General features: G+C 40.9%; 3 protein-coding genes and 1 long non-coding RNA gene across 7 annotated transcripts; 2 read left to right on the top strand and 2 right to left on the bottom strand.

Moving 5' to 3' along the window:
* Positions 1-3240: 3240 nt before the first annotated feature.
* Positions 3241-11151, top strand: RPS14 (ribosomal protein S14). Its single transcript, XM_063292193.1, has 5 exons — positions 3241-3391; positions 6378-6528; positions 7052-7213; positions 9873-9949; positions 11042-11151. The coding sequence occupies exons 2-5, from the start codon at positions 6380-6382 to the stop codon at positions 11107-11109; spliced, it is 456 nt and encodes a 151-aa protein (XP_063148263.1). The 5' UTR covers positions 3241-3391; positions 6378-6379; the 3' UTR covers positions 11110-11151.
* A 3891-nt stretch (positions 11152-15042) lies between these two features.
* On the top strand, positions 15043-30325 carry CD74 (CD74 molecule). Its single transcript, XM_063292194.1, has 9 exons — positions 15043-15228; positions 18875-19050; positions 19483-19547; positions 21912-21974; positions 24182-24277; positions 24628-24697; positions 27379-27567; positions 28764-28823; positions 30122-30325. Exons 1-8 carry the CDS (start codon positions 15173-15175, stop codon positions 28808-28810), a joined length of 762 nt encoding a protein of 253 aa, XP_063148264.1. The 5' UTR covers positions 15043-15172; the 3' UTR covers positions 28811-28823; positions 30122-30325.
* Positions 30326-34226: 3901 nt separating this feature from the next.
* Positions 34227-96156, bottom strand: TCOF1 (treacle ribosome biogenesis factor 1). 4 transcript variants are annotated; one of them, XM_063292198.1, is made up of 18 exons: positions 95935-96156; positions 89289-89344; positions 87656-87786; positions 86231-86340; positions 84892-85240; positions 83849-83931; positions 82205-82297; positions 77815-78048; positions 72437-72617; positions 70274-70416; positions 53922-54140; positions 53128-53428; positions 50188-50264; positions 46943-47159; positions 43290-43784; positions 37455-37525; positions 36341-36378; positions 34227-34686 (listed from the first exon to the last, which is right to left on the bottom strand). In XM_063292198.1, exons 1-17 carry the CDS (start codon positions 96043-96045, stop codon positions 36349-36351), a joined length of 2901 nt encoding a protein of 966 aa, XP_063148268.1. In that variant the 5' UTR covers positions 96046-96156; the 3' UTR covers positions 34227-34686; positions 36341-36348. The 4 variants fall into 4 exon arrangements, with proteins under 4 accessions (XP_063148268.1, XP_063148267.1, XP_063148266.1 ...); XM_063292197.1 differs by having other exon boundaries at positions 53128-53401; positions 82079-82297; XM_063292196.1 differs by having other exon boundaries at positions 36345-36378; positions 82079-82297.
* A 24960-nt stretch (positions 96157-121116) lies between these two features.
* LOC134492281 (uncharacterized) lies at positions 121117-125330 on the bottom strand. Its single transcript, XR_010067419.1, has 3 exons — positions 124924-125330; positions 123530-123568; positions 121117-121165 (listed from the first exon to the last, which is right to left on the bottom strand). It is a non-coding gene; the product is annotated as an uncharacterized LOC134492281 (long non-coding RNA).
* Positions 125331-144179: the final 18849 nt, after the last annotated feature.

Below are 144179 nucleotides of genomic sequence, written 5' to 3' on the forward strand. Positions count from 1 at the left end.
AGAGAGAGAATACTTGGCTCTGTGTCCCCTCTCCACACACCTTGGGCCTGGTAGGGACTCTCAGTAAACTCTCTGCACAGGCACACTAAGCAGGCAGTCTCGAAGCCAAGGCCCCAAGCCATGTAGCATTTTAGAAGTGCTCACCAGCTCCTTGAATTACACTTGGAGACAAACTCCTGTAATATTGTTAGCCTGATTAATATGCAGGCTGATGCATTTTGTACCAGCTATAGTTTTCAGGAGGTCTTTGAAGGCAGTCTATATAGAATGCATTACAGTAGTTCACTTGTGAGGTCACAAGATGATGAACAAGTCTAGTCAGTGCCTCCTGCTTCAAGAATGGTTACAACAGGCCCACATGCAGAAACTGGGCAAAGGCCCTCCTGGCCACAGTTTCCACCTGATGTTCCAGTAAGAACAGAGTCCAGGAGCACCTCAGATTGCACACTAGTTGTTTCTGGGGGAGCATAACCCCAGCTACAGGTAAAGTTGACATTGTCACAGAGTCCGTATCTTCCAAACCCACCACCATTCTGTCTTGCTAGGTCTTAACCTGTTTATTCCCCTGTAGACACTTTTAGCCTACAATACTAGGTTATGACATCCCCTGTATTTCCAGGACAACTTGTCAAGATGTATCACATATTGATGATACTTAATCCCAAACTGTTGGATAACCTCCTCCAGCAGATTCAAGTAGATGCTAAATAAAATGGGGGAGAGGATCTGAATCCTAAGGCATCCCATCCATACTGATTAGAAATGCTCATTTAGGAAGGAACTAAGCCATTGAAGAATGGTGCCCCCAATTCCTAATTCCTGTAGCCAATCTACAAGAATACCATGGCCAATGGTATCAAAAGCCACCAAAAGATCTAGGAGGGTTTCACTTCTCCCATCTAAGCACTGTTATAGGTTACCAACAAGAGTGACTAACGCAGTTTTCATTCAATGCCCACGTCTTAATCTTGACTGAAAAGAGTCTTTTTCATCCTTTATTAAAGCTAAACTGACAATTTATTATTAAACATTTTTTTAAAAATCAAAAATAAATTTGGACAATATACAAAAATAAGTAGAAGAATGGAGTATTATACATTGTCCAACAAATGGCTTTTTAAGAAATATTAGAAATGTTTCTTCTGACCTAAAAACTCATTTAGTTCAGGAAAAAGATCCCAACCTCTTTCAAGTCTATTGGATCCTTTCAGGAATGTTTTAAAGGTTGGCTCTCATCCTTTCTGTGCTGGAGATACAACACAACTGAAGGAACTAGGAACTTCAGCTATTTAAAAATGGAATTGAAGTGTTGAAACTGAAGAAAGTTATGTAATTTTAATAGCCTGATATATATATATTTATCATCTTTAAATCTGAATGTACGTATGTATATGGAGTGGGGGAGAGAAAGAGAGAGAAATAAACACTTATTTTTCTGTTTTGTGGAGATCTGAATTCAGCAGAAACCCTTATTAAATTATGTGTTCCTGAATATAAGCATGATGCTAAAAGAATTCCAAGTATTTAAGTTGCAGAATATTCCATTAAAACAAAGTAAAATATTCATAGTTTTCTTAGATATAGAATATGAGCTTAATCTAGTTATCAGTGAATGCTAACAGACATTTATTATGTTTGAAGTGAAGAGTAACAATAGGCCAGGTGAGAAACAGATAAAGACCCTTTCCCTTATCTGTCATCATTTGCTCTAGTGGTTAAAACAGTTTTATAGGTGCAAAGAGGTGATGCAATCTCCAACTCTGTGTGTGTGTGTGTGTGTGTGAGAGAGAGAGAGAGAGAGAGAGAGAGAGAGAAGAATGAATTTTGCAAAACTCTGAAATGTCTTAACCAAGGTTTGTGTGAGACCATGGGTTTTCTTTCTCCTTAAAAAGTTAATTAAAATCCATATTTTCTCAAAGTTATGTCTATACGAGGCTTTAGGGATTTTTTTTCTTTTCATATTAATTATTACGTTTCTGTTCCAATTCTTTTTTAAATATTCCTTTTAATCTAATCCAAAATGTAGGTTTCTCATAATTTTTGTTTCATTTTACAAACTATCCACAGGTATTCATATCAGTGTATTAATGTCAAATGGAAAGCTATCCTGGTTGTAAACCACCCAGAGTCCCCCCTTTGGGGGGAGATGGGCGGTGGCAAAATTTGATAAATAAACAAACAAATAAATTAATATGATGTAAGCAATATTATTATTTTCAGATAATAAATAATAATGAGTGTAGGCCGAGTAAGACCACCAGGTCTGGGTTGTCAAAACCTATCTCTGTATCTCTTTGCTGCCATCTAGTGTTCATCCAGATTTTTGCAACCCAGATCAGATACCCTAAGTCAGCGTTTCTCAACCTTGGCAACTTAAGATGTGTGGACTTCAACTCCCAGAATTTCCCAGCCAGCCAAGGTTAAGAAACACAGCCCTAAGTGAAGGAGCTTTATCATAATTCTTAAAAAGACGGAACGTAGACCATACCTACTTTTTGTGATCATTATAATTGACACCACAAAAATGTTTCCAACTGACTACATTTTGTAACATTTCTTGTAATGTAAATGCCAAGGTCATGTATTTCATTTGCTAGGCCAGCATTTCTCAATCTTGGCAACTTTTAAGATGTATGGACTTCAACTCTCAGAATTTCCCAGCCAGCATTCTGGGAATTGAAGCCCACACATCTGAAAGTTGCCATGGTTGAGAACCATTGAGCTAAGCGGAGAAACTCAAGGCATTTGCTTAGTGAGCACATTTTCTGAACAGTCAGGCCAAATCACCAAAAGCAAGAGACATTTCCTTTAAAATGAGGAGGAGCGGTCACCCCAAACAGGCCTCTTAAGGTTATACCCCACAATACACTAATTCGGGTGACAGACTTCTCCCACACGTGTTTCATGGCTCTCATGCTTCACAGGTGCACGACGGAGAATCCTGTAAAACACAGGACCGTCTCCATTGGTTCATCCCGTTCCTCGCGTGCGGGAGCATCACGATTATGCAAATCAGCTATCCTCGGACAGGGCGCTCTGCACCTCCATCTTTGTGCCGGGCGCTCATTCAACGCTCGGCGCGCGCTGATGTCAGAGAGACGCCCGACATCTGGAGGGAAAAGCCCCCTCCCGGTCAGTGGAAGCAAGTCTGCAGATTTTATTTTCCTCTTAACGATGGGAGGAATTTCTAGACTCTGGTCGCCATTTCAGCACAAGGCAGGCTCCCCTAGCTGCTCCTAAGGCAAATGATGCCAATGAAGCCACGTCTCCTTTGGAGGAAGGGGACCGCCTGCCTCCCGATAGTATTTCCGGGTGGTAGAGCATGACCCCTGCCCTCGTGACGCTATTCTCTTTCTTTCCGGTGCTGGTAGCCGCCTGCAGAGACGCTGGAGTAAGTTGCCGGGCGCTCTTCTATCCAGACCCATCCTCGCGTGTCCGGCTCTCTCCGCTTCCCTCGGTGCCGTCAGTGGGCTCCTCATCCCTAACTGCGCTGGGAAGGCAAGGGAGGGCGAGCTTGGGGGCCTTGGCCTTCGCCCAACGGTCGGTGGAAAAAGAGCAGTTCCGCCGCTGCAAGGAGGCCGGGTGGATAGGCCCGGATGGGTGCTTGGACTGGCCGCTTGAAACCCTGTATCGGCCGGGTCCCCGGGATGGTTGGTTTCTCGGCTTGGGTCTCTTCGGCCGGCTTTCCCCCAACTTGGCGAAGGTTCATTCTAAGCTGTGTATCTTTTTCTTTAGAGAGAAGTCCTTTCAGAGGAAACATGCAACTAGTCTGTAGTCTTATCGAACATAAAGAGCTGAGGCTGAAAAGTGTCCAAAGCCACCTATTTAAACTTGTTTATAAGGCTCCCTTTTTATGAACTAGCTGTTCTCCCTCCTTTGAGTGTAGAGGAGTTTTGAGAAGGGAAGATAGTTGTATTAATTAGCTCCCAGGGCTTTTTAGTGACTAGAAATAACATATTTCTGAGCCTGTACACATGAATTTAATGCTGGAATCATTTCTGCTTTGCAAAAGGTGGGATTCGTATCTGACTGGTAGGATATTTAAGTTCAGATTCTTCCTGTTTTATTTAAAAACATCATATAGCTTGCTACATTCATAATACATTTGAGAAATTGGCAATTTACATCTTTGAGAAGGCAGTGAGATTTAAGTAACCTAATACAACTGTAGACTGTAGAGTTAATGGTCCAAGTCATATAACAGCAGAGTACTGTATCTTATCTGGTGTGGAAAGTTCTCATCAGATTTGTGTGATTATCAGAAAATAAAACATTAATTCTTGTTGTTCATATGAACTGGGAACTTGACTTACAACAATAGTAGGAAATGTTGAAATTGCTAGATTTTCCATGAGATGCCATATCCCAAACTTTTTTCTGCCATCATTGCTATCTGGGTTTCCATACTTCCTTGCATATACAATCTCTTATTTAATTATTCAGTGGGTAATGGATAGAGCAGCCATTGGTGTTGCAAGTTCTACCTAGTCACAATGCAGCCCTTTCGTTTAGAACTGCAGTGTTTCTTTCACTGAACACTATTTGAGTAGTGTTCTCTTCTCATGTGAGTATATAGCATCCAAAATTAATAGACCTTTAGTTGTCAGCCTGCATAATTCGTATGAAGGCAATATAATTCACAAGTACGGTACTAAATATTAAAGTAATTGTACAGAAATGCCCAGGTCATTGTTCTAAGCTTATTTATGTGTTATGTAATAACATTTAGATAAGTTTATTTATGTGTGTATGTAAATAACATTTACATAAAACATTTAACTATGTAATAACAGAAGAGGGAAGTGGGGAACATTTAACATTTATAACATCCGTATCCTGTGTTGGAGGGCCTATAATTCACTGCCTACAGAAGATTTCTGGTTCACTTCCAGATCTCCAGGTAGAGCTGGGAAATTCTTGCCTGAAGCCCTAAAGAACTGCTGCCAATCATTGTGCACAGTATTGACTCCAGCTTGTTTAGTAATTGAAAATTAGTCTCAAAATAGAAGAAAGATAGAAGAAAGATCAGGGTAAAATATTACAATATTTGTTGTGCTCAAGAGTGCCAGATTCTGGTTGCTGGATTATCTTATGATGATTTTGTTAGTACTTGCTGAATACATCATGTATATTTTAGCCAACATTTGGACTTACTACACTGTGCAAGTTCTTCAATATTTTCCACAGATACATAAGAGCAAATCAATCCCATTGTTTGGTCTGTACAAGCTGATGCTTTAGAAGGAGGGAGGAAGGATCAGAGGACCTACCTTTAGAATTCAGTTATAGGTAACCTGAGCATGAGTTGTCAGCCCATGATTGATGTGATAGAAGGTCTTGCTTATCGTTCAGAAACATGAAGCAAAGAAAAAGTGATTAATTAACAGAGAATACAGTAGAAACTGGTTACCTAAATTATATGTGTATATGTCATATGCTTTTCTATTGCATGTAGTTCTGACAGCACACCTTCCTGCACAGGATCCATTATCTCATGAATCTGATAATCGGGAAGTCTCCATCATCTCTCGTTTACTTTTTAAAGCCACCCAACTTTAAGCAATTGAATCTCGAGTTGCTTGAAGTGTAAAGCAAAATGCCAACTATGTAGGGTTTCTTCTGAAATGGAAGCCTCTTAAAGGTTTCCCTTGACGTAAAGTCCAGTCGTGTCTGACTCTAGGGGGCGGTGCTCATCTCCGTTTCTAAGCCTTAGAGCTGGCGTTGTCAGTAGACACTTCCGGGTCATGTGGCCAGCATGACGACATGGAACGCCGTTACCTTCCCGCCGAAGCGGTACCTATTGATCTACTCACATTTGCATGTTTTCGAACTGCTAGGTGAGCAGGAGCTGGGACGAGCAATGGGAGCTCACCCTGCCGCGCGGTTTCGAACCGCCGACCTTCCGATCAGCAGCTCAGCGGTTACTATAAGGATAAACAACTTGTGGACTGTTTATGTTGAGGGTCAAATTTTGCAGCCTGTTCTGGATAATTTGGATGAGTTTAAGGGGAAAAGGGAGTCCCTTAAGCACAAGCTTGTTATTAACTTAAGTCAGTCATGGGCTGATTTTCCCAAAGGTTTTGAAAATGTTGGCTGTGCCATGCTGATGTCACAGGATTGTTGCCCATGACCCCTGCAGTTCTCAGACAAGGCAGGAAGTCATAGTGTATTCCCAGTTCAAGAAAGAGTGTCCGCTACTTCATTGAAGGTCAAAGTGGGAAATAATCCCCACTGTAGCTAAGTATAAGTATCTCATTAGATAGCTGTGAATCAGCTTTATATGGTTGACCTGGTATTTTAATTTTTATAGTTTGTCTACTTCAATAGAAAGTGCTTCATAATCTTCTGTCTCTTCCATAATTTGTTGTTTTATACAGAAATGGCACCTCGTAAAGGTAAGGAAAAGAAGGAAGAACAGGTTATAAGCTTGGGACCACAGGTTGCGGAAGGAGAAAATGTGTTTGGAGTCTGCCACATCTTCGCTTCCTTCAATGATACATTTGTCCATGTAACTGACCTGTCTGGCAAGTGAGTATCACATCCACTTGTGAAAGGATAATGTTTACAAGATTGTAGTAGAAGATCTTGGCAATAGGATTTCAAGACTTCACCCTTATCAACAGGCCTATAATATTCCCTAAGCCTGGACTCAGAGGAAACTCTTTCACCCTGTCCACTGGGGCATATGTCTACTTCGCATTGTAACTTCCATGGAGCATAGCATTATATTTTATTACCATAGGTGAAGCCTAGGTGAAGTGTATACTCTTGGAAGCTCCTTGTGTAGAAGCCTGTTTGGTTCCAGCCACACTGGAATGGCTGAGAACCTATGGGGCAGCTAAACATTGTGGATACCTCTACTGTTTCTGCTAAGAGATGTAATGATAGTTGCAATCAAGCAGGTGGTAAGACCTGGGAATTGCTTTATCCGAATTTTAAAAACAAATTGGCAAAGAAATTACATTCAGGTAACTGTATGCTTTTTGTCTTTGGTGAAAGGAAGGCTGGGCTTAAGTTCCTCCATTAATGCATTGCTTTCTTATTTTCTCAGGGAAACTATCTGCCGAGTAACTGGTGGCATGAAAGTGAAGGCCGACAGGGATGAGTCTTCTCCTTATGCTGCTATGCTGGCTGCTCAGGATGTAGCACAGAGATGCAAGGAACTGGGAATCACTGCCCTTCATATCAAACTGCGGGCTACGGGTGGAAATAGGTAAGTGGAGCAGGTGCTCCGCTTATCTCTCCCTTGCGTGTATATCTGCACATGTACTACCTTTCATTGCCTTCAGAATATTTTTATTTAAATAAAGTCTTTTAACACCTCTCTAGCATTACGTGGTATTACCGAGAGACTTTAAAATAGAAAGCATTATTCTGTGGAATAATATTTGGAGATGTGTCTGCAGCTGTTGGAAGAATGTCCTGCTACTCTGAATGCAAATACCTATCTGTAATGTGGTGTGAAATATTTATGGGTATTTAGCTGATTTGATGTTATGTTGTTTTTATACTATATCCTTGTTAAAGAAATCTGAAATTTTACTAGTTTTTACTGCAGCATAAGGGAATAGAGTTCTCTGGAGTTTGAATTTACTGTTTAGGCTTGATCCATGCCATTCATGGCTCCTGTGGACAGCTAGGCATCAGGTGAGCAACTAGTTCCAGGAGGTAGTCAGTGTTTCCTTGGGGGAAATGGCACTGCCATATACTTTGAAGCAGATGGAATTGCTTCCTCTCCTAAAGAAGACTTCCATAGATCAAACCATCCTTTATAACTTTCTCCTGGTCTTCAACCTTCTCTCTTTAAGGGAAGTTCTCAACCCTGCATATGAGGCAGGGATGGCATTGTTTGTTCTGATGGATTGCCTTTGTTGGAATCTTGAGGGGGTAGAGGGAAACAGTCCTAGACCTCTCAGCAGCGTTTGAAACCATTGTCCATGGTATCCTGGGAATGCAAGGATTGGGACAGGTACTTGAATGAGTAGCTAGAGTTGGTGCCTGTGGGTGAGAAGTGTTCATGCCCTTGGGTGTTTGGCATTTTCTCCTATATTTGGAACCACTAGCAGAGGTCATCCACAAATTTATGGTAAGGCATTATCAGTATGTATGTATGTATGTATTGCTCAAATTATTTATTATGCTCAAAATTAAATCATCAAAATATGCTGATGACACCCATTTATACATTGCTACCTTGGGCTGGAAATGGTATGGAAGTCCTGAGCTAGTATTTAGATCTACTACCTAGATGTCAATAAACATCTGGGCACCCCAGTAACTGTTACTGTTACAAATACTCTGGGTGAAACCACACTTCCCCAAAGGAGGTGTGACTTGTCCCCCTAGATTCTCACTCCTGCTCAAGCGGCAGATGGAAACTGTGGCCAAGGGGGTGGATTTATTCAGCTTCAGTTGATGTGTCAGTTACAGCCTTACCTGCATCAGACAGTTACAGCTGCTTCAAAATTCAGTGGCTAGACTATTGTAGGACACCCATGCCAGCATAGAATAACACCTATTTTAAGGTTGTTGAACTGGTAACCAGTAGGCTTCTGGGCCCAGTTCAAAGTGCTCATTACTTTATGCAGTGCAACACCAGGGTAAATTAAGCACTATCTTGCAAAAATTGAATATGTCCAGTCCAGTCCAGTCCTCAGAAAAGGCCTGTTGAGTGTTCCCACTTCTTGTGATATACACGGACAGGAAGATATGCCTTCTCTGTAGCACCCCCACTTTATAGAATTCTCTGACCTTAAGAAGTATGGTTAGCCCTAATCCTCCTTGCTTTTCAGAAGCAAATGAAGACAGTTCTGTTCCTTTGGGCCAAGCTAACTGAGCACTGTCAGTATTTGATAGGGATAAAATTGCATGGTTCTTTAGGATTCTTATGTACAGGTAGTCCTCATTTAGCGACTGCCTCATTTAGCAACCATTTGCAGTTATAGTGGTGATGAAAAAGTAACTTTACAATCAATCTTAGCATTTACAACCTTTGCAGGTCTGTAAAGCAAAGGAAAACTGAAGTAAGATCATAAGCACAGTCACAGTTTCACTTAGTAACCACTTCAGTTAACGATTGAGTTGCTGGTCCCAATTGTGGTTGCTAAATGAGGACTGCCTGTAACTTATTCTGCCATGTGTCACCCAGAGTCGATTGGGGTGGGTCAGAAGTTCAGTTAATTAATTAGAATTGGTTTAACAAAAGCAGACAACAACAAGGCATGCATTTCACTAAACTGAATACAGAATAAATATCCAAAAGGGGCTTGCGCTTAGAAACATTCTAAATAGGTGGCCTGAAGAACATTTCAATGATTTTCCTATCTTTTGATTTTACCTTAGTTTTACAATTTATAGCAGCTGTTTTAGCAAAAGAAGAGTCTTGCTGTATCAGACCAACAGTCTACCTAATGTGGCACTCTGCTACCAATAGTAATTAACTAGAAAGCTTGAAGTCATGTTGCACCTTCATTCTCTTCCTCACTGCTGTAAATTGACAAGGGAAAAAAATTACTGTGCTGATGCTGCCCCTTAATACCACTAAAGTAAAGGTAAAGGTTTCCCTTGACGTAAAGTCCAGTCGAATCCGACTCTAGGGGGCGGTGCTCATCTCCGTTTCTAAGCCTTGGAGCCGGCGTTGTCATAGACACTTCCGGGTCATGTGGCCAGCATGACGACTCGGAACGCCGTTACCTTCCCGCCGAAGCGGTACCTATTGATCTACTCACATTTGCATGTTTTCGAACTGCTAGGTGAGCAGGAGCTGGGACGAGCAACGGGAGCTCACCCCGCCGCGCGGTTTCGAAATAAATCCTTAAGTCAATAAAGACCCGTTTCAGTTTTCATTAATTTATGTTTTATTTCCTTTGCAGAACAAAAACTCCCGGACCTGGAGCTCAGTCAGCTCTTCGGGCTCTGGCTCGGTCTGGCATGAAGATTGGGCGCATTGGTAAGTTTCCTGTGGAAGGAGGTTTTCAACAGTGTATCTCCTGGGGTCACTTTTATAGAAAATATAGTTGCTGCTTTATCCCATTAGTTTATCTTGACAGACAAACCATTTACTTTGGTTTGCAAAATGTTTGCAAAGTTCTTGCTAGATACAGTATTTGATCTATACTGAAAGGAGACATTAGAAAAAGAGAGGATGCAGGTAATTAGGGCCTTCAGCAGAAGGAATTGAGTTACACGTTGATAATGCTTGCAGCTGGATCTTTCAGAGAGCAGCAGTACAAATTGTCCCAGCACAGAACAGCCAGGGTGTCCAGACTAAAACATGTGTTTGGTTGAAGCACAAGCCAAAATACGCGGGACAGGGGGGATGTGATGGAAAAAGCTAAAAACGTGGCTTGTGGTAAAGTGGCTGAGTGGGAGAAAGAAAGAAAGGTGCTGGAAGATTGGGGTTCGGGGGTGGACTGGTGGGATGTGCTATGCTTGAAGCCAAGGGGTTTGGTGGCAGCTAAGGGGAGGTCCTTACAAGAAGGCTCTGGAAAGATCAGGAGGTTGCTGAAAGTGCTAGTTGGATATATTATGCTGGAAGCCAATAACTTCAGCAGATCAGATGCTGGGAAGCCTTGAGAGACTAGCTGGAACGCAGGCCATACAGAACAGAGAAGGAGAATCACACTCTAAACTTTGTTTCAGCCCAAACTTGGAACAACCAAAATATTCCAGGCTTCAGTTCCACCAAACTGCAGCTCATCCAAAACAGTCTGACAGAACTTCTGAAACACAGTGTGTCTCCTTCACATTGGAAATAAAATTCATTCTTCTTTTTGTGTGTAGCCCTAGCTTTTCCTAGTAACTTTTTTAAAGCTTCTGCAGACTTGCCTTGTCTTGGACTTTCACATCCTGAAATTTCAGAAACTTAAATTGGGAAGTATAATCTGTCTCATGAAACTTCATGTTCTTAGTATTATGTTCTGAACACTGTCCTCTTCTCCCTTAAAGTATTATTTTCCGTATTATACCTCTGTGATTTTTGAAGGCTTGTATATGCAAAGAATGAAAATAATACTCAAAAATAACATTTTTCTCTCCACAGAGGATGTTACCCCCATTCCTTCAGACAGCACTCGTAGAAAGGGTGGTCGCCGTGGTCGTCGTCTGTAAAACAGTGGCTGTTGTCTTTCATCATTAAAGCTTTCCAATAAATCTCTGTTCTTACTTGTGTTTCTCTTCTATAAATTTAGTCACCACTGCTGTTCTGTGAAGTGTATCTTTGACTTGCCATTGAGTCTTTTCTTGATAATCATTGTCATGAAAAACATACTCTCTGTGGGGAGTTTTTTCTGTCTGCTAATAGCTCCCACAGGCACTTTGGTATATTCCTTTCACTTGAAGTTGTTTTTCTATGAAACTGCTTAGTGCAAAATAAAACACGGTATTGCGAACTAAGAATCGGTTAAAGGAAAGTTTGGAAGGTCATTGTATAATGTTGGTAGCTAAAGTAGAGAATGCCTGCATTCCATGTATAGATTGGATTCTTTGTCTTCCTGGATGACTGCTTCCTCAAATGAGGAACTCAGCCTCAAATCTGAAAGGCTGGTATACAAAAGTGGCCTGCGCATTGAATTTCTAAAGTTCTCTCTAAAGGGTTCTTTTGTAAAGCAGCAGTTTGCCTCAGTTCTTTTAATCCTCATTCCTGATGTATTTTTAGATTTATCATCTTTTTAATTGACAATTTATTTTTTTTAATTGCTGTGGGAAAGCTGGGAGTATAGATGATTGGGCAAAAATACTCGGCCACTCAGAAGTAGCTTTGACTATATGTAGTGGAATTTACTATCATGTAAGTGTGCATAGTACTGCAGAAATAGTCCTGGGTTAAAATTGGGATAAACAGGTATAGAATTTCTGTGCAAGAAATGTTTACCCATGTTGGTGGTCCATGCGGTGTCCCAATTATTCTATAATTATGGAATGTGCAGTAATTATAGATATAGATGGCCACAACTCGTTTGTTAATGCTGCATTCATTAATTTAGGCTATTATACTGGGATTTTTTACCATTAAAAAAAGCCAGCCCCAGTCCATGAGAAACTTAAGTCTTTTTTCTGTTGTGTTTTTTACCTGACCATTGGGCCTGGTGCCCTGGGATCATCTCTACAGCAGAATTATTTAATTGATACTAGATTTTTGTTAGACACTTCCTTTAGATAGGTAAATTCCAAGCTATTCCAAGTTTAAAGTGTTGGAGTGTAAATCATAGCTTTGTACAACTGGGAGATAACCAGGGAAAAGGGAAAATGAACTGAACTTTTTATTCAATCTCTAGTCCATTGCTGACCTTGGCTAGGCAAACCTTTCTCAACTTCAGCTCTGTGGAGGAGGATAGGAGCTCCAGTCTACATCTGGCATCACATTTTGAAAATGGCACCATTTTGAAGCCCTACCTCGACTTTTTGTCTGGTGGACATTGGAAATTCAAAAACAAAAAATGATAGCACAGATTAATTGCATTCACAAGGTATCTCTTAAAACTAAACAACTGTCAAGAATATAAAGCATAAATGAGGCCGAATCTCATGGAAAATCAGATAAATTAACAATGCTTAAATCCAATATAAATTTCACAATACAGGTTAAAGAAGTAACTTATTTTTAAAAAAACGATATAACCCTAAATGCAAATCCATACCTTTCAGTCTGTCTCCATCTTTTTCCAGACGCTCAAAGATGTGTGCCAGGGGAAACCATTTGCCCTAGCAACCATCTTTATTGGCAAGTCATTAGTATTTCGAGAAATTATATGTAAACTATTTTGCTTCCTCTCCTGAAAACAGTTTAGAGAAGCACTCCCCGTTTTCATGATTCTCTTGCACTTCATCAGTCATTTTGTGAAAATGGCATCTCAAACAATTTCCTCTTTTGTGTACACAGTTTTTAATGCAGAAGTGACTAATTCAAAAATGAACTTAAATGCCTAGTAAAAGCCAAAGAGTAAGAGTGACCGTGTTGTAGCTAGTAAGAAATCAGCCACTTTCTAATGTAGCGTTATCAAGCAGACCATCATTCATAACAGTGCTGTAATTACATAAAGCTTTTGAGAATATAGCACATTGCCTGTAAATACGTTAACATGGTTTTGTTCTAAAAATGTTCTGGGGTTCCTTTATAAATGAATTGTTCTATTAAGATCTCTAGAACCAGCTTATGTAAGAGTGTTTCCTGACTGAATCAAACGAACAATGTCTACTCAGATGCTGAGATTCACCTCAATAAGGAGTTGGTATTTGGCATTTACCACTATTGCTGGACAACTTTTATATTTTGCTTATAAAATTCTGTTTTAGCATTAACCTAATCAGAAGGCTGTAGTGAATAGATGTCTGCATTTCCTACCACTTGGAGGTAGGACAGGCTGCAAAATATATATCATGGTCCATACTTTTTAATAGATGTCCCAATTTTCCCCTTAAAATAATCACTAGGTGGCAGTACCTATCTGACCATGGCTAATCTCAAAAAAGCTGGGTTGGACCGAGTTAATATTTGGATGAGAGACATCAGTGAATCCCTGTCCTCTAAAATAGACTGGGAAGAAGAAGGCAGTGTTGTTATTGAGAAAACTACATGGCTGTTTCCTTGAGGTCACCAGGAAATACATTGGATTTGGTGACCTGCCTTTTTAAGGACTGGATGGAAGAGACAAAAACTGTGGTTTATATTACAACCTGTGAAAGGTTACTCTTAGTAACACCCATTTTGCTCAAAAGCAGCCCATTAGTCACCCCCAGGACTTCTTCAAAGCTGTTGAGCATTGGTGGAAAATCTTTTGGCTGTAGCTTGCTGTGATGGGTGTGACAGCTATGTGTACACTACTCCATGACAACATGTACCCATCTCTGTCCCTCTCTTTCCCAGTGACCAGCTGATTTACTGATGCTCTTAGTAGGTATTCATGATCTGTAAGAACCATTGGGTACATTATCCAAGTATTTCTTAACCTCGGGTTGAGAAACATGGCATTATCCCCATCCAGAAAATTGTTTCCTTCACAGTGTGAATGGAGGAGGTATCACCTAATGTCCTACTTCCCATCTCTGTTCCTCTGCCATTATGTGCAAGAAAAGTTTACAGCTGGAATAATCAAAGGTCACTCCCTTTTGGACATTTTTGCTAATTACCCATAGGATTGTTTCAGTGGCTCTGGAAAATTCTGAGCCCTTTTGATAGATGTATAGATTATGCAAATTCTTGCCTCTTACTGTCTTTCTTCCTGCTTTTGCCTGCCCTTAATTCTGTTTTTGCCAGTTAATGTTTTGATGTTTCCTGATAATAAATAAACAAGATGATACAGATACAGATACATAAACTGAACTGAGTGGTGTATTCTTGCTCTAATCTGGGTATAGGGATTAACTGGGAATTCGTTGGGTGCAAACTAAACTGGATGACCCGCAATCATTTTCCAACAAGAACTAGTTAAGGATAAGACTCTCAAAAGTTCAGAATTCCAGATCCTGTTCTGGAACTGAAGTTTCTATGGGAATTTTCCCTACAAAACTATTTGCATTGAGGGATGGGACGGCTTCTGAACTTGATGCTAGATTACTGTCGGTTGTCACTTGTTAAGAAAACACATGCAAAAGTACTCCCACTAAGAGAAACAATTTTAAGTGTGGAGAGAAACAAAATAGCTAGAGGAGGGAGGCAAAACCAACATGAGCAAAGCTGTGTGAATCGCTGCAAATGAACTACAATCTATTCAGTCTGTTATTTGACCTGTATTTAGAGGAATGGATATGTATCTCTACTGAGCTTCCTAACAGCTCATAATTCTTTGTAGCCACTTCACTAAAGAATAATGCTACTACTGGAAACAATGCCATTTAACTATGATAAAGGCTGGTTTGAGAAAGCTGCTGGAAGCTAACTGTGTGGTGAAACAAAAAACAGCCACACGCTGCCTGCCAACAGGTGATGTCATTTGAGTACCCAATGACGCCTCTTAGAAATTAAAACTGGAAAAAAATTGTCCAGTTAGGTTCCTTCATGATAATAGAGTGGGCAGAGTATTGAAGGGTATTTCCAGTTACCTAGGTGTTTCGATTTTCACTTCCCTCATTTGCTTTGAAGAAACCTCTGAAGAGCCCAACAAACTTTGAGAAGTTCCCACTTCACAGCCATCAAGCACATTGCCAGAACTCAGCTCCGGAGACAACTAAGGCCATGGAGGATGACCGTATTCTTCTCCCACAACCTGGTTCTGCAGGACAACAAGCACGGTATTTGTAGTTGCCACTGCTTTACTTCCTTGTGCAGCTTTTGAGCTTCCAGTTCTGTGTGTTACATCTCGCACTGTATTGAAAAGTAGGAGACCTTTGATGCAGGTGAGAGAGATGGTAGTTGCGTGGTCCACCTGCAGAAGTTCCAGCGTGTCTGCAAACAACTGTGCTGATATAAGAAGGAATTAACAGGCATTTAAGTAGACCCTCAAATGCATGGGCAGAAGGTTGGTGGCAGTCTTCCACAGCATGGTGCCCTCCACCTGGGTTGGCTTACAATTCCCAGCATCCCATCTCACATGCCAGTGGTTGTGATGAATGGGGGATAGCCCATCCCAACTGGAAGGCATCAGGTGGTAAAAGTCATGGTATGGGTTACATGGCCTTTCGAAGCAGAAGAAGAAGAGTCCTGGGAAGCACTAAAGCTGTAACATTATGAACATTTACATGGAAATAAATCCATTTGTATCCATAAGGTCCGGTGACTAAGCATAGATAGGATTGCATTGCTTAGATTATTCTTGTTATTTTCATGTTAAACTATGATTTCTTGAATAAGCTATAACTGTCTGGCTTTACATTCATGCCAAGTCATAAACTATGTTTCATAAATCTCAATGGCTGGATTCACACTATACGCTAAGCCTCAAATAAACCAACCATATTTTGGCTTAGCACAAGATTTTAAACCTCATTCAAGTGTATGTATATTTCTTAACCTTGAATCTTCATGCTTGGCTTGCTTCATTAGCACAATCAATCTATGGCACATCTCTCAATCTTGCCAGAAAAGTTGGGACTTGGTGCTTGGTGCATCAGAAAACCAGTCAGGTTGTAAGGAAACCACAGTATGTGTCATCAGTTTAATAATATATTAAGTTATGTGCTAAAACTAAATAAATACTGGAGGAATTTTTTATTACTGGTGAAGAATTACAGGCTGGTTTCCTCCAGTACACCATCATTTTCAGTTTTGTTTTATAATGGTTCTTCAGAAATATATCAGCTCAGCTTTATCTCTATCGTCTATCGTCTATCGTCTATATCTCTCTATCTCTCTCTTTATCGCCTAATCTTCCTTCCCAGCTAGGAGATATTTACGTAGTAAAAAAAAATGTAGTTTGACTTGTTTTGTCACATTAAAACTCTCTTCATTTTTTAAAACCTATTTGTAGCCACTAGTTAAGCTGTTTACTTTCCAACATTTTTACTCTGCCTTAAAGAACTACTTTATAAGATTTTTTTTTAAAGGATAATATTGCCTTCACTTTTGCTCCCCAAAATTCATTACATGGGCATCCTACCATTACATTACTTTTGTAACAGTCAAGGCTTCATGAATCAACAGAAATTTGAATCTGGCTTTCCATATTCCCATACCACATTTATATTTTTTGTGTGCCAAACGTTGTATCTTGTATTATCAGACTCTGTAAAGTGTTACTTTTAAGTGGTGAAAAATAGTTCTTATTGGTGGAGGCCATTTCAGGAAATTACACTGCTGTAAAGCTGGCAACAGACACTGAAAGCCACGCCAATAATCACAGCCAATCATTTAATAGATTCAAGATGATTAGCTGTTGCTAGGGTGAAAAGTGTTCAACAACCTCTCATCTATACTTCAATTATGAGTGCACTTTCTAGCTCCCATTGAGTGCATACTGGTATAACTTGCAGCTAAAATGCTAAACCCTACAGGGTTCTTTTAAGGCAACACCCAGCAGCATATTCTGCTTTTGGATCAACTCGAACACATTTTAAAATGGAAGACTGCCCAGAACATACCAGGACACTTGTATCCAACCTTGTGTGATCTCAGAAGCTAAGAGGGTCTATCCCGGGTTGTACTTAGATGGGGGAACTGCCTGGGGCTGCCAGGGCGATTGCCTAGATGAGGAAGGTGAAAGAATATTCTGGAAGAAAATGAACCGCATCTGAAATGCTGCCAAGAAAAGTGCACAGACGCCGTCAACAGCAATGTAGTTAGCTGAGGACTTTTTCACCTTTTAAAACTTCCTGATAGAACAGAAATCAGTCTTGAACAATCGGACAGTGGTTTTATGATAATTATTTAGATCCCAAGTGGAATTTGTTAACCTGCCAGAAGGAACGTCCACTATGTGTATTTCAAGTACCTTTCAGCTTCTTTTCTAGAATGGTCTGGAGAAGACATAATATTTTACAAGAGTAAACTAGCTAATTCTGTATACAGTTTGAGGAAGCCTACACCGAAGGTTCTGCTTGGTTGCTCTTCTAAATACCCCTGTATAACACTTGACCCGTGGAAGAGCCTCTTCTAGGACGGTGTTGTCTGACACGTCCATTATTTAAAAAAGAATGGTGCCTTTTTCTTCCAAATGGTTGCTTTCTTCATCTGCAACCTGTAGTTGCCTCTATAATCAGTGAATATAAAAGTATATTGATAGTTCAAAGTTCCCCCTGTTTTTTATACATGTCACGCATCTTGGTTTTTTTAACCACATCCTGCAGGCCTCCCTAGAGCAGTCATAAAGTGCTAATTTACTGGGTCTGTTACAAGAGAAACAGGCCAGTAACTCTTGATTTGGTATACCTTGCGCAGGCAGATATATATTCCCTTTCACTTTCAACTTCTATTTTCCAAGCAACAAATCATGGATGGATCAGGCAAGGGTCTCTTGGGAGTTTCCCCAGATTGTTTTTGGAGCATGTTATTTTGTGAGTTGCTTGGAAGGGTGAGGTCGATAGTCGGGAAGGTGGGGATTTTCTATAATTTGGTGGGGGATTTTTAAAACAAAAATTTTTTTGGCCAGGTATAGTTTTATTTTAAATTGTGTCAAGCCTCTTCCGGGGTATCCACTATGGTATGTGTTATATGTAGAAAACCACGCTATTCATATTTGGTTAGAAGAGCGGGGGGAGCTGCAAAAGAGAGAGCAAGAAATTGGGGGCTCTCATTTGGTTCTTGGGCCATGAGTTTCCTACCTCGGTTTTAAGAATGATCGATAGCAATTGTCAAGTTGTCCATTGTAATGGGATATTTATGCTATTGGTCATTTACTAACTTCCTTTGAGAAATCACCCTTAACCTTCTCAGGAAGTCCAAGGCTTTAAAACCCCTTGTTAAGATTCCAGGAGGTCGGGGGAGCAGATCTCCCATTTTTTTTTCTTTTTTAAGGAGCAGCTGTGATGGATGGGCATTTCCTCTTCACCCCACCTTCCCAGTTTCAATTCCCTGCACTGTTTGCTCAGGAGGGTTGTAGTGGTGGAGTATACACGAGGGCCTCTATGCTATGCCAAGTGTAAGTTTGGCAAGTTCCATGATAAAAATAATCTTTTGGTGTAAGAACAAAAATGATTAACGACTTCATTTTCTATTTCACTATAGTTCTTTCTAATTTTAATGAAATCACAAGAGAGTGGATCACAGAGCCATCCCGCTATCTCCGCTAACGGTCATTAGTGCAATAGGCAGAGTGTTTGGTCTGCATTATAAGCAGGAGAAATGCAATATCTGAGCAATGTGTGTCTCTAGCAGAATCCTGTGGATTCACATTCATGGCCACTTAGATGCAGATGTCTCAGTGCAGGACATCAGTGTTAGAGAGGGAGGGACAGACGTCAGGATGACCAGGTGAGTCCTGACATGCACCTTTTATTTTGGCAGGACTTCATGCAGCCGGGGAACTGCCTACACTGTCTTTTCTCTCCTGGGGGCCTTGCTCCTTGCTGGCCAGGCTGTGACTGTCTACTTTGTGTATCAACATGACAACCAAATCTCCAAACTGACCCAGAACACTCAGCAACTGAAATTGGACTCGCTGACTGGCAGCATCTCTAAAAGTTAGTCACCCAACTACCCTTTCACTTTTAACTGCAGGGCATAAAGGTGATGAATGGCCCTTGACAAGGTTGACTTGTGGCATCTTGTTTGCAGTTGCACAGGCTAGTCACGATGTCTTTATTTAATTCTGCTTGAAAAAGCCATCCGATAGGGAAAGGGATTTTGCAAGTAATTGGTAGTTGAGTATGGGGGATGAGGTTTGTTCAGAGAAAGCAAGCCAAAGTATCTACTGGGCACACACACATGCACAAATGTAAACGTATCTCCTTGTCATGCTTCAGAGATTTGTCTGAATTATAGCCAGGGACTCAAGTGCAAAACAGTGCCTTATGTCCCTGGTTTGACCAAACTGGAAGAGTGGAAGGCACTTGTGAATGATCTCATGCTTATACCTTTCTGTTTGTATTTTACAAATCTCTTTCTTCCTACAGATCTCAAGTCAGCTCCAAAGATGGCAATAGCCAATGTGATGCCTTTGGCCCTGAGTGACCCAGAGGTAAATAGGACACAAAGTGAAGGCAACTGCTCCCTTCCATGACTTAAGGTTACCCATACATGCAGGGCCACAACTGGTGGGGGGAGGGCAAGTGGGGCACGTGCCCTGGGCGCTGAGCCGTGGGGGGGCGGAAAAATGAGCACTGGGGGGGGGGTGCCAAAATGAGTGCCTACTTCAGTGGGCAGTTCTGCAAGTTCTGAAAAACCTTTTACAGCAATTCAACCAAGGGTCTTGTGGTGCTGTCAAGACAACACATTTATTTTTGTACAAATTTTCATGGATCATGGTTAGAATTGTTACACACACAGTGAGGCATGATTATGTTTAAATGACCTCCCTCCCTCACAGGCCAGGGTGATCAGTCCTGTAATGCAGGATGTTTAGAGTGGGCTACTGAAAAGCCAAGCATGAAACCAACACCATTTAGCAGAACTCAATTTTATTGAAGAGGTCATTATTTATTAATAATGTCCATTACTGATGTTCACACACAATTCTTTGTACAACAGAGGATGTCTTCTTTCAGGATATCATGGGCTTTTTCAGAGCTCAGGCCTCTAACAGTGCACTTGTGGCTTCAATGTCTTTCCTGGTGTCAGTCAGCTTAGTTTTCCAAGGGACTCATGCAGCTATTCTTCGTAACACAAGACTTTTGCAACTTTAAGAAAATACTTTAGTTAACATACAACAACAAGCTCTTGCACAGAGGTTTCTGTCCTTCTGTTATCTTCTTCTTGGAAGTCCAGAGACTTCCTATCACTTCTGATTTTCAGCTTTCAAGCTGACCCCATTTCTGAATGTATAATCCTTTGTTTGTAACTTGCTAACCTTATACTTGCCCTTTCTTTGCCTCTCTAAAATTTCCTACTCATTCTTCTTTCATGATCTAAAGGTCTTACATTATATTTAAGTTGTAATCAATGGATATGGTAATAACGATAAATAAATATTTGTGAAAGCAGACATTAGAATAAACTAGACAGCAACATAGCCACTAGTAAGTTTTGTGTAGGTGATTCACCACCTAGTCACAAAATCTTTAAAGTGCCTCAAGATTCTTTGTTCTGTTCTTCCCCCAGTACAGGAGAAGACTGAATACTGCTCAGATCTTTCATATTTTATTCCATGAAGTATTCTCTACAACCACATGAAAAGATGCTGGCTAGGAATTCTGGGAGCCGTAGTCCAATACTTATGGAAGAAGGCAGCTCAGAGAAAAGCTGTCTAACAGAAGTGATCAGAGAGTGATGCCAGAGGCCCTAATTAGTTTAGGAGTCCTTAGATGGAAGCTCTAATTAATGGAGTGAATCTAGACCATAAATTTGTACTTATTTTGTGCACCTATCCACTCCCCAGCTTTCCAAGATACATTCTACAGTGCTCAGCTTACCTCTGTCTTTTTGTAGGCAATTGAGCATACTACAGAACAAAGCATTGGGTTGTCATCCCTATCACATTAATTTTTGTGGGCATATTGGTAACTGCAGATGCAGATTGGGTATCCAGTGTTTGCGTGCCTTTGAGCCAGTCTTGACTCCTGGCAACTTCCTGGACTAGTCCCTGCAGTTTTCTTGACAAGATTTCGGAAGTGGCTTGCCATTGCCTCCTTCCTAGGGCTGAGAAGGAGTGACTGGGCCAAGGTCACCCAGCTGGCTTCCTGCTTAAGGCGGGACTAGAACTCATGGTCTCCCAATTTCTAGCCCAGTGCCTTTAACCACCATGCCAAATTGGCTCTCTGGGTATCCAAGTTGTAGATAATAATGGGAAAAGGAAAGAGATCAGAAGAAGAGGACGTTCAGTGTCAGATTTTCACTTGGAGCAAATAAAAGCGGCAACTTTCATCTCACTGATTTGTGCATTAGATGCTGTGTGATTCAGTGCTAATAATATAGCTGAGATGAAAATCAATTCATTTTGGACATGTGCGAGTCCAAACTATTATCCTGACATATATACCCTAATATTTATTTTATGCCTATGTAGCATGGTGAATCCTGACAACCGTAGGTGGTATGGGTGCTGACAACATATAATTGGAGAAACCTAGGCCTTGCAAAGCTACATTTCTCAGCAATTTCTAAGGCAGCCCTTCCCAGCCAGTCATTTTCCAGATATGTTGGACTTCATTTCCCATAATCTCCTTTCAGTGCAGGTTGCTGGAGGATTGTGGAAGTTGAATGCCAACACCTCTGGAGGCCACAAGGCTGGGGAAGGTAGTCCTAAGCAGTCTTGCAGTGGATAGATATATGCCCTTCTGATCACAAGAGTAGAGATATCCCTGCCATTACCTACTATAATTCCAGGGAAATGGGAACTCCTAGTTTTCTCCTTTCATGCTGTAAATCCCTATTTTCATTTCTGCAGTTTTTGAAGATGCAAAACCAACTGACTAATAGCACTGAGGATCAAGTCAAACGAGTTCTCTTGGTAAGAGTCTGGTGTTGTCATCGTTGTTTTTGCCTTTGTGACAAGGCATTGTATCTCGACTGTGGACATTCCAACAAATCTGCATCCAGTGATGCACTGAAGCTTGAGGGACAAGGCCAGCAGGCATCTCACATGGTTGTCTTCATACTCTTCTCAAGGATATTTTTCCTCCTTGAGCCTACCTTCCACCCAGCACTAGGCAGGGAAGAAGCATGCGGTTTGGACACAATACGTAACCTTAAATGCAAGAAGGCAGTCCTGGCAATGTCACCTTCACATAAACCATGTTCCAGATAGGCCTTTCCATTCAGAAAATGGTTTGTCCTGGAGGAGAAACAGTGCAAGATGGCATCTCCATCTCTAGTATGATTGTGGCAGCATGAGGGCAGGCAGGATTTAAAAGGAGAAGGAAGGCTAGGTTGCCTATATGGGATATACATCTTAACTATCCTGCCACCAGATCATATAGATTGGGCTGAACACCTGGGCCCCCAAGGATGCACATGTCCCTTAGCTTAATTGCAAACCCCCTTTGTAAGAAAACTGTTCTAATCCCTAGAAAGAGTACGTGTCCTAGCCTACTACAGAAGGAGGAAGAGAAGACGGGGAGAAAGATGGGTGTCATGGAAAAAGAGAGCAAGGGGGACAGAGAAAGGGAATGTTAGAAAGTTAATGGACCGCCCATTCAGACTGGCCTCTAAACTGAACCATCCAGCCATTCCCAGCAGAAAATTTGCCCTTCCCCCAAGTTAGATTCAGACCCGAGACATCACTACTTTTATAAGTCTTGTTAATCTACTTTTGCTTTTCAAGCAGTGAAGTCGACTGACGAATGTTTTTTGCAGACATCAGAATCAGCAATGATCCTTGACTGCAGATACTATACATACAATCTGTGGAGGGATTCAAAGAAGAAAAATGGGAGTGGGAAGTGCCTTCTTTAGTAAATCTTACAGAACCTAGCAGTAGTTTCTGCCAAGATCTAAAGAAGCTGCCTATGAAAGCAAAGCACATCAAGCTGGAACTTTTGGTGCACCAGTTTGCACCGGATAAGTTGATCAGCAGTTTGTTTCTTCAAGCAACAAAGCACAGCTGTAACTCTGTGCAGTTCCTTCATAGTCAGGCATGTAACTGCTTTGGAGCCTGGCCAGAGGCTTCCTTGCCAAGTGCTCTCACATTAACTGTGCAAAGAGAGACATAGTTTGTATTTCAAATCCCTTTCTTGCTTGACCTGAGGGTTTTAGCACCACTTCCCAAACAACGTATTCAAATCTATTCAATGTTAGTTGTACCAAATGAGTGAAATTGATGCTCAGCTTTCACAACCTCTTTGGCCTAACTGCTTTTTTCTTGATCAGAATTACATTCAGATTTGGAATCCTTCTGAGAAAGGCCGTCAGCCCCACTAGGTAGACCGGACCAGGAAACCAACTCCACAGGAAGGCTAAAGCTACTTTATTGAGATTGGCTATAATAACAGTCTCTTGCAAGTCTCATTGTGCTATACCTTCCCCCCTTCTTATAATTCAGTGAATTAGGGAGGCATCTGCCTGAGCCGTGTCTGAATATTACCTGTTTTTGGACTTAAAAAATGCTTCAGCCCCTTTTGTCTAGATAATGGTTCCTGTGTGTCGCCATCAAGGTCATCTTCCTTATTCTCTACTCAGGAAGAGAGCTTAGGAAGTCAACTGGGGGAGAAAAACTATGGGGTGGGGATACCAGCAATCTATCCCATCAACTCCTTTTCTATTTCAAATCACCATTCAGAAGAATGAAGTAGTGATCCAGTTCTAACATACAGAGCTGCTGCAGTCATGTCTAGTTGATCTTACACTATCATCCCACTTCGTTAAACTGCTGAAACCAAGTTGCTCATAATGTATAAATTAAGCCTAGTCTTCAACCTCGTTCACTCAACATGCAAAGTCATCACACACGTTGCTCTGTTTGAGCTAAACATGGTGCATGAAACTGACTCTGGTTTATTCAATAAATCATAGTTTAACATGACATGTAGATTCATGCATTACCCTAAACCATGTATTACTTAAACATAGTTTATTGACCAAACTGTAAAGGCTTAGCCACACAGTAAGCCAAAATGAAACAAAGGAAACAAAGGAATAATCAGCGTATGAACCTGACCTTGGTGTTCTTGAACAAAAGTCCTTCTTGTATTTGTTTTGTTAATATGTTTCTTTCTTCAGCGAGAAAACCCAACCAGAAAGTTTCCGGAATTAAAAAGTGACTTCATGGAAAATATAGGACAACTGAGGACCCTCATGGCTTATAACGACTGGAAGGTAAGTGTCTGTTGTTCCTGGAGTCCTCCTCCTCCTCCTTGGATGCCCCCAATTTTCTCTCCTGAACTCCCATCCCTCTTCTGTGAGTCTCTGGCTTTCTTATCAAGACCTTGGACTGCCTTATTCTGATCTTCACTATCTATGAGAGAGTCAAGGATAATCCCACCAGAAAAGCCTCTGCCTTTCTACCTTCCTCTCTACTAACATGAGAAACATCTGCAGCCTCCTATGGATCTTCAACATCCCTCTTTAGGAGATAACGATTATTGGGATTGGGAGAGGATGAAGTATAGTGGCCTTAATTTAATATAATATAATATCTTCAGTAACTATACCTGGTCTCTTTGCAGGATTTTGAAACCTGGATGCACAAGTGGCTGATCTTCCAAATGGCCCAAAAACAGAACTCAGAAGAAAAGGGTATGTATGCTAGACTTGTAGGAATGAAACAGCTTTTAGGCATGAACTAAGGACATTGTTGGAACGAAAGGATAAATCCATCCAATTCAAATCAGATCAAAATATTATATTCCACTTGTGCTTACCATCCTTAAAGAAATGAATGCAGTAAAAACAACAACAGTATTCTAGAAGGCAGTTTAAAGTGTTGTGATGCTATAAACTTTGTGGGGGGAGTTCTGTAAATACTAAGGTACATGCAGAAGGGTCAGGATAGAATAAGACTGTTCTCCCACCATCCCATTCTATGTAGCCTTGCTTATTCATAGTTTAGCATCAGCAGCTGTTTCTGTGTGTCCAACCAGCAATACTGAATGACGAGGTCAAGGAAATGCACAGTGCAAGGACGTCAGGGCACAACGTAAATGAAACTCCATATTATTGGGGCTCAGAGGGGGAAGAGCTCAGCGGTTCCTGCCATTATTGATGGGAGAGAAGCCCCACGTTCCATGTAGGGATTCAAGGGGACCATCCTGCAAATGGAAGGCTCTTGCTCTTTGGCAAAGGGGAATTTGCCATTTCCATGGATTCCTTCTTGAGCTGCAACTCCCCATCCCACGTGGTCCTCCCATCCTCACAACTGGCTGGGATGGAGAGTGGGAGGAGGGAAAACTCCCTTCTTGAACGGACTAGTTTGTGGGAACTAGACCAAAGTTCAGTTCTATTCTCAAACAAACCAAGGCGGGTCACTTACTCAAAGGCAATGCTCTTCCACCAGAAGTCTTTTCTAAATGCAAATTTGTTTTTAATTGATGCTGAGGGGTATTGCTCTACTCACTCTTAACACCAATCTCACTTGAATTCAGTACTCTTGTTGCCAGCTGTAGAGTTATATGAATGCATTATTCAGTGCCCTTCAGTTCCTTTTTGCATAAAATAACCCACCTGGCTTTGGCACTGCAACAGCACATTTCTGAAAGCAACATCTCCAGGGGATTACTAAAGGATGATGGTGCCAAGGAATATTGCAGTTTGCGTATAATTCACTATGTAAAATATTTAAAGCCCCTCTTGGTGTAAATTTACCAATGTCTTAAGATGGGAAGAAAATGTTCACCTTTATTAGGTACCTACATTTATCAAGGGATTGGGTGATGCTCTATGTCAGTAGCAGATTAGTGCTGACCCTAGTGAGCAAGAGAACAAGAAGGATTATAAAGTGAAAACAGCAGCCAAGCCACTGTGGTCCCTTCCCATCCCTTCTTCTCTGCCAGGGCTCCCTTCACCCATTGAAGGGATTGCTTTGCTCGGTGCCTTTCAACACACTGGACATCACTTTTGGGGTCTTTCTGGATCAATGAATGCAGAATTAGCATGACTTTTGGAAAAAACTATTTATGCAGTCCTAATTGTTTTGCTACTGCAGGATGCTTGACCTGGGAATCCATTGTATGTGAAACTCCTTGTTGTTCTACAAAGAAGAGGCAAGGGGCAAAAAAGTGCAGTGTGCTTGCCAACCTATTGAGCCTGGTGGTTGATGAGCTTTTTATGCTGTACAGCCCAGAGCTTAGAAGGAAAGAGAAAGCATTGAAAGTCACACACTCACTCACTCTCCCACACACACACACACACTCATACACGTCTGGCAATAAGTGATTCATTTCATACTTCATTTACAAGCTAGAGGTTGCACCCGTGAGGAAGAAAGGCAGGCCTGAGGTGCAAATTAAGACCCACTTCAGTATAATTTAAAACCCATGGGAAAATCTTAGGCATTTCAGCTCCTCCCCAGCAAATGATTCAGTAATGCTACCAAATGTGAAGATTAAGTTGGCCGCAAATTTTCTGTAACAAACTTGGGCACCGAGCTTGGGTTAAAAAGAATTCTTCCTTCTGTGATTTCAGCAGTTTTTGAAATCAAACCCTGTGGCTGAGATTTTCATATCAATTAGCCATCCAGCAGTCGTCAGCCACAGCCCCCATTAGCAGAATTTATATTAATACTACCACCATTAAACAGTACTCATTAGCATTTGCTCTCATTAGACTAAATGGTTTCCCTGGGAGCCATCCCAATGAAATAGCTGTCCTAATTAAACTGGCATATTGTTACAAAAAGCATTATTTCCATATCTTTCCCTTTCCCTTGGTGTAGTTACAATGGAACAACCTGTTCCGATGATTAAGGAGCAGTCTACACAGTCAGCCAAACCCTGTGTTAGAACTTCCCTTCGAGCTTCCAAACTGCTCATGTGTGGGGCAATGGCTATAGATTTGGGTGTTCCCCTTCCCTTCTGATGCGTATTGAGTATACAAAAGCCACTCATCCTGGGGCAAGCTATGCTGAATGCTTCTCCCCAGTAGACTAGTTTTCTGGAGTGTAGTTTGTGCCGCATTCCAAGAAACACTTCATTTCTGAATTATGCTTAATACAGAAATGGGTCATACGTTTAATTACACACGCACTGGAGAACCTGTGTCCCTTCATATGTTGTTGAAGTACGACTCCCATCATTCCTGACCTTTCTTTTGCTGGGTGAGGCTGAGGGGAGTTGGCACCAAAGACTATCTGAAGATCACACATTCATCTTTCTTAAGGCAAGGGACATGATTATTGTGATCTACAAGTACATGAAAGGACACTGAGAGTGCTGGCAATCAGCTCTAAATGCTATTCCTTGGTTCTCCATTTTTTTTTAAAGAGAAAACCAAGTGCCAGCAAGAAGAGTGTGGTAAGGGTGTCCATCCAGGAAGATTCTGTGCCCATTGTGATGAAAAGGGGGACTATCTGCCTAGGCAGTGCCTTGCCAGCAGTGGCTATTGCTGGTGTGTCTACAAAAATGGCACAATGATCGGGGGCACTAAAATCCGTGGACGTCCAGAATGTGCTGGTAAAGAGCTTCTTTGTGTTATCAAGGGGGAGAGTTGCTCAACTACTGTTGAGTCACCTGGTTTATTCATAGTTAGGCCATGGCAGCTCTTGATGGCCTGTTCCTAGGAGATAATTAGCTTGCTTTGTCTTCACCAGTTCTGAAGCTATATGGAGCCAAAGGGCTGGCAAGGTGGAAGCCATTGATGCATTAGAAGCAGCATCCTTGCCTTTTCTTGCAGTCACACATTCTGTACAGCACAGACACAACCTCACAAACCCACCCAAGGATTTATGTAGATGCTGCAAACTAGAAGGCAGCTTAATCCAGATCAAATGGAAGTGCTGTTGGTTAATAGCCAAGCTAATCTAGGATTATAGGTACATCCTGTTCTGGAGAAAGCTGCTGTTCCTCCACTAATGGACCAGGTTTTTGGATTGGAACTTCTAGAAGATCAGGTGGCTTTTTGCAAAGCCAGGACAGCTTTCTTCAAGTTTTAAATGGTGTGTCTGTTGCACAGGTCCTGGAGAAGGAATAGCTGAAGATTCTGAAATACCCACAATGGAACAATGGTTGGTGAAGATGACAAAATTTGCAGAGATGGCAAAATTGAACTGTTTGATTAGGGAAAAGACAACTACATTTGTCAGTGACTGGAAAACCTTTATGGACTTTTTACTGAAAATGGAAAGAAATTAACTTGTGATTTATGGGATTAGAAAGGGTAGAATATGGAAAGAAGTAAGCCATGATATAACTATAGAGAGAGAGGATAAAATATAAATGCAGTTATAACTGCTATAAAGAAGATCAGAAGCCACTTCCTTATTTCTTTTCTTTTCTCCTGTATTTCTTACTTATCACTTATCACTATAAATTTCTATTGTTTTAGTTAGTTTATATATATATATATATATATATATATATACACACACACACACACACATACATACATACATAAACAAACACACACACACAGGCACATATATATATATATATATATATATATATATAAACAAACACACACACACAGGCACATATATACATATACATATAGAAATAGCTGGTCATACTGAACCATTCCACCCCATCCACCATCACCCTGCAACAGAAACCCACCAAGGCAGTAATAAATGTTGCACTAATTAATTTTTTCAAAACTAGAAATAGATTATTCAGCTCTTTAAAAGTGCTAATATTTTTCTCTGTCTCTGCAGGCATTTTAGATCCTGAGAATGTGACATATTCTGGAGATCAGAACTGATGGACCTCTTCAGGTGACTCAAGAACCCTGTTCAATCTGATCAGAGGCCTATTTAGGGCAGTTTCCTGCTTCCCAAAATGCCTAGCCACATATAGCTGTGGCAGCCTTCCTCAACTCAATACTCTTTAGATGTTCAGCTCCCCCAATTTCTATCTGCACACTTTTTGGCTTGCTGGCTATGTACTGTGTTGAAATCCCACTTATCTGGAGATACCAGGTTAGGCAGGGCTGGCTCAGGGGGACTGTATGGGACATAAGCTCCACAGCTCCTTATCATACTTATTTCCCAGCCAATGCTACACACCTCTGTTTCTGAAGATAGTGTAGATCTATCAAGGCTAGTAGTAGTGACTCGTTGCTTACATTAGCCTCAGATATGCAGTAAAATATTGCAGTTCATACGTTATTCTGAAGGAAAAAAAATCTGGATTACATCCAAATGGCCTAATACGCTGCCAGATGTGTGGGTTTCGTAGATTCCATGCTTATGATGCTTTTATATGCATAAGTCCAACTGGATTGCAGAGCATGTAGATGTCTTGATGCAAGCTCTTTATGCTTAGAAATGTTGGAACAAAAATAAAGTTCTTTAGATATCAAAGTCTGGCTGTCTGAGGAACATAGGTATGGATATAAAAACTGAATGAGCATCTTTTGTGAAATGGTTTTATCAAACTTGTACTGGCATTTTAAACAGAGTTGTACATTTTAAAAAGTGTTTAGAAAAACACCATTAACTTGCAGGGAAAACGGTCTGGGTGAAAGGAGTTTGTGACAGTAGATGGACAGGTAAATGCTGCTGTAGTAATCCATAGGTAATGGTAAAGGTTTCCCTTGACGTAAAGTCCAGTCGTGTCCGACTCTAGGGGGCGGTGCTCATCTCCGTTTCAAAGCCTTGGAGCCGGCGTTGTCCATAGGACACTTCCGGGTCATGTGGCCAGCATGACTCACGGAACACCGTTACCTTCCCACCGAAGCGGTACCAATTAATCTACTCACATTTGCATGTTTTCGAACTGCTTGGTGTGCAGGAGCCGGGACGAGCAACGGGAGCTCACCCCGCCGCGCGGTTTCGAACCGCCGACCTTCCGATCGACAGCTCAGCGGTTTAACCCGCAGCGCCACCGCGTCCCTGTAGTAATCCATAGGATATGATTAAAACATGTAAGATTGGTTTATATCTTGAGAATATGACATGGATTTTCCCACTTTAAACGGACCAAATATCTCTAAACAATTAATAGTTTTGTTTCTGGAATTAGTCTGATTACCATTCACCATTCACCTTTCTCTTTTTTCCTTTCTCCGTAGAAAATGTGAAACAAGGAGGCCAGCCCATCAGCTTAAGAAAGCCAAATTGTCTTCTTCAGCTTGTTCCAGTTTTGCTCTGCTTGGCTGTTAATTTCTCATATTACAGTAGCAGCAACCGCTTCTAAATTCATCAGCTTAAGCATTATCCTTAGTGGAAAGGAGGGAAGGGTGAAAAGCAGCTTAATTAAATATTACTGCCAACAATGCTCGGTGCAGAATTATCCTTTTAGAAAAGTGACCCATGCTTATCCAGGAATTCAACAGATGAGCAAGAAAGTTAGATGTGGGGTTCTTGGTGCTCTCTGAGCCTTGTTGTTTTCTTGCAGAGGTTTCATTGCCAGACAAGGCAACATCTTTAGTGCCACCACGGAAGATGTTGCCTAGCCTGGCAATGAAACCTCTGCAAGAAAACAACAAGGCTCAGAGAGCATCAAGGACTCCACAGTTCAACCCTGAGCTACAAGTATTCGCTTTGAAAGTTAGATGTTTTGCTGTATCATCAGCTTATGAGACTGCCCCCCCCCCCCAAGCTTCAGTGGTTAATCAGTTGAGAAGATCATTCATTGCAAATATTTCAAAAGCAACAGGCCCAAATTAATGCAACATCTCCTGTTTCATAGGTTCCACCTGACATCAAACAGGAATTTAAAAAGTGGCAAAGATGCGGTTTTCCCAAAATGCTTTCTTTGCAGGTTTTGCCTCAATTGCCTCTCCTGATTTTACAAAGCCCACCTCTTCATATCATTTATTTACTATATGTGTATGAATGAATAAAAAATGCCCTCTAAAGCAACTTTCCTGAACTGGTGCCCTCCAGATGCATTGAGATTACAGTGCCAGAACTCTAGGCCAGCATGATCCTTGATGATACTGTGTAGAGATTCTGGGAGTTGTAGTAACACAACACCTCTGATGGACACCAGGATGGGAAACACTGCTTTACAGGGAAGACATCATTACTTCCAGAAAGCCCAGCCTCTCTAACCGGGTGGAATTGGCAGTATAGTTTTGCAAGGGAAGCTTAGTATTAGATTTGTGTGTGTGTGTGTGTGTGTGTGTGTGTGTGTGTGTGCCTTCTTAAGTAGCATCCTTAACAGAAGAATCTTTAGAATTGCTAGTGAGCAAGTTAGGTAAGCAAAGGAAGTCTTTAAAATATGCTTCTAATTGATGATAGGCTCTGAAGTTTATATAGCAAATCCTAATCTATGGCGTGCAAATGATGTATACTGAATATATAATCACCGATAACAAACTCACTAAAATGGTGATTTTACTTATAAGCTTTTGCAAAATAAAACCCAACTAATGAAGCGCTCTTGTCTGCTGAAGTGGATGATTGACCCTTTCACATTCTAGCAACCCACTGGCTGCCAGAGTATCCCCTCCTTTGAAAAGCTGCCGGTGCTGAAAGGAGATGCAGCAGTAGTTTGCCCAGTAATTGCTAACGATGCTGTTCTTCCCTACACACTTTCATTTGCCTATGCAGTCCAGAGGCAAGTGTGACGGGATGCCACCTGTCCTTTTAGCCACCTCAGCCTCCAGAGAAGGGGGGCTATATAGAGAATGGCTTTTATACCACAACCTATGCATGATCTTCAGAAGTAAGTCGCAACCATTCCAATGGGCCTTCTTCCATAACAGTGCCATAGACTGGGGCCATAGTTAAATTCTGCCTAGAGAAAGTGAACCTTGCTTTGTTGACAACCATACTAGGTTGGCCACAAGGTGCCATATGTGGAGATGGGCTTAACACAACTTGATCAGATCCAGTGGCTGCAAAATGCCGCTGCATAGTTATGCAGGTGTGGATGGAGCAGGTAGGAGATCAAAGCATAAACAATTGGCTTACATGAAAGCTCCTTATGTGAGGAGCTAATTCCCAACGCTTCAGTTTCCCCTTTTCTATCACCATTTTCATGCTTTGTATCAACATACTGCCTATGTTAGCCTAACACACTGAACTATAAACTAACCATCTGCCCATTTTAGCCCAACACGTTAGGCAATCCCGCCTTAGTTTATGATTCAACACTGTTGAAAAAAACTTAGTAAACTGTAGACAAGTGGGTTATGCCAACATAACCACTTCTTCAGCATAAACTTAGCTGTGACATCTAGCGGATCTCTTGGAGGAGTGTAGCAAATGGGTACTAGCAAACATCTCAGGGCAATGCTGAAGTAGACTTATAGCTTAAAGCAACTTTCCATGTTTATGAACTTGTTTTTATGGCCATGCTTTCCAGATTGGAAACAAACATGAACAAATCCACAATTTGTTCCCAGTCTTTTCACAGGATACAAAGCATCTACCAGAAGTAAAACGAACAAATTAAACGTTAAGTCAAACATTACTATTTCAAACAAAAACAATTCAAGAGACATGTTTGAAGAAGCTTCTAGCCATGGAGTGAGAAGATTCCAAACACAGGAGAAAGCCCTCTCTTACATACCCAGCAAATGGCCTTTTGAAATTGGGGCATACAGTATTTCATGACAGCTTCTCTCTAGCTATTCATGACTAACCAAGTTCATAACAAAAAAGATGGTTCCCCCAGGCCATTTTCTGGATATGCCAAGGAAGTATTGGGAACTAGCACAGATCTATCAACTGCTTCCCTGGAATTAGAGCAGGCATTTCCAAAGCTTTGTGCGATCAATTCCTGTAGATCTAAGTAGATATTGAACAGCATAGGGGGAAAGTTGAAACTCTATGGGATATCATGGGCTTTTGCCAAGGTGTCAAACACTAGCCCTTTAGCACCCACCTTAGAACTGGGGATATAACCCAACAGAAAGGACCAGAATCTTTGCAGGACAGACTCCCCCATGGCATTATTGGTGACAATGGAAGTCACTGAGTCGCAAAGGAACTGGAAGAACCACACTCCTCCATTTTCCATTCAGTTCCTGGCACAAGTGACCCATCATGGCATCTTCAATCCTCAGTCAAAAACTTTTTTTTAAAAAAAGTTGAGATGTCTTCCACATGCATCTTTAGTTGTGCCACCACTTTCTGAATTACCGTCTGCAAAAATTGTATGAGAGCTGTCTGTAATTCTCTCCCAGGAAAAGTTTATTTACTGCAAGTCTTTCCCTTTCCTGGAGTGACAGAAGTTCCTTTTCCATAGAAGCATTAATTAATTTTCTCCAGGGATTATTCTCCCTCTGGACAATGTAATCAGCCCAGTCTGGACACACACAGATGAAGTAGGTGGAACACTTCTTTACATCCTTGATACCTAAACCTTAAAGGAATCCAAAGTAGCAACAGAAATGGTTGCCAAGGTCAGATTATTATAAGCTGTCCCAACACTGCAATCCAGAATGATTTACATTATGGGAAAGAAAACATGTGAAATTCTGTGATGTCATGATGAAGGTAGAGGAGGGGGAAAAAACCCTAGCGTTTCAATGACTTTCTTGGTTAGACTGCAATGGTGTAACCTCCTTTCCCTGGAACAGTCAGGTTGGAATTTCCTGGCAGAATTCCTCTCTGCCTGCAATGATGTCAAGTGTCACTCCTAGTATGAGACATGATTAAGAGTTGGGTATGAAAAACAAACTCAGGCAACATTTTATAGAAATTGCAGAATCTAGTTGTTTATAATGCAGAATGTAGGTATCTCTGCATAGAATGGCTGTTTTAGAATAGACACCACTTTGCTTCCTTTACTCAACTATTCATATTCAAGACACTTGTAGAGAGAATGAAACATGGACTGATACATGGAGGTAGAGTGGGAGAGGCTCTCTGTGGATGATGGGATGACTAAGAACCTTTTCCATATTTAGGACCAATACAAAAACAACTTTCAGTCCCACCAAGCAATAACCAGTTAGAGGAATACAGAGTGAGATTCCATACATTTTTCTTTGACAGTCTGAGGCCTGGTAACTTGGTTGTCTTAAAATTAAAGAGACAAACATAAATGCCCAAGCATATTCAGTATGAGATCACAGAGTCTGCCAAGTCATCAGGAGTGTTCAGGTGTGGTGGAGAGATTGTGCACCTTTTTAGTCTTACATACACAGAGCTGCTTTTTCCAGTCAAAATCTTTTATTGTTTTATTAATAAAAAGAGGAAGGATGAAACCGAAAGCCAATCTAGAGACAACACAATTTTGTACATACTGGACACAAGGAGAGACAAGGACCTCCCTCCTTGAAATTGAAAATAAAAGATGATTTAAAAAAAGTAATGAGAGAAGATGGATGAGGTTTTCCTTAAAAAATATAACTCTTAAGTGTTGAGTGAAGCAAAGAAAGGAAGTGGAAACAGCAATTTAAAAATCCTGCAGTGAACAAAGCCAACTTTCTGTCTCTGAACATTCCACTTCCAAGAGGTCAGCATCCCGATCTCTTCTCTTAATAGTACAAGTTGTATCCTTCTCCCAAGCCCACGTCCAGGTCACTTGAAGCAGTTTCTTAGCTTTAAAAGTCATCATTAAAAATAGTTATAAATTAAATTCAATCTCTGACATTTGGTTTTGTTGTTTAAAAAATATAAATGAATAATTCTTTTCTAATGGGTGTACTTCCATTCTTCACATTGAATTATAAAGCCACTGCAGAGAAAAGACAAACGACAAAATTAGGAAAAACATTGCGGGATGTGGGGGGGGGAGAAAATAAGTGGTATTCCTGTACATCTTTACAAGCCTTCAATTGCTCTAGTTTAGATTATGGCAATTATGTTGCTCTGAAACAAGAGTTTGCCAGGTCTTCTCAAATGGAAGGTAGTTAAAAGAAGTGTTCCAAATAGATTTAGATATTCAGCTTATCCAGAAAAGAAGATTTCTCTTCTTCACCTCTGACTGAAGTTACCTAAAACGGAAGGTACCAGAAAACCCAGGCAGAAAAGCCAAGAGTCCCAGAAGTAGCACTTGGTGAATTCTGTAGATTCTCAAGTTCAAAGTTGGGGTGATCTAAGCATAGAGAATTTCTGTAATATCCTCCAAGTATGGGACCAAGGTTCCAATAGGCTGTGATGGATAGGCATTATGGGGCATCATCTGGAGGGCACCAGGCTGGGAAGAGATCTAATTTATAGAGATCTAATGTAAACAGAATGTCTGTGATGCTAAGACACTGGTTAAATTCATTGAAATCCCACTACATTACAACCATAGATCAGTAAACATCGTAACTAATACAGACAAGGTAAAACTGAGATCAACTTCAGCTAACTCCTGGTAAATACAACCATGCAGATTTCCTGACAGTGTTACAGAAGTATTTGCCATTGCTTTGAATCAACTCTGACTCCTGGTGATTTCATGTACATACATACATACATGCTATTCTCTTGGCAATGAGAAAGAGTTAGCCATTGCCCTCTTTTGGAATTTTTTGCCTTTCTTCCCAGTCTGGCCTACTGCCCAATCTGGCCAATACAAACCAACTAAAACCCTCCAAAACATTTTAAGTAAATCAAAAGACCCAATAGAAAATAACAGGAGACATCTACAACATAGTGTAAGGACTATAACAGCCACTATGTAGGACAGACAGGCAGAAGACTAGCAGAGCGCATCCACAAACACCAACTAGCAGTCAGAAGACACAATGATAACTCCTTAATCTCACAACACATGGACAGGCTCAACCATAGTTTCAACTGGGAAACTGTGAGCATCCTAAACTAAGATAAACCCAAGAACAGTAGGGAATTTCTGGAAGCTTGGCATTCAGACAAATCAGCCATCAATAAACACACAGAAATAAACCACATTTACACACCATTCAAAAGAGACAACAAAAAAGCTAAGAAAGGGAACAAAAAGAACACATCCTCTCCAGCAGTCAACACCCAGAGAAGCAGGGATTAACACCAGGCAAACAATCAAACAGAAAACCATACCCTAATCAAGGAACCTGATTTGCTAAGTTATCACAATTTCGAAAAACGATTGTACAAGAGATTCAATTTCTACTTGCTGTCTTCCAAGCACTGCTGGCAGACAAGCAGAAATCATAGTTAAACTCTGGAAGAAAAACCATCTCTCTCCCACTCACCCCTCTATCTCTGAACCCAGTTTCACAGTTCACCTAAATGGCCTTTCCTAGTCTGATGCCCGCCTGACAAGCTGGACTACAGGAGCTCCTCTTGTCCCCACTCAGCACAGGAAAGGGTCAAGGTTGATGGCAGTTGCCGCCTGGAGGGCAACAGATTAAGGAGTGCTAATCTAACATACAATTTGCAGGGATGGTTCAGCATACCTACATGTTCATGCCTCTTCTTCAAGGTTATCCATTTTCTGAAAGAATCACAAAACAAACGATTTCAATTTGTTCTTTTCACACATATACAGAGAGATAATAACGTGTTAAGAAATACAGACTGTGCTGGGGAAAAAAACACACAGAGCCTTCTCAATTTTTCAGTGGAAAAAAGAGCCCAGTTTCAAAATCACAGTTTGGCTTTCATTTGGGTTGAAGTAAGATACATTTCAGGAGAAAGATTAGACTATTTTTGGGTAAATACATTATGAAGGTTCTGGAGGGTAGATAAAACCAGGCAAAACAAGCTAACCAGAGTAATTTCCCTATTCAGCTTGGGAGCAAGGGAACAGATGGAATGTTTCATATTAAAGAATACTTGGCCTCTAAAATAACAAAAACAACAAAATCTGCCACTTCCTTTCTGATTTAGTTTAGTCCCTTCCAAATCTTAACCTGGAAGAAGCTAGCATTTTAGATTATAGCAGGAGAGCTATTAATTTGCACTTGTTTGCATCTTCAAATGAGGGATGTTTTTCTATATCCAACCTGTGATATACAACCCAATCAACTATCTAGGCTAAAGTATCTTTCTGAAAGGAATCCCCTAGAAACACTCTTTCTCTGTGTGTAAGATAATTACTCTTTAATTTAATAATTTTCCTCTTCCATCACATTAGTAACAACAATCTGATAACCTACAGAGTTTTCCGGGGGCCACATGTAGCTTCAAATTGTCCACCTTTGCTTTGAAAACAGTTTTGGAGCACTATGAAGACATAATGGCATGATTCTAAGTGTAATTCTATGTACTTGCTTAACTAAATACATGCTTCTGAGTAAGATAAATTCAGGATGGTGAGACTTTACTCAGAACTCTACCTGATTCCATTCAATATGCTGCGATATACCTGCTCAGGACTGCAACCAAACCAGCTAATGGTGGGGTACACTTCCTTCTGCACACTCAGGCCCACACTGGTTTATATTAAGGGTGATCAAATTACCTAACTGAATTTGAATTTGAGACAAGTTCAGCTTTTACTATGCCTTCATTCATAGACAGATAGATAGAATCATGCAAAACAGTTCAAAACAAGAATGCTCTTCTTACCTTCTTTTTCTTTTTCTTCTTCTGTGACCCATCTGCATCAAGTCTCTCCACATTTTTGCTCTTCTTTTTCTCTGTAAAACATTTATGGTACAAGGGGAAAAAATCAGACATCTTTAAAAAAAACATTGAGCCACATAAAAACACACACCCAGCTTTGAATGATTTTAAGTGCAGGAACAGTTGTACTAAGTTCCCAAAGATACTTAATAACTTGGATTCCAAAGCCTTCTAAAGGAATGACTACTGTAACGCGTCATGATAAAGAAAAAGAACCTGCAAATTGTGAATGAGTGCTGAGGTTGCACTGGAAAAATCTAGTGTTAAGTCAGCTGCTTTTCTACAAACATTCAGATTCACACCGGAATCCACTATTTATTGCAACTGAAGTTTTTGCTAAAACTAAATACAAAGAAACCTCGATTTTAACAGACCTGCATTTAGCAGACTTCAAGCTCAATGGGCAAATTTGCCATCCAGATATCCTTCCAAGTAATAGATAAATGCATTGCATCTGAATATTCCAGACGAGGCAACGAAATTAATTTTCATTTAATGGCTTCCCCAGCAATTTATATCAATTGCCTATAAACCGCCTCAGTGATGTACTTCAAAACCCTCTCCTCCAAAAGGACCATTAAAATGAGGTTTCACTGTGTTGTTGCTGATTTAATCCTGGCATGAAGTCTCGGGTATTTATTTTCTCACTAACCAGGATAGCAAAATAGCTGGGAGAGTAAGGAAGTCCAGTAAAGGTAAGAAAATTAGACAGGATTAAGCAACTGAAGGCGGCCCGCAAGGAACTTTTGGTGAATGCTTGCTGGCAGGGACCAGCAGCAGGGAGGGGAAGGGGGAATAAAATATTTTTTTCTGTGCCTCACCTCATTTCATCTCACAGGGCAAAGTATAATTCAGGCTTATTTGGAATTTTGAGAGTGTCTGGGATAATGTCACAAAAACAGCTGCAGGGGTGGGGTGGGGGGAACCGGGGCTATAAAATAGCCATTTACCAGAAGGCTAACTGGTGATAATGCTCCTTATCCTTCCCTTTTGACATTAGGATGCTAATGTCCACCACCCAACAACCTTTCCTTTTTTTCTTTCTAAACCGATGGGCACATTTGTAAATCTAGCTGCAGCCATGTGCTGTTATTTTCTAAGAATTCCTAGGAGGCTAATTCCCAAGTCTTTCTTGGACAAAAAGATAACACTTAAGGCTGGCTTGTACCACGTTAGTGTTCAAGTTTCACATCCATGGCACCACACAGAAAATCCCAATAATAATCCACACTATCATAGTTGTTCAACTCTGAATTTGGCTAAGAGGGTTGTTAAAACCCAATGATAACACCATGCAGTCAAAGCATAGCCAGAGTAAAACTAAATCTACTTCACTATCTGGACACATAACCAAAACTACTGCAGAACATACACCACCCATTTGCAGCTCCATGGCTCCTTTTCCTAGTTTAAAGGCAATAATTACAGAGATTGCTCCATCTGTGGAAACAAGATGGTGTTCCTCTGAGAATTTAATATTTTCAGCATCTATAATCTGATTTCACGCCGTATTTTTACTTGAGTTCACTATGTATTGTTTTTATTCATGTTAAGCACTTCATTAAAATTTACGTTACCATTCTGGAGAGACTTCAAATAGTAGAAGAGATGGTATGACTTACTCAAATAAACCTGAATAAAAACCCTAATCAACCATTTCCTAAACTGTCACCCTCCGAGTATGTTGAACCTAGCTCCCTAAAGTCCTTGCCAGCATGGTCAAAGGCAGACTGCTATGACTGCCACAGAACGCACTCCCTTCCCCCCTCTGAGTATTAGTGAGAGATCTTACAAATCATGTTGCAGAACTGAAGGATGGAAGCCTCCAAAAGCAAAAATAGAACTATAGAGACAGTGCTATGGGAGTAAAAAGAGGACACCAGAGAGGAAAAGAACATTATTAGCTCATGATTAGGTTCCCACTCCTATAGACATATCCTGACTTTTAAGGCCAGCGTGTTTTTCTGGAGAATTCATTGACAAGAGGACAAAGACTGCCGATTTATCACTAGAATCTCCTGAAAAAAACAGTAATGTTAGTTTGGGACAAAGGACTCCAAAAGAGTAGGGGAGAAATTTAATGTGGCACTTGTGGCTAGCCTTTTTAATTAGAAGTCACCAAGGGCAAGAAGGGCTACTAGTTAGCCACAGTGGCTAGCAGAGGAAACCACAAGGTTCACTAGGCTTATACATCTTGGATGTTCAGTACAATTATTTTAAGTGTGAGAACCATACCCTAAAAGCCCTTGCATACTGGTCAAAATAAAGCATGGGGATATATCTAGTTCTGGGGTTTCTAAAAATGAGACATCCTCCCATTAGCAGTATAAGAGAGAGAGATGCTTAAGAATGTGGGTCCCAAGTGAGAGCTGTGGATGTCTAAGATCTAAAGAGCTTTCCTCGGTCTTCAGATTTGTTGAATATCAAGTTCCTAGCATGCCAACTGAGGACAATAAGACATGCTGGGAAGAACAGTATATACTTCTATGGTTTCAAGGCAACTTCCAATAGAAAAAGCAAAAATCTTTATCAACAGGTAGGAAGAATCTACCAGAACAATTTGTTGGGTATGCCTAGCCTGTATTGCTAGCCAGTGTTAACAGTCAGCAGTGCAACTTACCTAGGGACTGAGATCATACAGAGAGACATGAAATACCTCATCTCTCTGTTATCCATGCTGGTGGACAACTACAACAGAACTTGTGGCTCAGTGTGTTTCAATTAGTAACACATGCCAAAAAAAAAAATTGAAACTAGAGAGAAAGAAATGTTAAGTATACAAGTTATATTGAACTGTAAGAGACAAACATGTCTGTGAAAAAAAATTTGTTCTGAGATATTTGCATACTTCTACTACTGAATGTTACCTACTTATATTGTCTTGGTGAATAAATAGCACCAAAGTGTAGTACTTGTTCCATTTGTTTCATAAACAAGCATCCAACATGTTCCAATGTGAAAAACTAATTCCCTACCCCCAGTTAAAACAATTCAATTAAAGCAGCAACCAGGCCAGTTGTGTGTGTGCATCATTACACAATCAGGACTAATTTGGGATAGCCCAAAAGCACTGGGTGAAAATGGGATTCACAGGAGAGGAGAACAAAAATGTTCTATCAACAGATGAGTCAAAAGTGGCTACATGGGAAACCAAATACTGTATTCCAAAATAAGAACTTCAGACTAACTATTAAGTATGGAGGTGACAGTGTCATGTGTTGGCAGGTGCTTTTCTATCTCAGGACCTGGATGATTCGCCATCACTGAAGGAAGTATGAATTTGGCAGGATAGTATCAACCAACTAGTCTGTTACCTGAAGCTGAAATTCACAAACCAAAGCAATGATCCCAAATGTACAAGCATACAAGGAAGTTTACACTATAAGGAAGGGAGGAGGATAAATTCAGTGTTTTGGAACGGTCAAGCCAAAGTCCAGACCCAAACCCCATGGAAATGTTGTGGCAAATGAGCAGTAAGCCATGGAGGAATGGGCCAGAATTCTTGCACAACTATGTTAGAGACACATTATCAATTATAAAAGTTATTGTACCAAAAAGGGTACGACAGTTTCTGAACCTAAGACAGCGATTCATTTTTTCAGATTAGGACACTGCATGTTGGATTACTTTGTTTCTGAAGTAAATGAAACAAGCACCAAACGTCAACAATATTTCTGCACTCAGAGTGTCTTCATATGTTTAAATTTACATATTTTGTAAACCTATTTGTTTACTCAGACTCACAAGAGACCCTGGCAAAAATAGGACAAAAATCAGAGAATCTAAAAGGGGACAAACATGCACAGAGAACCGCATATCTGGGTAGTCTGTACACATGACGAATGGTTTCCACCCCATTTTGTACATGTACATTTCTACAGCATTATAGCCTATTTTTGTGTACATTAGTCAAGTGAGGCACAGCACAGCAATGCTTTTTTTCTCCCTCAAAAAAAAAAAAGAAAAAAAAAAGGTGACTTGTATCAAGATCAGCAAAACCCGAGTCTTCATACAAAAGCCCCTTCCCTTCTCATCCTCCCACTACAGCCTCATCCTTTGCTAGAGGCCTGTGACCATTTCCGTTCTGGAATCCAGCACGTGGAAACGAACGAGGGAGAAACTCAAATGCCTCAGCAGGAACTACGCGTTGGCTGAAGCTGCTCTCTGAATAGCAAGATTAGCAGTGCTCCAGTAACTCCCTCCCTCTTAGTGTTGGCAGCAGCTCCCTAAACGCAGCCTTAATACTATTGACTCATCTGCACCAATATTCATGGTTTCCTGCTTAATACAACCCACCTCAGCAGGCCCTGTAGCTGAAGCATCCTTCTCTGCTCCATCTGTGAGCGTATGCCTGAGCTGGGAAGCTGGGAAGGCTGCCTCCATTTCAGTTTTAAAGCCATATAGCAAGGGAAGCAATTTCCTAAGGCGTATCCTAGCTAGGGCTCTCCTGCCTCCTCCATCTGTTCCATCCAGAAAGTAAGAAAGAAGTCAGTGGCAATGGTTTGTAGAGGCAGGTGAAACACAGGAAGGTTGTATTTTGCACCCGGGCCAGTATGTGCTTTTGTTCCAAGATGCACTGAAGAGCTTTAGTACTGGTACCTGAACTCCCCTGAAGAGTTCTGCCGAAAGCACTGCCACCACTGGAAGAGCCGAGGGGCACTTTATTCGGGGGTGCTGAACAACTCCAAAACCACCGGACTGCTTGCCTGGGAAGGTGCCAGAGGGAGACTAAGCTGGTGGGCCAATTCATATGGGGATAAATATTACAGCAGGTTAAGCTTGTTTTTAACTTTGGTTCTGAGTTGATTTAAACTCTGCTCTTCGGTTAAAAAGACAACCACCAAAACAGGAGAGCCAGTTTGGTGCAGTGGTTAAGGCACCAGGCTAGAAACTGGGAGACCGTGAGTTCTAGTCCTGCCTTGGGCACAAGCCAGCTGGGGGACCTTGGGCCAGCCACTCTCTCTCAGCCCTAGGAAGCAGGCAAGGGCAAGTCATTTCCGAAAAATCTTGCCAAGAAAATGGTAGGGACTAGGCCAGGCAGTCGCCAGGAGTCATCCCTGACTTAAAGGCACACACACACACACACACAAAACAGCCTATAATAAAAAAGAGGTACAGCAGAGAAAAATCACAGAGTAGGTCAGTGTAACATCACACTTTAAGGGGATCTACTAAATTGGTGCATCCAAATGTTCTGGACCCACACTGGTTTTGCAAGAACAAAGGAACGTGACCCTGAGGATTAGGGTGGGATCAGATGTTTGGGATCAGTTCAGATCCTGGGGCTCAAAAAGGACCAGGAGCATCTTAGAAAAGGGGAAGTAGTGAAAGCAGAGCAAGCCCAGACAATGAGGAAGGAAGAGGCTGAAAAAAACAGGAAGCAGAAGAATGTTAAAGAACAGACCGAAATATACCTTCTGAGAAGCCTTCTTGCCTACCCTTTTCACTTAATTGCTTTTCTTTGGACTTAAAAGCTGGAACCAAGAGGTATGTTGGGATAGCACCCTTCCTTAGGGTATAAGGAGGGGAACATCAGCAGTACTAGGGCTGCATATACTGGATAAACCTTTCCACACATATTAACCTTCTGTCATGATTTATTCCCTTTACCAACGCAAATGAAAATTGCATTGGTAACAACTGCTTATTGGTAAGCAATTCCTCATGCGCCCACATGGGGGCAGCAGAATGCACTGAATCGTGAAAAAAATAGGGCCAGGAACATCAATTAGAACACAGCTTAGATACGCCTGCATGGTGTAGGGACGGTGTTCTCACTCTTATCAGCCTTCTTTTCTTTGCTGTTTTTTTTCTTTGATGATTTGGTGCTGTCTGAAGACTTGGATTTCTTCTTCTTCTTCTTCTTTTTTACCAGCATCTCTTCACCACTCTGCATTTTAAGCTTTTTGCCCTTTGAAACCTCTGGGTCAGTGTCCCCGACTGCCAGTTTCCGTTTCTTGGATGGTTTTTCTTTCGTTCCAGTTTTGGATGTCTTCGCCTTCCTAACAGGGTTGGCATGGGCATCTTCCTGGGTTCCTGGAGAAACTTGGGGGGCAGCCTGCTCTTTGTTCCCAGGGTGAGCTTTGAACAATGGGGTAAGTGACTCTGGCAACTGTACTGCAGAAGTCCCTGGGACCTGGCCATTGCTCTGAGCCTTTGCAGCGGCTTTCTTTGCTGGGGGCGGCTTGGAGCTGGTGCTTTCCAGTCCTCGTTTGCCTTTCCTCATCTTAGCCGCCACCGCTTCCCTTCCAGAAGACGGCAACGAGATGATCTCTGTGGAAACAATTTTTTATAATTTAGCAACTGCTAAGAACCTGATGCCTATAGAGCACTGCCAATTTGTGGGTAAATCATTCCAACTCAGCATCAAAGCATATGATGTCATATGAATAAATGATATTTAAAGAAGTGGCTTGAGTTCACAAGCTATAAAAGTTTTTTGCTTCCCTGTGCTGCACTGCCTTCTAGATGCTGACTGAACATGCTACAATCCACAGCATTATTCAGTTACAGCTATATTCCCACTTCTGGCTTGCTCTGGGAAATTCTCAGCTACAGGATCCTGGTCATACAGCTATTTTAAATGCCATTTTCCCATCCAATGCTCTCCAGATGCGTTTGTCTTAAAATTACTAGGCAACCTGGATAACAGCTGGGAAGTATAGGATCTGACATTAAATTCTAAAGGAAATCAAGCCAGGGCTACCTTAAAGCAAGCAACTCAAAGAGAACATTTCCGTAGCACATCTATGCATATGTTCAAAGTATGTCATATATAAAAGTATCTCTTGGGCTTCATGCTCCAAATTGGTAGCCTTTTGCAGTAAAACCATAAAGCACCTGTTGGTTAGCCTTTAAGGTGCCACAAGACTCTTTACTGTTAATAAATCAAATGGCCCCAGAACCAGGAGAGAATTCAGCTCAGCATTAAAATGCTTCCCAAGTGCGGCCAGAAAACCAAAAAGGGATCCAACTCAACATTTTTGGACAGCCCACTGATCTTCCACTTTTAGCACAATATAGACCTTTGGATTGTTTTCACTGGCCAAGCTTTCACAGCCACCTCCATTTAGCAAGCTAGGGAATAATTTAATAGGCAGCAGAAAAGGAAAGGGAAATTTGACATACAGGTATGTTAATTACTGTCTCTGCCAGCACTCCTGGGACTAATATGCAAAATCTATGCAGATCACTTATTCCCTTCATGCCTCCTTTTAGCACACAGTACAAAAATAGCTTGGCATATTTCTAAGGACACCTAGTAGATGGCAGCCAAAACCTCATCAGTGAGGTTGTCAGCCAGCCCTTATTTTAATAAATTGTTTTGAGGGCAGAATTTTCCCTTTTCCTCAGACATGAATGAATATGGCTGGTGATATGGTCAGCAGAATCAAAACCCTCATTTTAGATATGAAGGCTGTGCTGAACACTTTAAAGCGCGAAATTGTTTTATAATGTGTTTTATATTGAAATTTTATTGTGTATTTATTGTTTTATATTGTAAACCGCCCAGAGTTCCTCTGCTTGGAGGAGATGGGTGGTGACAAATTTGACAAACAAGCAAGCAAACAAACAAATAAAAGTGTTTTGTTGAGTCTACAGAGTAGCAGGGAAAATTTGAACAAAATATATATGCTCACAGAACCAATTTATTGACTCAAAACAGGAATGGCCAAACAAATTTGCATTACGTGGGCCATCCTACATCTTCATTTAGGATAGCCATCATAGAATTAGATTGGGGATGGATAGCCTGTGCCCTATGGAGGAACAGAGCTGCCCCAGTTCAATTTTTCCAGATCTCAGTTCACCTCTTCACCATGCAACAAATGGCTATACCAATACTTGGTGGCAAATTGGTGATTTTGAGCACATGCTTTAAAGAAAAAGAACAGAGGCTCAGAATAGATGCATTACATTTTAAGGAGGTTTAGTATTTACTTTAAGTTGGAAAACATTACTCTAACCACCCCTCCATGGGCCCAAAGTTAATCCCACTGCATCACACCCCTACCTCCTTCATCACCCCAAGGCCCCCAAATGGAAGAAAGGAAATAAACTTGACTGGGTAGAACTTGCCCACACCTGGCTTAGATATTTTAGTGCAGGTATGAGACACCTTTTGTATCTGGATGTATTCAACTGTGAGCCTCATCATGCTGACTTGGACTATCAGAAATGTGATTCTAACACCATCTGGAAGGCCAGTTGTCTCACACAACACCATCTAAGCCCAACATTGTACCAAGGATAGAAAACATCATATATAATACAGATCCCTTGTGTAAAATCATCATCATCATCTTCATCATCATCATCATCATCAAACAGTAAAATCCCAAGGGTCACCATCACATATCCTCAAATGGAAAACTGAACAGAAAGAAAGGGACTAGCTAATTTCGTTTTCACCAGCTGCCGAAGGACAAAACAAATCAGTCATTTGCCACCAGAGATGGAATCTTAAGAACAAAGATGTGTTGCAGTAGACATCTCTGCAGCTCACCCCAGTCTGAAAATCTGGACCTAAGACTGCTGTATAGAGACCAAGTCCAGCAATAAAGTACAGTATTGGACGACTGAAAATTCTCTAGGAAAACAATCTAAAGCACTTGTTAAGGCTAGCTGGGAGTCCTGACACATTTGGAAGAAAAGTTGGGGAAGGCTTGGTCTAATTAACTTTTTAAAACATACTTTTTAATTTATGGAACTGTTTTACAGTTACACCTAGCTAGGTGTATTTCTATTCTAATCTGTCCAAAAGACAAAAAAAAAAAATTAAGGCAACCTTCTCCTGCATAAAAAAAAGCTTTATCTCAGGATTTTGCTTCAAAATTTAGTCTAACAATTTGAAGAATGTTGCATTACATTAATAATTATACATTCCCCAGTCTCAAAATCTGGCAAATGCTCCATAAACCAGGCAACCTTATTACAGAAAATTGATCTTCATTTAGAGAGAGTCACCAAGCCCATGATGTAGTAAGATCACAAATCTGCAGTTGTCACCCAAACATTCAGTGTTTCTGCACAGGACAAATCTCAGAGGATCTTTCAAAACATACTAAGTTTTGGAGAAAAACAAATGCAGAAGGATTCATTCATGATCCAGAAAACCTTTTCCTAGTTGAAATGACTGTGTCAGCTTTGATTCTGAAAAAAAAAGGGGAGATTTAGAATCCATTGCCTCTGGAAAATGAATGAGTGGAGGCTTGGGACTGTATAGATCAGTGCTTCTCAACCTTGGCAAGTTTCAGATGGGTGGACTTCAACACCCAGAATTCCCTAACACTGGCTGAGGAATTCTGGGAGTTGAAGTCCACCCATCTGAAACTTGCCAAGGTTGAGAAACCCTGGTATAGATAGTTCCTAAATTCCTAAAGAATGCCTTTCTTTCAGTCTCCTGTACCAACTCTTCCTTCAAAACCAACCTGCTTTTGGTCTGACGGTTTCCTCAGCTTTGCTATTGCTTGAAGAGCTTTCAGCTGATGATGTGCTGTCAGCAGGAGCTGGCTTCCCAGAAGCCTCTGCGGGAGCACTGACTGCCGGAGTACTAGCTTTCCCAGAACTCTGTTTGGATAGCAGAGGACCTGCAGCCACAGTGGATGCCTGGCTCTTGTGAGGACTTGATAGCCCTGTTAAAAGGGACTAGGAGTGGGGAAAAGAGAGAAAGAGAGAGTAATAACATATGCACATAGATTAGTAGGAAGGGCAGTCAGAGAGTGATATCTCCCACTCTCTTCAATTAGCAAAACTTCCCAGTTTCTGCTCAGTTCTATATTTTTCACAATCTCACAGCAGTGCTGACACACAAAATCTGAAGATGTGTTTTTCAACCTGTTCCTCTGAAAAGGAGTTTCAGCCTGTCGTTCTGAATGGCTAATTCACACAGGATGAGGCTAACAGTGTGTCTTGGCAGGGGTAGGTGTGTGTGTGTGTGTGTGTGTGATGGCATGAAACAAAGATCTACTAGAGAACTAAGCTTTTCTTACTGCCTTCCAAGCCTGATGCCCATTTTCCCAGCTGGAAATTTGGGAAGAGCTGCAGTCCCGACACTGTGTGAAAGAGTCTGGACACGGAGGGCTGTTTTAGATCAAGTCAGTCAGTTTTCATCCCCGTGGGACTCACATTCTCCCACACCATTTCTAAATGTGCCTCCCCAAATAAGATGGATGGCTTCATCCCCACAATAAGCTACTTGGATACATGAGTTTAGAGGTGCTATTCTGGCTACAAATTGATGGGAGAGGGCTGTGGAAGTGAAGGTCTTGAAAAAAGACACAGAACACAAGGCTTAAGCTGCACACCTATGGCCAGGCAAGAGCAAGCAACTCCAAAACTTTGTTTCCTTCCTCTAATGAGCTCGTGAAGGCAACCCCCTGGTTCTCCAATGTGTAGGCTAAACCATGAAAAGGCGTGTAGGCTGCCAGCAGAGTTGCTGAAAAAGGGCAAGGCAAAGGGAGTGGGGAGCTGTTAAATGCTTCCCTTTTCTAGAAAGGGAGGGGAAGTATTTATGTTTTATGAATTTATGACCTGTGCAATAAATTTGCTACTCTGTTCGCTCCCTCTTAAACATGTGTCTGGGAGGCTATGCGTGATTACTACAGTCCCATGCTTGCATGCCAGTCTAATGCGTCACAGATCTACAGTTGGTACCACACATTGATCATAAAGACAACTTTTATAGCTAAGGCATGGCTTAAATTGCAAATGAAAACTGCTGTGTGCATAGTACAGATCCCCTTTTAACTATTTAATGCTCTGGATTTTTCATCTACCCAGATTAGTAGAAGTTTAGAAAGCACGCTATCAACATGCTAACTGTGGGAAATCCTGATTTTATAATCCTTTGTTCAGAGGCATAGTGTAGGTTCAGGGATTGTGCAGACCCAGGCACACACGTCAACTCCCGCTGGGAAAGGTGATTTTATGATAAAAGAAAGACTACCGATCACTTTCTATTTACAATAAGCTTCTTTATCTTTCATCTGTTTTTCTAACACCTTTCTTAAAACCTACTTTAGTGTCCTTATTTAGCTCTATCCTAGCTTCTATTTCCGTCAGCTCTACAAGGTAGACCAGACTCTACAGTAACAGAATCTTGCAAGTCTGAATGTGCTTCCCCCTCCATCCCTTCATCTCTGCTGTGTGAACCAGGGAGGAGCTTGTCTGAGACGTTTTCTCAAGCTACTTTCTTGGACCAGGCTCAGGCACCTTTTATCTGATTGTTGCCTTGGTAGCAGCTCTTCCTCCTGTCCTTCCCTCTGCCCTCTACAATTTCTGTCCTATCTTCTATTACTTATTTTGCTTTAGTTGAGTTCTGATTACAGGTAGTCCTTGCTTAACAACCATTCGTTTAGCAATGGTGCTAAAACCCGACTTATGACTGGTCCTTGCACTTACGGCCGTCGCAGCGTCCCCGCAGTCACGTGACTGCGATTCAGGCACTTGGCAACCAGTTCACATTTACAATTGCTGCAGTGTCCCACGGTCATGTGACTGCCGTTTTCGACTTTCCCAGCTGGTTTCCGGCAAGCAAAATCAATGGGGAAACCACATGATTTGTTTAACGACCACATGGTTTGCTTAATCGCCGGTGCAAAAATGGTCATAAAATTCCGGTTGGATTTGCTTAACAACCAATCACTTTGTGACCGAAATTCCTGTCCCAACTGTGGTAGTTAAGCTACCTGTACCTCTGTCCTTATCTACCTGTCTTCTATCTGTAGCTCTTAAGTATTCTTCCCGCAGACTATTTTCTTTTCCCTTAGACTTTCTTTCCATGCACCGTTCTATTCTACCTTGTCAGTTCTATCTTAATGCTATTGATCTCAGCCTCAGTCCCATCAACCAGCTCTCCACTGATGATATTCTGCTTAAGAGGACAAGTATCTGCTGTCTGCTGGTTTGGTTGGGCTTGATTGTGATAGTGCTGTGACTGCTTCTAGTGTCTCCTGTTGTTGGCACTGGGGCTGTGACTTCTAGGCCTTGTGAGACTTCCCCAATTTCAGACTGCTTAGGCCGCTACTTGATCTCTGTGTCTCTTAGCTCCTTCAGCCTGGACTCCTTTCCTGCCAGGTTGCTTTCACTGTCATGAATCTACCCCAACTCCCTTCTGGCTGCTCTGACACCCTTCCTTGCAAGATGCCCTTTACTTGACATTTGCTTGCCTGTATTCTGGGGCAGCTCCTGCTCTCGGCTCTACTGTCATTGCCCTGTCTACTGCCTTCCCTCCACATGCCACCAACTGCTGCTTTTCCCAGCATCCCAGTAAGTGCAGCTCTTCATCTTGGTCAGACCTCTTGCCATGTCCCCATCCTGATCTGGTTGCCGTCACCCAGGCCTTTCAGGACCGCCCCCTTCCAGGACCGATGTCTGGCTGCTTGCTCACATCCCAGGCCTTTCCCAACAACTCTACCAAAACTGAATCATGGCCTTCTCCACTAGGCCAGGCTGCTCACCTGGATCTCAGGCCCACTGGTTGCCCATGCTTGGACTCACCAACACAATAGGTCCTCCTGAAAACTTGGATGATACTCCTTCCTAACTGCTTCCACCTTAAGGTGCTTGGCTTGTTCGCTTCCTCCCTCCCTCTCTGCTACAACAAATTTTTAAGATGAGACAAAATATCCAATGCAGCCTAAGTGAACTTGTGCAGAAGATAATGAAGTAATACCTGAGAAGCTTCTTCATCACTGGACTCCTCAGATGAACTCTCTGACTCTTTTTTCCCCTCTTGTTTCTGCTGGGTGGCTGCAAAAAAACAAAGAGTGGCCTCAGAGGTCCTTGAAAGATAAAAAGAGTGTGGGAACTGGGAAGATCAAGTCAAATTAAGGGTCAAGTTCATTGCCCAGTTACACAGCATGTCTCCACCATTTTTAGCTTTGCCTGATTATTATACAGGTTTCATGAAAGTTCATGAGACGGCAACTGCAGAGGCACCTTTATGTTATGCAATGAAAGAGGTCCTTGGGGCAGTTCTGAAATTACTACAGGCAATTATCCTGTTCTGATTCTCCCAAATCAGTAGTTACTTCCAGATTCCCATTTCTGAAGATCTTTCCTATGATCTTTCCTACAGGAATTTCTGAAGCACAAAGTGTTTTAATCCTACTAGCTGAATCTTATCTCCCAAATATGATTTAACATATTAAAAGTTGTTTTGAAGGCAACTTAACATATGTTTCTGACTTCTGATCAGAAAGAAGGAGAATGAGTGAGAATTCCAATTCTTTCCTGGCATCCTCCTGTCAATTCCCACACAAAAACAGACATGGAATTTCCTGCATTGAGAATTTGTTGGAGACCATCTATCACAGAGGAAGAACTCACACGCTATTTTTATAGCCAACACAGCTCCTACAACCACATCTGCTGATCCATCCACTGCTGGATACACAAAGCATTCATGAATGCCCCACTGGGAAAGCCAATGGGGAAACAGCAATCTGGAGTGGGACTAGGAGAATCCACTCAAAGATCATGGGGAAACAGAAAAAAAAAAGATCCTCTTTCTTCAACCACTGTCTTGTAGTAATTCAACATGCGTGACTACTTGCCATAGCCTATAGCCATCACCACTGTAAAAGCTGTCCAGGTGTCAAGTCTTTCAAGAGAACAATTACAATAACAAATAGTAACAATGGAGAAGAACTGAGATATTAGTCTGAACCATACTTGTCGATGCTGGTGACTTAATGTTAGGATACACGAACTGTTGCGGGCTTCTGGGTGAGGAATGGTCACCTAAGGCATCACCGAACGAGCAGAGATGACAACCACAGCTAAGACTAAAGGACTGGCAAGTAGACCGGCCCCACGGAACCCATCCGAACAAGAAGAGGACAGAAGTCTTGTGCTCCAGACAGCTGCTCCTTGCAAACAGATCACAGGACAGCAGTTCCCCATGGGTTTGAGTGCTGGGACACAAAGGGAACCATCATGCTCTCAACCTCAGTGGAGCCTTTTAAAGAACACTGATTTTGCTAACCCCCTTTCTAATCACTTTTGGAAATTATCTATTCAACTACCTTAAGGACATCAGAGATGCTCAAAACAACAAGTTTGAAAAGCCACCTGGTGAGTTTACCTTCATTCTTGAATAAAAGAAAAAAATAACCATCAGCTTAAGAATTTAAAAAATTAGAAACAAACAGCAAAAAGCTAAAGAAGAATCTGATTTAAGAAAGTTATAGATGAATTAAGGGACCAGACAAACTTGGAATGATGGAATATTAGGGCTTTTGCTACAAGGTTTTGGAAATAATTATATAAATGAACAGCACATTTATGGGAACCAACTTGTTTAGTCTATCTTAAGTCAAAACAGCAACTTGAGGCTTTATGATTTTAGAAATTGAACACTAGAGGGGACTAAAGATTCCAGGCAGAAAGGCAAAAGGAAAAAAAAAAAGTAAAAAAGCATCTTTGATCAGCATTGGAACTTGCAAAATGACAGAAAATGCTTTGACATTTGAAATACTTCAGGAGATTTTTGAAGAATGGGGGCAAAAAGTAGCAGCTTCAATCTCAGCAATGATGCATGCTTCTATGAACACATTATGTCCTAAAGATATTAAGGAAGAAATTACTGAACATCTTGGAAGATTTACAAGGTAAAAGCTGAAACAAACTTTGCCTGATGCAGAAATATCAGAACATAAAGGATTTTCAGAAGTACTGGAAAATAAAAATGTATGGACTATAAGACAGAGAAAACAACTACAGTGGAAGTACAAATGACAGGCCAAGAAACTGACTTGGATAAAGACTTTTTACTGGACTTCCAAAAGAAGTTGGTTAAAGTCTTGAAGAATTCTTCAAGATGGGAAAAAGAAAAATGGAAGAGGGATAAAATCCTACAACAGCATCTGAATGAATTAAAGATTAAGGTTGTTAGAAGCAAAAGGAAGGAGTACAAAGTTGGTCTGTTTGACCAAGGTTAAAATAAGGCAGGTCTGTATAAATCTGGGATCCCTTTATGGATTTTTTGCTGACACTAGACTGAAATGTTAATGATTTATGGATTTGCCTATGGCTAAGGGATGGGTTATGGGAAGAAGAGATTCTTGCATGTAATGTTACAGGGGGAGATTAATTACTAAGTTTGTACATGTGATGAAGATCGGAAGCTACTTCTTTATATTGCTTTTTTCTTATTTTTTCTTTTCCCTTTTTTTCTCTACACCTTTTCTTTTTTTTTTCTTTCCTTTCCCTTCTTTCTGAGTTTAGTCTGCATTTTATTTTACTACTGTTATTAAAACTTTCAATAAAAATTATTTTTTTAAAAAAAGGATACATGAACTGTTATGCCCAGGGTAACTGTTATTACACTGAAAACATCCCAAGACTGGGGGAGGTTGAAGTGGAGGAACACTTCAAGGAAAGATAGTGGGATTTTAAAAGCTCAGCAATTTTTTTAAAACTAAAAACAAATGCAGAGGTGTCATTTTTTATTTTAGGAGCAAGTTGCACTGTGTGGGTAATGCCATCTTATGTGCACAGCAAGCTGTGCTTCCAGTATCTACTCCTCCCTAGGTTTCCAAATTCCAAGTATTTCCAAAGAGATCCTCCCTCCCCCCCACCACCACCCCTGGTTGAATCTGGACTCTCTTACCAGGCTGTGCCGGATGTCTGGCTGTTGTCAAGGCTTCGGCTTCTTCCTCGCTGTCGGAGGAACTGTCTGAAGAGCTCTCCTTATGCATGGTGATTCCAGGGGACTTAGCGGCTAGAACCTGGCCCTGGCCTGGTTTAGCCTTCTGGGAGGGAGTCTGCCCTTCCTTCCCTCTTGCTTTCGTGGCAGGGATTTGGCATTTGTTGGAAGCAGTGTTGGGCATATTCAAATTGGTCTGTACACCCTTTCCTGAAGGGATGGTCACTTTACCAGTCATCTGTTTAAAAAAAGGGTGAATAGGGGGCTGTAGAGGAAGAATACATAACCAGAAATGCATTTTAAAATGGGTATTTTCTTAGAAATAACAGACATTTGTGTATGAAGCAAAAACAATACTGAATTGCCATCAGTCATTGACAATGCAAATCTGCTCAGAATGCCCGAGTTTCTATTGCTGGCTGTTTCACAGAAGTTCAATATATACACAGGATTCTTTTTTGAGGTGTACCTGTGCAATATTCCTCTTTATCTTTAAAGATAAAATTGCTTTATTTTAAAAGCAATTAGCCATTCCAAAACTTATACAAACAACTTCTACATTATTTGCACTGCAGAAAAAAATGAACTGCTGTATTGCCAACCCCACCAATGTCAGATGTTAATACCAGCATTGTTCCAAGAAGAGAACCTGCAAGATCAGCCTGATCCGGGTGGCCTCACCTGTGGCATCTGACCTACCTAGAGAACAGCCTTCTTGCAGAATGGCTTTTTGCCTGCAGAATGACCTCTCCTTTTACCTGCTTTGCTGGCTTCTCAGCTTCTGTGCTATCTGAAGAATCGGAGCTGCTGGTCTCTGAGCTCTTGGAGACTTCTGGAACGGGGGCAGCTCCTGATTTTGCTGGGGTTGTCCCCCCTTTTCCTGCTGGCTGAGGTTTGCCTAGTGTGATCCCTGAATTCTTTGCTGTCAGGCTTTTCATAGGAGAGGAAGCAGGTTTCTGTGTTACTTGAGCTGGTTTCTACAGAAATAAAGTATTTTAGAATGAGACTGTGGCAAGGACAGAGTCATTCCTGATTCAAGGGAATTAAGTCGGTAATTCAGTTGCCTGAACAAGTAGAACAACCAGCCTTAGAACTGGCAATGAAGATACTGAGGTGGTGGATAGCTTCTGCCTTTTAGGATCAATCATCAACAGTAAAGGAACAAGCAATCGAGAACCCCACTGCAGTCCAGCACCTGGTAGAGCAGCCATGAAGGCCTTGGAAAAGCAATTCAAACATTGTGATGTGATTATACCTACAAAGTTCAGAATTGTGCAAACTGTAGTATTCCCTGTGATGCTCTATGGAACCAAAAGCAGACTCTGAAAAAGCAGGACAGTAAGAGTATTTATGCTTTTGAAGTTTGGTCTTGGAGAAGACTCCTGAGAATACTGCTGACAGCCAAGAAAACAAACAAGTGGACCATTGAACAAATCAACCCAGAGTTCTCAATTGAGGCAAAAATGACCAGGCTCAAATTATCCTACTTTGGACACATTATGCAAAGACCTAACTCTCTGGAGAAGGCCCCAGTGCTGGGAAAGGTGGAAGGAAAAAGAAGAGGAGGATGGCCTGCAGCAAGATGGATAGATTCAGTTATAGTGGCGATGAGTGCACTGTTGGAAGACCTGGAAGACCAGGTGAGGGACAGATTGTCATGGAGAAAATCTATCTATGTGGTCGCTAAGAGTTGATACTAACTTGATGGCACATCATCAATCAATCAGTTGCCTGACTACTTCACTATCACCAGTTGTTTCAGCTGTTTTCTAGAGGCTTGGTAAGTGTAGGAATTGTGTTGTGGCAGCATTCAAGATATAGGCTGCTTGTTACTGCTCCTATCTGGTGGCCTAAAATATGGACAGGCTGGAATTGGTGCGGGTATTCCTTCACTTGTCCCAGTGCCAACCCACCTAAGGCTTTGCTTCAAAATGAGGGAACACTGTAAAAGCTGTAATCTGCTTCTATATTAGCTTCCAAGATGGTGTTTGATCTGCAAATTTCAATTTTCATCTTCCTTTGTGAAAAAACACCCCCCCCCCTCAGTATGCCTACACATTTGTAGTTGCTTGGTTTCCAAGATGCCAACAGACCTTGTTTATATGTTTCTGTGGAACCTTCCTTGTAAGAGGCTCCATAACCTATCTTGTTTTGGCCAATCTTCCTTTGCTAGAAGGAAACACATGAGGAAAAAAAAACTAAGTTTGCCATTGGGGCTAGCCATTTCATTTGCCTTGCTCCACGCTATAATTTCTAACAGTCTCCCTAATTCACTTGAGAGAACCACACAGAACCACAAGGAGGTCTGGGATGTAGAGTGGGGTTGAGTTATAAATATTTAGGATGCTGATTAAGACTTAGTGTCAGCAGTCTCAGGGCTATTTTTAATATGTACAAAAAAGTGCTTTGCTCCCTTTAGCACAAACAGCATTAGTGTTAGAGAAGGGCTTTCTCAATTTTGCCCCTTTTCTGGCTTGCTGTCAGGCGGAGAGATGCCACGAGATCAAGGCTGGGGGTGGGGATTTCAGCTCAAGATATGGAAACCTTTGTGAGCGAAGAGGCCTTGTCTTGTCCTGAAGGGCAAGCTTATCTGAAGGGCCTTGTGGCGGTTCCATCGTCTTCCTGGGGCTGGAAATGGAATCCAAACTACAGAGTGTTAGAAGGATTCATCTGGGACAAATGCAAGGCATTCAGCTGGAAATATGAGTGCATTTGTGAACAGATATAGAATAGATCTCATGGCTGAAGGCTGTTTCACTTTTGCCTTTTAGCTATAGGCTACTACTCTTAAGGTAGTACACTTTTATTTATTTCTCCCTTTTTGCTGTTCGTTTGGTTTGGGCTGCTGTATTGGAACCGTACTGAGCTAAATATATCTCTCTGGAGGAAAACCTGGCTGTCAATTTTTTTCTTTTTTTAAAAAAGCAGATTCTAGCCTCTTAAAAAGTAAAGGTAAAGGTTTCCCTTGACGTAAAGTCCAGTCGAATCTGACTCTAGGGGGCGGTGCTCATCTCCGTTTCTAAGCCTTAGAGCCGGCGTTGTCCGTAGACACTTCCGGGTCATGTGGCCAGCATGACTCACGGAACGCCGTTACCTTCCCGCCGAAGCGGTACCTATTGATCTACTCACATTTGCATGTTTTCGAACTGCTAGGTGAGTACTGAGTTTTCGAACTGCTAGGTGAGAACTGCTAGCCTCTTAAGATGATGAAAATAAGTGGAACGAAATGAAGTGCTTGGAGAAATTTCAGGATCTATCCTGCAGAAGCTGCAGAGCTGAATTTTTCCAAGACTAACATTTCTTTTTTCTAAAAAAAATTTTAATTAGAATTTTTCAATACAATAAAAGTATAAAAAATTTAAAAAATAAGAAAAAATAAGAATATAAAAAAGAAAAAATGAAATGAAATGAAGAAAGCAGAATTTTGATTTCCGTCCTTCTATCGACTAATTGCCATCTTACTCTTTCCCCTTTCTCTTTGACCCTTTTTAATCCCGAAATCATCAAGTTCAGTCTTTTCTTCTTTCAACAAAAAGTCCACGTAAGTCTTCCAGTCTCAAGACCAACATTTCCATAGAGCTACAAGACAGGAGCCTGCAGAACTTCTCTGATTCTTAACATCAAGAAAAAGGCAGGATAAACTATGCATGTTAAGCAAGTGTGCCCAGATGGGCTTCCATCTACTGTATACATGGCAGATTTACTTTTTTCTTGATGCAGAGCACATCTAATTGTACACAAATGCTTCCAGCTGCCCATATCTCCTTTGCTGAGACATTCCAAATCTTCAGAGATTCAGAAATATGGAAGTAAATTTATGTAAAGAAATATAATTTGCATGACATATTCCAGACCCACCCCCCACCTCAAAAACCCAAAGCCAAAACTTAGTAATAGTCACTTTCTGGCCCGGAGTACATACAGTCCTCTTACTGTGCTGAAAGAGAGAAAGAAGAGATTCTCAGGTACAACCTTACAGCCTCTTCCTGAACTCAGTGCAATTGAGAGTTGTCAACCACCCACTTCATATTGTTAAGGTGTTCAGAATCAGTAGCAATTAATCACCAACTCCACTGGCAATTGCTTTTCCCAGATGGCATAATGTTACTTAAGGGGGAGAGCAGGGAGAAGAACTGCTGAAGCCTACAATCTTACCCAGAATTACTTTAAACCCATTAAACTCAATGGGGCATATTTCAAGGTAGACACGCACTGACCTAGCTTTACAGTACAATGTTACACTCCTACCTGCAACCCTTTCTCCTCTTTTTTTTTAAATTGTGCTCTCTCAAATTTACTTCTCCTGACCAGTTCTAAAAGCTAGATTTTTTTGTGTGGAGGATGTGTGAGTTCCCACGTACTTTTCATATTCACCATCTGGGGCAACAACATAAGAGTATATATTTATATATCCAACCTATTTTTTAAAAAATAGATATGCTTTGCAAGTTAAGGTTATCTTAACAAACATCTCTCTCTCTCTCTATCTCACACACACACACACACACACACACACACACACAAAAGTCAGATCTGATGGTATGAAACCCTCCACCCCATTCAACCTTCGCAAACTGTCTAGGCAATTTTCCTGCACTGATTTTATTCTGGACCTCTCCCCCTACTTCTTGCTTTGAGCTTTCCAAGCTGCAGCAAGCAACTGCAGCAATTGGCAGTTCTGCTCAACCACTCTGCTAGAAAGCAGAACTGCCAGTTCTGGAACTTAAAACTTGAGTCACTAACCTCTGCAAATAGGGAAGAAAAAAAGAAAATATAATCGGACAGGAATACACTCTACATACTTACAAACATTACTTGGACAGCCAGGGTACCATTGCTAGATTAGAATTCTGAATCTGCAGCTGCTTCTGCTGTCAGGATCACTTTACCTACAACAGGCCCCCCAGCCCAGCAATTGAGGAACCAGCAGTTTACTCCATTTTTCCTGTGACCCCAAAGAGGTATCCTTAACAGTAAATAGCAGGGTTTCTCAACCTCAGCAACTTTAAGATATGTGGACTTCAACCCCCAGAATTCCCAGCTGGGGAATTCTGGGAACTGAAGTCCACACATCTTAAAGTTGCTGAGGCTGAGAAACACTGGTATAGAGACCGGCAGTGGCAAATCAGATAACAGGGAAACTGCTCTGTTTCATGACGTCAACCAATCCGGTTACCATTCCATTTTCTGAGGCAGGAATCTTGGGGTAGGAGTGGGGGATGGTGGCTTGTTGGCAGGAGTTTTTCTCCTATCTCCTGCTCTGAATTTATTAATTCCTTCAGGCATGGAGTTAAGCTAAGAAACCATGGCTGAGGGATTCTTGGATCTCCCAGGCCACATTTTTGCCATCTAACACCATACAGATGTGGTTTTTCAAAGCTGGTCACCCGACACTGCTAACCTCCCACCTCCTTTTTCTTCCAGGAGAAAGATTTGAAGACTTTCCAAAAGAACTAACCATTGGATTATTGATTCTCTCCACTGTTCCTCTGTACTGGATCTTACCACTGCAACTACTTTCTTGCATTGGATTTTAAAATTGTAACAATTTTGTTAACTTTTCCTAACAGCTCCCATGTGGAGGTGGACGGAGAGAAAAGAGGGAGGAAGGATCTGACTGCAGCAACAAACAACACTGTGTGAGGCAAAGCCTTCTCTTATAAAAGAAAAACGTTAGTCAAGATGAGCTCTGGAATTGAAAGTATTTGAAAAACAGATTCCATTCATCTCATATAGCAGTTGGATCTGAACTGAGATCTGGATTTGGATTATTAACGCCATTTGTTAAAAAGAGCAAGTTGCGGGTTTTAACTAACTGCTTCTGTGAATGCTTCTGACTCATAAAGAATTATGAGAGTGGAGCAGTACAAGAAAACAGCATATGGAAATTATTTTTACTACTTATAAAGAAAAAAGGGAAAGGAAACAATGTCAAAGGAGAGGAAAAACAGGGGAGGGGAAGAAGAAAATCTGATTCAGAAATGCTTAATCAAATGTTCAAGAAACTAATTGCAAAAATATCAGGACTGAATGAGACCATTCAACAATGACAACAGAAGATCATGAATATAGTGGAAGATACAAAAGCTGATCTGAAAACAGAGATGGAGGATATAAGAGCTGATTTAAAAACCGAGATTATAAACATCATTGAGTGTTCAAGCTATCGCACAAGGAAATACAGAGTTAAAAGAAAAACAAGAAAAATTGAAGGCCCAAGACCAAAGGGGCCAAGAAATGGACGCATTAGAATTTCAGCAAACAGAATTACACGTAAGGACAGAGGCATCCCAGAAGATTTTGGGAAAGGAGATCTTGAAAGCCACTTTAAAACTTTGATGCAAAACCATCTAAAAATAGATGGAGATTTTCCAGCTATTGAATAAATTTTCAGGATAAATTCCATGTTTGCACGAAGGAGAAAAGTATCTCATAAAATTTTTATACAAGAGAAGCTAGTCTAAAACAGCATGTTTGCATCCCGGCTGCAGCAGAGGGGGCAAATGCCCATGCAATTAGTAGGCAGGTGGAGAGTGAGCAACTATATGCAAGGCTTGCAGAGGTGCTCGGGAGGAAACACACAGAGGAGGGGGCTTGGCAGAGGATGCAGAGGTGGGAAAACAGGGAAAGGCATGAGGAGAAGGCTGATATGGGCAGTTGGAGCAGTGCGTTTGCAGCAAGGCTTGTGAAAGCATTAGGAGAGTTTGGCTGGAGAAACGGCAACAGGCGGGCAAGGAACAGGCATGAGGAAAGTACAAGCGTAGGCAGATGGAAGAGATGAGAGGAGCGGAGTTGGGAAGTAGAACCAAGATGTGCATACAACAGCTTACTGAATGCTGGAGAGGAGATGTAAGCTGGGCCAGTCAGTCTGTAATCAGAGAACACACAAAGCCTTGGAAAGTGCTGAGGGAAGAGCCAGAGACTTAGTCAAGAACACACCAAGGTTGAAACACAAGAGGATTTTTTTAAAAATTCACAAAAGACGTGGCTTCCGACTTTTAACAGCAAGGATATACAAAATTTCCATAATCAATTTCTTACTCGAAATTAAACCAAAACACCCTATTATTTCTATAAGTCATTCCACTTTAACACATAATAAAAATTACTAAGTCCAGTTACTCCTCCCCCTTATATTAAAATAAAGAAAAAAAGTTCACATACGTAAACCTCCTAAACATCCTTCTCCCCTCCAAAAGATAAAACATATTTAATTATTCCCTTCCTACCACTATTCTATACATTTCTGTCTACTATAATAAGAATCAAATTAAAAAGCATAAGTTGTCTGCTATTATACTTAATAGTACAACAATTTTAATAATCCCCATCTTAATAAACCCAAAAAACAAAGACAATTCAAAACAGTAATTCCATATCTTTAAAAGGGAATAACATCAATCAAATCCTTAAAGAAAACCAAATAAACATCCTTTAACCCTAATAGAACAGTTTTAATAATTTTAATCTTAATAAACTCAACAAAGCCAATTCAAAACAGTAAATCCAAATCTTTAAAGGCAAATAGCATCAATCAAATCCTTAACGCAAACCAGCTGAACATTCCTCAACCCGTATCCCACTTCAAAATAAACCAGAGCAGTTACATATCCCCACAATGTGCACAGAGCTTTCCTCTTGGAAGAATCAAACAGCCCAACTGCCCCCTCAAAGATTCCAAGCTCTTTTCATGGCATTCCACCAGATCAATTTTACTTATGGCTTGCAGATCACTCTCTCCCTTAGATTTCTCCAACTCCATTATCCAATCTTCATCCAGCATCTCGATAAAAATCCCAATCTCAGTCTTAAAAAAAACTTTCTATCACTCTTAAATTCCTCAGTTTCATCCACCACATCCCCAACCTGATGGCATATTTTAGATCTCATATTTTCCACAATGACCTGGATATCTTGCACAAAAGTTTGATAAAAGTCAGAAGAAATCTGTTTAAAATCTTTGGTGAAGGTCAGAAAAAATCTGTTTGAAATCCTCCCTGTCTCACACAGTAGATTATGGCTCCGCCTAGGAGCTTAACCAGCAAAAGTTGAAGATATGGAAGAGTTCTAAAGTGTGTTTACATAAAGTGAGAGTGAAATAGCAGACTGTTCTCAAGGGAAAGTGAAAACAGAAAGCTGAAGGTTGAAATCAGCTGATTCAACGTGTAGGAAAATGTTAGTATCTTCAAATTTAATACAAAAATAATAACAGGAAGACAATTGTTTACTCTCAATCTTTGGAATTTCCTTTGGAAGGAAAACAAAATCCAAAACTTAAAAGAATTTTTAAAAAAAGTAACACCGCCCCCCCAAAAGCTAAGCACCAAGAGAACCAGCTTCTCCTTGCTGTGGAAAGCCTCTCTTGGGGTACATATACTTTAGAAAAATACACATTGGTGATTTAGAAATAGGAAGGCCGGTCTTAGTGTTCCTTTAAGGCTACAACACGGCTTGGAAATGATGACGTCCCAGCCTCCCGGCTGCTCTTACCAGTTGAGCGTGAAACGCTGTTTGCAATCTTCTGGCTGCAAGCAGCCGTCCAGAGGATAGATGGGATGATTCAGGTGTTCTCCTTGATCTGGAGAACGTTTCTGGGCTTCAGGAAAACCTGCCTGAGCCCAAAAATGTTACTGCATTGTCAGCTCTGCCCACTGAACCAGCAGGCACAGCTGTTCGGTCCGCCATTCCCACCAGAAGTTTTTTCTTTGTAGTTTTTATTCTTTTCTTGAAACCTAATAAAATTTACTATATATATAAAAAAGAACACACCAAGGTTGAAAACCTAACAGGAGTCAGGAGGAAGAAAATGTGAAGTACAGGAAAGTATGGACACATCAGCTTTGATGGATACTTAGAGACTAGAAATCCAGAAGCAAGAGATTAGACACTTTTTCAGACAGGCATCAAACATATCAAGAATCAATATGTATTATGTCTCCAAGGCTTTCACACCATTTATTAAGTACAGATCTGCCCAGTGACATACGCAGATCATAATCCAATCATAACCTCATGGTTCCAAGGAGAAAAAGTGTCTTTTAGATGGAGAAAGAAGGAAATACCACCACTTCAAGAAGGAATATTACATAAACATAATGACAACAATAATAGCAATATAGAAAAGGAATAAACTGTTATATACAAGATCAGAAATAACAGAAGAACTTGCAGAGTTTTTCAAGGAACTACAGTCATGGGGAAAAGTCAGTACACCCTCTTTGAGTTCTATGGTTTTACGTATCAGGACATAATAAAAATCATCTGGTCCTTAGCAGGTCTTAAAATTAGGTAAATACAACCTCAGATGAACGACACATGACATGTTACACCGTGTCATTATTTATTTTACAAAAATCAAGCCAAAATGGAGAAGCCATGTGTGAAAAAGTAAGTACACCCTTACTGCTTCCATAGGTATTAAGAGGCTAAGTAGCAGCCAGGAGCTGCTAATCAAATGCCCTTGATTAATTGATAATCAGCAAGTGTGCCCACCTCTATAAAAGCCGAAGTTTTAGGAGTTTGTTGGTTTCAAGCACTGAGGTGTTGTTAACACAATGCCAAAGAGTAAAGACATCAGCAATGATCTTAGAGAAGCAATTGTTGCTGCCCATCAATCTGGGAAGGGTTATAAGGCCATTTCCAAACAATTTGAAGTCCATCATTCTACAGTGAGGACACTTATTCACAAGTGGAAAACATTCAAGACAGTTGCCAATCTTTCCAGGAGTGGACGTCCCAGCAAATTCACCCCAAGGTCAGCATTTTGCAATGCTCAGAGAAATTGCAAAAAATCCAGGAGTTACATCTCAGACTCTGCAGGCCTCAGTCAGCATGTTAAATGTTAACTTTCATGACAGTACAATTAGGAAAAGACTGTACAAGTATGGTTTGTTTGGAAGGGTTGCCAGGAGAAAGCCTCTTCTCTCTAAAAAAGAACATGGCAGCATGGCTTAGGTTTGCAAAGTTGCATCTGAACAAATCACAAGACTTCTGGAACAATGTCCTTTGGATAGACAAGGACAAAGTGGAGATGTTTGGCCATAATGCACAGCACCACGTTTGGCGAAAACCAAAGATAGCATATAGCACAAACATCCCATACCAGCTGTCAAGCACGGTGGTGGAGGGGTGATGATTTGGGCTTGTTTTGCAGCCACAGGACCTGGGCACCTTGCACTCATTGAGTTGACCATGAACTCCTCTGTATACCAAAGTATTCTAGAGTCAAATGAGAGGCCATCTGCCCGACAGCTAAAGCTTGGCCAAAATTGGGCCATGCAACAGGACAGTGATCCCAAGCTCACCAGCAAATCTACAACAGAATGGCTGAAAAAGAAAAGAAGGTGTTGCAATGGCCGAGTCAAAGTCCAGAGCTCAACCCGATTGAAATGCTGTGGTGGGACCTCAAGAGAGCTGTGCATAAACAAATGCCTGCAAACCTCAATGAACTGGAGCAATGCTGTAAAAAAGAGTGGGCCAAAATTCCTCCACAATGATGTGAGAGACTGATAGTTATACACAAAACAATTACTTCAAGTTACTGCTGCTAAAGGTGGTTCTACAAGCTATTGAATCATAGGGTGTACTTACTTTTTCATACCTGGCTTCTCCATTTTGGCTTGATTTTTGTAAAAATAAATGATGACACGGTGTAATATGTCATGTGTTGTTGTTCATCTGAGGTTGTCTTTACCTAATTGTAAGACCTGCTAAGGACCAGATGATTTTTATTATGTCCTGATACGTAAAACCATAGAACTCAAAGAGGGTGTACTGACTTTTTCCCATGACTGTATATTCTAAGCATAAAATTGACAAGGAAAACTTGAAAGCATATATTAAAGATTCAGAACCTGAAGAACTCACAAAAGACCACAGACCAATTTTAAGCAAGCCTGTAACAATTCAAGAGATCAAAGAAGCAACCAAGAGAAATGAAACTGGAAAGGCACCAGGCCCAGACAGGCTGCTAGCTCAATATTACGAAATGTTAAGAGGAGGAAATGGAGATGAATGAAATTAAAGCAACAAAAATACCAGAGATATGGGAAGAAGCATACATAACTTTAATACATAAAGGGAACCTTAGTCACATAGACCAATGTCTTTATTTAATGTTGATTTTAAGATATTCATCACTATATTAGCTAAGCGTATAAAGAAGTGCATTCCTCAACTTATGTGTACAGACCAGCCAGGTCACATTCTAAAGAGGAAGACTTTAAGATTTGCTTAAATGCATTAGAATATATGAATAATAAGAAAAAGAAGGCAGCAGTAATATTTTTAGATGTGGAAAAAACCTTCGACAACTTGGAATGGATTTTTCTACTGGAGGTTCTAGATAAATCGAATACTGGAGAAGAATTTCAATCTTGGGTGGAGAGCATGTATCAATGACAAACAACAAATATAACAGCATATGGAACCCTCTCTGCAAGTTTCTCAAAATGTAAAGGTACAAGGCAAGGGTGTCCACTTTCTCCTTTACAGGTAATCCTCAGTCGATGACCATTCAATGATCATTTGAAGTTGTGACGACACCGAACAAGTGGTACTTATGGTCCTCGAAGTTCCGGCCATAGCACTACCCCTGTAGTCACATTATTATGATCCGGGGGCTTGGCAACTGGCTTGTACTTATGATGGTTGCAGTGTCCCGTGGTCACGTGATCGCCATTTGTGACCTTCCCTGCTGGTTTCCAACAAGCAAAGTCAATAGGGTGGCTGGCAGGGAAGATTGCAAATCACTCCCCCTGCCCCTTTTCCCAAGGAGCCCCCTACAGAGTACAAGTTCCCAGGGATCTTGTACTCTGTAATGTGCTTGTGCTGCTGCATTCTCTCCTCAGCCCGCATACACTCGCCATATCACCCCCCAGCTTCACTCCGTGGTACTCACCTGCCTTCTGGCTTGCTTGAGAGTCACCTGGGACTTGCAACTTCTAGCCGGCTTCTCCATTTGACTTTGCCTGTGGGAAGCCAGCAGGAAGTTGCAAGTCACAGTCATGTGAGGTCTTCGCTTAACAACCCGTGATTTTCACTCAACAACAGCAATGAGACTGCCAGGATTGCCATTGGTAAGTGATGTGGTCACGTGACATTGCACTGTATGACTGCATCACTTCGCGATGGGAATTCTGGTCCCAATTACTGTTGTTAACTGAAGACTACCTGTATTATTTGTAATTGTTTTGGAAGTCCTGGAAGACAAGATCCAAAAAGATAAATAATCAGGATCAAAATTCAAGAAGAGGAATACAAGATGAAATGCTATGCGGATGATATAGTTCTAATATTACACAATTCACAAGTCACCCCGGACTTGGTTTTCTTGTCAGAGCAGTGGCAATGTGATCTGAGGGGAGAATTACAGCTGTCCCCATTGTCATGGTCAGATCACGCCCTGGTGGCCCTGAGATTCTCCTGTGCTGCCCCCCTCTGCAGGGAGGCTGGACCTATTCGATTGGTCCGCCCCTGGCGACTGATGGACCCGACAGGGTTTCAGAGGGAGCTGGGGGTTATACCCGAACATCTGCTGCAAGGTCCAGCGGAGGCCCTGGCCACTCCTTGGACTAGAGAGGCGGCTAGGGCCTTGGACAGGATCGTGCCTGTGCGACCTCTCTTACCCCATCGAACCCGAAACTCCCCGTGGTTCATGGAGGAGCTGAGGGTTCTGAAGAGGATTAAGAGACATCTAGAGCGCTGCTGGAGGAAGTCAAAGTCTGAATCCGACCAAACATTAGTTAGAGCCGCTATTAAGGCCTACCTGGTGGTGGTAAGAGCGGTGAAGCGTCAACACTTCTCCGTCCTTATCGTGTCCGCAGAATGCCGCCCAATGGCCCTGTTTAAAATCACACAATCCCTTTTGGGGAAGGTGGGCCTAGTGACTCACCAACAGGGCCACGCAGAGGAGTTTTCGGAACATCTGCAGGATAAAATTGCTTGGATCCGCCCTGTGCTAGACTCTAAGCGTGAGGCATGGCCCGTGGAGATACCAAGGGAGCGGGCTTACCTTGTTATCTGGGAACAGTTTAATCCTGTTGGACCTGAGGAAGTGGACAGGATCCTCCGGACAGTAAATGCTACCACTTGTCAGCTAGATCCATGTCCCTCCTGGATGGTGAAAGCAGCTCGGGAGGTAACATGTGGATGGGTCCAGGTGATAGTTAATACATCCTTGAGAGAGGGACTGTTTCCATCTGTCTTTAAGGAGGCGTTGGTACAGCCCCTCTTCAAGAAGCCATCGCTGGACCCTACTGTATTGGACCATTTTCGTCCAATCTCCCACCTCCCCTTTTTGGGGAAGGTGGTTGAGAAAGTGGTGGCATTGCAGCTCCAGAGGGTTCTGGATGAAGCGGATTATCTAGACCCCTTTCAGTCAGGTTTCAGGCCCGGATATGGGACGGAAATGGCATTGGTCACACTTATGGATGATCTCTAGCGGGAGTGGGATGGAGGCAGTGCATCCATCCTCGCTCTTCTTGATCTCTCAGCGGCTTTCGATACCATCGACCATGGTATCCTTTTGGGTTGGCTCAGGGAGTTGGGGGTGGGTGGCGTGGTTCTACATTGGTTCACCTCCTTCCTCCAGGGCCTATCCCAATCGGTGGTGACAGGGGATGAGAGATCCAAGCCTTGACCCCTCCATTGCGGGGTGCCGCAGGGTTAGGTTTTCTCTCCTCTCCTATTTAATATCTACATGAAACTGCTGGGTGAGATCATCCATCACCATGGGATGAGGTATCATCAGTATGCTGATGATACTCGATTGTATATCTCCATCCCGGGTGAAGTAAGTAATGCTGTGACTGCCCTCTCCAGGGAGCCTGGATGGGGAACAACAGGCTTCAACTGAACCCTGGTAAGACAGAGTGGCTGTGGATTAATGGCCTTTCCGTATCTGGGACTTTGTCATCTTTGGTCCTGGATGGGGTTGCACTGCCCCAGATAGACCTGGTGCGTAACTTGGGGGTCCTCTTGGACTCACAGCTCCTGCTTGAAGAGCAGGTGGCAGCCATGGCCAGAAGGGCCTTTGCACAGCTTAGTGTTGTGCACCAGTTATGCCCCTTCTTGGATCGGGAGGCCTTTTGAATGATCACTCATGCCCTTGTTATCTCCCAAATTGACTACTGCAACGCGCTCTACATGGGGCTACCCTTGAAGAGTATCCAGAGGCTTCAGCTGGTCCAGAATGCCACTGCGCGGGCTATTTGTGGTGCTCCTAGGAGGGTGCATATAACACCATTGCTTCGTGAGCTGAATTGGGTACCAGTTTGCTTCCGGGTCCAATTCAAGGTGTTGGTTATCGCCTTTAAAGCCCTACATGGCATGGGGCCAGGTTACCTGACGGACCGCCTCTTCCCCGTTACATCTGCCCGCCCCACCCGATTCTGCAGAGAGGGCATGCTGAGGACCCTGTCAGTAAGAGAATTCCATCTGGCAGGGTCCAGGAAGCGGGCCTTCTCTGCAGTAGCGCCCGCCGTTTGGAACATCTTGCCCCCGGAGGCGAGGCTAGCCCCATCACTCCTGGCCTTTCGGAGGAACGTGAAGACCTGGCTCTGTCACCTGGCCTGGGGCAGGGAAGGGAAGAGTCATACTTGGGGTTGGCTAGTGCCTTGAAGTACCCCTCCCACATGAAGACGGAATAAGACTCAGCCATCTGGACTTTATTTCTATTTTTATTATTAATGATATATAATTTTATAAGGGATTTTATATATTTATTGTTTTATTGAGTATTTTGTTGTAAAACGCCCAGAGTCCCTCTAGTGAGAGGAGATGGGTGGTGACAAATTTGATAAATAAATAAACCACAAAGCTCCATACTACAGCTGATGAAAGGAATCAGATTTTGGCTACCTTTCTGGATACAAAATTAATGAAAAGAAAACTAAGATAATAAGCCAGTCACTCACTCTCAGTCCAACCCACCTCACAGGGTGGTTGTTGTGGGGAAAATAGGAGGAGGAAGGAGTATTAGGTATGTTCACCGCCTTGAGTTACTTATTAAAAAATAATAATAAAGGCGGGATAGAAAATAAAAACAAACAAACAAACAAATAATTTTCAAAGAAAAAGACTTTGTGAAAAAGACTGACTGGCTGTGAGATAACAAACGAACCAGTGAAATATCTAGGACTCTATTTGACACAATGTAATATATATTTCAAAGTAAATATATGGAAAGGAATAAGTCAATACCTGAAAGGTGGAAAAATTTTAAACTTTCTTGGCTAGGACTCATCGCAACAATATAAATGGAATATATCACCCAAGATGAACTTCTTATTCCAAATGGCACCAATTCCAATTTCAGACAAAAATTTGCAGGGCTAGCAAAGAACAATTAATAGATTTATATGGAGTGGGGAAAAAGCCAAGAGTAAGATTCAAAATAATGCAAGACTCAAAAGAAAGAGGTGAATTAGCATTTCCTAAGCTCTGGCGTGGGCTGGTCCATGAAGTCATGAAGAGTTGGAAGCGACTGAATGAATAAAAACAAAAAAATCTTAGACTGTATTACAGAACAAGTTACCTAACATGGGTAACAGAATGGATAAAATTTCCAAATAGCAGAACTTCAACTGTGGAAAGCACAGGCCTAGCTAGTGAATTTCATAGGCACCTATGTTATTAAGAAGCAAAAGAAGAAAAGAATCTGAAGGGGCATGTTACAAGACAAAGTTTGTTGACAATCTGGAATCTTGCAAAAGCGCGGACAAGTCTGGCGATCTCACCATTAGCATCACTATCAAATGCTTTTTACTCTAAGGACAATTACAGTAACGAAAATTTAATCACATTTGCCAAAACGATACATTCAGATTCAGAAAACAGATTAAAGATTCAACAAGAATTGCTCCATGAAGGAAGGAATCTACCATGGTTAACATATTTGCAAACAGCTGGAAAGAGAAGAAGTGATCTTAAGGAAAGGAAGGACCTTGAGAAAGATGACAGAATTTGAAATACTTATACAAAACCAAGATCACATATTAGGTTATATCTATAAACAGTTACTGAAATACAATGCAGAGACAGAACAAAATTAAAAAAAAATGCATGAAATGGACATAAAATTTCAAAGAGATACAGTGGATCAATGGGAAGAGTTATGGAAAAAGTCAGTAACATTTATTCCAAGCTATAATTTAAGGAAAAATTGGTATAAATATTTTATATCTGGTATATAATTCCATCAATGATTGCCAAGATGGACAAATCATATAACAATAAATGCTGGAAATGCCATAACAAAGGTAAAACGTTCTACCCTATGTAGTGGTTATGGAAAAAAAATCAGAAGTACTTGAAAGAAATACATCAAAACATTCAGGGAATTTTGAAAATAAAATTTGAATTGAAACCACAAATATTTTTATTAGGAATTATTCCAAAGAGTATAAATGAAAAGTATCAGAATTTATTAGGATATGTGCTGGTGGCAGCAAGAATCAATTTGGAACAATATTGTAAAAGAGAAATTTTGCCGATAATACAAGATTGGGAGACCAATATTGGAGAATATGCGGCAACTGAGAAATTTACTGTATATATTCACAACAGGAGTCTAACCAAATTCAAGCAGGAATGGCTCCCTTACATTCAACAATTTATACAGCAAGGCAAGCTAAGCCATTGTAAAGAGAGAGGAACTGATTAAAAAACAACTGGAAAAAATGATTCAGATATAAGGAACTGTAAAAGTTTAAAGCTAAGCAAAATGTTTAAGTAGTAATTTGTGGCTGGGAAAAAAAATGAAAAGAAGGGAATTGTGGTATTGAATGCTGCTTTTTACAATATATTTTTAATTACACTATATCTGCTTGCATCCCTGTTTTGATCGCCTACTTGTGCGCAATGCTTATGCAGTAATAAAATTAACCAAATACTCTATATTTCTTATTCATTCACTGATTAATTCCTGAGGTAGGAACCCCCTTTCAGCCCCTTGCTCTCCTCCTCACTGCTAAAACAGCCAATTACAAACCACAACACCTGAACATTTAACATTCACAGTCTCAAAAAAAACCCACCCATTGGCTTTGTAAAAAATGGATGGCTGAGCACAGGAAAACCTTTCCTCTCCTACAGATTTCTCTACAGTTACCTGAGCTGTATCTTCCTCAGAGTCAGAGTCATCGCTTGAATCTTCACTACTATCTTCGCTCTGCTGGGCCTTCTGACGTGATCCCTCTGGAGGCTGGGGCTTCACCCTACACGCACCTTGAACTGCAGGACTTGCCTTGGGGGCTGAAAGCAGTCAGGGGGGAGAAAAGTGATCACTCAGCCAGTTATAACTACAGGTAAGAGCTTATACGCTTAGAACACACAGCCTTGGTCTTTCCTTGTCTTTGCTGTCTTTCACAAGAGCCCTGAAGATGTGTCGATTCTCAGTGGTTTTCTCTTAAATGTTTGATGGGACAGCTCGAGGAACATGATTTAAAGATGTGATAGGTTCTGATGTCTGCATTTTGTTGGCATTTTATGAATTGTCTTTTTGAAATACTTTTTTATACCACAGGCAGTTTAGAAGCATCTTTAAATCTGTATCAGAAAAAGGATAATGGTGTGTGTGGGGGGGAGAAGATGCAATCCAGAAGAGATCCTCCCTCTCCTCTCCCCAGCTACCAAACACATCTTAGGAACAGCCACTGTTTTCTTCAAAAACTATTTTGTGAAACCATCCACAATTTCCTGATACTGGAAAAAACAAATCAGTCATGCTAGGATAACCGGAACATAAACTGTTTTTTTTTTTCTAGCCAGCTTTGGGACAAAACACTAGAACTGTGCAGGGTTTCAATTTGCAGTGTTGAAACTTATGTCTCATTAGCAGTTACCTGCTTATGACAAACAAGGTATGATTTTCCTTACTATGAAGCCAGCCAAAGTAACAGCAGGATTGACTATGGATGCTGCAAGTTTTTTTTTTAATAAGCAAGTACATAGCACTGTAATAATGAGGAAAGCTAGTTGCAGGAAGATGCCTCTTGGTTTAAATACTCTCCACCACTAGGCCAAGGAAGTGGTAGAGAGATGATAGACTTTAAACCCCAGGAAAATCAGACATCATTAAAAAACAGTTCTAAAGATGTTTTGAAATCCTCAGTCAATTTTTTTAAAGCACCATGCTACATCATCTGTCATAGTTATTAGCAACTCAACACTCATTGTTATGGCTGTAAAACAAATTTTTCACAGATTTCTGGAGAACAAATTTATGAGATCTGTTAGCTGCTGTAGCACTGATAGAAACATTGAACACCATTTGCTAATCTCCATATTTCTTTGGCCAAAAAATACACAAGAAACTATTTCTGAAATACAACTGAAAAAGAATGTATGTTTCTGGATGTTGTATAAATAGGGCACAGGTTTAAAAGAGGAACTAGCACAGAGAACTAACATTGAGAACAGTTAAAATTAAAAATATGTCTTGAGGAGTTTATATTAACAAAGGGAAGTTTTGTACAAAATCTACGTACAGCACGGTGGAAAAAGTTGTAAATAAAAGTAGATAGCTATTTTTAATGCAGCTAAAAAAATCTGTACCCTTTCACTCTTAACAGATGAAAATATTGCCTACAACTGATGGTGGAAAATGAACTAGACATAAGCTGATCAGCAGATTCTTATTTATAATACCATTCCATTAACAAGATCCTCCATACTCCATTATCTGACATGGTCAATTATTGAAAGAATGTGATGGTTTAAATCACAAAACAGCTATACTAGGCCTTGCTAGGGCTTCTTCATATGAAAAAGAGCCATCAACTAGTTCTTTTCCGTGAAACAGAGGGTTTCAGATAAAACCTTTCAGTTTTTAACAGTAAAGAGCAGCACCCTGAACATTTCTGACCAAATTAAAATGTGTCAACAGCCTTCATTTATGAATAACCCAGAAAATAAAGTCTGTTTAGTAATGATTTTCTTCCATCTTTAGAAAAACTCATCATTCAGAAATTAATCTGGGCTTGGCAAAGGACAAGAACACTCCATTTCCCTCAAAATAAAGTGATCTTCAGCTAATTTGTAAGACATTCTTAACCTACAGAATGAAGGCAGAACTGAAGATGCGTAAGACATCTCTCATGTCTGCTTTGAAATAACTGGCATTAGCTCCAAGTCCTGGCACTTCAGAATGCATTTTGTGCGCATGCTTGTTACTTGTGCCCCTTCCCCGTCATGCTTCTCAAGCGAAGAAATTAGCAGAGCCACTGAAAATAAAAGGTTCCCTCCCTGAGCATCGGAGCTGGAGGCTTCTTACCAGATGGAGCTGGCAGTTTGCATGGTGTGGGAACAGTTTCATCCTCACTGTCAGATGAGCTGCTGCTTTTGTTCTGTGCTTCCTTCCCTTTCAAAGCACCTGATACAGCTTTGGGCAGGATCCCAGGCTGATCAGCCTGATTTTGTTTGGTCCCCACAGAAGGGTGAGGCGTTGGCAATCTCTGCACCACAAGGGAAAAAAGGCAGACATATATGCAAAATTCATTGACTTCTCAAACAAGTTTCCTCCCATCTTCAATATCTAACAGAATCAAAATGATGTACTTCCACCATGAAAAATAGTGTCAGGACTGATAATCACAGCTACCTGATAGGTAGGTATCAGACAGATGAGAGAGAATGAAATGTTTGTCTAGAGTGGCATTTTATAAATGGGGGAGGGGGAGTTCAGGCATGCAGAACTTTCAGAAGACCGCATAATATGTATACCCATTGGTTTTAAGTGGCTGTTTCCAGCCACATCTCTCATTTTAAGATGTTATTTGCTATAGTCTCATCCTTACCATCTTTATAAAAACCTTGGGTCACCCAGTTAGCCACATGGAAGTAACATTAATGTTTTCTGTGAATATGAGTAAACTCATACCAGATCAAGATCAGACCATGTGCTCATTAATTATCTTGGTATCATCTATGCTGCCTAGCAGTAGGTATGCAGGATTTTTCCAGCCCTGACTCAAGGAGAGAGCAGCCTCCAAGTAAATAGCTTTCTTCTTGGCCCTGTTTTTTTTTTTGCCTTCAAAGCGAAGTATCAAATCCTGATTGAGTTACAAATAAAAAACCATACTACTAAAAAATGTGTTGGCTAAGCTATTTTGTGAATCGCTTACAAGAGAGCTATAAACAGCCACTCTCAGCAAAAGAATAACCACAACGCAGGAATCCTCAGCTTTTGTCAAAGAGGCCCAAGTTATTTCCATTGAATATATTTAGGTTTTTACATAGATTCAAGCCAGACTTTTGTACTCTTCTGGAGTTCCTAAGCTAGAAGAGAAGAATGAAGATGGGAAACAGAAGACTATCATCTATCATACACCTTTTTCAGCAGCGACAAAACAAAACAACCCCGCCCCCCCAAGTTATGGACAATGGGTGATACTAGAAGACCTCATTTTTAGTTTTTCTGAAATGCCTATTACACTGGTGAATTTATAGGAACAGCAATTACCTAATTAGCTATTCTGACCCTGAACATCATTGCTTACTATTCTTAATCTGATTATAATTAGGGAAGCTTTTCCCAACTTGGCGCCTATTACCTTCTGGAAGTACTTGGACACAACTTCTACAAGTCCCAGCCATCCATACCACAACTGAAGGGTGCTGGATTAGAGTATAATCCACCTATTTCTGGATTGTATTTGTATAATACCCATTTATTAGGGATGAATCTGTGATTCTTCCAATACTCCTATAACGGACACCATGCCTCTTCCTAGCTCAATGCACCCATCCCATGGAGGCAGTATCCAGAACAGCCATTTTCTGTTTGTTGTTGTTTATTCGTTTAGTCGCTTCTGACTCTTCATGACTTCATGGACCAGTCAATGCCAGAGCTTCCTGTCGGTCGTCAACACCCCCAGCTCCCCCAGGGACGAGTCCATCACCTCTAGAATATCATCTATCCATCTTGCCCTTGGTCGGCCCCTCTTCCTTTTGCCCTCCACCCTCCCTAGCATCAGCATCTTCTCCAGGGTGTCCTGTCTCCTCATTATGTGGCCAAAGTATTTCAGTTTTGCCTTTAATATCATTCCCTCAAGTGAGCAGTCTGGCTTGATTTCCTGGAGGATGGACGGGTTTGATCTTCTGGCAGTCCAAGGCACTCTCAGAATTTTCCTCCAACACCACAGTTCAAAAGCATCGATCTTCCTTCTCTCAGCCTTCCTTATGGTCCAGCTCTCGCAGCCATATGTTACTACGGGGAACACCATTGCTTTAACAATGCGGACCTTTGTTGTCAGAGTGATGTCTCTGCTCTTAACTATTTTATCGAGATTTGTCATTGCTCTTCTCCCAAGGATTAAGCGTCTTCTGATTTCCTGGCTGCAGTCAGCATCTGCAGTAATCTTCGCACCTAGAAATACAAAGTCTAACCTTTCTAACCTCCCTTCATTATTGCACTCCCAAAAAGGAGGTGAAGTGATTCCACCTAACGAGACACCACAGCAATCTATTGTGTGAATGCCACTTATTGTAGATAGAACAGGGGTCAGTGACAAAGGATGTAGCTATTCTAAATTAGTGTTGAAAAAAATTTCAAATCTGAATATGTATATCCATGAACAAGAGGGTTAGTTGTACTCGTAAAGAGATTCACTAGCAGGAGAGGCAAACTAAACTACAGGTAGTCCTCGGGTTTCTCCTGTTTGTTGAGCAACCCTTCGAAGTTACAACGGTGCTGAACGAATGGTAGTTACAACTGGTCCTTGAAGTTCCAGCTGTTGCAGCACCTCCCACAGCCATGTGATCAAAATTTGGGCGCTTGGTGACCGGCCTGCATTTACAACCATTGCAGCGTCCCATGGTCACGTCCTCCTACCTTGCGCAAACTGCCTGTGCTTCAACTCCCCCTGCCCACCATCTCCTCACCTCTGCCCTTTTGGCTGCCCTACACTCTGCCACCTATCCCTGCCGTCCCCCACCGATCTTTGCCATCTCCTTTCTCACGCTGCTGGCCCAGCCGTAGCAGGCAGCGGAGTGCAGGGCGGCAGAGCTTCATCTGCCAAAGGGAGCATGCCAGGCCCAGCCACCGAGGAGGCAGTGAGACGGAACTGGCGGAGAAGGCAGGGTGGCAGTGTCGGTGGAGGAGCCCCATCTTCTGCTGCCAGCATGAGAAGAGATAGCCCGCAGACTGTGGAGAGTGCAGTGGCATGGGACAGCAAGATGTGGTGTCATCTGTCGCTGGGTAAGGCAGGAGAAGTGGAAGCTCCTCGGACAAGTGTGGTAGCTGTGCAGACGGCGATGTTTGGGGTGGTGGTGGAACCGGAGGAAGTGGGGGAACAAGAGCTTCCTGGAGGTGCAGCATGCACTTCGCAAGGCCTTTCAGGAGGAAGGCTGGGCCGAGCAAGCAGCGGGCCTGCAGGCATGCTCTGTCAGTGCTGGGCATGGCTCCACCCATCACTGAAGCCCATAGGCCGGTTCCCCAGGAGTGCTTCCAATGCTCAGCAGGAGGAAGAAGATGGTGAAGGTCAGCTGGGGGCATCAGCAGGGGGAGGAGTGCAGGGCAGCCAAAAGGGCAGAGATGAGGGGGTAGATAGGTGGGTGGGGGGAGTTGAAGCAGAGGCAGTTTGCATAGGGCAGGAGAAGCATGAAATCCTTCCTTACAATCGCAACCGGAACTGTTGGAACTGCCATTGCTAAGTGGCGTGGTCATGTGATGTTTTGCTTAACGACCACTTCGCTTAGTGATGGAAATTCCAGTCCCAATTAGGGTTATAACCTGAGGACTGCCTGCATAGCCTGAAACAGATAGAAAGACTTAATTTGCATACCAGGCTCTTAGTTAAAGAATTTAAATAACAGCTTTTTTGTAACATTTAAACTGGTTAATTTGTCAGATCAACTGCTTCTTGAATGACACAAGACAAATATCTGCAGATTCAAAATCCTTTGGACTTGCCAGCACTAAAAGTGGACAATGCCCATATAAAAATTACAGCCGCGTGTAGATGTATTTGCAATAGAGTTCATTTTGGAAAGAAGAGGGGGAATAAAAAGCAGCACCATTTTTACAAAACACAACCAGCCATTCAATTGCCCTAGAAGGAAGCCACACAGTGGTGACCGGTACAAGCTACAGTTGCCTGAATTACACCAGATTTCAAAGCCCCTCCAAAGGAAGCTAAATCAAAGCAGTCTTTTCAAGAAACTCAGCATCTGGTCTGCTGTATTTTTATGAACTCTGGGGAGAATAACAAAAAATGAGGCACGAAAAGAAGAAATCATTTCCTGAGCAGCTTTCATCTGTTAAACAGGGCAATACCTAGGCTGCTTGGTCTCTTAACAATAGTTCTTTCTTTCTTATCCCACTGTGTAACAACAGTGAATACCGTGAGATGGTGTAAAATATGGTGCAAAACACCTCTGACAATTGCTTGCCAGAAAAGGCATGTGCTCTAAAAAGAGAAAAGGACTTATGCAGATGGACTTTTTTTTTAAAACTTTCCTTCCCCCTTCATATGTCTGCAATCTCAGTAATTTGGATGTTTGTGTTATTACTAGTCAGTTGATATATACAATTTTGTCTTTTTTTGGCCCATTTTTCTTTCTTTCCAAATCAATGTAACTAACTGTGCTAAGTAAATGGATACGTTGGGTAACACAGGTGCCTGCTTTTACAGAAACCTTTCATTCATAATATATATAATCTTATTATATAATCGTAAACGAACAAGATAGTAAATGGGGCTTTGGAAGTAAGAATTTTGGATTCAAGGCTTACAATGAATATGGAGTTATGTTGGAACAAGAATAATCCGGATTCTGACATTACTTGTGCTATCCCAGGGTTGTGGTGGTGGTGATTGGAGGAAAAAAGTTGTCAATAGCCACTAGCAGTACATAATACAACTTTCTCCAGAATCTTTAGAAAATAAGTATCAGACAGCAAATAGGAATGCTACTTCAAGGATATGAAAAAGACATTTAGCCCATTCCTTGTAGTGTATAAACATCTCTTGAAAAGAATCTGCAAAAGAATAGTTAACATCGGTTCTATTATGGTCTGATTGATGAGTTATGTCTTCAGGTACAGATACAAAGCATGCTAAATTTCCAGGTTTGTCTGGAGAAGTTTGGTTCATTCAAGCAGTCTATAGAACAGGCCAAGGAAAATTTTGAGAGGAAAGGAAAATTTTGATATCATTAGCTAGACCAGCCTTTCTTCAATACATCCTTTTCATCCTCAAAGAGGATGGAAACTCAATGGAAACTTCACCATAAAAATCCAAGCTAAGGTTGTCAATCCATTCTGTAATACTTTTAACGTAGTATGTTGCTTGTATTTGTTTTTTTTAAAAAATAGTGCCAACTGAAGGATCAAAAGAGGTAATCTTCGCCCCTTTGTTTCTGATTGTCAGGAAATCACTCAAAAGTTTCCTTTTTAAAGAAGCATTTGATGATTCTACTGTTTAGCTGTGGAAAAAGGGAATAGCCATCTTATTTGAATTATTACATTTCTGACTTGTTAATGCATTTTAGAAGATTGTTTAACATTCATATTGTTTTTGTATACCATCCAGAGTTGTTACCCTGGCAGGCTGTAGATACCGTATTAGAAAATAAGCAAATCAACTTACAACTGTAGCTCATGCAAAAAGGAAGACCACCATTCCCAGTATTTCAAGGGAAAACACCAACCTTCTGACTTATTGGGACCGGCAGAGTCTCATTCTCGCTCTCAGATGATGATTCGCTGCTGTCCGAGCTCTGGGCTTCTTTTGAAGGAGGGAGTGGTTTTGCTAAGCTGGTCACGGGGGGCTTCTGGGTGGATTTTGGCAGAGCGGAAGCAGAGACTGCCTTGCTTAATGGACTTGATGCTGTGTTTTTCACTGGTGCTTTGGAGGCCTGGGGACTTTTTCCGGATAATTTTAACTATTGTTAAGAGATTAAAAGAATGGTATAGATCAGTGTTCATGAACTTGAGTGAGACATTCTGGTGTAATAAATCCAAATGAAGGCTTGGAAAGTAGGTTAAATTGTTCTGAAATTATATCAACTTTTTCCCCTGAGCATTATGTTTAAATACAGAGCAATGTGAAATTTAAATAAAAATATAATTCATATTGTTTTTGTATACCATCCAGAGTTGTTACCCTGGCAGGCTGTAGGTACCTTATTAGAAAATAAGCAAATCAACTTACAACTGTAGCTCATGCAAAAAGGAAGACCGCCATTCCCTCCCTCACGGGGGGACTCTGGACGGTTTACAATATTTTGTGTATATATACAGAATTTTCCAAATAGTTCAAAGCAGTTCCCAGTGTAAGAACAAAATTATATATACATATATAGTGAAGAATACCAAACAGAACTAGTATTTAAGAGTGATCCTGAATTAGCAGCTGTTTGCATTTCGGTCTTTCATTATGTGAAAGGTTTGTGTTAAGTATAAATATCTGAAGGAAACAGACATTATTATGAAGTAACAAACAGTAAACATGTGTTTTTTTAAAAAAATCAGGATATATTACAAAATTGGCTAAGCTTCATGTAGTTGCCACCATGCTTACCTACTAAGGTACCCTTTGCATACTGTAAAAGTATTTCAACCAATTCAGAACAGAATAATGGTAGGGTTTTGTAGTCAGCTGTTATAGAAGCTGCAGTTGTGATGGTGAGGGATGGACCTGGGGGTCAGATGCTAGCAGAAGGCAAACAACCAGGGCCTATTAGAATGCTTGGCAGCATTCAATCAGTGGCCACTGCAACCTTCTGGATCACCTAATAGGATTGGAGAGGCGGCAGAGTTTATGGCTGTTCTACTCCTTCTTGAGTGGGAGGTTCCAGGCAGTAGCTATGAGGGAGAAACTGAGCTCCTGCCACTTGAATGTAGGGTACCACAGGGTACCAACAGCTACATGAAACAGTTGGGAGAAAATGTCCATCACGGAGACTGAGGGTTCTAGTCCTGCTTTAGGCATGAAAGCCGGCTGGGTGACCTTGGGCCAGTCACTCTCTCTCAGCCCAACTCACCTCACAGGGTTGTTGTTGAGGAGGAGGAAGGAGTATTAGGCATGTTTGCCACCTTGAGTCATTTATAGAAATAATAAAGGCGGGATAGAAAATCAATCAATTAATCAATCAATCTGGGACAAAGTATCATTAATGTGTTGATGATAACTAATTACTCATTTCCTTTCCTGGCCAAGCTGGAGATGTAATGGAGGCCCTTCCCCAATGTTTGGGGGCTGAGAGGGACTGGATAGGACAAAATAAGCTGAAATGGAATCATAGCAAGACAGAGTTATTGTTCATACATATACTATCTGACCCATTCCAGTTCTTATTTTGGCTGCGGATAGAACCCTAACTCTCCCTGAGGGAATAGGTCCATGATTTGAAGGTCCTCCTGGATACAGAGTACTTCCTGGATCAGTGGGTGGAGGCCACAGCTAGGTAGATTTTGCCCAGTTGGAATGCTTTTTGGAGAGGGAAGCCCTAGTGACAGTGACTCATGTCCTTATCATCTTAAGTGTCAAGTATTACATAAAGCTATCTTTGAAGACTACCCTAAACTACAGTCAGTACACAATATAGCTGTCTCCTGTCTACAGCTGGTACAAAATGCAGCTGTCTCCTGGAAGGTAACAGGAGTTTTCACAGATTATCACCTGTTTTGTAGGTACTGTTTTTCAATAAATGTCCTAATGCTAGTCAAATGCTATTGCTAACCTGTATAGCTTCACATGGCCTGGTTCCTTTATATTAATGAGAGAATCTCCTTCAAACAAAATTTGTTTGCCTGAGTGAACTTCATGGGAGGGGACACTTTTGAGTTCCCACCCCGTGAGAGATGAAGGAGGCAGGAACCTGGAGGCAGAACTTCTTTCTTGTTCCCGCATCCCTATGGAACAGCTTCCCCACTGAAGTCTGATTGAACCCAACCCTGATAAATTTTAGGAAGCTGATAAAAACAGCCTTGATCTGCCACGGAAGTAAATGGGGCCGGACTGCCTTGGGTTCCAATTATTTGGTTTACATTTCCATTTATTATTTGGTTGTTTTAATTCATATATTTTGAATTTTAGAGGACTGATTGAGTTGCTATATAACAGTTTTGCTAATTAATTATTTTAAGAGAAAAATTTCATGTATTTTGAGTAATAATCAACCACCAAGAGATACTTTGTTTTCTGAAACTCAATTATAGCCCCAATTTATGAGAAGGTCTTATAAGCAGTTCATGTTTTTCCACTTAGAATTCTTATTTCTAAAAGTCTGACATATTTCACAAGCATGTACTAATGCCTCTACATGAATATTCATACCAGGTTAATCTAGCCCTTTTCTTACAAAATTTCCAAATAATGTCCATAAATGATGTTCAGTATCTCAGATATTAATCTTTCTGGTACTATTATTCTATTACAAATTAGACTTTCACATGAACATAACTCTTCCAGCATGACTAGACTTCTTCTGGAACTGTCTCTTTTTGAAGCTATCCTAATATAAAAATGTCTCTTAATGATTGTAACTTTTTATCCTCTAACACAGGACCCTTGATATGCTTCAAGTTTCTATCAGAGATGGTAAATATGACATTGGTAAATTTACTGCAACATCAGAATAATATGAACCAAATTCTTTTCCACTGCCTATAAACACTCAGGTCAGAGCATTAGCAATTACTATTTCTTCCTCAGTTTTATAAACTATTTGCTACTGTAAAGTTTGCAACCATCTCTGCATTCTAGCAGATACACAATACAGTGGTTTCTTTAAAAGCTCCCAGAGATTTAGGATCTCTCTCCACCTACCCTTATTTTATTCATTTTATAAATTTATTCACTGCCCATCTCTTCCTTATGGAGGAGTAGGGGCATTAGTACACGCTTGTGAAATATGTCAGACTTTTAGAAATAGAACTAGAAATTTTGTAAGAAGAAACCTCTGCATATCACAAATAATGGCTAATACTGCTTTTTCTTTTTGTGAATGTGTTGTGTTTTAGCTGTAACATTACAATCATATACTATATGCTACCAGTAATCCTTCTTATAACAAATCCATCTATTATACAATTTTCTATCTTATGAAAGTATACTAGATTAAAATCAGTCACTGCTTTGAATTATTTAGCAACAGATGGAGAGCCACACATTCCCTTCCCCTGTTTGAAATGTTAGTCTGCTGGATGAATAATATGATGTCTAGATGCACACCATGTTCAAGTTTTCAAATTTATTAAAAATGTATAGCCATAGCCCTTCGCATTCCTTTAACATTAAAAAGGTTATTTTACATTAAAATACAATTAAAGCAGGAGACCTTCATTCAACACCGTCCCACAAGTTCTAACATTTCTACATGTTTTAGACGAACATTTTGTGCAGTTTGTGTGTATCAAGTTACACTCTGCGACATAGCTTCATTAAAATCAGATAAAAGGAAGAATTTTAATCTGAACTAAACTGAAAGAATGTCCACCTTTTTCACTAATGGGCAGCGTAAAAGGTAATGTGGTAAATCCTCAGCCTGGGAATAGCCACAAGGGCAGAATCTTTGTTCAGCAACAACTGAACAAATCACCCTTGTGGGCATCGTTTATAATCTTAAGGCTGTAAATGTTTGGTGAACTTTACAGAAGATTATACTAACTAAATACTTAGTTACTTTATATTCCAACTTCAAGCTGTCATACCAAGGTGAGAACCTAGTTGTCACTATGAGATTCTCTCTCCAAATTATAAATCGACTCTCACAGATCCTTAGATTCCAAAGGAATAGTCGGCACTGAGAGTGAATATTTGCCCAACAATTCATATATGGCAGATTTCCAGACGCTTTATTGGACTGACCATTTCCATGCTACGTTTCCCTTACCTACACTTTGTACCTATTGGCTTCAGATGTTGGGATCATGGCCAATATCTTGGCCAACTTTACCAATGCCTCTCACCTGTGCTACTAAAGCAGGTTCTTTAGGCTCACTGTCTGATGAGTCACTAGTTTCTGAAGTATCTGTCGATTCTGTGCTTTTCTTTGCATTTCCAGATCTTACACTGGTTTGCTTTGCTGGGGTTACCTTTACTGCATTTCTTGTAGAAGATCCAGCAGTGGCTGATGATTTTTTCACCAGCAGAGTGCTGACCTGGGCATTTTGCACAGCTGCTTTAACCTAGAAGGAAAGACAAAAAATGCTTATTAGGGGACAGGGGGTGGGGGGAGAGAATATAGGAAGCATAGGGATTGGCTACTAAAGATGCATACTCCACCTAGTGCACCATCTCCCACCGTAGCTTTGGAAGAGTCAAGCTGGGACAGGAGAAGTGTAAGGACTTGCACTATATTTGATCCATTGACTGTCATTCTGTTAAGTTTGATCTATTGCTCTAACTTGAAGGGGATAAATGAAGGACCATATTTATTGTTAAAGGACAGTATTTATTTATTGTCCTTTATTTAAAGGACAATCTCATACACCAGTGTTATTCTCTGGCACTGACAAAGCTCTGGAAAGTTGTGTATGCTTTAGGAGAAAGGAAGCAGAAGCCAAGTATGGCTTTCCCTTGCATTTCCTGGAAGCCCTTGGGGTAGGGGAAGTTTTCTTCTTTTCCCGCTAAGAGAAGAAAGTGAGGAAGGTCAGCTTGGGTCTCTTGGGCAAAGCTATTTGGGGCCGGAAAAAAAAAAAGAAAATGAAAAAAAGCTATGGTGGGGGGAGGGAGGCAGAAAAGGGAAACTGAAGTTGGCAATGGCTCCCATGTCAAGGTTAAAGAGACACTGTAAATCAATTCCATTCTCCGCCCAATCAAACAAAACCAAACACCAGGGAGGAACTTCTCTTCGAAATGAGATGCTAAATTGGACTTCAAATAATCAGTGCTACCCTGCCTGCTCTCCCATTATTGGAACAGAAATTGCATTCTGTTCACAATTCAAATTTCACACTCTCATAACCATTCTGTTGTCCATTTTTCCCCCTCCCCAGAAGTAGGTGAATAGTTTATAATGTATTCCCCTCCCTGTTCTTGGAATGAAGTCCTCAAGAGTCAATTTAGACTTTAGGACTGAAACAGGAGACAACGCAGGAGACAATCAACTCTAAATTGCACATGGGAGAAATAGGAGAAAACAATCCTCTGAAAGTATCCAAGCACGTGAATTTCCTTGCAGCCTTAAAAGCTAATGTCTTGCATGAGAGCAGAGGCTGGAAAGCTCCGTCCCAACATTTAAGCTTTCCTTGGGCAGCAGCAGAGTGATGCGGCAATACGTTCAAATAACAGGGGCACGTTCATTCCATTTAGAACCCAAACCTGACTGCATATTTTAATGAGCTCTGCAGTATTTACTGGTCATTAGAGGACCAGTCTATTCCCTCATGTCTATTTCAGCTTGTATAGAGTTGCAATTCTATTCACTCCAGGAAAAGGGTGCAGTTGGATTTATAATGTCTTCCCTGACCAACTTCTGAGGACAAAAAGTCCTCGCTAAACAATGACCAGGGCCTGGAGGTTGATGCTTTGGAGCTGCTGCCCAATCCTACAAACTTCCCTCAATATAGCGCCCCCCTTGAAAAGACCAAGTGAGGAGAAGCAGCGGGCATCCTTTCTCAAAGGAACTTTCCCACTCTGCCTGTGTCAGGTGAGTGAATTGTTTATCTACCCTGCAGGCACAGAGAAAAAGGGCATGCCATTCCCCATTAATTTAGAAAATTGTTAACTGGAGTTACATGGACTGCTGGTGCTTTTGATCCTTCTTCAGAGTCAGAATCATCACTTGAGTCCTCACTTGTGCTCTCCGCCTTCTTTAGAGCTAAAATATAGAAAAGAGGATTTGATGCTAAATGAGATCACTTTTTAAAAACATTCAGCATTTATAGCTACCAGGACCAAATCATAGGATGTCCCAAAGTTATCTTTGTTAGAGCACCAATTACTCCACGTATCAAGGCTTAATATACGTTCATAGTGCAAATCTGATGCACGGCCCATCTATTCCTACCATCACCAGTCACAGTAATCAGAAGTACCTTCAGCCATCTAAAGTTCTTGCAATGTTACAGTTCTGTCCTGCCAGCTCTGGAAAAGAGAAGATGCTGAAGCCCCCAAAGTCATGCTTCTGTGACAATGCAAAGACATTCTTCAATCCTTGTCCACGAATTCAGAACACAATGGCCACTTGTTAGACATCACATCAACTGTTACATACATTACAATATGGCAGGCTTCTTTTTAGCCAAAAAAGGTTGCTTTGAGTCCCACATTTGTAGAAAGAATGCTAAAGTCTGCTTTTCTTGAAGTACAGTCTTTATAGATAGCATCTGGACTGGCATCAAAAGAAACTTATTTTAGGCAGCTCAGTATAAGGGTGTTGTATTGCATAGAAACACCTATCCTATAGGTCATTAAAGGCAGCCTCCCTGGTGACCTTTAGATTCTGTTTCCAAAAGTCCCAGTGAGCCCATCAATCCTGTCTGGAGGATACTATTTGGGCAAGGATATCTTAAGATGCTTTCTCAACTGGCAGTGGACATACTCTCCTTGACAGTGAGTTCAGGCCTTCCTTCAGCCTAGAACAAGATCTTTGAGATATATATATATATACATACATACATACATACACACACACATACACACACACATAGAGAGAGAAGTTGAACTACTGTAGCAGATCTTCACCGTTACCGATAAGGCAATAAAGGTCAGAGGCTCCTGCAAATTTAGAGTACCATCTATGCAACACTGCAACATGCATCTCAAGCCATATACCTACACGGCTTGGAAGGTGTGGCTTTTACTACGGTTGAAGCTGTTCCTTCCTCACTCTCAGACGTGCTGCTGCTGCTTTCAGAGCTCCCTGCTGTCTTTGCAAGAGCGGTCTGTGCTGTTTTTTGTCCTCCTGAAATCCGTGACTGCGAAGGAGGTCCTGCTTTACTAGAAAGACCTTTATTTGGCCCGGCTTTCCTCACAGATGGAGGCAGTGGCTTATTTGAAGGAGATGCGTTCTGTTCTCCTTTTGCTTGGACAGCAGCAACAGCCACCCCCTTTCCTGGGACAGAATGGGTGTTTTGATGAGCCAGTTGCAGAAACTCAGCTTTGTTTCCAGCCACAGGGTTTTTCACCTACAAGGAAAGTTTGTTTAAAAATGAAGACATTCCATGGCATTTGTCAAATAGTTTTTACAAATACTGCTGCATATCCTATATACAAACCATCTTTCTGACCCAAGGTTTCCCACAGATTTCCAAATAACAATTGCCTGCTTAATGCGTGCTCTGGAGAGACCACATACTCTTCACTCCAGTTCCAAATGGATGAACACATCTGTTCTCCCATTCAGGAGCAATCACCTCCACAGACCAGAGAGTGGCTACCTGACGCAGGGAGTGGCAGTCAGGGGCAGGAAACACTGTGTCCTAAGCAGCCTAAGCAGCTTGTATAATGGATGCTTCCCCATCAACAGTGCTAGAGATCTTCTGTGAGGGAAGGTGGGACCGGCCTTAGTTCAGGGGTATAAAAGTGGGATTTGGCCAATACCAGCATTTCTTTTGTGGCCGCCAGAGGAGAGGCTAAAAATTTAAGCCCATCCCCCCTTTTAATTGGGGAGGATTAAGGAACAAATTGGATACCTTAAACCTTGCAAAGGCTTAAGACACCCAGCTGATAGAAGCTGCGTACCTTATGATTTTGAACCCTTTTTCCCTGTGTGTGTGTCTTTGTATGTTCTGATACTCTATAGCGTGTGAATTAAAAACATCATTTAGAAGTAATGTTAAAGAAAACTTTTCTCAAGTAAGCCTACATGTTTACTTTCTTCTCATAGTTAACACTAGAATAAGCAATACATAGTTTGCTATCGAGGCACCACAATTTATCTGTAAAAAACCACGGAGACATACAACCTATGGACTCAGTGTTTTTGAAATGGAGGTAAGTATTTAGTCAAGACAGTCACTTTTCCAAATTGTATCTGACTGCAGATTTAAAGTATTTTCTAGGACACAATGATGTTTAAAATAAACAGACCACTGGTGTAAGCCCTAATCAACCACCCTAGTTATACTCCTGGTATTTTCTAGCAGAAGGAGCAATGATCAAAGTCTGCTGCTTACAGTCTTTCTGGCAACTGCTTCCTCTTCAGAAGATGAATCTGAATCTTCGCTACTACTCTCTTCTTCAGCTGTCTTCCTTAGCTTGGTGTTGTTATTCATAGGCAGATTAGCTGGAACACCCATATGAAAGAAAGCACAACATATAGAAAGACTGAAGGCATAATTCTTTGCAATTATATCACAACCAACTAGAATGGAAAAGATTCTAGAGAAGAGGAAGCCAAACAGCTGTTATCCCATCTGAGCCAATCGAGGGGCTCTGGTCTCTCCCTCTCCCATCTAAGGGTGAATGACCACTGGGTGACAGGTAGGAAATGAAGGATACAGATTAAAAAAAAGTTTCTTTTAAGCAGATACCCCATCTGGTTGAAGTGATTTCATCCATGAGTGCAACAGGATACAGTCTTGATCATCTCAATATACGCCACTCTGCACACAAACTATGCCAAATAGCAGTAAGATATAAAACTGTACTGAGGTTGTCCTGATTTAAATCTTGTCAAAACCTGTAGCTAATTATTTTCTATTCTTGAATTCCCCATTTTATTGCTTCTGTGACAGTAAGTTGTGAAGAAATATAATGAAATTTCAACCAAACATTGCAAGAACTGGGACAGCCGATCTCTATAACTAAAAATGTATCATTGTAACTACCAAATCTGTAAGTCAGCAATGGAAACTTTTAGACAATGATTGAAAAGTGTTGTTCAAAGGTATGATCTATAGCAATGTTTGTCAACCGTGGCAACTTTAAGATGTGTGGACTTCAATTCCCAGTTGAAGTCCACCCATCTTTTGGCTGGGGAATTCTGGGAGTTGAAGTCCACACATCTTAAACTTGCCAAGGTTGAGAAACACTGATCTATAGGTACGGTTGAAAAAAATAATGGATGCAATTCAAATTCTAAAGGCCCAGCGGGTCAAATCACAATTCTGTTGAATCTGGAATGCTTACATACTATATAGAAATATGGTGTCACAATGTTGTGGTGATGAAATATTCCAAATATTGTGCACTTATTACTGGAATAATATATAAATGTGTAAATAAATTAAAAACTAAAAATACATTGTTGAAATTTATTTTATTCCCTCTTGTTGCCAATCTCATTTCCTTCTGTATTACAGTAATATGGGTAGGGGCTTATTTAGCATATTTTAAACTATTTTGGGGAGCTTATATAGAGTGGGGCACAATGTTCTTAAATGATACCCGTGCCATTATTATCACACTAATGCCCCAGCCTTCCAACTTGGTTTTCCCCTAGCAGAAACCACAATCAGCAGAGATTTATGCAGCTTTAGTTCAGTTTCTCGCAGTAATAATGACACCCCTCCTGTAGCTCCCCATGCCATACACCCATCTTCCTCTCAAACCTCCTGGTTGGAATGCTTTCCTGAACTGCTCAGCACATGGGTTCTTACTTTTTATGGTTTCTGCTGCTGCTTCCTCCTCTGAGCTCTCAGAGCTGCTCTTGGGGTCAGGAATTCTGATCTTTACTGGAGTGCCTCTCTTGGCTTCTATAGTCTTCTGTTTTGGAGTTCGTGAGGAAGTCCTGTTGGGTAGATGTCATAAGGATGCTGAATTGGAGTCAACAAGGCTTGTTAGGAAGGTCCTCAAGACGTTTGGAATTGTGTGCCACGCTTCAGAAACACTTTCTTTGTTAAGGTGGAAATAAAAGTTGACATTTCTTTGTCTTGCACAAGAAGCCAGGATTTGACTTGATACAGTTTGATCAACCTCTCAAGAAAATATAAGGCTAGCAGATTTCAAATTTAATTTCTTAGAAATAAAAGTAGAGCTATATGCATCATACGCAGGACCATGAAATTACAGTGCAAAACTTAATTAATCCCAGTAATATATTTATCCAAGCTCCAAGAATAATACGGCCCTAGAATTTTCCTAAGGTATCTACCCACCATATTAAAGTTTAAGCCACATCATATACAAGAGAAGAAACAGAACACTGTTGCCATATAAAGGATTTTCGGGCCAATCAATATGGAAGTGTAAAGCACAGAGTAAGCCCTGGAAAAAATGGAATCAACCATCAACATTACTCAACTAGAAAAGGTTAAAATTTCGAAGTGCAGTGTTTCTCAACCTTGGCAGCTTGAAGATGTGTGGACTTCAACTCCCAGAATTCTCCAGCCAGCCAGCTTGCTGGCTGTTGAAGTCCACACATCTTCAAGTTGCCAAGGATGAGAAACACTGGTCTAGTGGTTTCTAGGGGTGGTTGGTGGATGAATACAAATTTTATTGGGCCCTCAACATTGTTCATTGTTTTAAATGGTCTTTTTATTGTATTATGTTTTTGTTTTGCTCACTGCCCAGAGTTCCTTCTGGTAGATGGGCAGCTACATATGTTTAATGAGGAATCCCAAAGACCCACCCATTTACCAATAGCAGATGAAGCTACCCAGAAAATTAGCATTTTTCTTCTAAAATAAACAGAAAAGCCAAGCAACCGCTTTGTATTCCTGCATGTATAGATTTCTCAAGCCTGGAATTCCTCTTTGCATAGAAGTATAGAGCAAAACTTCCTACCCAGCAATAGAAGACTCACAAGATTTTTATGCAGGGATATTAAAAATTGATGCTTTGCTCTACTAATTTTCCACAGCCTGGTGTGCTACAGACATATTAGACCATAACTCTCATCACACCCAGTATAAGGAGTTGTAATTCAATGCATCAGGAAATTACCAGGCTTAGTACTAATTTATTGCATGAAAAGGATTCTCTGGGCACCAACAGCTTCAAAAAGGTAATGATATTCAGAAGCAAGAAAACTAATCTAAGTTTCTGTCTTAATATAGTTGCAACTATAAACAGCTCCTTTGAGTAAGTTATTAAGAACAGACAAATTCTCCTCTTTTACTGTTGTTTGAAACTAGTCCAAAACCCAATACTGGATCTGTGATACATTGCTACCAAGAACAAGACTGTTAAACTGAGTGCAAAAACAATCACAACAGAATGTAAGTGCAGCTGTAAGGGAGCAACAGGCAAAAGCTCTCTAACCACCCTCCAATAATAAACACAAAAGCTTACTTTTTCCACTGAGCGATGATTTCTTTCAGAGAAACAGAAGATGATGGTAAAGTTTTCTGTACAGAAAGGAAAAAAAAACTGAATTTATATGATTAATCATTTTTATATTAGAATCTTTAGTTCAAAACTCTGGATTAAAATTACAATTCTAAAAATGTATTCTATTAAGTAGAGCTTTACTCTTTGCAGATATGTGTGGGATTCTTACAGTACCATCATATGCAGTGCTACTCAGGAATAAGACCTACTGATTTTGATGGGATGTATTTCCATGTAAACTGTATATAAGACCCTAATTCGCAATCTATGGTACACATTTTTAAAACAAGCCTCACTGGTTTTTATGAATATTGTTCTATGGAACTTACATTGGACTGCACATATTATCTTCAAAACGTAAGTACAAAATAACGGAATACAGATTAAAAACAAAACAAAAAAATTGTCTAGCATATTTTAAACCATAGCTATATATTTCTGGAAATTTTTGAAGCCGCTGGGGAAAAAAACACCCCTTCTGACACACACTGTGATTCCACCAAGAAACCAACTGTTTTGAGAAACTGAAATACTGTGTATGTAATGCTTTGTTTTCTGAAACTTCAAAGGCTTTTTAGCAGAAAAAAATATACTGTTCAGTGTATTGATTAATTTTATCAAGATAGATAGTGAATGTTTATTCAAAACTTGCAGGTAGCTATTTTCTGCCATAGCTTTGTCTCACCCATATTCCCAGATACTCTTTTCCTCTGAAGCTTCAATATCCACAGTAGATCATCCTCATTCCCTGTCCTTTATTTTCCAGCAAAACAAAGCAATAAACTGGTTGTTTGCTTCCTAGTCTGTAGCAAGATTGTCTGCGTCACCAATGTTTGATGGTGAACAGATTAAAAGGACAGCAGGAACAGGACACTTCCACCAAACTAGATAAAACGTTAATTTAAAAAAGCGGAACAAGATTATATATATGGCTCTTATAGAAGACAACCACAGTTTCTAGAGAGAGAAATGTGTTAAATCTGTGGCAATTAAAACTCTATATATTTGTCTAATGTAGCTATGGGCAATAGTCCTCTAGATGTAATGGATCACAACTCAAACCATCCCAGGCTATTTAGGGAACTGGAATACAGTACACCTGGAAAACCAAAACTTCTCCATGCCGGTGTCCTCAGATGGTTTGGATTTGTTCATATGGCTGTTGGTCATGTTCTTGGGATGGTAGGAATTAAACTATTTGTACTCCAAATTGGGGAAGGCTGATGGAGGTTGCTTCAAATTCTATATTTATTAAAGTGAGAAGAGTGTTAGTGTTAAAGAGCATTTTACTAATTCCAAGGTATTTTACAAAAGTGTTTCTTTCAATGCTCCTCAAACTTTCAATTTTCTTAGTTGGCACAAAATTAAAATAAAATTCTTCAGAGGAAAAAGAGGCCTTCATATCTTTAGAATATCAAACATTCTAATACTATGCTTACCTCAACATTGCTAACTGATACATCAAAATGACTAATAAACGTTAAGTACAGCAACAAGTGACACATATTAGCAGCACTGATAAATGATTTAAAATAGTTGATGACCATCAGGACAATATAAACACCCTCCTACAATTGCTGATGACCCCTAATCACAACACCACAGGAGATGGTAGTATATTTTTAGCATTCTTATTCTTCCTCACATTATAATTAATACATTGTCCAAATGCCCACAACTGAATCCAAGTTCAAGCTGACCTTAACTACAACCACAACAGAAAAGTCTTCATTAAAAGAATTCCCAAGAGCGTTGCCAGGCTCTGCAAGCTACACGACTAATTCGCAACTCCCCAGCCCTCTATCTTACCATCCCTACTGGAGCACATGATACACTATGAGCAAACTGATAGCTGCAAGAGGAATTTTTTATTTGTCTCAGAACACCCATCCCTGTGGAGGAGCTAAATGCTAGTCTTGCAGAAACCCACCTCCCATGCTATCCTGAGTGGGCAATGCCAAAATCAGGGGAGAAGATGTGGAACACACTGATTCATCTCAACATGCAGATTTCTTCTCAAAGTAATTTCTTGCTGGTCAAGATCTTCAGTCACCATGGCTTCAACCTAAATGTTTTGCAAACTGATAGCCCAAAACAACAGAAACCACCTCTTCACCCTTATTGTTATGTTCAAGTTTTAGAAGCCTTTATAATGGTTGGGTGACAGATGAGAAGATCCAAGAAAGTTCAGGGAAAAAAAGGGAACATGAAGCATTTCCCTTCAAATGATATATGAACTGCTCAAGAAGTGAAATAACCATTTGTATTTCAAAATATTCAACCAAATCCCAAAATAAACTTAAAATATGAACAAGCAAAGAAGTTCTTTGCAGTTCAGGCACATTTTGACTATTTAGAAATGCGCTAAATGATAGTAACGGATCAAAAGAAATAGAAAGAAATGACAAAGATAATACTTTGGGTTCAAAAAACAATTTCCTTGCTTTTTAAAACTATAATGTTGATTCTTTTATTGTCAAAGTGAAATTTTTATCTGCCCCCACAAGCTAAAAGAAAGAGAAATTATGATCCGTACAATTCAACAGCTTTTAGTTCCATTCGTAATAAATTTTTTAAAATATTTAAAGGTGAATTTGATTAATACATTTATTATTCTTTCCAAATATTTTATTTATTTATTATTCAAATTTTGTTACCGCCCATCTCCCCCAAAATACTTTTTAAAGTAAAGTAAATAAGCTTTACTTTCAAGTTTTATACACTAAACCTATTTTTATGAGAATACTAAGTTATACATAACTCACACGGAGCCTGGAAGCAGCTTTTTCAATTAACTATAGAATAGAAATCTAATAAATAAACAAATAAAATAATTTGGTTTCAACACAACATATTATAAGCCAACATTTGTGGCTTAGCATGATGTGAAAGCCCTGCCAATTATGGCTTATTCAATAAAACATACAGTACTTAAGAAATCCATGGCTTGCATGATGTATGAAGCCACTCACCACTTTTATTGACTCTTCCAACTTCACCCCATAAAGCAGGGCTGTGCACACTTCAAAAATGATCTAGAAGAACTCATTAAAGTAACTCCCAAAGTGGCAAGATCAGGCATGCGTGGAAACCTGAAAAGCACGGCTGCTTCATGAATAGCAAGGTGCTGGCTCACACAAAGCCTGAAAACTTTTAGAAGTATGCACAACCCTACTGGAAAGTGACTTTAGTGAGCAATTATGACTAAGTTCTTGTTTTGTTTCTTTCTGAGAAGGATTACTCCCATTACACTTAGACAACTTTACTGCAGGTTGGAAGTCTGCCACACAGTATATAAGAGATGGTGGGAATTGGGATATACCCATCTGGAATGTAAGGGTAAGAAAATACTGTCCTATTGCAGTAAAAGTTCAGATGAAGACAAGATGCTACAGACCTTCAACAGTCAAGAAGATACACAATAAATAAGTGTGTAAGAGTTGAGGACCTGGATAAAACTATTGAAATTACTTGCACTAAGCAGAACTTTCTGTAAACAACCTTACCTGTTGACTGTGTTTAAAAATTACTTCCAGTGTTTTGCTATACCACACTGTCAACTAATTTAAGCTATATAAATAATTCTGGAGACAACAACATTTTCAAAAGAAACACTAGAATGTCTCCTATCCCCATCTCAATCAGCTGCAACTGACCATTCTTTATCACAACTGTAAAGTTAGGATTACAGCCTAAACCACCCTCACTGTAAACAAAATTCAGGGTAGGTTCACCAAAGGCTGAAGAGAACTAGTGGCTTGCTGTATGCAGGTATGTGCGCACATATGTAGAGTCAACTTTTATATTACTAAGGTTTCATATTTTGAGACAATGCTCAGTGAGCACCCTAATTCCTTGCTTCCTCTATTGCTTTAATATATTTAATATTTAGCACCAACACTTTATGTCAAGCCCACTTTATCAAGCACTGCTACGAGAAGGCACACTTCCAGAGTCCTGAGAGATGGCATTGTTCAATGGAATCTGGAGTGCACCAACCCTGCCAGATTGAACTGGCTGGGCAGATACTATGGGAGACAGTCAGTTCCTCAATAACCAGGCCCTAGGTAACAACCAGCACCTTGAATCATACCCAGAAGCAAACTGGCAACCAGTGCAGCTCATGAAGCAGAGGTGTTACATGGGCACACCAAGGCATCCCAGCACTGCCCATGCTGCTGCATTCTGAACCAGCTGAAACTTCCAGTTGGTCTTCAAGGGCAGCCCCATATAGAACACATTGCAGCTGTCAAGCCGTGAGGTGTCTAGGGTGTGAGTAACTCTCTGAAGCATACAGTGTGGGTTTTTCCCTTGAAGATGACTTGGAAAGTGCAGAATGAGACAGCTAGGATATTATCTGAGACACCCTTCAGAAATGGCATAATGCAAATCCTGAAAGAATTGTGTGGTTCCTAGGCATTACCTGTCAGGCACCAAGCTTTTAGCAATGTTATTTAAAATTTCAAATTGAGGAAGCATCTTTCCTGCTATGTTCTTCCCCAAAGGTCAAGACTTGTGTTGGGAGTTGTTCTTAGCATCCTGAAGCAGGAGGCTGCATATTATGTGGGACCACAGGAGGACAGCCTTCTTTGTGGTAGCACCTTGGCTCTTTCCTTGGAGGCCAGGTTGGCACTGAGGCCACCTGCCCTTGCATCCACAGCCTGACCAGGACTTTCATCCTTAAGTGCCTCTTTGTTAGCGTTAATTTAAAATATACAGTAATCATAGCAAGTTATTTATTTTCCTTAGTTTCTTTTCAGGGATTGTCACCTGCCACAAGGCAGGCTATACAAATTGTAAATAAGGAAGTAAAATACACAATGGGAAGTGCTTTCAGATTAATTCCTTTTCAAAAACCATACTTTTTTCCACTTAACACTGTACTCATTCAGCTATAACTGTCTGCACAGATGTGCTGGTAGCCTTACTGGAGCAGAAAGCAGAGGCAGTTTAGCTCAATATTCCCTTCTGTACTACACCAACTGTATCAACTGGATGCCTTTCTGATGCCCAGCGAGTGGAATCTCAAGCTTTCCAACAAGCACAGTATAAGAACTCAGTTAACAAGTTTAAGGGTGTCAGCACAAATTGTAATAAAAAATGACAATGAACTATTAGTCCTTGGCTCATCTAATGTAGCTCTGTATATTTTCATTGCAGCATCATTACACAACTATGTTCAGTGAGAATATAAAAAGAACACAGCATAGAAATATATAGCATTCATACAAAAACATAGCATTTTACTTTTAATTAGTCAAGTAGTAACAATCAAAAGTAAAAATGTATGAATTATAATCCATACAGAGCTGTGGTCTGTTCACAAAGCATACCAAAAACATACCACCATCTTGCCTCCTGTGATGTGTGTCTCTTTAACTGAAAATTGCAGTTTACTAGATCACTAGTACCAAAACAGGAAATTGAACATGGAGACCTGTGACAAGGCTGAGTTCCAACCCACCCAAGAGGACATTCATCTCAGATCTTGAAAACATTGTAAATAGCCAGTTTCAGCCACATGTGATGGGGGATAACATGGCAGTGCACACACTTACCAACCAAACCTTATGGTTTAACAGGGACAATGGAATGCCTACAAAGGGCAAAAAGTTTTACTTTATTATTTATAGCCTCTGATTGCAAGAGAGTGAATGAATCCAAACTTATAAACAAAATTCCCAAACTAATGAAACTGCAGGGCCCATGTGCTACTTAACTAGCCAGCAGTTGCCATAATGATCCTCTCCCCCAGTGAAATGAACCTGAAAATAGTCGGAGGAGAGTCTTCCAACGAAGTGGTTATAGCCACTACCAATGCACTTTTACTAAATATTCATTTCCCAGTAACTGGTATTAAATCTCTAAGTGGCTTATGAAAACTAAGAATGTGGAATCAGAGCATCTGATGACCCATATGCCCGGAAATATATCCTACAGAGGTTAAAAACAGGCAAAGTTAAAGTAAGTTGCAATTTGCCTCATGCCTTTTATTTGAGCATTTACCTTTATTCCTTAATATTATCATCCCACAATGACCATTGCATATTTCAGGTGTGCTACCTGGCCACAGGAATGCTTAAACACATAAGTGTGCCTAGAATTTGTACCACGAATAAGTGTTCAACAACTTCCATTTTCCTTATCCTGAGAATGTACTTATCCTGATCACTGCCCTAAGTGTTCAAAGAGAAAGGAGACTATTTTAATCACAGAATATATTCTTCCAAACAGTCCTATAAAGCTGGCCAGCATTACTGGTATTTCCAAGACAGGACACTGGAGCTACAGGAGAGCACCACAAAACCACACGCTATAAAAAAATAAATGCACCACTCCACCAAACTCCCTTCTCCTGAATTATTGGCTTCCAGATCAAAAAAAAAAAAGGGGGGGGGGAGACACACAAGAAAGTGACCCAAGGGCTAGGCTACCCTATTTCAGACCTCGAGGAGAAGCTACTGCAGCCTCGTTATCAGACCAAGGGAGAAATCTTCGTAGGAGAGCAACCTGACGCACAGCTGACTTTCAAGAAAGGTGGACTTCCAGAAAGCAGCACTACTGCCGGTCCCCATGTTTCCAGCCACGTGGGCGACGGTGCCGTTACCTGGCCGCTCTGATCCAGCAACTCCTTTGCTGCTCTCTCATAACCCATCTGGACCAACTGATGGTGCATCAGAGCCAGCAGCTCTTTTTGCTCTCTCGCAGCTGCTGCCATGTTCTCGCCTCGCGTTTGGGGGCCGTGGGAAGCAGCAACCTCTATCCCACACGCATGACTATGACCCAAGGCCTCGCGTCTAGAACAGGCGGCGGACGAGCCACGTGCCCTAACCGCCTACGCCTCTACCCTTTGACCGGGCATCGGGCGACACATCACTTCCTGTTCCCCCATGCCAGTCTACGGGCTTCTGGGAAATGTAGTCTGAGCGCGGAATGTTACTCGCTGTGTGTCTTTTGGCTCAGCTCAAACTTTCTTGCGCGTTTTGTCATTTTTGAGAACAAAACGATGGCTGACAAAGACACGGTCGGAAAGATTGAATATAATTTAGAAAGTTACGCTCCTCCCTTCGTTAATAGGGGCGCTGTTTGGTTGAGACCCAGATTTTCAAATTTGGGAGAGAGCAATTGAAATAATAGCACGCGGTGCTGAACTTACTTGGGGAGGCATAAAGTGGAAGCGCAGGTCGCCTTACTACAGATGGGAATTGTGCCCTGAAATGCTCGTTCGCTTTTTAAAAAATATCCCTTGCGGTTAGATAACTAGCATATCGCTATGAAACGTTGGAAAACCGCCATTTCCGTGCTGGGTTACTTTTCCACTTACAGGTAAATTTGTTAGGTGCTTGCTAAGACTACCAGATCAGATCTGCAAAAATCCGGATGGGCCCTAGGACAGCAAAAACCCCCAAAACACTCTTTGCTACCATGTAGCGGTCCCCGGAGTTTTGCTGGTAGCCGTGGTATTTGCTTTTGGAGCAACGAGAAGGGGAACGTTCAAAAATTTATCTCCTGCCTGAAATCTTAGCTGGATGAGCCCCCTTACTACTTTACATTACTGTATTGATGATATTTAAGGTTTGCATCGTTTTTTATTATGACTGTTTTACGGTTACATAAGGTATTATATTTTGTAACATATTAACTGTAAGCAACGTAGATTCAGAAGAAAGTTTAAATGAACAGTGACTGAGTCCTACATAATGCTAAGCTCAGCTCAGCAGTACTAAATTTACACCATAAGCCTTAATGGGTGAGTTTACATAATCCGCTAAATCTAAACCAAACTAATCACATTTTCATGGTAATATAACTGATCCTCAGATTTGCTGAAATAAATGAAGCTAGTACTAGGGAGAAGAACGATGTATGTAAATCACAAGAAAATAATACATTTTTACTAGTATGTACAACATCTCAGTTTGTGGGTAACATAAAAATGAGCCACGAGAACTTACATCGTAAATGAACCAAGCTCCAACAGGTAGTTGAGGGATAGGAGTATGTGTGGACAGGTGTATCTATGTTTATTATACTGTTTACCATTGCATAGGAACTTCCTTGTTTTGGGAAACATTTGACACTTGCTTTCATTGGTGGGAATTAGAGAAAAGTAGGAACTAATTTGTTCTTCAGGATTAACATTAGAATTGATTGGATCAGATCAAAGGCCTGTCTAGTCCAGCATTTGCTTCCTGCAATGGCCAATATTTGAGCAGTTCACAAAGAGAGTATGAATAGAACAGGATTACTGTATCCCATTCATACTTTGTGTGCATGCTTTCAAGTCAGAGGCAGTGCTGACTTCTGGCAACTGCCTGGGTTAGTCCCTGCAGGTTTTTTGGCAAGGTTTTTCAGAAGTGGTTTGCCGTTTCCTTTTTTCTAGGGCCGAGAGAAAGAGACTAGCCCAAGGTCACCTAGCTGGCTTTGTGCCTAAGGCAGGACTAGAACTCACTGCCTCCTGGTTTCTAGCCTGGTGACATAAACCTTTATACTAAACTCGCTCTCTCATTCATACTACCCAGGACGTTCTAACCAGTAGCTGTTTATAAACTCTTTCTGTTATGAGAGCAGCATTATGTGTGAGTGTAAAATGGTAACTCAGGAAAAAAAGCAACAAAAGGACAGACTTGCAAACAATGGTTGCAGGTGATGGCTTCTGGGTTTGCCCCTGATCGTCAGACTCCATATTAACTGTACTATAACAGATTTGAAACAAAACAATACTTTGGGGTTTTTTACTTTTAATTTTAAAAAGTACTTTGGAATTGAATAACCTTAATTGTAGAATCTATTCACCAAGAAGGCAGAATAGTTCTGTATATGTAAGGTGCTGAATATGGGTCATTTTAAATTCTTCCGGTTCCAAGAGGCTCTAAAGCATTCATTTGACAAAAGCATTGGATTGTGTAGAAGACTTTTTTTTTTTTTACTTCTCGGCTGAAAAGCATACAGGTTTATACATTTGTTGTTTATTCGTTCAGTCGCTTCCGACTCTTCGTAACTTCATGGACCAGCCCACGCCAGAGCTTCCTGTCGGTTGTCAACACCCCCAGCTCCCCCAGGGACGAGTCTGTTGCCTCTAAGATATTATCTATGCATCTTGCCCTTGGTTGGCCCCTCTTCCTTTTGCCTTCCACTCTCCCTAGCATCAGCATCTTCTCCAGGGTGTCCTGTCTTCTCATTATGAGGCCAAAGTACTTCAGTTTTGCCTTTAATATCATTCCCTCAAGTGAGCAGTCTGGCTTTATTTCCTGGAGGATGGACTGGTTTGATCTTCTCGCAGTCCAAGGCACTCTCAGAATTTTCCTCCAACACCACAGTTCCAAAGCATCAATCTTCCTTCTCTCAGCCTTCCTTATGGTCCAGCTCTCGCAGCCATATGTTATTACGGGGAACACTATTGCTTTAACTATGTGGACCTTTGTTGTCAGTGTGATGTCTCTGCTCTTAGCTATTTTATCGAGATTTGTCATTGCTCTTCTCCCAAGGATTAAGCGTCTTCTGAGTTCCTGACTGCAGTCCGCATCTGCAGTAATCTTTGCACCTAGAAATAGAAAGTCTTTCGCTGCCTCTACATTTTCTCCCTCTATCTGCCAGTTATCAATCAAGCTGGTTGCCATAATCTTGGTTTTTTTGAGGTTTAGCTGCAAGCCAGCTTCTGCACTTTCTTCTTTCACCTTCATCATAAGGCTCCTCAGTTCCTCTTCACTTTCAGCCATCAAAGTGGTATCATCTGCATATCTGAGATTGGTAATGTTTCTTCCAGCGATTTTAACTCCAGCCTTGGATTCCTCAAGCCCAGCATGTCGCATGATGTGTTCTGCGTACAAGTTGAATAGGTAGGGTGAGAGTATACAGCCCTGCCGTACTCCTTTCCCAATCTTAAACCAGTCTGTTGTTCCATGGGCTGTTCTTACCGTTGCTACTTGGTCATTATACAGATTCTTCAGGAGGCAGACAAGATGACTTTGTACCCCCATACCACTAAGAACTTGCCACAATTTGTTATGGTCCACACAATCAGAGGCTTTAGAATAGTCAATAAAACAGAAATAGATGTTTTTCTGAAACTCCCTGGCTTTTTCCATTATCCAGCGGATATTGGCAATTTGGTCCCTAGTTCCTCTGCCTTTTCTAAATCCAGCTTGTGCATCTGGCAATTCTCGCTCCATGGATTGCTGAAGTCTACCTTGTAGGATCTTCAGCAAAGGATCGTTACCTTGTCGTGGTGCTGGAGCTTGAGCACCTCAATGATGCCATGAGCTAAACCGTGAAGGGCCACCCAAGACGGGAAGGTCATGACAGAGAGGTCAGACTAAATGCGATCCCTGGGGAAGGTAATGGCAACCCACCCCAGTATTCTTGCCGTGAAAACTAAATGGATCAGTACAACCAGAGATATGTCGGTATACCATCGGAAGGTGAGACCCCCAGGTCGGAAGATGGTCAAAATGCTACTGGGGAGGAACAGAGGATGAGCTCAACTAGCCCCAGACGTGATGACGCAGCTAGCTCAAAGCCGAAAGGACGGCTAGCGGCCGACGGTGCTGGTGGTGAACGGCGAATCCGATGTTCTAAGGATCAACACACCATTGGAACCTGGAATGTAAGATCTATGAGCCAGGGCAAATTGGATGTGGTTATTGGTGAGATGTCAAGATTAAAGATAGACATTCTGGGCGTCAGTGAACTGAAATGGACTGGAATGGGCCACTTCACATCAAATGACCACCAGATCTACTACTGTGGACAAGAGGACCACAGAAGAAATGGAGTAGCCTTCATAATTAATAGTAAAGTGGCTAAAGCAGTGCTTGGATACAACCCAAAAAACGACAGAATGATCTCAATTCGAATTCAGGGCAAGCCATCTAACATCACAGTGATCCAAATATACGCCCCAACCACAAATGCTGAAGAAGCTGAAGTAGAGCAGTTCTATGAGGATCTGCAGCACCTACTGGACAACACGCCTAAAAGAGATGTTATTTTCATCACAGGAGACTGGAATGCTAAGGTGGGCAGTGAAATGACACCTGGAATTACAGGTAAGTATGGCCTGGGAGAACAAAATGAAGCAGGACATAGGCTGATAGAATTTTGCCAAGACAATTCACTCTGCATAACAAACACTCTCTTCCAACAACCTAAGAGATGGCTTTATACATGGACTTCACCAGATGGACAACACCGAAATCAGATTGATTACATCCTTTGCAGCCAAAGGTGGCGGACATCTGTACAGTCGGTAAAAACAAGGCCTGGAGCTGACTGTAGTTCAGATCACGAACTTCTTCTTGCACAATTTAGGATCAGACTAAAGAGATTAGGGAAGACCCACAGATCAGCTAGATATGAGCTCACTAATATTCCTAAGGAATATGCAGTGGAGGTGAAGAATAGATTTAAGGGACTGGACTTAGTAGATAGGGTCCCGGAAGAACTCTGGACAGAAGTTGGCAGCATTGTTCAGGAGGCGGCAACAAAATACATCCCAAAGAAAGAGAAAACCAAGAAGGCAAAATGGCTGTCTGCTGAGACACTAGAAGTAGCCCAAGAAAGAAGGAAAGCAAAAGGCAACAGTGATAGGGGGAGATATGCCCAATTAAATGCAAAATTCCAGAGGTTAGCCAGAAGAGATAAGGAATTATTTTTAAACAAGCAATGTGCGGAAGTGGAAGAAGACAATAGAATAGGAAGGACAAGAGACCTCTTCCAGAAAATTAGAAACATTGGAGGTAAATTCCAGGCCAAAATGGGTATGATCAAAAACAAAGATGGCAAGGACCTAACAGAAGAAGAAGAGATCAAGAAAAGGTGGCAAGAATATACAGAAGACCTGTATAGGAAGGATAACAATATCGGGGATAGCTTTGATGGTGTGGTCAGTGAGCTAGAGCCAGACATCCTGAAGAGTGAGGTTGAGTGGGCCTTAAGAAGCATTGCTAATAACAAGGCAACAGGAGACGACGGCATCCCAGCTGAACTATTCAAAATCTTGCAAGATGATGCTGTCAAGGTAATGCATGCTATATGCCAGCAAATTTGGAAAACACAAGAATGGCCATCAGACTGGAAAAAATCAACTTATATCCCCATACCAAAAAAGGGAAACACTAAAGAATGTTCAAGCTATCGAACAGTGGCACTCATTTCACATGCCAGTAAGGTAATGCTCAAGATCCTGCAAGGTAGACTTCAGCAGTTCATGGAGCGAGAATTGCCAGATGTACAAGCTGGGTTTAGAAAAGGCAGAGGAACTAGAGACCAAATTGCCAATATCCGCTGGATAATGGAAAAAGCCAGGGAGTTTCAGAAAAACATCTATTTCTGTTTTGTTGACTATTCTAAAGCCTTTGACTGTGTGGACCATAACAAATTGTGGCAAGTTCTTAGTGGTATGGGGATACCAAGTCATCTTGTATGCCTCCTGAAGAATCTGTATAACGACCAAGTAGCAACAGTAAGAACAGACCACGGAACAACAGACTGGTTTAAGATTGGGAAAGGAGTACGGCAGGGCTGTATCCTCTCACCCTACCTATTCAACTTGTATGCAGAACACATCATGCGACAAGCTGGCCTTGAGGAATCCAAGGCTGGAGTTAAAATCTCTGGAAGAAACATTAACAATCTCAGATATGCAGATGATACCACTTTGATGGCTGAAAGTGAAGAGGAACTGAGGAGCCTTATGATGAAGGTGAAAGAAGAAAGTGCAAAAGCTGGTTTGCAGCTAAACCTCAAAAAAACCAAGATTATGGCAACCAGCTTGATTGATAACTGGCAAATAGAGGGAGAAAATGTAGAAGCAGTGAAAGACTTTGTATTCCTAGGTGCGAAGATTACTGCAGATGCTGACTGCAGTCAGGAAATCAGAAGACGCTTAATCCTTGGAAGAAGAGCAATGACAAATCTCGATAAAATAGTTAAGAGCAGAGACATCACACTGACAACAAAGGTCCGCATAGTTAAAGCAATGGTGTTCCCCGTAGTAACATATGGTTGCGAGAGCTGGACCATAAGGAAGGCTGAGCGAAGGAAGATCGATGCTTTTGAACTGTGGTGTTGGAGGAAAATTCTGAGAGTGCCTTGGACTGCAAGAAGATCAAACCAGTCCATCCTCCAGGAAATAAAGCCAGACTGCTCACTTGAGGGAATGATATTAAAGGCCAAACTGAAATACTTTGGCCACATAATGAGAAGACAGGACACCCTGGAGAAGATGCTGATGCTAGGGAGAGTGGAAGGCAAAAGGAAGAGGGGCCGACCAAGGGCAAGGTGGATGGATGATATTCTAGAGGTGACGGACTCGTCCCTGAGGAAGCTGGGGGTGTTGACGACCGACAGGAAGCTCTGGCGTGGGCTGGTCCATGAAGTCACGAAGAGTCGGAAGCGACTAAACGAATAAACAACAACAAACCTTGTAGGATCTTGAGCATTACCTTACTGGCATGTGAAATGAGTGCCACTGCTCAATAATTTGAACATTCTTTACTGTTTCCCTTTTTTTGGTATGGGGATATAAGTTGATTTTTTCCAATCTGATGGCCATTCTTGTGTTTTCCAAATTTGCTGGCATATAGCATTTGTCTTCTTCCACTTCCGCGCATTGCTTTTTTAAAAATAATTCCTTATTTCTTCTAGCTAACCTGGAATTTTGCATTTAATTGGGCATATCTCCCCCAACACTGTTGCCTTTTGCTTTCCTTCTTTCTTGGGCTACTTCTAGTGCCTCAGCGGACAGCCATTTTGCCTTCTTGGTTTTCTGTTTCTTTGGGATGTATTTTGTTGCCACCTCCTGAACAATGTATAAACCATGTATAAACAAGGTTTATACATAGATAAGCAAAACCTCTTCCTAATTTTCTATCCTAATTACTATTGGTTATCAGGAAACCACTCATTTGCAAGTAACCTCATTGGTTTCCTAAGAATTGCAATGTACTGTAGATTTTCTGTTATTTGGAAATGTTCCTTACCCAAATATAGTTTCAGTCCTTACTTAAATTTCATGTAAATATTGTGCTATGTTAATAGCATTTCCGTGTTTCCAAATAATTTATTATATATGAACACAGACCAGACCATCTGGCTAAATAAAGTTGACTTTGCAAGCAGGTAGTTTTATAGGGTTTTTTAAAAAAATGAATTGGTGTTCTGCTTCTATCTGCAGTGGCTATAAATCTGTGTTGTCACTGTTAAATATACAGAGTTAATACATAGGTACAAACTACAGAGCAGTTAGAATGTGAAAACAGTTGCCACACCTCTGAGTTTTAGCAGTTTGGAGGATAAAGTTGGCTCTGTTCAGTCTTGGCAAAGAAAGATGCTACTATTTTTAGACATCTAATGACACCCAAAGGCTTCTCTGGCTCTTTAAATAGAGGATATATATATATATGTATGTATGTATGTATAAATAAACACATTATAAATATAAATAATTTGGGGAGGGGGCTATAAAGAAAATACCTAGTTTCAGGAGGCCTTGTTTATTAAAAAAAATCAAAAGCAATATGTGATTGCAATGTTGAAGCAGTTGACAAAGAATATATACATCACACAGAGGAATCAGTTCTGTTTTAGAGAAGGAAATTCTTTTCATGCCCATGATCCATGAGAACACAATTTTCAGATCTTAGCATCATCATGTAAAATGCTCCAAACTCTTCTATCTTCAAAAAAAAATGTATGTCTGAAGCTTTGGGGAGGTGCTGTCAATCAGTATAATTACTGGGCTGTAGGATCTAATGGTGGGATTTATGGCACTTGCACATGAAGTTTTTGTTCCAGTTTGAAAGCAGCTCTAGACCCATCATGGAGTGTTTTTGACCATAAGCTGAGCTGATATATTTTCAGCAAAACTGTAGTTGAAACTATTACAAAGCTAGGGATTTTTTAGATGTCTTGTTTCCAAGTTTGAGAAAACTCTTCCCTCACATTCCTCCTGGGTTCTGAGTTTCAGTCCAGACACAGCACCAGAACCTAATTGTTTTGGCTGTGGAATGTTTTCTATATGAAATGTTTTGTACCTTCCGAGAAGGAAATACTTTATTTGTCATGCAGGAAGCAGGCTGAAAAGTAGAGCTTAAGACTGTTAATCAAGGGGAAGCTGAGCAGAGATACAGAAACAAACAATGAGGAAGTCTCTTTTTGCTTTCTCTACTCCAAACCCCTTGTGATCAACAGAATAAAAATTGCTGAGAGTCAGTGCTCTTAGAGCTACAGCTCTAAGCAAACTGCTTCAGAGGGTTGGGGAATAAAAACTGGTGAAATATTTATTTATTTACTATCCCGCCTTTATTATTTCTGTAAATAACTCAAAGCAGGGAATGTACCTAATTGTAAGGATTGCCTACCTTAATAGACTCAGACTCACAAGCAGGAACTTAATGATATCTGATTTATTAAAGAATAGTATGCAAATACAGAGAAAGCTGAGAATGAGCAAAAGCGCGCCAAATATAAACTAAAAACCCTTGGCACAAACGTAATCCCTCCCCTCGCCCTGCCGTTGCAAACTCCCCCCCCCCCCCAGGTGCTGGTAACTGTTTCTGCTGATGTCCTGGGAAAGGAACCTTGAACACACAAGATAACCCAAACACATTCCAGTCCAGCTGCTAACATATAACAATCCCACGAGGTGGAATCCTCCTCCCCTCCCAGATGAAACACGCATCAGCCAAATGACATGAGAAACGTTAACGATGCAGCGGTAACATTGGAACGATGAACATGACATACCGCCCCCCACCCCCAGAAAAGCAAAACATTAAGGAGCAGGTTTCATAGGATAAGCTAGATGAAAGCGTCTAACTAAAACAGGAGATTGAACATCACCGGCAGACACCCACTCAGGGTGGGGAAAGTGTTTCCACCGAATGAGGTACTGCAGGGTGCCATGAAGTCGGTGAGAATCCAGGACCTCCTTCACCTCAAAATGTTGCTGTCCGTCAATCATGATCGGAGCAGGAGGTGGGGGTTGCGGATGCCAATGATCAAAGTGGTTGACAGGCTTGAGCAAACTGCAATGAAAAACAGGATGTAAACGTTTCAGATTGTGTGGCAAATCCAGTTTAAACGTGACAGGGTTCACAACTCCCACAATGGGAAAAGGACCAACAAACTTAGGAGCCAACTTCTTCGAGGGCTGAGGGGACTTAATGAACTTGGTGGAAAGGTAGACCTTATCACCAACTTTAAAAGCAGGTTGAAGGGCTCGTCGCTTATCAGTGTGCAGTTTATAGGCAGATTGGGCATCAGCCAATGCTTGCTGAATCACTGGCCATGAATCTGCCAGTTGAGCAGCCCAATCAGAAGCAGAGCAGGGCTGCACGGGGGGTTGAGGCAACTCAGGAATGGGAACAAAATCCTGTCCAAAAACAATATGGAAAGGGGTGTGCCCTGTGCTCTGATGGACGGCATTGTTATAAGCCACCTCAGCAAAAGGTAGCAGATCAACCCAATTATCCTGCTGATAGTTGACAAATGCCCTCAAAAATTGTTCCAGAGTGGAATTAAGAACCTCCGTAGATCCGTCAGTCTCTGGAGGCGACACAGTGGACAACGCCTGCTTGGTGCCCACCAGCTTCAAAAATGCCTTCCAAAATAGGGAAGTGAACTGTGTCCCGCGGTCCGTGACCAAGCGGGAGGGGCTACCGTGAATCCGGTAGATGTGGATTAGAAAAAGGTGGGCCAACTGCTGAGCAGACGGAATAGAAGCACATGGAATGAAATGGGCTTGCTTGGAAAAGTAGTCCTTTACCACCCAAATCACAGTCTTTCTCTGACTAGGAGGCAAATCCACAATGAAGTCCATAGAAACCTCCTCCCAAGGACGGGAGGGGCTGGCCACCGGCTGCAGCAGCCCGTGCGGCTTACCCCCCTTCTGTTTTGACATGGCACAGACAGGACAAGAAGCAACATAACTTTTTACATCACGTCTTAATGTGGGCCACCAAAATTGGCGGTGTACCAGATGCAAAGTTTTGACAAACCCAAAATGACCTGCCACTTTATCATCATGAGACCTAATCAAGATTTCCCTTCGCAAACTGTCAGGGACATAGAGGCGGTTTCGCTTCCAAGCTAAGCCTCTGTCAAATGTAACATTGTCTCTATTCGCTTGCAACCAAGTGTCAGAGTTCAGCTCAAGCAAAACTGTTGTTGCAATTGCGAGGGAATTGGCATCCTTCCCCAAGCCAGTGAAACTGAAGCTGGGGGCAGCTGTGCACGAGTTTGACTGCGTGTGACAGCTTGCAACCCCAATTGGGGTGCTGTCCACACCGTACCCACAACGTCAGGTGCCTGGACCGAATCCTGGGGCAGGCGGGAAAGCGCATCAGCCAGGAAGTTTTTCTTGCCCGGAATGAACTTCAACTCAAAGTCAAAGCGACTGAAAAATTGAGCCCAGTGGAGCTGCTTAGGACTGAGCTTATGGGGCGTGCTGAGCGCTTCCAGATTTTTATGGTCAGTCCAAACCTCAAAAGGACATTTAGCGCCATGCCTCCAAAGCAGCCTTGACTGCAAAAGCTTCTTTCTCCCAAACATGCCACTGCCTTTCCGTCTCGGAAAATTTCCGGGACAGATACGCACACGGCTTCAGGCGGTTGTCAGCATCCGCTTGCAGCAAGAGCGCTCCAGTTGAGAAATCGGAAGCATCCACTTGAACCACAAAGGGTTTAGTGGGATCAGGGTGTTGAAGAATGGGTTCAGCAGTGAACAGGCTTTTGAGTTTATCGAAAGCCAACTGGCAGGTGTCCAATTGAGCAATGCCCCCGGGTTCTTTACCTTGTGTGTGTCCCCCAACCCCTTGGTATGTAACAAGTCAGTGAGAGGCAACACAATTTCGGTGAACCCCTGGATGAATTGGCGGTAATAGCTGGAAAACCCAAGAAAACTTTGGAGCTGCCTGCGGGTGCGCGGGCGCTCCCACCCCAAAATAGCTTGAATCTTCACAGGATCCATTTCAATGCCCTTGTCAGATATCCTGTACCCCAGGTAGTCAAGCTGAGTCTGATGAAATTCACACTTAGAAAGTTTAGTATAAAGCTCAGCCTTTCTCAGTTTGCTAAGCACCTGTTTCACCAAGCACTCATGTTCCTCCTCCGTTTCAGTATAAATCAAAACATCATCCAAATAGACCAGTACACCCTTGAACAAATGTTCATGTAACACTTCATTGATCAATTGCATGAACACCCCTGGTGCCCCCGCCAACCCAAAAGGCAAAACTTTATACTGAAAAGAACCCAGTGGACAATTGAAAGCAGTCTTCCATTCATCCCCCTCCCGTATGCGGATGCGGAAATAGGCTTCCCGCAAATCCAGCTTAGAGAAGATTCTCCCCTTAGCCAGATGTGCTAACATGTCTTTTATTAATGGCAGAGGATATTTGTTTAATATCGAGACCGCAGTTAATCTGCGGTAATCTGTACAAAGTCTCAATGTCCCATCCTTCTTCGCTCGAAACAAGACGGGGGCTCCCACTGGCGAATTTGCTGGTTCAATAAAACCCCTGGCCAAGTTTTTGTCCACAAACTCCCTCAACGCTGCCAGTCCCTTTTGAGTCATGGCATACATTTTTGGTTTAGGCAGTTGAGCGTCGGGGACCAACTCTATTGCAGTCAGTTTTTCGATGGGGTGGGAGTTGGTCCGCTTCTTTCTCACCAAACACATCCGCAAAGCCTTGGTATTGCTCTGGCAGGCCCTCCAGTGGTGTGACAGCGAAATGCGGGGTTGCTGCCACCGCCCTCCCCACTGCAGCGTCTGGAGCGTCATCCTCCCCCGGGGCTTGATAGAAACCATCCCCAAAAGTCAAAGTCCTGTGTACCCAATTTATATAGGGGTTTTGTTGGACCAACCAAGGAATCCCCAGAATGACTAAGGGATGCCCCACAGGCGCCACCACAAACAGCAGGCCCTCACGGTGGCTGCCCATTTGCAACGCCACCATTCCCGTGGAATGGGTGACCAGTTTCCCCTCCCCCCCACCGTAGAACCATCCAGCTGGGTGAAAATCATGGGACACTGCAGTGGAAAGTTCAGTATCTCCAAAGCAGCCACCACGTCAGGGTGCATCAAGCAACGCGAACACCCCGAATCGATCAATGCCCAAACTTCAACGGTTCTTGTGCGGGAGCCTAACTTCACTTTCACGTTCAGTGTGGGATAGTTGGCACTCACTGAAACACGTTCGCACCCATCCTCCACCACCTGCCCACAGGCGCTCCTTAGAGCAGGTGGCTGGCGTTTCCCGCCGGCTGGTGTAGATCGGGCTCCCCCTCGCCCCCGAAGTAAGGAACCTCTTCCACTTCAGTTTCAGCCATGGCTGCCTTCATTTTCCTGGGTAGGGAGGGAGATTTCCCCGTCGGCTTCCCTGAACAATCATCGGTCTTGCCCTTCGGGCAAGCCGCCACCCGGTGACCTTCCTTTCTACATCGGAGGCACTGCCCTTTTGCATAGCGGCGCTCCCTCTCCTCCTCCCAGGCACGTTGACCGGACTTTCCAGTAGGCGCAGTAGGGCGGGAACCCTTGCTGAGCCCGGAATATCTCATCACCTTCCTGTGAGCGAAGGTTTCATGGGCATGCTCAGCCTTCCCTGCCAACTGTATCCATTCATACAGGGTATCTGGGTTGTCCCTACCGAGCGACCACCTCAGGACCTCCGTGTTCAGACCGTCCTTAAAAAGTTCTATTAAGGTAGATTGGGACCAATCCTCAACCTTCCCAGCCAGAGCCTTAAATTCCAGAGCATGGTCTGCTACCGATTGTGGCCCCTGGCTAAGCTCCCTCAGTGCCCGTTTTGCCCTTTCTTTAGTTAACGGGTCTTCAAAGTGTAGCTTCAATGCCCACAGGAATTCTTCAAACTCCTCCAGCTCAGGGGCATCCGTTTGACATAACTGCACATACCAATCGGCAGCCCGTCCCTTGAGCTTAGTGGCAATGGCATTAATCTTGGCTCTTTCTGAACTGAAATACGGTTCCCATTCATCCATATAACTCCTTGCATTGGTAAGGAAGAACAATAGCTTAGTTGGATCTCCATAAAGTTTGACTGTAAAGTCCTTAACCCCCACTCCGGGCGGTCCCTTCGCCACAGCTGGGCGGTCGGACTTTCTTTTTGCTCCCAGGGATCTCCGCTCTCGAGGAGGGGACCTTGAAATTCTCACCCTCGGCACCCTTGCCTCCTCTCTGTGCCGGGTCCTACTCCTTTCCTCCGAAGAAGGTGGGGGCGAAGAAGGAGACAAATGCCTATTACTAGACTCCTCTCTCCTCCTCTCCCGGGGACCCCAGTCCCTTGACATTTTCTGAAACATAAATTCTAGTGACTCCAATTTGGCCTCCACCAGTCTTATACGGTCAGGGGTTTGGGAATCCTCCTTTCCCTCCTGCCTCACCACGGTTGGGGACATCGGGTACCGCTGTTTCCAAGACGTTTTGGACGTCCCTGGTAGGGGTCCCTGTGATTCATCCCAGGTGACCAGTTCGCCTGGCGACTCGCCGGTCGGTTCAGGGGCTCTTTTACCTCCAACCTCCTCTTCTCCCAGACTGGAGCTCGACACCTCCCGAATTTCTGAGAACTCCCGAGTAGGGACCCCCTCTGTTCTTATCACTGTGGAGTCGGGTTCCCCCTCGCTCGATTCCTCGCTTTCCGTGGTTTGGGGATTTGGTTTGCTCATCGCTAGCACTTCTCCCTCACAAAATAAATCTGGAAAGGGGCTAACGGAAAAAATTTTTGGATTCTCAGCTTTATGTAAGGATTGCCTACCCTAATAGACTCAGACTCACAAGCAGGAACTTAATGATATCTGATTTATTAAAGAATAGTACGCAAATACAGAGAAAGCTGAGAATGAGCAAAAGCACGCCAAATACAAACTGAAAACCCTTGGCACAAACGTAATCCCTCCCCTCGCCCTGCCGTTGCAAACTCCCCCCCCCCCCCAGGTATTGGTAACCGTTTCTGCTGATGTCCTGGGAAAGGAGCCTTGAACACACGAGATAACCCAAACACATTCCAGTCCAGCTGCTAATATATAACAATCCCATGAGATGGAATCCTCCTCCCCTCCCAGATGAAACACGCATCAGCCAAATGACATGCGAAACGTTACGATGTAACGGCAACATTGGAACGGTGAACATGACACTAATGCTCCTTCCTCCTCCTATTTTCCCCACAACAACAACCCTGTGAGGTGAGTTGGGCTGAGAGAGAGTGACTGGCCCACGGTCACCCAGCCGGCTTTCATGCCTAAGGCAGGACTAGAACTCTCTGGTTTCTAGCCTGTTGCGTTAACCACTAGAAGTGTCCTTTCTTTAAGGCAGGTGGGTGGACCTTCCAAATACCTATAATTAACTTCTCCTGAACTGTTTTGTGGTTTGGATTTGAGAGATTCCAGTGAGTAAAGCGGAGAAAGAAAAATGGTGATCTATCAATTCTCTACTACCTACTCAGTCACCTATATCTTAAGAACTATAGAGAAAAAAGTTATAGGAAAACAAATGGCTGTATCCATTCTTTGGGTCATAGTAACAGTCAAGATCCAAACCTCATATTGAATGTAGACCACGGTTCTAATTCTCAGCACAAATGGTCAGGACAATAGGTTATTAAGCCTGGAAATGGCCTTCATTTTTACATCTGTTGGGCTTTAAAGAGTTTTCCAACAGTAAGGGAACCATGACAACATACAAATATCAAGAAGTGCATTACAATACTGTATTGCAACTTTGAGAATGTAGATCAACACTAGTCTAGAGTAGCAATGTTTCAGGTGGAATTTTTTTTATCATTTGTTATGAGTTGTTCTCATTTATCTTTTTTATAGAAAGTGAAGCAATTTAAACTTTGTAGGCAAAATTCAAGATTTTTTCATTTCTGTGGCAGCTTCTTTCTCTGATTTGAAGTCTCAACCTTTCCTGAACCATTTTTTACAAGGAGGTTTCTACAACTCTCAAATCATTTTAAAAATTGCCATAAGTAGAAATTATTATTACCTAGAGCAGTGTTTCTCAGACTTAGCCAGTTTAAAATGTGTGGACTTCAACTCCCAGAATTCCTCAGTCAGTATGCTGGCTGGGGAATTCTGGGAGTTGAAGTCCACACATCTTAAAGTGGCTCAGTCTGAGAAACACTGACCTAGAGTTATATATTCTTTCAGATGTGGCTTTATCGATGTAGGCTAAAGCCTAAGTTTAAAATTACTTAGGCTGTGCACACACATTCTGGTAAGCCAGATTTATAAACCATGGTTTCTTGAGCAAATCATCATAGCCTAGGTTATATATAATACTAACTCATAATGATGTTTTATGCATTGTGCTAAGCCAAAAGCTATTTTTTGATATATGACTATGCTTTTACTTTACAAAGAAATTTTGTAACAAACCATGGATACTTCCTTGATGTCTCAGAACAAATGAAGAGACGCACAATAAAATTTATTAGAATATAGAGAAGATAATATTTTGAGGGAAAAATATGAGGTGTATCTAGGTATATGTGTTTGTTTACACAATCTAAGCTACAAAAATTCAGATGACCACAAGATGGTAGCTAAGAGATACACGAATGTCTTCTCTTAACTGCCATCTAGTGGTCACCTGTATTTTTGTAGTCCAGATCTGCCATACACAGTTTTTCTCTGTGACCTACATTTTCTCCTTAAAAACAATACTGTATGATCCGTATGATGGAAGGATGGTAACAGCACCTGCATGGGTGCCTTGGAATAGCCTTCTCAAACTTCATTCCCTTTGATTAGCCATGCTGATTGGGATGATGTTTGTCCATCTGGAGGATGCCAGGTTGGGGGAAAAAAGTCTCAGCATTGATCTGAGAGGTAAGAACTGAACAATTCCTTCCTCTGACCACTACTTACTGACGTTTTTTTATTTTATTTTTTATAAGAATTTTATTAAGGTTAAAGCAAAGATAAAAACTACAAAAAAACCCTACAAAAATAAAAAAACTAAAAAAGTGAGAAACACAAGAAAAAAGAATTTTAAAGATTACGTAAACTACTTACTGAGGTTTTGATCATTGCTTTCTGCTTCACTCGTCCATCTTTTCATAAGAACAGGGAGAGACAGCAAACTTCATGTATGGAGCCAATACAAGCGTTTTATTATTTTCTGACAGTGGCAGCAACAGTAAATTGCAGCTTTTGTATTATTTCTGGGGTTAGGAGCAACTTGTTTCCCAGGCTGAATATTTCCTATATATGATGGTGACTCGGTGTTTTGTTATTCGCGAAGTCAGACCTGCTTTGTGTTTAGAAATGTACTGTATTGTAATGTTTGCAGATTGTCGCTAGATGGCACTATAGTGTTGTTTCCTAGCTAAAGCGGGAAAAGAAAGGAACATCTCCTTAGAAAACGGCCCATTAATCTCTATGATGAAAGCTGTTCATAGAACAGTATATGCTGCCTGCCATCAACAGTATGCCTACAGTTTGCTACTACCAATAATACCATAATGAAAAATGGGAAACAGGCAGTGAATAGAAAATTATAAGTTCATTTAGTCTGTGCTACCATCATGATATAGAAAACACTAAAACATTGAGTTTTACAAGGATTGTGAGTTCTTATTTTTCCTCTGTTATACCTTTATAGAGTTCAAACATTTTCACTTCATTTTTACATGAACTATAGCTTGTTTTATCTGAACTAGACAGATGTGATTAATATTTATCATGGTTTGCTGTAAAATTCATAATGTATTTTTAGATCACTGCAGTTTAGAGCTTGAGTGTAGTGCTAAACTATAATCTCAAGCAAATGGAAGTGTCTTATGTCTTTTTGTGGGTGTGCTAAAAGAGATTGGGGAGTGGGGAATACACAAGTCTAAAGTTTGCTGCATCTCATTTTTCAAATCTATACTCTCTTCATGAAAATTGTTGCTTAGTGAAAAATGCCTTTCTTGCTAAAGCTCATTTTAAAGAAATGGCAATCTGCAAATCTGCTACATTTCAAGGTCAGTTAAGTCCAGAAGGCTTACAGCCTTCGTGAATGAATAGCTATCAGCACATTGTGCGGGGAAAAAAGACGTTACAGTTACAGAATCCACTTAAATGGATGAATCTGAGAATTTTCTCATCCCTTAGTTACGGGCACAGAAGGCATTTGAGTGCTTTCATAAACATGGCAAATAATAAATAGAACTATTCAGCTCAGCAAACATTTGCATCATTATAAATAGGAAAGAAAACTGCCATGACCACCTCTGGCACAGAAGGAACACCACTGGGCAATTATCAAATGGTGAGGGTTTTAATTCATGTTGTTTCAACTGGAGGCAGACTATTTTGTTCACTGTATTTTTAGGAATGTGCAATGTCCCTGGACAGGGTTTCAAGAACTCAGATTGCTAGATAAGTGATTCAGTGCCAGGAGAGGAAGAGCAGGAAGTGGGTCTGATGAGGTGGTTGGGTAGCGGGGCAGTGACCTTGAAGCCAGTTTGTAGACTAATCTTTGTCCCCAATCACTGGGACAAGGTTTTTGTTTGCTTTTGGCTTGGTACTTTATAAATATTCATTCCTACTTACTGGATTTCATTCTTCCAAGGTTTAGCACCTCATTCACCAGAGCAAGCTGGAGGGCTGGAGAACTGGTGTAATTTCTTTCATGTTGACATATGGGAATGGGCAAGTTTTAGTGATACCTGCAAGAACCTAGAAGCCTCAAGAATTCTTACTCTGTGAGGGTAAGAGGCAAAAGGCAAATTTCTTGTAACATACTGAGAAGAGAAACTGAATACTAGTTTCTGCCATTTTCTACACACTGTATTCATGTACATTTTACAGCTTAAGCAGTGATCCGTAGCTATGGGTTTTTCCTTATGGTGGCACCTGCATGAAGCTGAGGATATTTGGGATATTGCTGAATATATCACCTTTCAGAATTCCACTTGGAAAAGCTGCAATTAGTGGCTTTTCTTGTATGGTTCTAGTGAACTTAGTCGTGTTGTGAAAAAATTACCAAACAATTTTTGATGCAGAGAAACAAACAATCATAACTCCCCAGTCCTAGGATATAGTGTACTAAAGCTACTATATCTGGGCCACAAAAAATCCTGACAACCTTAGATGGCAGCAAAGAGATTCAGAAAACTGTAGCTTTTTTCTGTCATGAAGTGGTCACCTGGATTTCTGTTGCCTGAATCTGGCAGGCATATAATCCATCTCCTAGAACTTGGGAGTTACTCCTTCTATTCCTAATAATGACATTTAGATGGTCTCCACATTGGCAGATTGAGATATTCTCAGACCAGGACATAAGAGTTCTCTAACTTCTAGAGGGCATTGTCAAGCAATTGTCTTCCCCCCAGCACCTCTCCCCCTCCAGTACTGTGGATTCCATCCAGATGTCTTGAGCTCTTTCTATTCCACTCAGTTCACTGTTGGGCACTCTAATTCTCAGTTACAGGTGCTTTGATAGCTTAATCCTACTCTCCCTGTATGTTCCTCTCACCCTGAGAAATGGAACATACATGATCCTAAATGCCTTGGTTAGCCCAACAATTAAGTTTTCCAGTATAAGAAGAGTGACTCATTGGGAAGAGGTGCATAGGAAAATTGGATTTTAATCCTTTTTTCCAGCATAACTGTTTTGACCAACAACTTTCATGCAGCTGCTAATTGGAAGTGCCAATGGAAGCCTTCTTTCAAATTTAATAATATGGCAGTGGTAGTGATAAGATATTTGGGTTAGAACCATGTTTCAGAGGAAACAATTAATTTCCCTCCATCTCTGTTTGTATAGTCTTTATCCAATGGAGCCTAGAGGCAACAGTTCATTCTTGCAAGAAGATATATGACATGTCAAGTGGTATCTTTAGTTTTCAGCATCCTGGCCTTGTCTTAGGCAGAGAGTTGCTTTGAGTTAGGGGCCAGGACTCCTGTAACTTTATAACAGAATTGCAAAGCCCTGGATGTGGTTTCAAGAAGTCCTTCAATAGTTGTAGCTTCACTGAACTGTAATTTTTAAGGTAACATAGGAGGAACGTTATTAAATACAAGGGGAATAGTGCTATTAATTATAATTAATCGCATTTAGTGTTTGTATTGGTCTTGCCTATTTGGGGAATGCAAACCTACAACCTATTTAAAAGGTAAATGCAATCCTTAGCCTGAAAAAGGTTTGTACGTCTAGAGACCATCAACATAGGTCAGAATCTTAAAGCTGGTCTTTGACACTGAAACAGAGTAATTGGATATCCTGCCCCTAGGAGGAACAAGCACTATTTTTTTAAATACTTGGATTGAAAAGATAAATGTCCTCATTCAACTAAATGTGAAAAAAGGTCATTGAGATACAGTGAAAATATAATCCCTTGGTTTATGCAGGATACTCACAATTAGATCCATTTGCAAGAACCTTTTTGAAACCTTCTGTAGCTGGGATGTCTGTACTGTCATGAAGCTTCCACATTATTCTGATATTTTTGTTAAAGATAGCCTGAAGTTGAAAGGAAAATTCTATTCCAGCACAGGAGAAGCCCTTCCATGATCAAAACTCAGGCAGGACATATCCCAGACATAGGGATGTACTAAGCTTTTGGAAGCATTTTTGGTGGCCTGTATTGTTTTAATGCCTCCTTCCCTTCCCATTACCACCTATGAAACTGACTTGAAAGTAAGTCAATTACCAATATTTTAACTTTTCTAAGTCAGTTTTTTTCAACCTTGGCAACCTTAAGTGTGGACTTCAACTCCCAGAATCACCGGCCAGTTGCCAAGGTTGAGAGACACTGATCTGAGTAAAAAGGGAAGGATAGGATATAAGTCATTTTTGTGGTGGTGCATTATACATGCATGTATGTATACAGACCCAGCTTTTCTTACCTCAATATTGTGAATTTGGATTGATCAGAAGAGACTAAAACTTGAGATGCAGGCATAATCTACCTTTCCAAAAGTTCAACCCATCACAACTTGCAAAGTCATGGAATTTGATTACCTCAATAAAGCTGTTTGTGTAAGCTAATCATTGAGTGATCTTGTCTTTCGCTGATACAATAAGTCGCATCATCACATTTGTATCTACACAAATCTTCTCATTTTTCCTGCTGCTCTGAGCCTAGAAAGGAGGAGAAGTAACTTCCCCTTTTTCCACAATCTGAAGAGTCATCCTGAAATGAGAAGCTGGTTTTGTTTTACTTTAATTACTACATTCCCAAGATGTGGGGAGAGGATGCTTACTGTTCAGTTGAGAACCTCCTCCCCACTTTCTCTGCGTTATCACAACTGCTGGCAGTGCGTTCCACAGGTTAACTATACTCAAAAAGCAATAACAGGGTTTTTATTTTCTGTGTATGCCTCCACTTCAAAGTCTTTTTCCCCATTAAAGACACATCTGTTTTTCTACTACTGGTAAGTCCTTAGATGTTGATGTCCAGCCAGCAGCTGAGTATTATGAGAAACATCAAAGGATGAAAAAGATGTCTAGGATGTATAGCATTCTCTGAGAAGGGAAAGCTGCTGGAGGTGGGCTTTGCTGTGGAGATTGCCTCAAAGCTCCACCGCAAAGCCCACATCAAGACTAAGGGAAAAGCGTCTGGTGTAACCACTCTATTGCACGTATTAATTTCTTTGATTGGTCACTTCAGGAGAAGACAATGTGGGCAGCACCAGAGCTGGAGTCAGCCACTGTCTACTGTGTGGAACTTAGCTTCATTCCTTTTCACAGGAAGAAACACATATAACGGACCAAGAGAAAGGAACTGAGCTTTGAAGGAATTAAAATACAGCAGCGGAGGCTGCTAGTGGTGGTTGTGGTAGTGTTAAGATCCATCATGAAGTAGCAAGAGAGCGACCCATTTTCCAAAAGGAAGAAAGGATGTGGAGCTTTAAAATTAAAGCAGAAGATTAACGTTTGGGAAAACCTGAGCAGTGTAGGCAAGGGGCAATAGCCGCCCATTATGTAAAAGTAGTGAAACAGTAGAATAGAAGGGTGAAAGGAAGGAAAAGGAGAGACCCTGATTTTTGTGCTATGACTTAATGTACTTTAAGGTAGATCTGTTTGCATTCTTTTACCAGATGTTTTCCAGACTGATGTGCTCAATATAAAACAGAAAGCCCTGTTGTTGCTCAGGAGATTGGAGTCCTTTGTGCTCTTAATAGAAGCTGTACGTATTTAAATAACATGCCTAGGTATGGGCTGCTAAGGCTGGGCTTCTGAGAACAGCTGGTGAATGTTTGATCCACAAGCCAGCAGTGCTGCCTTTCTAGGTCAAGCCAGGGTGATTGTATAGTACAAGTGCATCATTTTTTGTTGCAGTATCATTGAGGAGGTCTCCCCCATTCTTTTGACTGTAAATGTCCAAGAGGTAGGAGACAATGCCATTTTAAAGTGCCCATGCACCGCAATGAGGTGTATGCATAAAATAAACTGAATCAGTGCCTCCACTTAATATAAGGAGGTTCATGTTTTCACCCTAGTTCATTTGGGCATTAATTTCTTACATGGAAGTTTGCAGTAACAGTGCAGGTACCAACTTGCAGATGTAATTTATTTGTATTTTCTAGAAACAAAAATTAGTGGAATTCCTTCTTAATCATGTGGTTTCAACACTGCTAGATTTTAGTTGGCCAGAAATGCAACAAAGTCCCATTCCATCACTTTTATTTAGATTTCCCACCACACGTTCAATACTTCTGACGCCCAGGGAAGCACTGTACTGGTTTGTTCTGTGGCAAAACACCCCCCCCCCATTAATAACGTTAAAGCAAATGGAACAATCGTTATAACTCGCCCCCTCACTTACATTCCTCAGTAGTATTTCTGGATAGAATAGCTGAGATTTCACTGGCCAGTTCTGTAGGTAGTGAAAACCATTCTCGCCACCAAGCGTGTTGGATGGCTGCTGAATTGCCTGGGGAAACACAGGCAAAATATGGGTTTAGCAATGCACTATGAAAACACCTATGAAAGGTAGTACTTGAGACTGGATGCTCATCTGGAGCATTTCTCCACCTGGACACCCTCTAGAACTAGAACAATAAACGAAGAGTACATATTGGGGAATTGTGAGAGTTGAAGTCCACCCATTAGAATCGAGTTGTACAGTGAATTAATTGAGAGGAAGTATCATTACTTAGGTGGTCTTTCCCCCTTCATTCTGTTGGCCTAGGCAAATTCTCCACCAACTCATTGGGTAGGCTGATAGTCCCCTGATAAATTCAATGGGAAAAATACTTGGTTATAGGAGAGAATGCCATTAAGATGCTATCCAAATTTGCAGTGTGGAGTCATAGATTAGAACTTTCTCTTCAGTTGATGCTGCTTCCTCTGTTCTGTCCTCTGGCTGTAATTGTTCAAGGAAAAATGAATCCCATAATTGTGTAACACTACCAGTGGCCAAACTGCTAAATGTTTACATACAAACTTGGCTGTATCTCCCATTAACTTCCCTGACACTTGGTGGGATTATATCTAGATGGAGACTAAAAGGTAAAGGTTTCCCTTGACATTAAGTCCAGTCGTGTCCAACTCTAGGGGGCGGTGCTCATCTCCGTTTCAAAGCCAAAGAGCCGGAGTTTGTCCGTAGACACTTCCGTAGTCATGTGGCTAGCATGACTACACAGAACGCCGTTACCTGCGCGCCGAAGCAGTACCTATTAATCTACTCACATTTGCATGTTTTCGAACTGCTAGGTTGGCAGGAGCTGGGACTAGCAACGGGAGCTCACCCCGTCACGCGGATTCCAACCGCCGACCTTCCGATTGGCAAGCTCAGCAGCTCAGCGGTTTAACCCGCAGCGCCACTGCGTCCCTATAGATGGAGACTACATGCTTATTAATGTTCTCTGGCTGGGAGTAAGATAAGATATTTAAGCCAATTTCCCCATATCTCAGTGGGAATTAGAAAAGGCTTCTCTGGTTACATATTTTGAATTCAGTAGTTTGTGTGGTCTCCTCACCCTCCTTAGTGAAGTCCTATATTGCCTTTTTTCTTCTTTTCTTGCATTCCCATTAAAGCAACAGAGTGTCTTGTTAGATGTTGAGCCTTTGAGGTAGTTCAGATCAACAAACAGATACCTTAGGGAATCTAGGTCTCTCCCTGTTTAATCTTATATTTGTTGGAAGTCCTGGCAAATCCAGCATGCCTCATTAGCATGTGAATTAGCATGCAAATTGAGTTGTCCCACAATGCAATTCTGAGGAAGCTGTTGTTGCCACTTCCACTTCTTTCTCTCTTCCTCCTTCTTCCACCCAGGGAGAAGGAAGCATGCTGCTCTGCTCTCCGTTCATCAGGGCCATGTGCTCAGGCCTTGATGAAGGATTCTACCCCTTTCTTCCACACAGCCCTTGGCAGCAAATAGGGCTGAGGCTTTAGGGCAAACTAAGTATTTAGAAAGAAAAGAAGAACAAAGGAACTTCATCTTTTCACCAAGATGGATGTAACAGAAGCAACAATAAAGTCAGTAAGAACTCTTTTACTTATCTTAACCTAATCTGTCTAAGCATGTGATTCTTTATGCTTGGGAGGGCTGAATGTGTAAGATCAATAACCTGTGTTTCTCTGACATGCTCATTAAAGCTATTTTAAGATAATATTCTTTTTCTGTGCCAACTTCTCAGCTGTGTTATAAGCTCTGCTCCATTTCAGTGGTTCTAGCAGACCACTAAATTGGCTTCAATATTAAACAAAATCAAGCCATATTTATTTTGAGTTTTTTTCTTACACTTGCTTCAGTCTCTAGACAATGTAATCGCTTCTCCAAGTCCCTCGTTAATAGTACTTTCATATCTTTCCCAAGGTCAGCTCTAAATTCCTTTACAAATGTTCAGATCTAGAATCCTATGCAGAGTAACCTACAAGGCAAAGTTAAATATCTATGGTCCCATGAAATCCTGCTGAAATCACCAATGGATTATAATTTTTTTAATATGACAGATCAGTAAAATATGTAATTAAGTATTTAAAAAGCAAACATATTCATTTGATGCAATTCAGTTTTAGTTATGCTGAAAATCAGTCTTTGTTTCTATTTCTGCTTAGCTCACCTCTTGTCCTGGTCCCATCCACTTTTGGGAAATGTGGCACCCAGCATGTCAAGACTAAGTGTGGCCTATAGCACCAACAAGCTAATCCTGCTATACAGCATTGTTTATGATTTGATCATTTTTCTAAATTAAAGGTGTGCTTGACCTCATTACTGTTTAAATAAAGAATCACACTGCTCAGTGGGCTCATAATTAAAACCAGCTTGCTGTTACATTAGAAGCACCATCATGGATGGGACGCCATACACTATTACTAGAACATGATTTGATCTGATGCTATTATCTGAGTGGATAAAAAAAAAACTCTAGGACCTCCAAATTATAAAACATGTCTTATATAAAATAGCTTAAAAATAGCTTTGACTCAACTATAAGATCATTATTATATCCTACTAGGGTCAGAGGTTACTATCTCAGGAAGTATGGCTATGCCTGAGCTTGATTGATTGATTGATTGATTGATTGATATTTATCAAACTTACATAGCCACCCATCTCATGAATGTGACTCTTGGTGGCGTACGATAAAACCAACAATTAAAATAGTCTTAAATAACCATTAAAAATTAAACGTAAATATAAACAAGATTGCAGGGAAATGCATCAGAATCTCACATACACAGCCAATGTCTTTCTCTGAAAAGGCAGAACTATCTATGCTGTCAACCAGCTCTCTCCCTCTAAACTGGCTGTTATCCTTATGCTTAATGGAGAAGACCAGCTCATCAGATGCAGCCAGCAGTCATTATCTTCTGTAGAAAATGGGGAACAGATGACATCTTGTACATCTCCTTGGGCAACTAAATTTCTTAGCATGTCCTAAAACAGATCAATGGTATTATTATAACTATGCTGAATTAAAAGCTAATTACTGTACTTTATGTAATGTGACATACATACACAAACACACACATATATACAACACTCCTCTGTGTGTGTGTGTGTGGCATTCTAGATTTAGCTGCAACTGGTATATAATTTAAACATTTCTCTGCTATCACTGTTGGTTTACCACTAATTGTCCTTTTTTAAAGTGTTTTTATCAAAGCTTTACCTTGGGGCTAATTTTTTAAGTTCCTCATTAAAAAGTTTGGCAGTGACGCTCAATATTGCCAGCCAACATCAATAGTTACAACACATTTATGTGTTTATACAGATTTCTGCTGTTAGGCCATTGTGAATTTTAAAAACTGACATAAAGAAACTGTGTTTATATTAGGAAAGTGCATTTTTGTATGCTTACTTTCTTAAGTTACATTATGTCTAATGCATTACAATGGAAAAGGGAGGAGGGATAGAAAAAAAATAAAGTGTTGCAAAGTAAAATTTGAAAGAAGTTTATGATAGTTAACAAGCTGTAGAAAACACAAAAAGTTGACTTCTGAGAAGCTTAGAACTTTGAGAATGTTGCAACCCATACACACTTCATAACAGCCAGGTTTTAGAAATCTGTACAGGTTTTTGTGGACTTTCCTGAAAGCTCACCATTTTATGTCAGCTTGCTTTCTCTAGCCACTACTTTCACTTTTGGCCTTAACTTACACACTTTTATTGTGTTTCATTATTTCATACAGAATTATTAAATGAGATTTGCACAAATGAGGACTAACTAGACAAATATTTAAATAAATGAATGTGCCTGGATTTTGGGGCGTACATAGAACCTATAGATAGTTAATTATTTTTCTGATTCTTTTTGTTCCAATAAAGTCACTACAAGTTGATCTGTCATAGAACTGGAAGCAAAATGGCCTTAACCCTTAAACTCCTCACTTGCTTCTTTATTTCGGCTTTCCCATCTCTCCTTTTCAAATATCGATTGTTAATGGCAAAATATAAGGCGAAGGGAACAACAATCCAGAGCAGCAAACCACTGGAATAACCCTGGACTCTAACCTTGTTTGGTGTCTCATCTCCCTCTTTAATTTGCTGTGTGAACCTTGACCTGGCTTCTGATCCTGCTCTGAGTTTCTGGCTTTTGCCATTATTGATTTGTTATTGGTTTCTCTGTTCAACAGACCAGTTATGACCTAGACAAGATAGGGATGCTGTTGTTGATCATTTTTTGATTTTGGCTTATTAAATAACATTGTGTTTTCATATTGCACTAAATCCCTGTGCAAATAGTTAGCTTTAAGTTGGCTGGTCCTGGTTTCTGAAAAAGGGTATATTTTGAAGTAACACTGGAGCCCTATTCAAGCATTCAGCTTCATTGAAACCAAAGGTGGAGGGGGGAGGGGAGGAAAGAGCACAGGAGCTCCCCTCCCCTCCCCTCTCCCTCTCTGTCCTCATCACTTGAAGCAAGCAGCCCTTTCTACTACTTAGGATCCCTGCATGACTTAGAGACCTGATCTTCCAGGGTTCAATGGGGCCCATTTGCGTACAGAATACCCCCATTCTGGAAGTTAATCCTCAACACATGAAAGGTGACAGAGATGGAATTAGCATGCTTGCCCTCACGGGCATCTCCTTGTGTCCTTGAACATTTGAATGCTAGATTAGGGCTAGGCATAGGAATGCACTAGAATATTAAACTGAGTTTTAATTTGACTCTTAGTGCTCCATTAACACTAACGTGTTCAGCAGGACTCAAGATGCATCTGTCTTCATACTTGATGAATGAACATACATCTTTCAAATGACAAGATATTCCAGAGAATGATATATATGTATCACTCTACTTTTTAGGCAGGGGTAAAAAAGCAACAACTTTTACTGGCAGCAAATGAATTCTAAGAATTCTAAGGGGGTGGGGGTGTAGTGGGTTTTGTATTTGGGGTTATATTTTTTTAAGGCACCTGGAGTCACCGTGAGAGTTGAGTGGCCATATAAATCTCTAAAATAAATAAGAAGTAAATACAGTGTTTTAAATGCAAGATATGTATGACTTCTCACATCACTACCTAAACTCTTTTTTTTGTGTGGTGGTGGTTCATACAGAAGTAAATCATTGCTGGCAGTCTGTAGAGTTCAATACAAGCTAAACATGGATGCTTAGTCGGTGGGTTGTCTGATGCCAAATCTATTGTTCCATTTCTATGCCATCTTTCTTCCACAGAATTCAAGGAAGCCTAACACGGTTACAAAATAGTTTCTCACCCAAGCACTGATCAGATCCAGAGCTGCACTTTCAGCAAGTCTGTTTAAATTTTCAGTTTACGTAGGAAGAATGGAAAAACTTACATCATCGTGGACTGAAAAACATTTGGTCCTTTGTGGGAGCTGGAATACAAACATGCATAAAGTTTGTTAAACTAAATAGCATTTCATGTGAATGTGTGGCCTTGGTTTATTTTCAACAGCTTCTTGTACCTTGAAAGAAATCCTTTTTATTTAACCATTACAATGAAACTTAATTTCTAAGAAATGCCTTGTAGTTTCATCATACTGAGTAGGTGGATTTCTTAATGATAAGTTTATCTCTCATCATTGCTTTAAAATAACTTACTTTTCTGGAGGACAATTAATTCATTGGCTTTGTTAGGTCAGATCCCAACTTTTCTCTAATTTCTACTGAAAGACTGTTGTTTCAGTAACCACACTGGCAGAAATATTGCTAGGTGTCTTGTCTGTAATAACTGCATATCTAATTAAAAAAACATCAATCTGGATTTAATTTTTTTCTTCTCCTAAACTTCATTATAGATGAAATCTATAATGTTTTTTTTCTGTAATGCATTGTTCTTTGTTTCTCACGCACAGCATATTCTGTAAACATTGCTAATTTTGTCATTTTTATAGAATATGTAGTCTTTATTTTTATGGAAAACTGCTGGGTTATTGGGAGTGCCTTTTTAAAAAAAATGATAAAATTTGATGACATTAAGGTGGACTGCCCATGTTGTTGATCGTTCCAGTGCTGTAGAGAAGACTTTGAAAAAGGCTGTCGGATATTTAGCACGCCAGAGCAGCGTTAGAGAACCCGTTTTCTTACCATAATTTATTCCTTTTTTTGGTTTTTTGCTGTAACAGTAACCTGTACCTTTAACCAAGAAGATAGATCAGCTTTGTAAAAAAAAAGTATTCATCCCTTTTGGATTCTCCGAATTTTTGCAGAAGGGCATGTCATATCCCCTTAATGTATATATGGAGAAAGGTATAAGGAATACTTCTGGTGAATTTATTTATTTATTTGTTTATTCCCTCATTCATTCATTTAATTTATATGGCTACCCATCTTGTACAATATAACCCCAGGCAGCTAACAACCATCAAACCACCACTGAAAAAATAAAAAGCAGGACCCCATCCCCAAATTAAATTGTTTAGAGGTATGTTGGCTGGGACTTCTGTGTGCGGATGCTGCTGCATTGTTGGCTAAGAACTGAAATGATGTGAATCTGAACATTGATATATCAGAGACTAGGATAGTTGTGTTAGCCTACCCCTTGTCTCCTATAACTTTGACTCTGTGCTGAACTTTATGCTGCCTGTGCTGGGCCCATCTACCAGGCAAGAACTGTATCACTTCACTATATCTCTCTTGAAGCACATATGCATTCTCCTTGTCTTTGTATTTGCTTGATGTACAAACTCCTGCTCTGGTGTGTTTGCTCAGCCTGGAACAGGATGCCCACCAGAGATGATCAGCAAGTGCAAGCAGTGCCATCTCAGTACTACATCCAGGTTAGGGTGTCTAACTATCCACTTCCTCAGGACTAATAGCCTCAAACTCTTCCCAGATAACTAAGCCAACCAAAAGGCTAATCAAGCCAGTAGTTGGCTGAAAGATAGGGGAAAGGAAGAAGAAGATCAGTTTGTAATTGATGGTGAACAATCAGTTGAACTTGAATAATCTACCAGTTTTGGGACTGCTCTTTTCAGATCCTGAACTTTGACTTGGCTATTCTAAAACGTTAAAAAAAAACTTTTTCTGGTCTCAGTCCAACATCTCCTTCAGAGGATTAATGATAGGAGTAAGACTAAGCATTCTTCATAACAACCCAGAAGTGAAAAAAATGAGGAAAGCCCCTTGGGGAGCAAGGAAAAGTGAGGTTTTGTAGATTAATTATAGAGAAGGAATTAGATTTTCACTGTTCATGGTGTGGTATAATTGTACATTCCATGTGACTATTAATTTGTTCTGTTCTTGTTCATTCTGTTTGCCTCTTTCTCTTGTCTCTCTGGCAAATTTGGTCCAATGTTATGTTTATCATCACAGACTAGGATGTATTTTACTATTTTTCTGGAATTTATTTGCTGGACTTTATTTGGAATAGAAATTTCCTCCAATTCTGAAGGTATCTTGTTTTTGCACATCTAACTTGGTGAATCAAGTGAGGATACAAAGGAAGAAGTAATCAGAAGAATAAGAGTCCTTTTGTCATGGCAGCACTATGGAGTGGGATTTAAAAAAGACAAAGAGGAAGAAGTTCAACAAAGATAAATTAAACAGAAGCCTCGCATTAAAATATCACGGAAGCTTTAAAAAATAAGGATTTAGTACAAGAGATATTAATACATTGAAAACGCCATTGGATAGTTGTGGGATTATTCTGTGTTTTAACTTGGATATCTGTATTAAAGAAGACAAAATGCACATGTTTAGTTGGAAATCCAACATATGGAAAGTATTTTTGTTGTATGCTGTTTTGCAGACTGACATGGCTGGTTGCGTGCAGAGTTCATTTATTCTACTGTGTGCAGAAACAGAAAGCAGTGCTACAGCTGCATTTTATGTTCTCCTTAGGGCAAATCTGAATCCATGTATGCAGATGCTGCTCTGCTGAATGTTGCAGCCACCAATTACTTGATAAACCTCTGGCTTCACTACCTGTCTGCAATTGCAAATGAAGAACGGCTAATTATATGAGAGACCACCATAAATGACTGCTGGATTATTTTCAGTTTGGTGGTTAACAGAACAATACAGGCCCTGCTTTCTACATCTCTCATATATATGAGTCGGTAGGTATTTTCTTAAAATCTGTTACTGAAGGATTTAATTTGCACTGTACACTCAGGAATCCGATAACAGGAGAAAACAGTGGCTTTTGCTTAAACATCCTCATACAAATTAACAGTGCAGTTCTGATGCCATATTCTTCCTGCAAGTATAACTTCAGTGTGGCTGCCTCTTCTTCCACACACTACTGACTACAAGGTGCAGTGGGATGTAGACAGAGGTTTCCTCTGTCTCTCTTCTTTGTCGTTGACTCTGCCTGGTCTTTGTCTATGAGCCTCTTAGTCCCAGGGTGGGGTTTTTTGTCTTTTTCCCAAGGCATCCATATATGGAGCCTTTTGCTTGCTGACCCTCTTCCTGATAGGATGTAGTTAGCTAGTGCCAGCCTTGCCTAAACTCTCCATGGACTTCAGTTAAATACACTTTTTTGTTAAGTTATAAGCCTGCTTCACTAATCCTTGCTCAGGCTAGATATCCCACTCTCAGGAATGCTCATTTATACAGATTCACTTTTCCCAGCAGTTATTCCAAGAAATTCCTTCCTGTTAAAGTAAGGTATTTTCTCAAAGTCTGTATCATTTTTTAAAAAAAAATATCTTCAAGGAGAGCAGTTTTTCCTTCATCCAGATAAACAGTCAATTCTGTCCCTAATTGCTGACCCTTTTAAGGGTAATGATCCCTTTTTGAGCCCACCACAATGGTCACAAACAGTGCAGGATGTCTTGACTCCCTAAAATTCTATAAATAAGGCTGGGTGATTACACACCAAAATACCTCATCTAGCAACATTCTAATTTTTGCAAGAAGTTCGGAAGGAAGGAAGGAAGGAAGGAAGTCTAGTATAGAAAAATGGTGGGAACTCTACCATGCAAATGCAATGACTCTATTTTCCATTGAGAGCACTGGTGGTCACTCACCACTGTGGGAAAAAGCAGCACGCTCTCAGAAACAACCCCTGCCATGCAGTGCCAGCATCAGTTGGTTGCAAGTCCTAGGAAATGACCCAATGTATTTAGAAAAAGTGCATGTTCAGAGGAGGAACATGCTTAAGAGCAGATTATCTGATAATAATAATGATAACACACTTTAAACAGTGCTAGGTGGAAATGAAGTGTAATTTCATGTGTGGTGCAGACATGACTTTTTGAGACAGCTCAGCAGGGCACAGTTGCTTTCCCATTATCTCTTCTCTTTATCACCAATTCTGTGTTGTGTTTTTTTAGCTGTTAAATTTATGGTATTATTAAAACTGCTCTACTTTTCCCACTTAGCTTAACTTAACTGAATGTGATTACTTATCCGTTCTATCAGGATTCTTTGACATGGTTTCTAATTTGGTTAATTCAAATACAGATTCTGTTTTTCTGCTCTTTCTGCTACAGACAAATGTATCTTTGCTGATCCCTGGCTCCATCTTAGAATTACAGTATATTGCTGAAAGAGGTCCTTTAGGACATCAAGTCCAACCCTCTGCTTAATACAGGAATCCAGCTGAAATAATCCCTGATAGATAGCCTTCTGGCCACCGCTTGAAGACATCTTGTGAAGGGAGCTCACTTTATGTTCAACAGCTCTTAGCATTTGAACTTTCCTTCCTAACATTCAGTCAGATTCTGCCTTTCTGTAAACAGAGATTTATTATAAAGTGTCTTGCACTATAGGATGATAGAGACCAGGTCTTAATCTTCTTCAATTTACTATCCATTCAGGTATTTGAAGAGTATTGTCATATCTCCTCTAGGTTTTCTCTTTTCAAGACTAAACAGCCCCAGTTTCTTCTACTAATGAGCTCTCTTTGAGTATGATGTGTATCCCCTTCATTGTCATGCCATCCAGCCTACATTTAATTACCCTGCTGTATCATATGATTTGCTAAAATCAAGATATTTGTCTGTAGCACTTCCATGATCAACTACAGTAAGAAACTTAATAAAAAAACTGAGATAAATTGAGTTTGGCAGGACATGTTCCTGACAAATCCATGCTGACAGTCAGTAATTACCACATTGTTTTCAAGATGCTTATACTCAGATCAAGCTGTTTATGATCTGCTGCAAAGTCTTTCCAATTATCCATGATGGACTAGCCTGTAGTTCCTCCTTTTTTGAGACCAGGATATTTGTCTTCCTTCAGCTGCTGGCACTTCATCTATTCTTCAGGATTTCTCACATAATATGTCAAGTTTTAACCAGACCACCAACAAGTTCCTTCATTCACTCAACTCTTCTTTGGAATTAAAAGACTGAAATAGTTAAAAAATGATTACATAACTGCCACAATCATGTAATAATAATGGCCCTTATTGATTAATTCACTGAGGCAAGTGGAAGAGTTCTCTCTTCCATAACAAAAAAAAAATATGTAATTTAATTTGACATCTCTTAATGTGAGGTTAGGATCCTTGCTTGATTCTAATGTGAGTCTATGCAGTTACTCAGAAGTAAACTCAATTGAGTTCAGCGTGATTTCTATTAATGTAGGTTGCAGCTTTAATATGTAGCTCCATAGTAATAATTACTACAAGCCAGCTGTTTTATTCCAGATGGTAGCAATTATTATGGATAGATACAATATTTTGATTCCAGTTTGATGGTTACCTGACATTTCAGAATGCTTGCAAACTGTAATTCTCATATCTGGGATGTGCATTATAATCATCTTCAGCACCAAATCAGGCTTTGTAGGCAGTAGCTTTTTCTGGTTTACTTAAACACTATCTTAAATATATTCTTCTAATGGGTAACTGAAATTTTCTTAGTGATACGGCTACATGGTGCTTTATGTATCAAGAACTACATTGATTATGATTATATGTGAGGATTGAGTTCTCCTGTATGAAAAGTCATAGAGAAAGATTGCAAAATGTACCAAGAATTTGTTCCAAAGAATGTAATTGCAAACATTCATTCTACTGTGTGAATTATATTTTGGCTAAAAGACATCTTACGCTACTTTTTTTTAGATTTGTGGGCATTATTTAATGCAAAGTTCAAGGATTTGCATGGCCTGTTTTTCTCCTATGAGTAGGTAAGCAGCTGGGGAGGAAAAAAAAAGAAAAATGGCTGTGAGAAAAAAATTAAGCATTGCCTTGCTCCATCAGCATTTGGATTAAATTTATGACCTGCCAGTATGAGTTTTCCATTTTTTTTTAAAAAAAAGTTGCTAATCTCCCATCTTTCACATTTCATCTTGGCTGACATGCAAATCTATGCCTAGCCTCTATCATTTCAAACAGTGGCTGGGGTGGTCTGTCACATGTTGAAATGCTCAGTAGAAACCCCCCAAATATTCTATATGTAGAAAATTATTTTGTGAGGAAACATTTTTCTACCTGGAGAAATTTGTACATCTTGAGTAACTTTCTACTGTGGCATCCTTTTTAGATAATCTGATGTTCTTCACACATGATTTTATCAAAAATGCAGAGAACTGAAATTCTAAAATGTGATACTTTTAGAATTTTATCAGATAATGCAGAACATAGACATTTCTGAACACAACCTTTTCAAATGAAGAGATTCCATGGATTATTTCGATTATTACTTCCTTTCCTTTCTCAGAATGCCATGAATGTAGGTTTCAACATTGACTGTCTTTCCTTTTCCAGATTCTAAAGAAATCTTTTATAATTTCATCCATCACTTAGATGGGAGAAAAAAGTAAATAAATGGAGCCATTGCCAAAAACATCTACAATGTTTCCCTGTAACATCTAATTCAGCCTCTGATTGAAGACTGGACTTGTTTTTTAACCAAGGTCTCTTGGAAAGAGTATTAAAGCATATGAGCCATGTGAAAAATGATAGTGCTGTGTATGTTTTAGCATATGTCAGTGATCCGATGCAAGTGCTGGCAAACCCAAGATGAATTTTGTATTCATGGTTTGAATTCCTACAGAATGCTGCTGGATGGGAGCTTGTTGAAAGAATGTCATATCTGGGTGGGATTAGTGAGCTTGTGCAGGCATAAAAAAGTACTGGGAGATGAGTTGTCTGCTGGTATCTGTTTTAACTTAGAGGCATATTTAAAATATGTGCAGGAGTATTTGGAATAATATGCACTTTTATCAGCTAGAACTGTGATTTCCTCAACATTTGCCAAATGGGGTGCTTTTGCTAAGTTAGGATTCTAAGGAAATTTTAATATTTTCTGTGCATAAGATGAAATTAGATCCTTTACCTTGCTACTGCCTATAAGGGAGCAGATTCTGTTTTCATGAATAAAAATACATACCTAAATGTCAGAGTAGAGTTTTTCATATTTGTCTTTAACGTGAGGCAGACTTAATGATACTTATCTATAAACTGAAGTAGGTTTAATGATGCTGCTTGATATTTCAATTTCATTATGAATTGGGAGATGAGCCCTGGGATTGCTCTTGGCTTAGGCAAAGAGTGGTGTGTGTGTGTGTGTGTGTTGCATAGAAGATGCATATCCTGACTGCCAAATCTCAGTTGGATCAACTTTGCATTAAAAAAATGGTAAGTGCCTAGAATTCATTCTGTACATGAAAAACGCATTTGTGAAATTGCCAAATTGATTGCTAAGACTTCCTATGCTTTACTTTCCACTTCCTATCTGCCTAGTATAGGGGCTTCAGGTATGTTTTAGGGGCTGCATTATTTAAGGGCTTCATGGGAAAGAACATGGCTCCCTGCAAAGCAGCAGGCATCTGATTGAATCTACAATGGCAGGGCTGAGCCCATAGGCTGGGAGTCTTAAACCTTTCCTTCCAGAAACCCTTTGGCACGACACACCCCAGCTGTGCTTCTTGCCTTGAGGTCATGATTTGGAATTCCTGCTGCCACTGCCTCTCTTTCAAGGGGATGCCATGTGTGAGGGATAGCCCACCCCCTGCCCGTTTACCTCATTTGGAAGTTAAAAGGAAAAAAAATGACAAAAAGGAAAGCTATTTTATAGGTCCATCCTCTGGCCCTGTAGCTCTGGAAATCAGCTCCTCCTTTCCTCCTTCCTGGGCAGGGAGATAAATCAGTCATACAGGAGATAAATAGAATCAAAATTTATTATAAAGAACGAAGAGGAAAAAAGAGAAGGCAAAGCATTCTTTTTAGCTTTAAGTGGTCCCATGTAAATGTTAAGTGACAAAGGAGATAAGAATATAGAACTGTCCCAAACACAGTTGGAACCTGAAAAGAACCTCTGACAGAAAAATATATAGGATGATATAAGGCTCTGAAGAGATCACAAGATGATAGAGATGCTATCAATATAGAAGGAACTCTGAGGTAAAGAAGTGTCAGTTTGCATAAAGCACTCTAGGACTCAGCTTGTATAGAGACAGTCGTCACCAGAGGCAATAAAATAGACTTAAAACCATGGAAAAACCAATTAAATTTAGTGCAACCCTTAGCTAATGTTTCCCTGTTCTTTCAAAGAACAGATGACCCTTGGAAGAGATGTTACCTTCGTGCCAAATTTTTTAGGTGCAAGAACCTTCTTCCTGTAAATTCCAACGTTTGGAATCGTTGAGGTTGGAGGAGAATCTTAGGTCTCTCTTTCTCCCCCTTACCTCAGCATACAGCTTCTTGCTCCTTTCCCCACTAAGTTGTTTTTATTTTCCAACAAGACCACTAGCAAAGAAGGATGGATTGAGGACTCTGTGCTTTGCATATGCACTAAAGATCCTGCTTGAGAGAAGATGTCAGATGGAGGCCTGAGCCAGTAGGTTGCCATCTGATGTGAGGGGGCTGGCAGGCAGGCTGTGAGAGTGGAAGGGGGAATATCTGCCTACTCATTCACTACAGACACGTTGTCTAATGATACATAAAGCAGTTGAGAGACATTGTCATGTCTTACTATCCAGTCCCCAGATTTCTACAAATAGGAGGGTATTTTTAGGACTATTTACAGCTTCAGTTCATTGTAGTTTATACATAGAGGGCAAAGTGTATTTCTTCTCCGAGAGACTGGCATTTTCATCTAAGAAGGAAGCTCAGTTCTTTCTTTTTTTTTACTTGTGGGCTTCCTTCCTCTTGTTAACCACTGATCTAGAGATTGCTGGATCTTTTAATCTCCTCTGTAGGCTTCAAAGCATTGTGAGTGGGATGGACATTGGCAATAGCACCTGCCTATTTGTTTTGATTTATGAAGAATGCTAAATAGGATTGCATATTTTACCCCATAAATCTGTAAGTTTTCAAGGAACATGTGTTTTTCTTGTTTCAAAATATCTAAAATTTGGTATCTGTATAGTTAACAGCAAGAATTCATAGCTTATTTGGCTGCCATGGTGTAAGAACATAACTATAAGAAAGAAAATACAGCAGAGAATCCTAGTTTACCTCAAATTAGCTACAGATGGTAGATTCAACCCATTTGTTACTGAGAAGCAGATTTACTAACCAGCAGCAACAAAAACATAGTATATCACATGAACTGTATTACAAACAGGGTTTTCAAAAATAATAAACTTAGGTTTGTTCTTGGTTGGTTCTTTCTGATTTCTTTGGGTGCAGAAAGCCAGGAGACCTTACTCAGGTAACATATGAAGTTTTAATTCCTTATTCATTTAGATGCTCCTAGTTGTGGAAAGAGCTAAAAAGGACCAAATGAGTCATCTCTGCACGTATGATGATCATTTATGGTAAGCCAGGATTGTCTGGAATTCTCCCTTACAAACATTTGGGAACATACACGGTGCCCATTGGATTCATGGCATAAAATGGTTTTAACTTAAATGTTTAACCACACATGACCATCATGTGGTGACTATAAAAGTCTTTGATTTGTGGATGACAGGAGCTACTCTGAAGGACCTTTATTACAACTCAGTACCTCCCAAGTTGAAAACTGGGATTTTACCAGTTAATATTTTATCTGTTTTCTAAAAAAAGTATCTCAAATGTTACAATTGCCTCATTATCTTTATTTAATATCTACTGAAGGTTTTCCAATGTGATTACTGAAACCTTGCCTGTCAGAAAAATAAAAAAGGTAAAAAGTAGCTGAGCTGTAAATCTCTCATTTAGATATCAATTTATGAAAAGGCTGAATCTTTAGATTTAAAACAGAAATTGTGATATGTCTATTCGTCGGATTTTACTCTGAATCTTTTTTCTGCTTTTCAAAGGAGTACAGCCTTTTTTGTTTTATAAATGAGAAAGATTTCAATTTTCACTGGAAGTGCCTATTGCTTTTAGAATATTTATGCAAAGACAACCAAGGGCCAGGTTTTCCTTGGTACGTTTGGTGAAACCTAAGCACATGAAGTTTCTCAGTGTGAACTTTTTATGACCATATATTTTTCTTAGAAGAAAAATCGATCGGAGTACATGGAGAGAGGTAGAATGTCATGCAAAATAATGGCATATTGAAAAGGCCAAAGTAAACGGTTATAGACAGATTCATGATCATGACATCAGGAATTTGAAAGAGGCCATCAGATTAGCCTTGATACTGTGAAACATGTGGTTTAATTTGTTGTCCTCAAATTTGCCAAGAAAGAATGTAATGTTCCAGAACAGTTGAAACTCCAATCCAAGTCCTTAAAAGCTAAACAGGCATTTTTCTCCTGTCAAAACTAAGGGCTGAGTTTTGCTTAAAACTTTAGATAAATCTTTTTATCTTGCTGTCTTACTTGTTTCCTGGTGCTGACCTGACTAAAAAATCCAGCAACGTGGCCATATGGCACTAAATATAGGATTTGCAAGCATCTAATTCAGTGAAGGCTCCTAAATATACTCCCCAATCGGGTGAGAATCAGTAGCATAGTTTTCTACTATTCTGTGGCAGATCACACACAGAGCTTGCAACAGAAGGCCTGAAATAAATACAATTTCATTTTAAAGGCAAGAGATGCCTTTCTTTACAGATTAGTGATTTTATCCCTTCGTTAGGGATGCGGTGGCGCTGCAGGTTAAACTGCTGAGCTGCTGAGCTTGCCGATCGGAAGGTCGGCGGTTCGAATCCACATGACGGGGTGAGCTCCCATTGCTAGTCCCAGCTCCTGCCAACCTAGCAGTTCGAAAACATGCAAATGTGAGTAGATTAATAGGTACCGCTTCGGCAGGCAGGTAACGGCGTTCCGTGTAGTCATGCCGGCCACATGACCACGGAAGTGTCTACGGACAAACGCCGGCTCTTCGGCTTTGAAACGGAGATGAGCACCGCCCCCTAGAGTCGGACACGACTGAACTTAATGTCAAGGGAAACCTTTACCTTTACCTTTACTGCTTTGTGCTGTGTGTGCAAGTGATCTCTCCCTCTCTGTATAACTGAATTTATACAGTGGGCTAAGCCATAGGTCACTGGTTAACCCTAGTTGCCAGGGTTACTATAACATGCTAAACCAAAGAAACCACATCATGGCTTAATGTGTGTGAACCAGGACATTATGCTCAGTGAAAAGTATATTCAGCTGACAAGTATAATACTAGCTGAATTCACATATTTTGATAGGTCATACAAATGTATTTGGATTGGGCTTAATGTGTTGTACAAACCTAGTTGTCATAGCCTAATCAATAATCAAACATATTATAGTTTAGTGAATGTGTCAGCCCAGTCAGTCATAGGAAGATGTCTTATTTTGGACAGAATATAACAGTTGAATTGTTTTGTACATTACCCAAAATGCCAATTCAGCAGAGTCCAAACCCGAAATGCTTTCATTCAATAGGAAGATACTCCAGAAATGAAGACTGCATGGACATTAGTCTGTGGAAGGAGAGAGGACCAATCAAATTGTTGGAAGTCCTGGCAAACCCAGCATGCCTCATTAGCATATGCAAATTCTCCATGGTATTGAGGAAGCTGTTTGTTGCCACTCCCACTTCTCTCTCTCTTCCTCCTTCTTCCAACAGGGAGAAGCAAGCATGCTGCTCTGCTCTCCATTCATCAGGGCCATGTCTCCGGCCTTGATGAAGAATTCTGCCCCTTTCTTCCATGCAGCTCTTAGCAGCTGTAGGGCTAAGGGTGAATTATGTATAGGGACAAAAGAAGAACAAAGATTTCATCTTTTTCACCAAACCTGGATGTAACTGGACCAAGAATAAAAATGATTAAGACATTATTTCACTTACTTTTAAACCTACTATGTCTAAGCGTATGATTCTTTATGCTTGGGAGGGCTGAGTGTGTAAGATCAATAACCTGTGTTTCTCTGGCGTGCTCATTAAAGCTATTTTAAGATAATACTCTTTTTCTGTGCCAGCTTCTCAGCTGTGTTAAGCTCTGCTCCATTTTAGTGGTTCTAGCAGGCCACTAAATGGCTTCACAAATGACTGTGCTAAGAGCTATAAACAGCCAAACTGAATATGGTGCCACCAATCAGCTGAAAATATTTATTTATTCACTCGCTTGCTTGCTTGCTTACTTATCAAATTTAAATGGCCACCCATCTCACACAAAGTGACTCTGGGTGGTGTACAACAGTTAAAATAAAACAATAAAAACAATCATTAAAAACAATCATGATTGAAAATACAACCATCAAGGTGCAGGAGGGAGTAAATTAAACACAGTAATAGAGCCATCTTAAAATATCCCCAGTCCCCTGGGACCTCCAGGCCTGCCAGCAAAGCCAGGTCTTGAGGGACTTCTGGAACATTAACAGGGACAGGGGTAACCTCAGTTCACGAGGGAGAATGCTCCTCAGAATGGGCACCAGGGCAGAGAAGGCCTGCCTCCTGGGACCCTCCAAATGGAAGTCCCTAGCAGACGGGACCCCCAGCATGCCTTCTCTACCAGACCTGATGGGGTGGGCAGATGCAATCAGGGAGAGGCAGTCCCTCAAACAACCCAGCCCCATGCCATGCAGGGCTTTAAAGGTCAAAACCAGCACTGTGAATAGGACCCGGAAGCAGACTGGCACCCAATGCAGCTTGAGGAGCAGATGTCTGACGTGTGCTGTTCTAGGGGCACACATAACTGCCTGCACGGCCACATTCTGCACCAGCTGAAGCTTCTGGATACTCTTCACGGGCAGTCCCACGTAGAGCGCATTGCAGTAATCCGATCTGGAGGTGACTAGGGCATGAGTGACTGTGAGCACAGCCTATAAGAACATAAGAAAGAAGCAGTAGTTGAAGAGCGCAGCAGATCACAAGGAACCTGAGAACAGAAGCAGGAAGAGTAAAAAATGACTAAAATCACTGGATATTGGAAGGTCACTGAGAGCCCAAATAGTTCGGAGACTGGCAAATCTCAGCCTAGTGGCCTGGGCATGGTGTTGAAGTGACTTTGTGGGATTTTTGGTAAATCCACTCTTGGGGTCTGTTTAGTTTGCGCTTAGCATTGTGTGAACCCAGCAGTTGTCTGCCCTCTTCCTCTTCTAAAAACTATGAATTTGTCTGTTTTATTACAGACCTGCATCATTTCCTCCCGTGTTTGTCAAAAAGTGTGAGTACTAGGGCCGTGCATGCTTAAGAAATGTTGTAGAATTGCTTCTGATCTCACTTAAGCCTGCGCATGGCACCTCTCTGCTACCAATTAAATCAGCCACATCATTTTTTGAGGTTTCTGCACAAGCCTGATAAAAGCTGCCTCTGCTTTAAAGAGTCAGCTGGTTAAATTAACTTTTAAGGCAGCAACCTCTTTCTGGAGGCTTGTGTGGAAGCCTGAAAAGGACATGGTTGCTTAATTAGTAGCAAAGAGGTGCTCTTCTAAATCATTTTCAGGGTGTGCACTGCCCCTGTGTGCACCTATGTTAGCCTTCTTGGGGTGTCTTAACTCTTACTGAGGGATAGCATGTGCATATTATCAGCTACAGTAGGTCTGGAGAGGATTTGGCTACATTCACACACTGTACAAAGCAGTGGTTTGATTAACCATTGCTTGCTAAATAAGCCACATCTGGATGGGCTTCTATTACATACATACTAAGCCAGAAATCCTGGGTATCAGATCACAATAGTTGGGGATTCCATTAGCTAATACAAAACAAAACAAGTCACATTTTGATTTAATGTGATGTGGCCGTAGCTGACTAGTGATGTGTCCCAAAGCAGTTGTCTACTTAAAATGTGCAAATGACTGTTTTCCTAATGCTTGAGCCTGAAGAGAAATATGTAGATACTTTTGAAATAAATATAAGCCTAGCAAGGGCAGTTCCAGAGCAGCTTTTCTCTTTTTCCCTTTGGCAGATGCTGACAGCACATGCATAAAGAATGCCAACTAAAATCAGATGAATGAGCTGCAGTGAATACAACCTTCAGCATGTAGACATACAAGTAAATAAAAATAATTTATGGTTCTGCCTGCCTGTGTGCTTTGACCACAAAGCCTGGAAGCTCAAAAATGTTTTTTTTTTAAAAAAGCACTGGGAATTATGAACACTATATCCAACTCATCCTGGGAATAGGATTTCAAGGCCTAGAACTCTTGCACTATATCTTGAAGAATGCTTACCCAGCTTCTGCAGAGCCCCTTGCAGTTATTGTCATAGTCAAATGTTAAAAATGGCACAAGGCCCTGTGTTTCCAGCACACTTGAATCTGAGCCTTTTCCCCCCTCTTATCCCTAAGCTTATGACAGTTCAGAGCATAAAATACATCATTCTATTTCTTTCCCTTTCTCTTTAACTGTAATGATCCTTAAATTAAAAGAAAAGCCCATGCAACAACAATGCTCAATTCAGGTCCTTTTGTGGATAGCTTTAAAAAGATCTCTACGGGTGAGAAACTGGAGGGGGAAAAGGGAGAACATTCTGCTTCTTTTCTGTAGAGCCCCAACAATCTATGTATTGTCCTGTTAGCAGGGTTAATTCAGTATCAAATCAATGTGATTGTAATTCGATTCTGGAGGGTATTTCCATGAAATACAAAGTCAATAGATTTAATGGTATGATAAATTAAATTGAGATGGGCAGGTTAGTAGTGAAATTCATACTTAAACTCAAAATATTTATTTCTCAGATCAGATAAGTTCATGCTGTCATTTCAGTCCACAGCTTCTAGAAGTTTCATCCATGCTGGTTACCATCTTTGAACAGCCACCATTCTGGCTGCTTGAAGAAGATAAGTTATGAATTCTAATTGTTCCTGTTCCTGCTACACAGATGCTCTGAGAAAATGAATTTCTGAATGATTCCAGGCCACTTCCACATTCTCCAATCTCTCAAAATCAATTTGAAGCTGCCTCTCACTTTTGTCTTCACTGCCTCCTGCCTTGAAATGCTGCTCTGAGGGGCAGCTATTAAGCAAGAAACCATTATTTCTCTGGCAAACTGAAAAAAAAAACTGTGAAGGAGGAAGTTAGGTGAAACTCCAGTGAGAAAAAGGCCTGCCCACAAGCTCTGCAGAACTGCAGTAACGCCAATGTAAAGGCCAGCTTTGCTGCAAGTTCAAATACCCAATTGCCAAGCCAGAAATAAATTAGCTCAGTTATTTAACACAGCCAATGTCAAAAGATCAAATAGTTCTGGAGCTGATTTTGAATTGGTACAAAGACCTAATGTAGAAGTACCACCGGTTTTGATCAAATATACCAGCAGTACTTTCTGATCTCATCATTCTCTTAAATAGATGTCTGGTATCACATACCTGTTTTTGCTCTGACACTTGGGTGCTCTAAAAGAATAGTGAGAAGCTGCATCAGATCCAAGAACCAGATTCACTTCCCTCACGTCTTCTGCAGACTGCATGATGTCAGTGTGCAGGGTCTGTGGGGATAAAAACTCAATGTTAGCCACCAGTGATTTAGGAGATGTCTCATTCAAACCATCTGTATCTGAAATATAACTGTTTGCTTTCTTCATGGTAAATATCACTGAATACACATGGATGTGACCTTTAAAACAGGGAAGGAAAATGACTTTCTGTCTTACTATATCTGCATATGCGGGCCAACTTCGCAACACCCTAGAAGAAATAGATTATTTGGACACTTTGACATTTGGACATTTTTCAGTCAAGGTTCAGATAAGGGACAGAGATTGCATTAATTGCTCTTTCAGATGACCTGTGCAGGAATCTGAATGGGGGTAGTATGCCATTCCTAGTCCTGTTGAATCTTGGGTTTTGATACAATTGACCATGGTATCTTACTGGACTGCCTACAGCCTTTCTCAACGGGGGTTCCACAAGAGGTCAGCAGGAATTCTGTCAGAGATTGTGATTAAAAAAAAATGTTTTCTGAACTTTGTGCACTGTGTGATGCTAGTGCTCGCAGCGGTGGAAATTTTTACACCCCGTGACTCAGCTGCTGGTATGCTGCTTTGCTGTTGGTGTAAACATTGTAAAGTGTGGATTGTGTAGGTTAGATGTGAACTGCATTGTGAAGTTTGTTTGTTTTTTACAATTTTCATGCAGCAGTTCCCTGAGACCTGAAAATTATTTCAAAAGTTCTTCCAGGATAAAGAGGTTGAGAAAGGGTGCCCATGGGGATTAGAGGCACGGTTTTACAGTGATTCTGCTCCTTCCTCAGTGGGTGTTGGGGCATGAGAAGTCAGCCTCTGATATATGGGGTATTGCAGGGGTTGATCCTCTTTCCTTGTTCTTTAACATCTATATGAAATCTCTGGATGAGGTCATCCAATGCTTTGGGATGTATTTATTTATTTGTCTGTTTGTTTCTCAAATTTGTGCTACCACCCGTCTCCCCGCAAAGAGGGACTCTAAGCGGTTTGGCCAGTCAGAACTGTGTGACAGCAGTAGGCTGTTCAGCTGGGAGCATGGTGAGTAACTTAATTTTGGATCCCTTATCAGCATTGCTCAGGGCTGAAATAGCATAACGTATGATAGGACCACCATCTCCCATTGCCTCCCAAACAGTACGAAGAGAAATCTGGAGGTCAGCATTTGTTGCCTCTATAAAGAAAGAAAAGGAGAGGAGAGAGTGAAATGCTGCTTGTGATTCAGATCTGACTTTTGTAAACATTATTTAGCTGGGTACAACAGGATGAGATGGAGAAGGAGAAGCACAGAAGGAGTCTAGAGATGATAAACAGTCTCCTGCATTCAGAGCCACCCCAGTCCTCAGCAGTTCCATGACTGGCAGATGTTTTTCCCACCAGCACCAAAGAGAGAGGGCAACAAAGCCTGAGGAATCAACAAATTATTTTGCTTTTTACATCCTGCACACATACAATCCAGGCCGTATGATCCAGCAGTGACTCAGAACAGACACAAGAGGTGCAGATAGTAGATCATCGGCAGAGACAGCTTAAATCATGCTGGAATAGTTTCATGCTGACTCAAAGAGAGTTGTGTAGCGTTTTAACTCAGCAGTGGGGAAAGGCCTTGTGTGATATCCCTGCTTTTGCGTGCAATTCTGCTTCTTGGATCAGGATTGTGTGGGAATCTGCTGATAAAACTATACTGGCATTAATAAGGGATAATCAACTAAATAACTGATATTTTAAAGCTTGAGAGTTTTGATTATGTTTAATATGGAGAGTATTGTACTGCTTCTTTATATTTTAATACATCATGAATAATTGATGGTTATTCTTGAGGCCCAAACAACCTGATGCTGAGTTGAAATGTATTTGAGATGGTCTCCCATAGTTTGTCTTACATGAAGAGATACAGGTGTATAAGGAAGAGCCTTCACAATATATGCTGCTTACTTAAGAAGGAATCAGTTGTTACTCTGAATGAAACAATATATTAGCAGAAAGCCACTCCAATTTTCTCAGCAAGATGTTGCGTACCCCTGCTCTACCCATTTATCCAGAAATAAAAATCTCTTTTTCAAAGACGCTTACTTCTTTATGTGTGTCTGTGTGCACATACATATACACTTGTTTTGCTCTCTGTGAACGTCTACAAGCATGTGGGAAAGGCTGAGCTATTGCCTTTCTGTTGGTTAAAGGAAAAACAGACTTGTGACTTGGAGTTCAGTTTACAGGTAGTCCTCGACTTACGACCATTTGTTTAGTGACCATTAGAAGTTATGACAGCATTGAAAAAAGTGACTTACAACTGGTTCTCGCACTTATCACCATTGCAGCATCCTTGCGGTCACATGATCAAAATTCAGGTGCTTGACAACCAGCTCACACCTACCATGGTTGCAGCATTCTGAGGTCACGTGATCACCATTTTCACCCTTCCCAGCCAGCTTCTGACAAGCCAAGTCAATGTGGGAAGCTGGATTCGCTTAACGACTATGGCGAGAAAGGTTGTAAAATTCAGCATGACTCACTTACCAACTGCCTCGCTTAGCAATGGAAGTTCCAGTCACAATTGTGGTTGTAAGTCAAGGACTACCTGTATTCTGGATAGAGTTGCATATGTAGCAGCTATGGCGAGAAAGACATTTGTGCTGCGATTAGGGTTAATGTACCAGCTGAAGTTATTCCCCCATCGGTTTGGATTTGGCAGCAGTGGCATAGCCTGGTCACATCCTGCCTTGACAGCTGCATTGCACTGTCAGATTACCAGAAATGTCCAGAAGCTGCTAATTGATGCAAGATACCAGATTGCTGAAGGATTTTCACTGGTTTCCAAATACTTTTCAGGCAGAATTGAAGATGTTAACCTTTCCATGGCTTTTCTGAGGAACCACCTCTCCTATTAAGAGTCTTGTTGACTATCAGTAGGCACACAGGAGAAAGTCTTCTTTTAAGGCTCTTTCAAACCATGGAATGCACTCCTCCCCACTTTGCCTTTAGAGAAAACTGTAAGTTAGAAGCTCCCTTGCATGCTCATTTTGAAGAGAAAGTTGGCATATAAACCAAATTAATAGCAATAATTGTTTATTTGAATATCCAGAAGGTTTTCGATAATGACCCTTGCCAACTCAGCTATCATGAAATAAGAAGAAAGGCTCTCTAACTATAGGAAACTCTAGCTAATTAAAAAAAACAGGAACTGTTTTTACAACAAAGGCATAAAAATGTGGATTTACTCATGGCTTGTCCTGGGATTTTTGTTTTTAACCTGAATACTAATTGCTTGGAGTCTGAGAGGATGGAGACAGGCTTTTCGATGGCACTAATTTTTTAGGGCGATAAACCACAAAAAGATGTGAAGGACCCCAAAGGAACTTTCCAAAGGTGGTGGTGGTGGGGTGAGATGCATTAAAATGGCAGATGTAATTCAGTCTCACCAAATGTAAAGGGAAACATATTGTGACAAAAGTCAAATGCACTCAGATAGAATCTGAGCTGGCAATGACTATCAGGGAAAGCTTCTCAGATTCAGATTGAGAAGCTCCATGGAATAGCCTAATGTGTCTGCTATGAAAAAGACCAATTCCATGCTGGGGTTTGGTAGAAACAAACAAACAGACAAACGAATGAATGAATGAATAAAATCTGTCAATATTGTAATATTTTCATATAAATCTGTGATACTGCTGCACTTCGAACACTGTAGATATTTCGGGTCAGTGATATTGCAGAACTGAAAACTGTGCTGAAAAAAAGTGGCCCAAATGATCAAGGAAAACAAGGAATACCTGAATGTTAGAAATGAAGGGAAATCAGGGGCAATTTGATAGGATTGTTATGTGTTGCCTGGAGAAAATGGATACAAATATTACCCTCCCCCTGAAACTTGGTGTCATCCTATAAAGCTGCATGGTGGGCAAATCAGAAAATCAGAAAAGGCCAAAGGAGGTAATTGTGAACTCCATATATGGTTAATCTATGAAATGGTAGCTATATTTTTCTTCCAATACTAGAAATGAATTGCTTCTTAATAGCAGTGGCTGGGACACAAGGCCAGCAGAATGCTTGTTTTCATGTCCTGCTTACAAACATCCCAGAGGCATCTGATTGCCAGTGTGAGAAACAGGATGTTGGACTAGAGTTCTGTTTCTCAACTTTGGCAACTTTATGATGTGTGGACTTCAACTCCCAGGGAGTTGAAGTCTACACATCTTAAAGTTGCCAAGGTTGAGAAACACTGGACTAGAGAAACCTTGGGTCTTCTGTTTCTACATTCACTATTGCTAGTATAATGGAAGCTTCTCAGGCCTGCAACTATTAAGAGTTTTCTAATTTGCCTCTGCCCCCCATCTTCTTCTTTAATGAGACACATCATCAAGACTTTCCATTCAATTATATGTTACTGATTTTGTTAAGATACAAAGAACTATTTATTATAGGCATGCTTAAGGATGCCCAATAATTTTTTTTTCCCTTTTGGCTTTTGTATCTTTGAACAATAGGACTACTTTGAATAGCAGAGATTCCCCTGCTATGGCATGAATTATTTCTGAAGGTAGAAGCATTTTACCTTGTTATGTGGGAAAGTGCTGGTTGAACAAAGGCAACACACAGGGAAGGGATTTGATAATTCTTTGGAATGTTATCCCCATTCGGTGTGCCTAATCAGAGTCCCTGGTTGCAGAGAGTGGGGGCACAGAAAAGGCCATAGTGATTTGGAGTGTGGGGAAGCTTTATTGTACCTGTTAGATTTCTGAAGAGAAGTGGACCATTACCCTATAATATTCCCATCCTGAAACTGTCATATATAAAACATATTGCTTCTCAATTAACTCCTGTTGATCTTGAGGGCGTTTGCTTTGCAGTGAACATTCTTATGAATGCAGCCTTAGCTCAATTTCAAGCTTATGACTGAGTTGTACAAAAACCCACTTTCCTTGGATAAACAAAGAGTTCAGCAATAGGCTGAGGCAGAACCTTTCGTGCACTTATCTTCCTCCAGTGTCACTTACGTGCCCACGGTTTTTAGAAATTTGGTACAGTTAGTTATCACCTGGGTGAGTTTATGAATCATGCAGATTTCATTTTTAGTTGAATGACATATGCATATTTTGGAATTTTAGAATGAGCAAAAACAAGTCTCCTGTGCCCAGAAGGAAATCTAATTAGCAACCAACCTTGTATTTGTCTGCAGAAGTAACTTGGACTGAAAGTAACATGGGTATTAATATTTCTTTTCCTGATCTGAATATTTGTGTGTGTGTTTTTTTCTTATGAAGAGAGGTGTGAAACTCAAAAACTTGCACCTTCTCTGAATTTCTATGTAATCCAGTGTAAAACATTTCACAAATTTGATCT

Source organism: Candoia aspera, chromosome 2 (genome assembly GCF_035149785.1).
Source record: "Candoia aspera isolate rCanAsp1 chromosome 2, rCanAsp1.hap2, whole genome shotgun sequence".
In the NCBI taxonomy this organism is placed as follows: Eukaryota; Metazoa; Chordata; class Lepidosauria; order Squamata; family Boidae; genus Candoia; species Candoia aspera.

Excerpts from the sequence above, each read along its gene's own strand:
- RPS14 (XM_063292193.1), top strand. The coding sequence starts at position 6,380 with ATGGCACCTCGTAAAGGTAAGGAAAAGAAGGAAGAACAGGTTATAAGC. Across the intron at positions 6,529-7,051 it reads GTAACTGACCTGTCTGGCAA|GGAAACTATCTGCCGAGTAA; the intron begins GTGAGTATCACA and ends TTATTTTCTCAG. Across the intron at positions 7,214-9,872 it reads CGGGCTACGGGTGGAAATAG|AACAAAAACTCCCGGACCTG; the intron begins GTAAGTGGAGCA and ends TTTCCTTTGCAG.
- TCOF1 (XM_063292196.1), bottom strand. The coding sequence starts at position 96,045 with ATGGCAGCAGCTGCGAGAGAGCAAAAAGAGCTGCTGGCTCTGATGCAC. Across the intron at positions 83,932-84,891 it reads AGCCACACCTTCCAAGCCGT|CTCTAAAGAAGGCGGAGAGC; the intron begins GTAGGTATATGG and ends TCTATATTTTAG. Across the intron at positions 78,049-82,078 it reads AACCTGCTTTAGTAGCACAG|TTAAAATTATCCGGAAAAAG; the intron begins GTGAGAGGCATT and ends TCTTAACAATAG.
- CD74 (XM_063292194.1), top strand. The coding sequence starts at position 15,173 with ATGGAGGATGACCGTATTCTTCTCCCACAACCTGGTTCTGCAGGACAA. Across the intron at positions 24,698-27,378 it reads ACAGAACTCAGAAGAAAAGG|AGAAAACCAAGTGCCAGCAA; the intron begins GTATGTATGCTA and ends TTTTTTTTAAAG. Across the intron at positions 27,568-28,763 it reads TGGACGTCCAGAATGTGCTG|GCATTTTAGATCCTGAGAAT; the intron begins GTAAAGAGCTTC and ends CTGTCTCTGCAG.